At 54.9% G+C, this 110,260-nt stretch overlaps 3 protein-coding genes across 9 annotated transcripts; 2 read left to right on the plus strand and 1 right to left on the minus strand.

Moving 5' to 3' along the window:
- Window positions 1–10,713: 10,713 nt before the first annotated feature.
- Window positions 10,714–85,999, plus strand: EP400 (E1A binding protein p400; the record flags this gene model as incomplete). Of its 3 annotated transcripts, XM_080717680.1 has the most annotated exons (52): window positions 10,714–12,048; window positions 27,736–27,841; window positions 30,294–30,401; window positions 30,775–31,160; window positions 32,569–32,859; window positions 33,588–33,773; window positions 34,646–34,786; window positions 35,151–35,229; window positions 36,095–36,144; window positions 36,739–36,796; window positions 39,866–39,955; window positions 40,913–41,020; window positions 43,077–43,267; window positions 43,444–43,621; window positions 44,880–45,016; window positions 45,497–45,666; window positions 46,286–46,460; window positions 46,559–46,695; window positions 48,221–48,407; window positions 49,719–49,885; window positions 51,050–51,222; window positions 51,850–52,092; window positions 54,235–54,399; window positions 55,430–55,588; window positions 56,111–56,205; window positions 56,806–57,077; window positions 57,794–57,996; window positions 58,082–58,251; window positions 60,227–60,423; window positions 62,107–62,218; window positions 63,096–63,239; window positions 66,086–66,232; window positions 66,387–66,470; window positions 66,903–67,037; window positions 67,212–67,256; window positions 67,328–67,481; window positions 67,704–67,945; window positions 68,072–68,245; window positions 72,429–72,565; window positions 72,676–72,732; window positions 73,313–73,391; window positions 73,504–73,743; window positions 74,672–74,717; window positions 74,782–74,891; window positions 77,955–78,162; window positions 78,265–78,464; window positions 80,545–80,763; window positions 81,629–81,824; window positions 82,174–82,295; window positions 82,927–83,073; window positions 84,911–84,988; window positions 85,727–85,999. In XM_080717680.1, the coding sequence occupies 52 exons, from the start codon at window positions 10,714–10,716 to the stop codon at window positions 85,997–85,999; spliced, it is 9,306 nt and encodes a 3,101-aa protein (XP_080573806.1). The 3 variants fall into 3 exon arrangements, with proteins under 3 accessions (XP_080573806.1, XP_080573807.1, XP_080573808.1); XM_080717681.1 differs by lacking the exon at window positions 51,850–52,092 and having other exon boundaries at window positions 27,736–27,826; XM_080717682.1 differs by lacking the exons at window positions 30,294–30,401; window positions 51,850–52,092 and having other exon boundaries at window positions 27,736–27,826.
- A 4,744-nt stretch (window positions 86,000–90,743) lies between these two features.
- On the minus strand, window positions 90,744–94,660 carry DDX51 (DEAD-box helicase 51; the record flags this gene model as incomplete). The annotated part of the gene is made up of 15 exons (XM_080717953.1): window positions 90,744–90,770; window positions 90,947–91,081; window positions 91,189–91,252; window positions 91,390–91,491; window positions 91,661–91,777; window positions 91,856–91,971; window positions 92,046–92,244; window positions 92,330–92,475; window positions 92,572–92,680; window positions 92,819–92,925; window positions 93,050–93,121; window positions 93,203–93,348; window positions 93,498–93,648; window positions 94,143–94,264; window positions 94,348–94,660. 15 exons carry the CDS (start codon window positions 94,658–94,660, stop codon window positions 90,744–90,746), a joined length of 1,926 nt encoding a protein of 641 aa, XP_080574079.1.
- Window positions 94,661–94,804: 144 nt separating this feature from the next.
- Window positions 94,805–98,759, plus strand: NOC4L (nucleolar complex associated 4 homolog; the record flags this gene model as incomplete). 5 transcript variants are annotated; one of them, XM_080717983.1, is made up of 15 exons in its annotated part: window positions 94,805–94,885; window positions 94,990–95,110; window positions 95,572–95,678; window positions 96,056–96,163; window positions 96,357–96,506; window positions 96,582–96,681; window positions 96,800–96,834; window positions 97,217–97,267; window positions 97,338–97,449; window positions 97,618–97,678; window positions 97,818–97,928; window positions 98,013–98,173; window positions 98,246–98,328; window positions 98,447–98,560; window positions 98,640–98,759. In XM_080717983.1, exons 3-15 carry the CDS (start codon window positions 95,607–95,609, stop codon window positions 98,757–98,759), a joined length of 1,278 nt encoding a protein of 425 aa, XP_080574109.1. In that variant the 5' UTR covers window positions 94,805–94,885; window positions 94,990–95,110; window positions 95,572–95,606. The 5 variants fall into 5 exon arrangements, with proteins under 5 accessions (XP_080574109.1, XP_080574112.1, XP_080574111.1 ...); XM_080717986.1 differs by having other exon boundaries at window positions 94,808–94,885; window positions 97,398–97,449; XM_080717985.1 differs by having other exon boundaries at window positions 94,808–94,885; window positions 96,414–96,506.
- Window positions 98,760–110,260: the final 11,501 nt, after the last annotated feature.

The following is a 110,260-nucleotide window of genomic DNA, read 5'->3' on the forward strand; positions in this document are numbered from 1 at the left end:
TTGCTAAAGTTGGCTTTTGAACCTACAGTCCTCCCGCCTCGGCTTCCAAGTACTGGGATGGCAGGCTGTGCCTTCATGCCCGGCGCCGAAACGCAATTCTTCTCAAGTGTACATGGAGCTGGGAGTGTAGAAAGCCTGTAGGTTCAATCCCCACCACCACAAAAAAATAGTGTACGGTGCAATGAACTTTAGTAACCTTCAAGTTGTGCAGTCATCAGCCCGAGGTAATTCCACATTTCCAACACTTCTGGCCCACACTTGTAATCCTAGGATCGTGGTCCGCGGCCAGCTGCGGCTACTTAAGACCCTTTGTAACTCAGTGAGACCTTGTTTCAAAATAAAGAATAAAAAATAGGGTTGCGGGTGTAGCTCGGAGGTAAAATGCCCCTGGGTTCCATTCCCCGTGCAGAAAAGAAAAAAAAAAAAGAAGGAAAAAAAAATAGGGAAATAGGGTTGGAGCCCGGCGTGGTGGCGCACGCTTGTAATCCCAGCATTTGGGAGCTTGAGACCGGAGGATCGCACAGGTTCAAAGCCAGCCTCAGCCACTTAGGCTCAGCAACTATGTGAGACCCTGTTTCCAAGTAAGGTGGAAAGCCTCTGGGTTCCACCCCCAATAACCCCCCCCACGCACACACAAATAGGGTTGGGGGTGTAGCTCGGATGTAGAATGCCCCTGGATTCCATCCCCAGTACCAAAAGAACCCGACAAAAACCAAAAGAAAAAAAAAGTGCATCTGCAACCGTTCCCTATCCCCTCCCAAGTCTTCCCGGAACCCACTCCAGCTCAGAGCCCACGAACGCGCCCCGCCCCGGAGGAAGCCACGCCCCCGCCCGGAGGAAGCCCCGCCCCAGGGAGGCCCCGCCCCTCGCCCCGCCCCCGCGCGGGCGGCCGGCGTCTGGCGCCCCCGCGCGGAGAGGGTCGGCCCGCACGCGCCTGCGCCGCCCTCCCGCTTGCCGTAGCCGCCGCTTCCTGCGCCCGGGACCCGGATGCGCCGAGCGGCCGCGGCGCGCTCCACCTCCGGCGGTCGGGACGCGGCGGGGCGCGGCGCTGGGCCGGTGAGCGGGGCGGCGGGCGGCGGCGGGCGGCGGCGGGCGGGCCTGCTCCGCCGGGGGGAGGCGCGGCGAGCGCGGGCCCAGGGCCGGGCGGGCGGACGCGGGAGGGCGGCCGGGCGGCGCTCCCCTGCCGGCCTCCGCGGCCTCGCCGGCCTGCGCGGCCTCCACGCCCACCCCCGGGCCTCGCGGCCCCCGTCGCCGCTCTGTTTTGGTAATGGGGGCTGGACCCGGGCATCTCCCGCCGAGCTACGTCCCTAGCCCGCTCGCCTTCTTTCTCTCTCTCTTTCTTTCTTTCTCTCTTTCCTTCCTTCCTTCCTTCGCAGTACTGGAGATGAAAGCCAGAGCCATCCTACCTCTGAGCTACACCTCCGCTCTATTCTTTAGTCTTTATTCTGAAACGGGGGCTCACTGAGTTGCAAAGGGCCTCACTAAGTAGAGGCTGCGGCTGTCCGCAAACCCGCATCCTCCCGTCTCAGCCTCCCAAAGGCTGGGGTTACCGGCATGTGCCACCACGCCCGACTTATCCCTAACCCTTTCTATTTACTTATTTACTCATTTGTCTTGTTTTGGGAGCGAGTCTTGTTGAGTTATCCAGGCCGTCTGGAAACTTGCAGCCCTCCTGCCTCAGCCTCCTGGGGTTACAGGCAGGCACAGTGGTGTGGGGTTATCGGGTCCAAGAAAGTGCCTTTCCTTCTGTGTTCCAGCTCAGCCTCCCAGGACACAGCTAGATGCAGGTCATCTTTCTTTCTTCCTTTCTTTTCTTTTGCGTGTTTGGGGATGGAACCCAGGGGCATTCGACCTCCGAGCTACACCCCCTGCCCTATTTTTATTCTTTATTCTGAAACCAGGTCTCACTGAGTTGCAAAGAGCCTCACTCCGTAGCTGAGGCTGTCCGCGAACCGCGATCCTCCTGTCTCAGCCTCCCGAATGCTGGGATGACGAGCGTGCGCACCGCGCCGGGCTGTAGACGCAGGCCATCTTATTGCCACTGAGGTTCCGCAGTTGGTCCCAGTGCTGGTGACATTTGGTGGCTGGTGCCTGCTGCTGAGGTCTGCTTCCCAGCTAGCTGTTGGCTGCACCCTGTGCTGGAGGCTAGTGGAGTCTCTTGGCCTTTTGCTACACGGAGAGCAGTGACCCAGTCCTGGGCTTTCTTCAGGGATCCTGGCTCTGCCCTTTTGCCCTGGGAGCAGGGGCTATCTCCACTATCTTCAGGAGTTAGAGTCCTTGCTCATGATGCATTATTTCTAATAAAAATTTTTTTTGTTCTGCAGATTGAATCAGGAGTGATTCTACCTTTGAGCTGCAATCCAGCTCTCTCTTTATTTATGTATTTATTTTTTGCGGTACTGGGGATGGAACCCAGGTGCATTCTACCTTCAAGTTACACCCCCAGCCCTATATTTTTTGTGTTTTTATTTTTTCAAAACAGGGTGTCACTGAGTTGCAGAGGTCCTCACTAAGTAGCTGAGGCTGTCCTTGAACTGTGATCCTGTGGTCTCAGCCTCCCAATTGCTGGGATTACAAGTGTGTGCTACCATTCCCAGCTTAATTTTTTGTTGTTGTTGTTGCTTAATTTTTTGTTGTTGTTGTTGCGGTACCAGGGATGGAACCCAGAGGCATTCTACTTTTGAACTACACCCCCAGCCCTATTTTTAGTCTTTATTTTGAATCAGTGTCTCACTGAGTTGTGAAGGGCCTCACTAAGTAGCTGAGGCTGTTCACGAAGCACGATCCTGTCTCAGCTCCCATAGTAGCGTGCGCTACCATGCCTGCCTTGGTGTGTGTGTGTGTGTGTGTGTATTTTAATTTTTTGGTGCTACTGGGGATGGAACCCTTTTATCTCCGGGCTACACTCCCAGACCTATTTTATATTTTATTCTGGGCTACACTCCCAGACCTATTTTATATTTTATTTGGAAACAGGGTCTCTTAAGCCAGCGAGGCTGGCTTTGAACCTGCACGATCCTCCTGTCTGTGCCCGGCTAATTTTTTTTTTAAGTTAAAAATGTTTTACTAAGCTGGACATGGTGGTGCATGCTTATGAATCAGTACTTGGAAGGCTGAGACAGGAGGATCACACAGTTTGTGGACAGCCTCAGCTACTTAGTGAGGCCTTCTGCAACTTAGTGAGATCTTGTTTCAAAATAAAGAATAGGGTGTATTCATTTCAAGTCACCCCCCCATGCCATTTTGGCATGGGGCTGTATTTCTATTTTCTGTATTTCTATCTTTCTAATAAACTTCTTTAAATCTTCAAAAAAAAAAAAAAAAAAAGAATAAAGCTCACATGCTTGTAATCCCAGCAATCCCAGCATTTGGGAGGTTGAGACTGGAGGATCACAGTTTGCGGACAGACTCAGCTATGACCTAGTGAGGCCTTTTGCAACTCAGTCCCTGTTTCAAAATAAAAATAAATAGGACTGGGTATCTAGCTTGGAGATAGAATGCCCCTGGGTTCCGTACCCAGTACCAGAAAAAAAAGAAGAGCTTAGTCAGGCGTGGTAGCGCATGCTTTTGGGAGGTTGAGACAAGAGGATCATGGTTCAAGGACAACCTTAGCTACTTAGGTTTCAAAATAAAGAATCAAAAATAGGGATGGGGGTGTAGCTTGGAGGTACAATGCCCCTGGATTCCATCCCCAGCACTGCAAAAATAAATAAATAAATAAAAAACAAGGCTGGGGGTGTAGCTTGGAGGTACAATGCCCCTGGATTCCATCCCCAGTACCGCCAAAAAAAGAAAAGCTTTTCTAGAATTTTATTTTTTATTATTTATTTATTTATATATTTATTTATTGTTATTGTAGATGGAACCCAGGGGCATTGTACCTCTGAGCTATACCCCCAGCCCCATTTTTTTTTTTTATTCTTTAGTTTGAAACAGAGTCTCACTGAGTTGCAGAGGGCCTCACTAAGTAGCTGAGGCTGTTCATGAACCACGATCCTCCTATCTCAGCCTCCCAAAAGCTGGGATTGCAAGCATGTACCACTATGCCCAGCTTTAGAATTTTTTTTTTTTTTTGGTGGTACAGGGCATGGAACCCAGAGGCTTTCTACCTCCAGGCCATACTCCCAGACCTATTTTATATTTTATTTGGAAACAGGGTCTCACTAAGTTGCTGAGAGCCTCACTAAGTAGCTGAGGCTGGCTTTGAACCTGTGTGATCCTCCTGTCTCAGCCTCCCAAGCGCGGGGATTACAAGCGTGTGCCACCATGCCCAGCGACCTATTTTATATTATTATTATTATTATTATTATTAATTATTATTATTATTTTGGTGGTACTGGGGTTCCTGGAAGCCCTTCTACCTCCGGGCTACACTCCCAGACCTATTTTTACATTTTTATTTGGAAACAGGGTCTCCTAAGCCAGCGCATGTCTGGCTTCGAACCTGCGCGATCCTCCTGTCTCTGCCTCCCAAGCGCGGGGATGACAAGCTTGTGCCACCACACCCGGCTAGAATGTTTATTTTCAGTACTAGGGATTGAATCCAGGGGCATTCTATTTCTGAGCTAGACCACCTATCCCTGTTTTATTTTTGTTTTGAAACAGGAGCTCCCTAAGTTGCTGAGGGCCTCGCTAAGTTGCTGAGGCTGGCCTTGAGCCCAGGATCCTCCTGTCTTGGCCTCCCTAACACGGATTTACAGGCATGCACCAGTGCCTAGTGTTTGTGGTGTTATCTTTCAGACTCCACATCCTCTGGCCTGTATGATGTCAGCCCTGTCTCTGTCATAGTTTCTGTGTTCAGTCAGTGAAGATTTTTACTTTGTTGTGTTGTTATGTTATAAAAATAATATCACTGGGTAGGGCTTTGCATCTTCTCACTTGGCCATCATCTTTCTTTTTTATGACGTACATAGTAGAATTCACTCTGGTGTCGAGTTATGTAAATTTTGACAAATGTGTGATTTCACCACAGTCAGAACACAGAGCAGTCCCTTCACCCCCAAAAGGCGCGTGCTGCCGCCCAGCAGTCCAGAGCTCTTCCCAGCCCTGGCTCGCGACCCCACCGCTGGGTTCTGTGTGCCCCAGACCCTGCGTGTGGGCCGTTGGTGTCTAGCTGCTTTCACAGAACACAGGCCCCGAGATGGCCGAGCCGTGCAGGCACCAGCTGTTGGTCTCTTCTCTTTGCTGAGCGGTCCTCTCTGGCTTGCTTATCCTTTTCCTTGCTGAAGGACATCTGGCCTCTTTATAGTTTTTCCTTTATCATAAGGTGTGCGAATGACCCATGCTGAAGGATATTCAAAGAATGTAGAAGTTCCGAGTTGGTCTGCGCTCTTTTCTCCCCTCACGACCTCCTCCCAGAGCAACCCCGTCTGGGTTTCTTTCTGCACTTCAGCACATGTGTCCTCAAGGGCGATACCCACAAGAGGTTCCTGCAGAGGGGATCTTGGAGATTGTTGTTGACTCCCGCACTTCGCCAGATCAGTTCTGTGAGACAGACAGAGTCCTAAGCCTTAGACAATATTACAGTGGAGCTTAGTCCACTTTATGGCATTTGGAATCTCTGTACTTCAGAAACTGGTATGGAACCTTTACAGTTGCTCTGGGGTAGGAGCAGATGCGTACTTTGTTAGTGCATAGGTCTTTATTTATTTGCTTACTTTATTTACTTATTTTTTGTTACTGGGGATTGAACCCAGGGACATTCTGCCTCTGAGCTATACCTCCCTCCAACTTGGTGATCCTCCTGTCTTACTTCCCAAGTACTGGGATTAAAAGCAGACACCATCACCATCATTCCTGGCTGCCGCTTTTTATTTCTCACCTGGTGTTTGGTGTTAGCATCTTCTATAGAATCTACTTTGTCTTGCTTTTTTTTTTTTTTCCGAACTGAGGATTGAACCAAGGGGCATTCTACCTCCGAGCTACACGCTCAGCTAGCCCTGTTTTTACTCTTTATTTGCTGCTCATTTCTGGCTCATTTTGTAACAGGGTCTCACCAAGTTGTGGAGGGCCTCACTAAGTAGCTGAGGCTGGCTGTGAATCTACTATGCTCCTGTCTCAGCCTTCCAAGTACTGGGATTACGAGGGTGCACCACCATGCCTGGCTTCCTGTCATGTTTTCTATGAAAAACTTCAAAGATGCACACGGGCTAGAGGCGTTTTGCAGTGAGGACCCAGTGCCTGTCTTCTCTGTCTCTAGCTGCTTGACATTTCTTCTTGGTCCCATGTTTCTTGCTCCCTCCACTCGTGTGTGTGTGTGTGTGTGTGTATGTGTGTGTGTGTGTGTGTGTGTGTGTTACTGGGGATGAAACCAGAGGTATTCTATCTCTGAGCTACACCCCTAGCCCTATTTTTTCGTTCTGTATTTTGAAGCAGGGTCTCACAGAATTGCAAAGGGTCTCACTAAGTAGCTGAGGCTGGCCACAAACCTGGATCCACCTGTCTCAGCCTCCCAAATGCTGGGATGACAAGTGTGCGTCACCATGCCGGGCTGCACTCATGTTTTGGAGACCTTCTGAGCCTGGTGTTCTGACATGTATCTGTCATCCCAGTACTTGGGAGGCTGAGACAGGAGGATCACAAGTTCAAGGATAGCCTTAGCAAGTAGTGAGCCTCTCATCAAACTAGCAAGACCCTGTTTCAAAATAAAAATAAGCCAGGTGTGGTTACACATGCTTATAATCCCAGTACTTGGGAGACAAAGACTGGAGGTTGCAGGTTTGCTGCCAATCTTAACTACTTAGGTCCTCCACAATTTAGTGAGACTGTGTTACAAAATAAAGAATAAAAGTAGTGTAGCTTTGAGGTGGAATGCCCCTGAGTTCAATCCCCAGTAACAAGAAAAATAAAAAAAAAGAAAGAAAAGAAAAGAAACAAGGTCTTAGCCGGGCGTGGTGGCGCACGCTTGTAATCCCTGCGCTTGGGAGGCTGAGACAGGAGGATCGCACAGGTTCGAAGCCAGCCTCAGCTACTTAGGCTCGCAGCAACTTAGTGAGACCCTGTGTCCAAATGAAACATAAAATAGGTCTGGGAGTATAGCCCGGAGGTAGAAAAGGCCCTGGGTTCCATTCCAGTGCTACCAAAAAATAAATAAATAAAAAGAAGAAGGTCTTGCCAAGTTGTAGAGGATCTCCCTAAATTTCTGAGGCTAGCCTCGAACCTGTGGTCCTCCTGTCTCAGCCTCTCAAGTACTGAAATTATAGGTGTGCAGCATCATGCCTGCTCTGTCTCTTGTTTTTTATTAATTTTGTCCTTGAGTCTCCCCCCACTTCCCCCAGTACTGGGGTTGGAACCCAGGGGCATTCTACTTCCTAGCCACAATCCCAGCCCTGTTTTTTTATTCTTTATTTTGAAACAGGGTCTGAGATGCAGAGAGTCTCACTAAGTAGCTGAGCCTGGCCATAAACCTGCGATCCTCTGTCTCAGCTTCCCAAGTCCTGGATTACAAGTGTGCCCTACTACGCCTGGCTTATTTTATTTTATTTTTTTATTTTGAAACAGTGTCTCACTAAATTGCAGAGGGCATAAGTACCTGAGGCTGGCCTTGAACCTGTGATCCTCCTGTCTTAGCCTCTCAAGTACTGGGATGATAAGCGTATGCCACCATGCCTGGCTGCTTAATTTATTTTTATGTTTATGAGTTTAAGTTGGATCTTAGCAGTGTATCAATGTCTTGTGGTAACATAACTTTGCTCCTGATTTTTGCCTGTTGCTGAATGTGGGAGTGACTGTTCTGGTGCGCGCTCTCTGTCTCTTTCTCTCTCACCTATGGCCTTGGTGTTCTGGGAGTATCCTAAGGAACCTCCTACATAAACCCTGCAGTGTCTGGGCTGCTTCTGTGACAGTTCCGCTCTAACCTCACCTCGTGCTGCTTGTTGGAAAGGTCAGACACAGCGTGGGCGGTCCCGCGGCGTGGCGTGCCCATGGCTCTGGGCTCTGCCGGGTCTGTAGTGAGACCCACTTCTGGTCCTCGCTTTCCATTGCATTTGTTTGCTGAGTTGCCCGTTGTATTCTGACTCCATCCTCAGAGACCAGCTGTTGGATCAGTACAGCCTTCCTCCTCCAGCTAAACACGCGCTTTTCTTACACTTGCTAGGAATATGTCCAGGGGCCTGTAAACGCTGTAGTTTTGACTTCCTAGAATGGATTTCAACATGAAGCCTGTGACTGTAAGAATCTTTTCTAACTTCCGCAGGGTCGTGACATCCTGATCCCTTTCTGTTTTCTTACAGAGGTAAGCTGTGACGTCCTTATGGTGGAAAGGGCTCTTGCTTGTCTTAGGGGCAAGCAGGCCTTTTGATCACTGCCTGTCCTGTCCTGGGGTGACAGGAACCCCAGGGCGGCAGGGAGCTGGGTGCCCGTGTCGGGCTGGCTCCTCCACCACCAGCACTGAGCTGTGCCTGAGGACCGGGCCATCTGCCTCTCTCAGAAGCCGGGTCTCGGGGCAGCACTCAGCTGCCTGGGCCGTGGTCCTCTCCCGCAGCACTGGCTCCGGGCTCTGCGTGGGCCGTGGTCCTCTCCCGCAGCCCTGGTTCCGGGCTCTGCGTGGGCCGTGGTCCTCTCCCGCAGCACTGGCTCCGGGCTCTGCGTGGGCCGTGGCCCCTCTCCCGCAGCCCTGGCTCCGGGCTCTGCTTGGGCCGTGATCCTTTCCTGCAGCCCTGGCTCTGGGCTCTGCTTGGGCCGTGGTCCCTCTCTTGCAGCCCTGGCTCCGGGCTCTGCATGGGCCATGGCCCCTCTCCCGCAGCCCTGGCTCCGGGCTCTGCTTGGGCCGTGGTCCTCTCCTGCATCCCTGGCTTTGGGCTCTGAGTGGGCCGTGGTCCTCTCCCGCAGCCCTGGCTTTGGGCTCTGAGTGGGCCTTGGTCCTCTCCCGCAGTCCTGGCTCTGGGCTCTTAAGTGGGCCATGGTCTCTCTCTTGCAGCCCTGGCTCCGGGCTCTGCGTGGGCCGTGGCCCCTCTCCCGCAGCCCTGGCTCCAAGCTGGGTGCAGTCGCCTCCATCTCTGCACTGGCATCCTCGTTTCTCTTGGGGAGGAGGGTATCTTCCTATGGCCCAGCACAGGGACAGCCCCACATGCTGTCAGTCCTCCAGGCTCTGCAGACACTGGCGACTCTGGTCGGGACTGGCCCAGGACTGTCCTCTCCTGCTCCACCCTCTTCCTTCTGTCCTGAAGGCTGGCCTTCCTCAGGGGTCCCCCTGTTGTCCCACCCCAGTCTCCAGTCTGTTCATGCTAAGCTGTTCTTAGGTTCTGAGACTCGTGGAATCCGGCACAACCTCTGCAGGGCCCCTCCAGAGTGGAGCAGGTCCCTTCTGTTTCCTTCTCTTTCCTTGCCTCGCCGCTTCTGCTGCTCCTGTGCGCTTGTGGGAGATGTTCAGGTCTGAGTCCACTCTGGCCTTCTGCTCCAGGACCTCGTTTCTCATTCCATCCTGGCACGGTAGTTTGCCAGCAGCCTCCTATGGCAGTATGCCTGTCCTCAGTAGCTTGGGGCAAGGGGTCTGAACATGTGCGTGCTCTAGTTTGTGGATTTACCAGGGGAGTATCCGCAGACCAGGCACCCTGGCAGTGGATTAGAACCGCTGCTGAGGCCTGGATGTCCTCTTCTGGCGATAACATGCTGCCTCGGGGCCAGGCAGCCACAGCAGGATGCAGTCCTCCAGTCCTCCATGGGGAGCCCTTCGTGGGGAGGCAGGCAGACAGCTCTGCTGCCGAGAGGAGCGAGGGAAGGGCTGGAAGAGGGCTTCCTGGCCCCAAGTGTGGGCTTGGCTGCCCAGGCTGGACTAGCCCAGCTCCTGCTGCATAGGCAGGGCAGGGCCAAGCCTTGCTCTTGGGGTCTGCAGGGCTGGCTGGCTGTGAGGGTTCATGGGTAGTGCGGCCCTGCGTAGCTCCCCTGGCTTCCCTGCCGCCATCAACGCTGTTCACTGTTCACACCATGGTTGGATGCCCACCTGCTCCTACCAGGCCAGCCCAGCAGGGACTCAGGGACGCCGCGCCTCTCGTCTGCTGGAGGAGCTAGTCTTCAGTGTGGTCTCTGTGCATCTTTTTCTTTTTCTTTTCTTTTCTTTTATTTTTGCGGGTCTGGGGATGGAACCCAGGGGCATTTGACCTCTGAGCTACAGTCCCTGCGCTATTTTTTATTCTTTTTTTGAAACTGGGTCTCACTGAGTTGCAGAGGGCCTCACTAAGTAGCTGAGGTTGTCTGCGAACCATGATCCTCCAGGTCTCAGCCTCCCGGATGCTGGGATTACAAGCGTGAGCCACCACGCCCGGCCATCTTTTTCTTTTTAAAGGACAAGTGGTGTTTTCTTTTTTTTTGGTTTGTTTTTGGTGGTACTGGAAATTTAACTGAGGGGCGTTCTACCCTCTGAGTTACACTGCCAGCCTTTTTTTTTTGTGGTACTGGGTGGGGATGGAACCCAGCGGCATTCGACCTTCGAGCTATACCCCCAACCCTATTTTTTTTTATTCTTTATTTTGAAATAGGGTCTCACTGAGTTGCATAGGGCCTCACTAAGTAGCTGAAGCTGACCACGAACCGTGATTCTCCTGTCTCAGCCTGCCGAATGCTGGGATGACAAGCGTGCGCCCCCACGCCCGGCTCGCCTCAGCCTGTTTTATGGGTCTCGCTAGGTTGTGGAGAGTCCTGCTACTGCCTTCCTGTGATGTCCTTCTGACTTTGGTTTTAGGAGAAGCTCGCTTTGGATGAAGACGGGAGGTGACGATGCACCATGGCAGCGGTCCTCAGAGTGTCCAGCAGCAGCTGCAGAGGTCCAGGTCCTTCACTGGCAGTGAAGAGGAGCAGCCGGCCCACCCAAATCTGCCCCCGTCCCCTGCAGCACCGTTTGCTCCGTCAGCCAGCCCCTCTGCGCCCCAGTCCCCTGGCTACCAGATCCAGCAGCTCATGAGTAGGAGTCCTGTGGCTGGGCAGAACGTGAACATCGCCCTCCAGAACGTTGGCCCTGTTGTGGGAGGGAACCAGCAGCTCACGCTGGCCCCACTGCCACTGCCCAACCCCACCTCTCCAGGCTTCCAGTTCAGTGCGCAGCAGAGGCGCTTTGAGCATGGCTCGCCCTCGTACATTCAAGTTACGTCCCCCCTCTCCCAGCAGGTTCAGACACAAAGCCCCACGCAGCCCAGCCCGGGACCAGGGCAGGCCCTGCAGAGTGTGCGCACCGGGGCGCCAGGCCCCGGGCTGGGCATCTGTAGCAGCAGCCCCACTGGAGGCTTTGTGGACGCCAGCGTGCTTGTGCGGCAGATCAGCTTGAGCCCGTCCAGCGGCGGGCACTTTGTGTTTCAGGAGGCTCCAGGCCTCACGCAGATAGGCCAGGGGGCCCAGGTTCAACTCCAGCATGCAGGCGCGCCCATCGCAGCACGAGAGCGGAGACTCTCCCAGCCCCACGCGCAGTCAGGAGGCACCATTCACCACCTGGGGCCCCAGAGCCCTGCCGCCGCGGGAGGAGCCGGCCTGCCGCCTCTGGCCAGCCCGGGCCACATCGCCACGGCCAGCCTGCCGCCCCAGATCAGCAGCATCATCCAGGGCCAGCTCATCCAGCAGCAGCAGGCGCTGCAGGGGCCGCCGAGCCGGCCTCTGGGCTTCGAGAGGGCTCCCGGTGGCGTGCTGCTCCCCAGCGCTGGGGGGGCTTCGGCGTTTGGCATGACCTCCCCGCCGCCTACCAGCCCCTCCAGAACTGCCATGCCCCCGGGCCTTTCCAGCCTGCCCCTTACGTCTGCGGGCAGCTCGGGGGTGAAGAAGGCTCCCAGGAAGCTGGAGGAGATCCCCCCGGCCTCCCAGGAGACGGCGCAGATGAGGAAGCAGTGCCTGGACCACCACCACAAGGAGATGGAGGCGCTCAGGGAGGCCTTCAGGGAGTACCTGGTCGAACTGTTCTTCCTGCAGCACCTTCAAGGGAACATGATGGATTTCCTGGCTTTCAAGAAGAAGCACTACGCCCCATTACAAGCATATCTCAGGCAGAACGACTTGGACATCGAAGAGGAGGAAGAGGACGAGGAGGAGGAGGAGGAGGAGGAGAAATCGGAGGTCATCAATGACGAGGTAAGAAATGGCAGTTTAATCAGCTAGAGGACACGTGTGAGGAGGTTGATGTCTGCAACTATGACTTAGAACTGCCTTTGAGCCCTGCAGAGATTGTGCTCTCGTGAAAGTCTTAACAAGGAGTCACTTTGAAGAAAGCACTGTCTTTCTCCCTGAAGGGGAAGAAGCGGTGTAGCACAGCTGAGATAGGAGGGAAGGGAGGGTGGGGCAGTGCCTGGAGGTCCTGTTGGGTGCAGAGCAGAGCTTGGCTGGCGCGGCCAGTCCCCCTTCTGTCCAGGTCTGTGGTCCTTGGCTGATCCTGATGCCTCTCGCCAGCCCTCTGCGGCCGGCAGGGAGGGCTCTTCAGTGGTGTGAGGCTTAGTACCCGTGGCCTGGTTTTCAAGTTTCCCCTTGTACTTAACAGGTCCGTCTGTGAAGACACTGCCAACAAAAATTTTAAACGCGATTTCAGTGTCCAGCCAGAAGTCACCAGATATGTTCATTTGGGGCCTTTATAATTAAAATGCAGTTATTGTGGCACAAAGCCAAGAGCTCTTTTTCAATTTTTAAATGTAGCCTTAGATTTGAGATCATATTTTCAACTCACACTTTGCAAAGTGATATTTAAGATAGAATCTTTTGAGCCGGGCGTGGTGGCACACGCTTGTAATCCCAGTACTTGGGAGGCTGAGACAAGAGGATCACAGGTTCAAGGCTAGCCTCAGCAACTTAGCGAGGCTTTTAGCAACTTAGTGAGACCCTGTTTCTAAATAAAATATAAAACAGGGCTAGGAGTGTATAGCTCAGAGGTAGAATTCTCCTGGGTTCCATCCCTAGTAACACACACATACACACGCACGCACGCACGCATGCACGCCTTACTTTTGGGTGCCTAGACTGGGTGTGCAGTAAGTCCCACCTCATGGTGGTCCCTGTGGTGCTCCTGTTGTTTCCGGAACACGGGATGGTGAACTGTACTGTAATGCACTGTATTTTGTGCTTTTGTGTTGTGCAGTGTATCCTATGTTGGTAGAGCTTATTTTGTTTTAAAACATAGCTAAAATAACCTAAACCTTTGTCAGCCCTTCTGCAAAGAAACCAGCCTTTGGTGAGCCAAAGCTGGTCTCTTTGCTCCAGTGTCCTCTGGCATCCATGGGTGTATCTGTGTGGCTTCGCCATCTGTGTCTTCTTCAGAGCCCTTCCCTGGATGGACCGCTTTTATTTTTCAGAAGGTCTATATGATTATTTCAAGGACTTCACCTCTATTGTCATGAAACAGTGAAGTTCACTTCTCTATGTTTGTATACCAATGTTGTCTGTAAACCAACCCCTGTGACTGTACTTGTAGAGAAAAGCCCGGCCCCCTCAGCTTCCTGCTGCAGAGGGGCTTGGCCGTGTGGCCGGCGGTAGGTGACTGGGCACTGCAGTGCAAGAGGTCAAGAGGCCGCTGGGTCTGTCTGTCTGCGGCTCCCGCTGTAAAGTGTGGTGCTGCAGAGCCCAGGTGGGATGTTGCCTGTGATCTACACTGGAGTTGCTGAAGACCGACAGTTGTTAGATTGTTATGCTGTCGATCTTGTAGTCAGTCCAGGGTCTTGTACAGGATTTGATGCAAAATATTTTTAAACACCTAAATCAGTGAGCTGTCAGCAATGAAACTTAACAAAATTTTGAGCAGTCTTAAAAATTATGTTGCCTTTTTTTCTCAAAATATTTCTCTCAGGTAAAGGTTGTGACAGGCAAGGATGGGCAGACTGGGACTCCTGTTGCTATAGCAACCCAGCTTCCGCCAAATGTTTCTGCTGCTTTTTCATCCCAGCAGCAACCGTTCCAGGTACTTTTCGATGGTTCTAAACTGTAGTCTCATCCCAAACGTTCCCTTCATCAGATATTTTAACCCTCAATATACTATTTGCTCTTTGGCATTTTTTCCAGAGCCCATTCCTTATTTTTAAGAAGTAAAAAACCTTTCTGCATATACAGTGGTAAAATTGAATTGCATGAGTAAATGACAACACGACCTTACTTGATTGTTTCATATACCTGCAATGTGGTGGTAGCTTTTAGAGTGCATGTCTTCCTGATACTCAAAGTCCTGTCAACTGTGCTCAGGATCCCTGTGTGCTGTGTTTTCAATGTTTCCTCTTTCTTGTGTCTTTGACCTGTATTTTGAGAACAGTGCAAAACAGAACGAGAAAAAGAGTCTTAAAAAAATGCTCATTTGGTATTTTCCTTGGCTAGAGGAAATACCAACTGAAACAGCCCTGACCATCAGGCCCACAGGCCTCTGGGTGAGGCCACGTGAGTGCACACTGGGAACGCCGAGAATCCGAACAGGCCCCAGCGCAGCGCAGATAGATGGTGCTGGATCCAGAAGCATGGCGTCTTTGGAGATGCCCCTGTTGTTACTTTATTTTTGATAAAGTCTCAACACACCTAAAGTTGCTGTGTCATGCAGCCCCATGCCCTCCCGAATCAACCTCGCAGCTTGCTGCTCCTTCGCCTCGCTCTCGTGCTCATGTGTGCGGCCTCGTAGCACGTCCTTGGTCCCCAGACGCTCCCACACCTGGCAGGAAGGACGAGCGTCGCCATGACCCCGCTCCTGTGGGTCTGCCGTCTCGCTCAGGCCTCACCTCCGTCCACGGGGCCCGCCTGGGATCTCCTGCAGCACTTAGCTGTCCAGCCTCTCTGCTCTTTAATCGGGCTGGTTTTCCGACACTGTGGCTGTGATGTTTCAGTTATTTTCTAGAGTGTCCTGAAGTAAGGACTGTCTGATGTTTCCTGGTGCTGGACTCAGGTCATGTGCTTTGGAGAGGAACAACCCAGAAGTGATGACATGTTCATCTCAGAGTGTCCTGTCAGGAAGCCACGCTATCACTGTCCCTGAGTGGGGATGCCAGCCTCCAGTGCCCGGCCAGGTGCTGCCCGGCAGATCTGCCCAGGACACTTGTTCACTTTTCCTCAGGTAGATGAGGAATTTGGGAAGATGCTCTGAGGCGTGCACATGTCTTGGATCTCAGTGAACTTTTGACCCACGGATTCTAGTGTCTGTTGACGAGTCGCGTCTGAATCTTGTTATTTCTATAAAGATCCCAAGTGGACTTCCTGCCTCCATCATTCTTTCTGCATTAATTAATTAGTTAATTAATTTGTGGTACTTGGGATTGACTCCTGGGGCATTCTACCGCCGAGCTCTACCCCTAGCCCTATTTTTTAGTCTATTAATTAATTAATTTATTTATATTGTGAGTCTGGAGAGGGAACCCAGGGGCATTCGACTGCCTTGCTACACCCCCTGCCCTATTTTTTATTCTTTATTTTGAAACAGAGTCTTACTAAGTTGTGGAGGGCCTCACCAAGCAGCTGAGGCTGTCCATGAACCACGATCCTCAGGTCTCAGCCTCCTGAATGCTGGGATTACAAGCGTGCACCACCATGCCTGGCTCTAGTATTTTATTTTCTGAAACAGGGTCTCACTGAGTTGCGAAGGGCTTCACTAAGTAGCTGAGGATGTTTCAGCCCCCAGGTATTGGGATTACAAGCATGCACCACTACGCCCAGCATTATTGTTTATTTTGAAACAAGTTCTTGCTAGGTTGCTGAGAGTCGTTATTTGCCGAGGCTGACCTTGAACCTGTGATCCTCTTGTCTGTAGCCTTCCCGTTACTGGGATTATAGCATGTGCTGCCACATCCAGGTCATTAATTTGTCAAAATGATGAGCTTTCTTTTCTCTTCGTTTCTATATCCATTCACATAGGGATGCTTATTTTCACCAGTGAGTTAAATATATTTTGGCTTATTTAAACTTATTTAATTTATATTATTTAATTTATATTCGGTGAAATTTGCTCTTCCTCGGTCTTCTGTGAGTCTTGAAAAATCTAATTTTTCAAGAATTTTCTGCTCACTCCACAGTGAAGAGACAGAATAGCCGACCAGCCCCAAACTTGCACCTCTGTGCACCCTGGTGCACCTCTGTGATCCGCTCTGACTGTCGGGGCAGGAGCGCAGAGCGGCCTTTCCAGCCAGGCCTCATGCAGAGCAGCAGCCTCAGAGGCTGCAGGGTGTGCCGTGGGTTGCAGCAGGAGCTCCTGGGCGAGTGCGCCCAGTTTGTTTATCCTTTCATCCGTGGAAGGGTACTTGGCTTACTTCCATCTTAGTGATGGATTCTGTTTTTGTTTTTGTTTTTTGTGGTACTAGGGATGGAATCCAGGGGCATTCTACCTCCAAGCTTTACCCCCAGCCCTATTTTTTATTCTTTATTTTGAAACAAGGTCTCACTAAGTTGCAGAAGGCCTCACTAAGTAGCTGAGGCTGTCCGCGAACCGCGATCCTCCAGACTCAGCCTCCCGAATGCTGGGATGACAAGTGAGCACCACCACGCCAGGCCTGTTTTTTTTTTTTTTTGAGATAAGGTATAGTTGAGTTGCCCAGGCTGGCCTTGAACTTGGGATCTTCCCTTCTCCATCTCCTGAGTATCTGGGATTACAGGCATGCACCCTTGCACCTGTCATTTTAGGGATTTGGGAATAAAGATGCTGTAGTTCATATAAAGAGGCTATAGTTGTACAGTTTTTGGTGTGGCCATGGGCATTCACTTTAGGTTTTTGTGGTTTTTGTTGGTACTCGGGATGAAACCCAGGGGTGTTCTACCTCCAGGGTACCCACAGCCCTATTTTTATATTTTATTTGGAAACAAGGTCTCACTGAGTTGCTGAGAGCCTCACTAAGTAGCTGAGGCTGGCTTCGAACTTTCACAATCTTCCTGTCTCAGCCTCCCAAGAACTAGGATTACAAGCGTGTGCCACCACACCTGGCCTTCAGTTTTTATTTTTTTGTTATTGGGAACCGAACCCAGGGTGTTCTACCTCCGAGCTCCACCCCTAGCCCTATTTTATTTTTGTTTTGAAACAGGGTCTAAGTTGCTGAGGTTCTGGCTAAGTTGCTAAGACTGGCTTTGAACCCGTAATCCTCCTGTCTCAGCTCCCAAGTCTGGGGATTACAGGTGTGCACCACTATGCCTGGCTTCATCACTGTCTAATACTTGTTAGCATACTAATCCTGTGTATGTATTTTGGTAGATTAACACTTAAGTATATCAGCTTTTGTGGTATCATAAACAGAACTGAAAATTGAGGGATGATTTTCAAGTGTTCATTGCAGGTCTGTAGACACACAGTGGCTGTTTGCACCTGTGTTTTGCAGTCCTGCAGCCTCGCTTGTTAGTCCCAGGAGCTGTTTTGTGGATCCTTGGGAGTCTGCATGGAGGACTGTGGCTGCAGGCGGCCGCGGCCTGCTCCTCTCTGCTCCTCCCTGCTCCTCCCTGCTCCTCCCTGCTCCTCCCTGCTCCTCTCTGCTCCTCTCTGCTCTCTGCCTTTCGTCTCACCTCCTGGCTCCCGCGGGCAGGGCTCCCGTGTCTGCAGTGGGTGGCCTCACACCTCCTGACCGCAGCTGCCAGCTGCGGCATCGGCGAGGTCCTTTTTTTTTTTTTGGGTGGTACTGGGGTTCCTGGAAACCCTTTACCTCTGGGCTACACTCCCAGACCTATTTTATATTTTATACTTTTTTAAAATTTGGAAACAGGGTCTCTTAAGCCAGCATGGCTGGCTTCGAACCTGCCCGCAATCCTGTCTCTGCCTCCCAGGTGAGGGAGGGGATTACAAGCGTGCGCCACCATGCCCGGGGCTATTTCTGAATCTTTCAATGTGATTTGTGATTATTCTTCTTTAGTTGATAAAAGTGGTGAGTTGCCTTCAACGTGATATTCTCTTTTTTTTTTTTTTTGGTGGGTCTAGGGATGAAACCCAGGGACATTTGACCTCTGAGCTATACCCCCTGCCCTGTTTTTTATTCTTTATTTGAAACAGGGTCTCACTAAGTTGCGGAGGGTGTCACTAAGTAGCTGAGGCTGTCTGTGAACCGCGATCCTCTGGTCTCAGCAGCTTCCCGAATGCTGGGATGACAAGGTGCCTACCATGCCCGGCTCAGCGTGATATTCTCTATAAACCGAGTGCAGTGATCCTAAGTGTTGCAGCTTGCTGAGATTTGACACATATACACGTAAAATCCACAGCGCTGCCAAAATATGCTTCTCTCTCTTTTTTTTTTTTTTTGGTGGTACTGGGGATGGAACCCTTCTACCTCCGGGCTACACTCCCAGACCTATTTTATATTTTTTATTTGGAAACAGGGTATCGTAAGCCAGCAAGGCTGACTTTGAACCTGCTCGATCCTCCCGTCTCCGCCTCCCAAGCGCAGGGATTACAAGCGTGCGCCACCACGCTTGGCTCATTTTTAAAATTTTGATGCTCATGTTCCCTGCAATGCCCCTTCAAGCTGGCGTATTTGTACTTTTTTGTGTGTGTATGTGATAGTGGGGGATTGAACTCGGGGACATTCTTCTCTGAGCTTCACCCGCAGCCCTTTTTTAATTTGTTTTGCAGCAGGGTCTCACTAGGCTACTGAGGGTCTCACTGAGTTGCTGAGACTGATTTTGAGCCTATAACCCTCCTGTCAGCCTCCCACGGCACTGTGATCACAGCGTGGGCCACCATCCTGGCTGTATGTTTCTTGATCCAGCCCTGTAATCAGCCCTGTCTCCTAGGAGCCTGGCTCCTTTGTGTGGAGAATAATAATTTGATTCTGTTATTCACACACCCGCTGTAACGAGCTTGAAGATAAATATTAAATTGGAGATTGTCAGAAGGTATACGGGTGGGCATCTCTCCCATGATGTTTGGAGAAGTGCAGTGTATTGATGCAGTTATAGACCACAGGGATAAACATTTGCCTAAGAACAGTAGGACCATGGAAGGCAAGGAGCGCCAGCAAGATGTGAAAGGATGCTCAGTGTTCTCAGCTCAAATTAAACTGCTCGGATTTACTGTTACACGTACAGGCCTCCAGAGACCAGTTGGTGAGATGTACAGATGCGGATCCACAGGGCTCTTGCTCGCTTTTGGCGGAGTGTGCTTGGTCGGGGCATTTGGGACGTAGCCACAGCACATCCTTCACCTTGGCAGAGTGCTGTGGAGGTGTCTGGTTTTCCTGGACCAGAACACACCTGTAGGGTGTTCTAGCAGCATGGCTTGTAAGTGCCTGCACTGGAAAGAGCCGGAAGGCTGCTGGCAGCAGAGTGGGTCCTGACTACGCTCAACACAGGGATCCACCAGCGGCCAGCGGGCGCCCGCGGACCATGCCCCAACAGGCATCGCAGCGTGAAGGGCGGTTACAGAACAGAGGTAGACGTCCTGTAATGTCAACTTCAGTACATGCAAGGCCGGGGCACTTGGAGATAAATCTGTAGGTGTGTGTGTGTCTGTGTTTTCCCCAGCTATATTGACGTATATTTGGCAAATAAAAGTGTATGTATTTCTCTTTTTTTTTTTTTTTTTTTTTTTTTGCAATACTAGGGATTTAACCCAGGGGCATTCTTCCCCCAAGCTACAGCCTCCAGCCCTATTTTTTAATTCTTCATCTTGAAACAGGGTCTCACTGAGTTGCAGAGGGCCTCACTAAGGAGCTGAGGCTGTCCTGTCTCAGCCTCCCAAGTACTTTTTAATTTGTTTATCGAGATGAATCTCACTGTGTTATCCAGATTACAATGTGTGCCACTACACCCGGCAATTGTATGTATTTCAGGTGTGCAAAGTCATGATCTGATATACGTGTGGTGATCTGACTTCCGCAATCAAGTTTATATACCCATTGCCGGGCGTGGTGGCGCACGCTTGTAATCCCCGCGCTTGGGAGGCTGAGACAGGAGGACAGGGTTCGAAGCCAGCCTCAGCTACTTAGTGAGGCTTTCAGCAACCTAGCGAGACCCTGTTTCCAAATTAAAAAAAAAAAAAAAAAAAAAAAAGGTTTGGGAGTATAGCCTGGACGTAGAAAGCCTCTGGGTTCCACCCCTAGTACCACCAAAAAAGTTTATATACCCATCACCTCATAGTTATGTTTTGTGTGTTGAGGCCATGTAATTCTCTTGCAGCAAATTTGAGGACTGTGGTACAAGATTACCAACTATAGGCACTGTGCTGTATGTTTATTCATTTCTTTATTTTTATGGTGCTGGGATTGAACCCTTGGGCATTCTACCTCCGAGTCACACTCCTATTTTATTTTATTTTATTTTATTTTATTTTTTTGGTGGTACTGGGGTTCCTGGAAGCCCTTCTACCTCCGGGCTACACTCCCAGACCCATTTTTACATTTTTATTTGGAAACAGGGTCTCCTAAGCCAGCGCACGCGGCTGGCTTCGAACCTGCGCGGTCCTCCTGTCTCTGCCTCCCAAGCGCGGGGATTACAAACGTGCGCCACCACGCCCGGCCACACTCCTATTTTATTTTCATTTAGAAACAGGATCTAGGTAGGTTGATTAGACTCTTACTACTTGCTGAGGCTGCCCTCGAACCTGTGATCCTTGTGTCTCAGCCTCCTAAGTATTGGGATTATATATGTACACCACCATGCTCAGCTTCCTTTTTTTTTTTTTTTTTTTTCAGTACTTGGGATGGAACCCAGGGGCATTCTACCTCCAAGAGGTCTGTTTTTTATTCTTTATTTTGAAACAGGGTCTCACTGAGTTGCAAAGGGCTTCACCACATAGCTGAAGCTGTCCTTGAACCTGTGTGATCCTCCTGTCTCAGCCTCCCAAATGCTGGGATTACAAGCATGTCCTTTCACACCCTCTTTTTAATTTATTTATCTTTTTTAACTTATTTATCCTCTTTTTTAATTTATTTATCAAGACAGATCTCACTGTGTTGCCCAGGCTGACCTCCAACTCCTTGGCTTAAGCAATCCATATTGTGCTCTTAGGGGCTGGGATCACAGGACCTTGCACTGTGCCTGGAACTTACTCATTGTATTGAATTGCCCTATTTTGCTATTTCCTAGGCCCTGGTAACTGGGATTCTAGTCTTCTTACAAGTCCAGCTTTGCTTTTTTGTGTGTGTGTTTGTGCAGTACCAGGGATGGAACCCAGGGGCATTCTACCTCTGAGCTACAAGCACAGCCCTATTTTTATTTTTATTTTTTTTTGCGGTGCTGAACCCAAGGGTATACTACCTTTGAGCTATACCCTCAGCCCTATTTTTATTGTTTATTTTGAAACAGGGTCTCACTAAGTTGCTGAGGGTGTAAGCAGCTGAGTCTGTCCATGAACCACGATCTTCCTGTCTCAGCCTCCCAAGTACTGGGATTACAAGTGTGCGCCACCACTCGCTGCTGCTGCTGCTTCTTCTTATTAATTATTACTATTTATGTGTGAGTGTGTGGGGGTACTGAGGATTGAACCCAGAGGCATTCTACTTCCAAGTTTTACCCCCAGCCTGATTTTATTTCTTATTTGGCAATGGTCTCGCTAAGTTGCCCCGCTTAATTTTTAATCTTGAAACAGGGTCTCACTGAGTTGAGGGCCTTGCTGAGTTGCCGAGACTGGCTTCCACCTTGCGGTCCTCCTGTTCTTGGTTCCTGTAATCGCAGATGCTGGGGTCACAGGCCTAGGCAGCACTCCCAGCCTCCACTCTGTTTTCTGTAATGGCTGTAGTACTTTAGATTCTTACCAACAGTGTGCAAGGGCTCATCGGGAGATGTTTAGTACACCATTGCAGTAGTGAGTGGCTTGGCAGGAAGAATGGGGAGAGCCACACCAGGCCCCAGAGAGGAGGGGGACTCAGAACGGAGCTCAGAGCCACAGAGGAGATACGCTGGCCTCTTGGCCGAGGACACGGCAGCAGCACCTTACTGCTGGCGGCAGCAGTGAGTTCACCGGGCGGCTATAGACCAACGCACTCAACATTGAGCCCACCAGGCTCCAGAGAGGAGCGGCGGACAGTGAGCCGAGGTGAGCCGCTGAGGATCAGCCGGGCGGGATTCGGCAGATTTTTTGGCGCAGAGAGCATCTAAAGCTCCCACTGGCTGGGCTCAGCATACTCTGCAGGGACTCAGAGCGGAGCTCAAAACCAGAGAAGAAATACGCCAGCCTCACGGCTGAGGGCGTGGCAGCGGCGCCATATTGCCACTGGAGGCTGCAGCAGCAAATTCACCGAGTCCACTACAGCTCCATCAGCACACTTAACAACAGTGAGTCAAATTGCGGCCCCTAGAGGAGAAATCCCAGTACTACACTCCCAGGGACTTGACCCAGTGGGGGAGTGGCAGTGGCAGAGATATCACACCATAGGAGAATGCCCAACCTGGCACCCCCCCATGGTCTAAAGCAGCCTAGATTGGCTCCCTGGGTCTGAGACTGCGATAAAACCCAGTAAATGAGTAGTGGGGACTGAGATACCACAGACTCGAGATCCAGAGCACCTTAAGTGAAGTCGTAGTCACCCAAGGGAAGAACCCAGAGAAGGCACAAACTTCTGAAATCATGGGAAAGAGGAATAACAATGGAGCAATGAATGCCCACAACCCCACAACATCAGAACCCGATAAAACAGAAATTCAGAGATTTCTAGAAGATCAAATCAGGAAAATAACTGTAGAAATAATAGAGGTGTTTCGAAAAGAATTCAGAGAAAGCCAAAAAGAGATAAAGGATGCAATTAATGAAGTAAAGGCCTCAATTCAAAGTACAAACAACCGATTAGACCACATGGAGAACAGAATCTCGCTCTTAGAAGATGATCACTCCAAAAATGAACGCATAGTTTCTAATTTAGAAAAAAAAATCCGACAGCAGGAATCTGACATTGAAGAAAGATGGGTCCATTTTAAGAGAGCTAACCTAAGACTAATTGGAATAGAGGAGGGAAAAGAAAGTGAAACCAAAGGGATCAACAATCTCTTCAAGGAAGTAATAGCAGAAAATTTTCCAAACATAGAGCAAGAGGTTGATACACAGGTCCAGAAAACTTATAGAACTCCATTTAGACAGGATCGGAGAAGAGAATCCCCACGCCACATAATTGTCAAAATGACCAATGTGGAAGCCAAGCAGAGAATCTTAAAGGCAACAAAAACAAAGGGCCAAGTGACATTCAGAGGCAAACCGATTAGCATCACTCCAGACTTCCCAAACCAAGTCATGAGAGCCAGAAGGCCTTGGAGTAACATATTCCAAACTCTGAAAGAAACAACTTCCAGCCAAAAATTTCCTACCCAGCAAAACTTTCTATCTAATTAGATGGGGAAATAAGAAGCTTCCACGACAAACAGAAACTGAAGGAATTTATGTCTTCAAAACCAGCGCTAGAGAAAATACTCAAAGAGATTAACTACAAAGAAGAAATAGGTAACACACACCAGAACCAGAGAAACAAGATTTTCCATCCAACAGATAACTAAGATTGGTTTTCTGTGGAGATTCACTATTTATGTTAGTCTTCTACATATCTCTAAATTGTATTGTTTGCTTTTATTGTTGCTAAGTTTTAGGATTTCTAGTTGGAATATTAATATACCTTCAGATAAAGCATTTGGAAATATTTTATCCCATTCTATCAGTAACTTTTAACTCTGTTTACATTGTCTTTGGATATACAGTTTTTTTTTATTTTTTAGGGAGTTTGTATTCCCTTCTGTTGCCTGTGCCATTGAAATCATATCCAAGAAATCGCTGCCAATTTCAATGTTGTGAGGTTTTATGACCCAGATTTTCTTCTAAAAGTTTATAGTCTTAAGATTTATATTTAGGTCTTTTATCTATTTTGAGTTAATGTTTGTATATGGTGTTAGGTAAGGGTCCAGTTTTATTCTTTTTCATGTAATTATTATTTTTCAACAATATTTAGTTAAAAGATTATTATTTCATCTACCAAATGTTTGTGGAAACATTGTCAAAAATAACTTGACAATATATGGAAGAATTCATCTCTAGGCTTTTATTCAACTCCAATGGTTTATATATCTGCCTTTAGAACAGTACTACACTGTTTCAATTATTGTAGCTTTATATGGTTTGAAATCAGAAAATATATATCTTCTAGCTTTGTTCTTTTTCGAGATCGTTTTGGGTATCTAGAGTCCATATTCCATATAGGATAAATTTTTTTCTGAAAAATAAATAAATTATTTTAGTTTCACCTAAAAAAAAAGAAAAATATTCTCTGGTAAGAAAGAAAGCAAAAAGAAATATTGGAATGTTATTTTTAAGTCATCAAAAGCTTGGTATCAGACAAATGAAACTTATGTGAGATTATCATTGTTAATTTTGGATAAATTGCTATAATACTAGATGTCAACCACTAAGCCAAGCATGGGAAGGAGGGATGGGGAGGGAACGGGGTGGGGATCCGGTGGGGGCTGACTGGGCGATGTGTGCATGTATGTCTACAAAAGTATTTTCTTTATACCATTATGATGTATGAATACTGCACCAATTAAAAAAATTAAAAAAAAAGATGAAGCAGTATGAAAAAAAAGAATGGGGAGAGTTTTAAGGCACGAGCAATGTTTATCTCTTAAATCATGTGACAAGCACATAGTACTCGCTTTATTGCTCTTTTAAGTTGTATGTCTGTTTTTCCATTTTCCCTTTCCAACATGTACAATGAAGCCGGGCATGGTGGCACACTTGGGAGGTGGAGACAGGAGGATTGCAGGTTTGAGGCCAGGCTCAGCAACTTGTGAAGCCCTGTTTAAAATAAAGAATAAGCCAGGCATGGTGGAGCACGCTTGTAATCGCAGCATTCGGGAGGCTGAGACTGGAGGATCGTGGTTCGTGGCCAGCTTCAGCTACTTAGTGAGGCCCTTCGCAACTCAGTGAGACCCTGTTTCAAAATAAAGAATAAAAACGTGGGCAAGGGGTGTAGCTCGGAGGTGGAATGCCTCTGGGTTCCATCCCCAGACCTACAAAAATAAAATAAAATGAAGAATAAAATAGGGCTTGGGTGCTGGGCGTGGTGGTGCATGCCTGTAATCCCCACGCTTGGGAGGCAGAGACAGGAGGATCAGGCAGATTCGAAGCCAGCCTTGCTGGCTTAAGAGACCCTGTTTCCAGCTGGGCATGGTGGCGTACGCCTGTAATCCCCACACGTTTGGGAGGCGAAGACAGGAGGATCGCGCAGGTTTGAAGCCAGCCTTGCTGGCTTAAGAGACCCTGTTTCCAAATAAAAACTATAAAATAGGTCTGGGAGTGTAGCCCGGAGGTAAAAGGGTTCCATCCCCAGTACCACACCCCCCCAAAAAAGGGAAAGAAATAGGGCTGGGGTGTGACTTGGAGGCACACACTTATAATCCCACTGCTATAATTTTTACTACTTATTGAAGCACTTCACAATTTAAGCTGTGTTCCCTGTTTTAAAATAAAAGATAAAATAAGCCGATGTGGAGGTACACTCCTGTAACCTCTGTACTTGGGAGGCTGAGACAGGAAGATCAAAGGTTCAAGGACAGTCTCAGCAAGTAGTGAGACCCTGTTTCAAAATAAAAATAAAATTGGGCTGGAGAGTATAGCTCAGAGTTAGACTGCCCCTGGAGTCAGTCCCCAGCACCCCTCTCCATCCCCAGAAGGAGTAATGAAGATCTCAGTTACAGAATGGGCAGCCTCCTGAGATGTCTCTCGCCCCTGGCCCCTCTGCGCCACGCTGTGCGTGTGCAGGAGTGTGTTTCTCATGTTACTTTTCAGCTCTAGAGCTCTGTGTGGCTCCTCTTCTCTCTGTGGAGATTCCCCTTGACCTTCATCACTGCTTGTCTTTCTCGATGTCTTGGGCTTGCTTGTTAAAGCCACATGAAGTCCCCGCCTTTCATCTCGAGTGGGCCTTTCGTCTTGGGGCAGATGGCCATTATTTTCTGCTCAGGATTCAAGTTTCCTTGCTTACCTGTGTTTTTGAGCAGCTTTGCATTTTGGAGACTTGTGAATGGCAGGTAGACTCCCTGGGGTTCTGTTCTGTTCTTCTGTTTTGCTTTAATGCCTGCATTACATCCTACCTCCTCCCAGGCAGGCGGCACCTGGCATCTCATTTTGTATCTGGCCTTTGCTTGGGATACCCAGGCCAGGAAAGGTTGAGGGAAGACGCGGAGCCACCCTCCGCAGCAGTCTCCCGCACTCGCCGGGCACTCTTCTCTTAGGGCCGCGGTGTGTCCTCTGGTTTCCGCATCTGTGCCCCACGCCCTCCTCCTGTGCTACCTGCGCTCTGCCTCGCCTCGTGCTTCACAGAGCTTACGATCTTCCAGGACATCTTTTACCTGCTGGGAAGCACTGGCCGTCCCTGGATACAGACCCCATCATCAGCTTACTTTATCAGCAGTCACTTTTGAACGTATAAATGATCATGTTCATTTTAGGACATTAGAAAACCTAGAAAAGTGCTCACGTACCAGTGAAAGCTTGCCCTTCTCCTGCCCGAGACCGTCACTGGTCAGTCTTCACGTAGCCACTCTCTCCTGCCGCCCATCTGCCGTCCCCTGCGCTCTGCCTCCTCCTCCATCCTTCCCTGTGAGTGGGATGCCATTGTGATGGGCATCCTGAGATGACGTTGAGGCTCGGCTGGGAGGCCCTGAGTGTTGACGGTCTGAGGCCCGGCTGGCGGTGGCTGTATGGTATCACCTCAGTGGTTGCAGGCGTCTGGCTAGAGCAGGGCCCTCCTGTGGGACGGCGATTGTGTTTCGGCCCCTGGAACTGCCTTCACAGCGCCTCACTGGTTGAGTGCAGGTGCTTGAGTCCTTTGGAGATGCCTTAGCCACGCAGCAGCCCCACCCACCCCTGCCCTTGGCGTCCACCGCGACACAGGATGGCACCTGGTGGGAAGGAGGGGCCGAGTGCCCTGATGCCCTGCGCAAGGCAAGTGAGCTGCCATCTTGCTTTCAGCAGCACAAAGGGTGCTTCCTGTGGAGTAGTTTTGAATCCATAATAAAATTGAGTGGGAGGTCCAGAGGTTCCCATATTCTCTCCCCCACTTCCTGCACCCCCACAGAGGACCGCTGGCCCCACTCAGCCCTCAGGGACTGTGGCTTCCTCGGCCGAGTGCAGTGCGCAGTGGGCTTGCTGTTGGTGAAGACGAGTGTGTAGTGACAGGTGCGCCCCCATAGTGTCATGTAAGACTTTTGCTGCCCTGAAGATGCCTGCACTACCCATTTGCTCCTCCCTCCCTCCTTCCTTTCCTTCCAACCCCTGGCTGCTAACCAGAATTGTTTCAGCATCCAGAGTCTGCCTTCCCCAGAATGTCACACACAGGTAGTTGCCACCATGCAGCGTGTAGCCTTTTCCAGTCGGATTCTCTTGCTTTATTTAACCAGTACACACGCACACAGGTGTTCACATGTGTATGTATCAGGTAGGGTGCTAACTGGAGGAACGTTTGAAGATCCACGTTGGGCAGTGTGCATTGGCTTTTAGTGTTGTTTTCCATAGGAAGACAACACAGCCTTCCCTTTGATCTCTTGTCCTTTGGCTTGGTGTGTGTGGGCTAGGTGTGTGGCTGGCCTGGTCAGCCTGCACCTGCGCTGCGGGCTCGGAGCTGACCAGGCTTCCCACCCCTGCCAAGCCAGGACCTAGATGAGTAGTAATCGGAACTTCCACTTACAGCCAGAATAACATGCCTTGTACAGGTACTTCCTTCCTCCAGAGGTAAGTTAGAAGCTTAAGGTATTTATTACATGTCACTATACATTGAGTGTATTTACAGACATTGGGTAGATAGCATTTCTCTTACTAAGAAGGAATGAGGTCAGTGTTTGGGATAATTACCGTAGCTGTAGTTTACATTCATTCTTAGTGCGAGAGCAGCAAACAGTCCCACTCACTGCTCCTGTGTTTTCCAGCAGCCAGCCCTAGCCGGGAGCCTGGGGGCCGGAGCCAGTGGCGCCCTGGAGGCTGACCCGTTCAAGAGGCAGCAGGCGGCGCCCCCTACAGGTACGTCCTTGCACAGTGGCGCGCGGCAGGCGCAGAGCCAGTGCTCTTTCCGGAGCTGAGCTCCTACTCTGAAGTCGTTTGCCTTTTGGTGATTATCAGATGAACAGAATATTTACAGGAGCGTTTATGTGTATGCTGAAGTTAGAAGCTTTTGGTTGACAAGGTACACGCCACGGGCGTGCGTGGGCCCCTTGGTCATCTTGCTGACTAAGTGTACCATCAGCTGCTTGTGTGTGGTACTGGGATTGGATCGGGGCATTCTATGTGTGTGTGGTACTGGGATTGGATCGGGGCATTCTATGTGTGTGTGGCACTGGGATTGGATCGGGGCATTCTATGTGTGTGTGGTACTGGGATTGGATCGGGGCATTCTATGTGTGTGTGGCACTGGGATTGGATCGGGGCATTCTATGTGTGTGTGGCACTGGGATTGGATCGGGGCATTCTATGTGTGTGTGGCACTGGGATTGGATCGGGGCATTCTATGTGTGTGTGGTACTGGGATTGGATCGGGGCATTCTCCCTCCGAGCTCTACCTCAGCCCTTTTCTATTTTGACTCGGCCTCACCAGGTTGCTCAGAGTCTTGCAAGTCGCCAAGGCTGTCCTTGAACTGTGACCTTCTGCCTTTTGAATACTGGGATTTGAAAAGAAAGAGGTGGCAGTGAGCCAGGCGTGGTGGCACCCTGCCACTCCAGCCCTCCGGAGGCTGAGACAGGAGCTCAGGAGCTCCGCGGGCTCAAGGCCAGCTTTAGCAATTCAGGGAGGCTTTTATTTTTATTTTTATTATTATTTTGTGTGTGTGTGTGGTACTGGGGATGGAACCCAGGGGCTTTCTACCTTCGGGCTATACCCCAGCTCTATTTTATAATTTATCTGGAAACAGGGTCTCACTAAGTTGATGAGAGCCTCACAAAGTGGCTGAGGCTGGCTTGGAACCCGTGCGATCCTCCTGTCTAAGCCTCCCAAGTGCTGGGATTACAAGCGTGCACCACCACGCCCAGCTTCACCACCCACTTTTAAAGTTGTGCATTTTTAAACAGAACTTTTTCTTTAGCTATAAATGTAGCAGTAATGTTGACATGAAAGGTTCAGGCACTGCCCAGGGTGTGACTGAAGGTCACAGTAGCTTGCTGCCTCCCCAGCCACAGCAGCAGGTGCACTGAATCCTGCGGGTTCCACAGACGGTTCTGTCCATGCACAGGCGTGGTTTACATGCATGCTACGTGGCCGTATACTCGCTGCCACGTCCCTTCAAAAATCTTTCCTTAACCTTCAAGCCATGGTTTTGCACCGTGCACTGGTGTCATTTTGTGGATGATTTACTCCTTATCAGTCAGATCTTATTTGTGTTCTTGTGCTACTGCTGCTTTATTTATTTTTTGGTATGGGGGATTGAACCTAGGGACATTCTGCATCTGGGGTACACCCCCAGCCCTATTTTATTTTTCATTTTGAAGCAGGATCTTGTTAAGTTTCCAAGCGCCTCCCTGAATTGCTAAAGCTGGCCTTGAGCCTGTGGCTCCTGTCTCGGCCTTCCGAGGGCTGGGGTGGCAGGGAGCCGCCTCGCCCGGCTTACAGCCGCCTCTTTCTTTCACACTCAGACAGGGAGAGAGATCTAGTCGCGAGTGTTTCTTCGACGTTGTCAGCTTGTCTAGTTCCCCCAGGCTAGACTAACAGTCCTGTGAGAGTGGATGTGCCATGCTGGGTGCTGAGTGGTCCCCAGAGGGCGACCGGTGCCCTGCACCAGCGTGTCTGTTGCTCGCACGTTTCAGCCCTTCTGTCGGGGTGACAGACTGCTTACTCTTGGGTGGGCTGGCGTGGGTCTGATTGTGAGTGTGGCTGTGCCGCACGCTCCGTCTGGTTGTGAGTGTGGCTGTGCCGCACGCTCCGTCTGGTTGTGAGTGTGGCTGTGCCGCACGCTCCGTCTGGTTGTGAGTGTGGCTGTGCCGCACGCTCCGTCTGGTTGTGAGTGTGGCTGTGCCGCACGCTCCGTCTGGTTGTGAGTGTGGCTGTGCCGTACGCTCTGTCTGTCTGTCTGCTGCATCTGGCCGGGCGCCCACTCTGCCGCCTTCACCTTGCTATGGTGCTTTTTCTTAGTTGGTGGCTTTTTTTTTTTTTTCCCGATACTGGGTACTGAGCCCAGGAGTATTCTACCTTGGAGCTACATGCCCAGCCCTATTTTTCAATTCTTTACTCACTAAGTTGCAGAGGGCCTCACTAAGTAGCTAAGGCTGTCCTTGAACCTGCAATTCTCCTGTCTCAGCCTCCCAAGTGCTGGAATTACAAGAGTGCACCACCACACCCAGCATTGGGCAGGTTTTTAATGGGAATAAACTGTATTTGTCAGTCTTGCCCTTATGGCATAGAGGAGTCTCCTGTAAAGGACGAAGAGCATTTTCACGTTTTCTACTGCTTCTGTGGTTTTCTTTTTACGTGCAACGGCACCTTTCTTGAAAATGATTCTAGAGCAGTCGAAGAGACCTCGGCTGGAAGTGGGTCCTCAAGGGGTGGTGTTCCAGCACCCAGGGGTGAATACAGGGGTCCCTCTGCAGCAGTTAATGCCGACGGTGCAAGGTAAGCCCCGCGTGGGAGCCGCACTCCTAGCTCACGGCGTGTGTGCGTGGGACCTGGAGGTGGGCGGCATGGCGCTGTCGCGGGAGTGTTTAGCCCTGTCCACACCACACGAGATGCCTGAGACCCCTTGCCACGCGGGGCGCCTCGCGCTGTTGCCATGTGCCGCTCAGCTCTTCCCCGCCCCCCGACTGCTGCTCTTGGAGGCTGCCTTGCTGAGCTAACTTGCGAAGGCCAAGCGCCTCTCTCCTCTGTGTCCTCCTGGCTCCAGCTCTTCAGACAGTCCCCACTGAGCGGTTGCTCTGGCGTGTGTGTGTACGTGGCACTTGCGTGGCAGACGGCTCTGGAGTCACTGCTGGGGTCTTTGTTTTTACAGGAGGGATGCCTCCGGCCCCCCAGGCTGCGCAGCTCACTGGACAGAAGCAGAGCCAGCAGCAGTACGACCCCTCGATGGGCCCCCCTGTGCAGAACGCCGCCAGCCTGCACACGCCGCCCCCGCAGCTGCCCACCAGGCTGCCCCCGGCCAGCGTGCCCGCCGCGGCCCTCCCTGCCGCGCTGCAGTTCCCACAGCAGCCACCGGCGGTGGAGGCCCAGGCCCAGCTCCAGGTCCCTGTGAAGGCGCAGCAGCTCAGCGTGCCCGCGCCCGTCGCCCCGCCCAGCCAGCTCCCCGCGCCTCCCGCACAGCCCGCGCAGCCAGCCCTGCACGTCCCGATGCCCGGGAAGGCACAGCTGCAGGCCTCCCAGCCTCCATCCCAGCCGCAGGTGCTGTGGACCCTGCGGGCGGTTGTTCGATGTGTGGTGGCCTGCTGTCTGCAGGCGGTTGTTCGATGTGCGGTGGCCTGCTGTCTGTGGGTGGTTGTTAGATGTGCCGTGGCCTGCTGCTGGCTGGCAGGGTGGTGCCACACTAAATTGTGCATCTTTTTGTAGCAGTTTCACTTGCCCTCTTAGGACAGTCGGTTACTTCAGCAATTGCACCATAATTTTATTCCACTCTGTGGTAATCATCATTATTAAAATAACAATAAACTGCTGCCATTATTGCTCCTAGTAGGGAGCTTGCACCACTGACGACATGTAGCCTCGGGTGCTGTGACCTGCCCGGTCGTCCTGATGGGGCCCAGGGTTACCCAGCTGGGAGGGGTGGGCTGGCTGAGGCTGCTTGGTGATAAAGTGCTCTGTCCAGGAGCGCAGTCCACGGCGCCTCTCCGCTGCTCAGGTGCCAGGCTCCAGGCACGGCCCGTCTTGCCAAGGCGCTGGCTCCACCCTTGTCTGGAGCATTGGCAGTGCCCCACTCCTCCTCTGAGGAGCTTCACAGTGTACAGCAGGCTGCTGGCGCCTGGCCGGCTCCCCAGGCAGGAAGGGTCCTGAGAGCTCCTGTGCTTCCCACGGGGTTGGCATCATCGTGTGGCCAGCCTGCTTCAGACCTCACAGACGAGCCCAGAGCCTACAGAGTTTTACGTTACGACAGAATCCCCGCAGCGGGAGCTACCTCCCACTGGTCGCCTTTGGACGGGTGTTGGCGGAGTGCAGTCGAGTCTGGTCCTGCCAGGCCGGGCCGGGGCTGCGCAGTTTCTTCCTTAAAGCGCCAGGCAGTGCGTGCAGTCTCCAGCAGTCGGCCCTGGTGCTTGATCGCGCCTGCTGGGTAGATGGCTCGTGGCTTGTACTTGCTCTTTGTACCTTTGTCTTTTTTTTCTTTGTGGTGCTGGGGATTGGACCCCGTGACACTCTGCCACTACACCACACCCCAGCCCTTCTTATTTAGGCGAGGCAGGGTCTCCCTGAGTTACCCAGACTGGCCTAGACCTTGTGATCATCCTGCCTTAGCCTCTGAGTTGCTGGGCTGCATGTGGAATTTTTCAATTAGGAAAAAGCTTATGCAATTAAAAACTTAAAATTACTTTAAAAAATAGAGGAGAAAAGACCCCAGAGAAGCACCCAAGCCTTGTGGTGCGCGGGAGCTGCAGGAGGGCCCTGGGTTCTGTGAGCTGGCAAGGTCGCTGCTGCGGCTGCAGTCTGGCTTCTGACTGGCTGGTGGGTGTGGCTGTGGGTCCCTGGCCCTGGAGAGCGAGGGAGGCTGCTGTGCTGCTTTCTGCTGGGCCCTGCTCTGGTTGGTAGGCCGTGGGCCTCCAAAGCCTTGTCCTGACCCTGCCTCGCTGTCCTCTCCTGCCAGACGGTGGCTTCGACCCGGCCCACCCTGGACTCGGCCCAGCCCTGTCAGCGGTCTCTGCCCACTTCCTCCTCGTCCTCATCCCTTGCACCTGTGGGTGGCTCAGGCCCGGGGCCTTCGCCGGCACGGTCCTCACCAGTGAACAGACCCTCCTCAGCAAGCAGCAAGGCACTGTCTCCCGTCACGTCCCGGTCTCCAGGGGCGGCGCCCCCACCCAAGCCCCAGAGCCCTGCCCAGAATGCCGCCACTTCCCAGGATAGTTCTCAGGAGAAGCTGGCAGAACAGATGACACTGGTAAGCGTGCGTCAGCCGTCCCCGGCACGCACTCCCGTGCTCACGTTTCTTGTTCCTTGCTGAGTGGTCCACGCTGGCCTCCCATCCTGATGACGTGACCCCGTGTGTGCCACTGTGCCCAGCATGTGTTCTGGCTTGTGGAGCAGCCTTGATTTTTTTTTTTAGCGGTGCAGGGATCGGATCCAAGGGCTTGCACATGCTAGGCAAGTGCCCTCGCGCTGAGCTGCGACCCGGCTGCTCTTCTTTTGAGACAGGCCTTAAGACCTTGCCTCAGCTAGCCGTGGGCCTGGGATCCTTCTGCTTCAGCCTCCCATGCAGTGGGAGCTGGCCTCAAGCTTAGTTCTGGCTGGATGGGGGGGTGTTTGTCCACCTTCACTAGGGGAACTAGGAGAAGCACACATCTAGTTGTGGTGGCCACGCCTATATTCCCAGTGCTTCAAGGCCAAGGCAGGACAGCGTTTTTGAAGCACTCAGATACAAACCTGGGGTCTTCTGGGTGTTTTGTTTTTCCTCTGGTGATACTGGGGATGGAGCCCAGGAGTCCTGCTGGGCACACACAGACCAGCTTGTGTTCTTGGGAGATGGGGCAGGACTGCCACTGCAGCTCCTTCTGGAGAGACTCAGTGCTCTGTGCTGCCGTAGCCCGTGACGTGTGTCTGCGGCTCGCCTTGAGCAGACACACAGATCAGTCACCCACCCCTCACCTCCCCATGCTGTGCACCATATAGGAAAACCAGGTCCATCAGCGCATCGCAGGATTAAGGAAAGAGGGTTTGTGGTCTTTGCGGCGGCTGCCGAAGCTGCAGGAAGCCCCACGCCCCCGGTCTCACTGGGACTATCTGCTGGAGGAGATGCAGTGGATGGCCACAGACTTCGCCCAGGAGCGGAGGTGGAAGGTGGCGGCTGCTAAGAAGGTAGGCTGAGAATGTGAATTGTGGGCACCGCTGCCCAGGGTCCATTGATGGTAGTTGGGATTTTGTTTTTATTTTTGGTAGTACTGGAGATTGAACCCAGGGGCATTCTACCTCCAGGCTTGTGGACAGTGGGGTTCCGAGAATAAAGGGTCTTCAGTCACACCACGGGCATTCATAAAAACCTACACGTCCTTAAAGCACTTTTTTCTAGCAGAGGAAAATAGTCCTGCGCGTGTGGCACAGGAGGGTGGGGCTGGACACGCAGACAACAGGTTGGGCAGGACGGGCTGGTTGGGCAGCACAGAGCCCCTAGGCCACAGGGCAAACAGAGCCAGTTCTGAATAGTGAGCCTCCTCATCAGGACCGGCAGGCCTCCGCTCTGGGCAGGTGTTGCTGCGGGGGCTGGCAGGGCATCCCCAGCATCCTTGGCAGTGCTGCTGGCAGGTGCGCAGACCCGCTTACAGCAGAAGCCTCCCCATGCAGACCGTCCCGATCCGGAGGCCTCGTGCCTGGGGACTAGTGGGGCCGCGTCTGTGCGGTGAGATCCTCTGTGGCCCCTTAGAAGTGATGTTGGTCCTTGTGCCAGAATGAAAAGGTGCTGAAGTGTGTGGGAATGGGGAGATCACAGTGCGGTGTGGTGGTTGGTGTTGGGGCAAAACATGCATTGGGTAAAGAAGATTTCTAAGGCAGTGAGGTAGCAGTGGGCGCTAGCCTTGCTCGCATCTGCCCCTCCCTGCTCTACCCCGAGAGTGAGGGAGGCATCTGGACAGCAAGTTCATGTAACCTCAGGCTGGGATTTCCTTAGATAGTGAACATCTCTGTTCCCGGCAGTGTAGACTACGGCTGCAGTTCTCAAACCCTTTGTTTGCCAGCTCGTCAGAACTGTAGCACGCCATCACGAAGAGAAGCAGCTCCGTGAGGAGAGAGGGAAGAAGGAGGAGCAGAGCAGGCTGAGGCGCATTGCCGCCTCCGCCGCCCGGGAGATAGAGCACTTCTGGTCAAACATCGAGCAGGTAGCTGGGACGGGCAGCCCTGGGAGCTGGGGACGGGCAGCCCCGGGAGGCGGGTGGGGCGAGCTGAGCTTGCCCGGAGGAGAGGGCGGGCGAGGGAGGCCTCAGGTGCAGCCCTCAAGGCACCCTGCGCCAGCTGTCCGCTCTCCCAGGATTGCCCTCTCAAACGTGCGTATTTTACCACGTCGGAGAGTTAGGTGGGGTGTTGTCCAAAGAACTGGAAAAGCAACAAATTGAAATTTAATTTTATAAAGTAATGTGAAATGAGGTAGGATGACTGATTTTGTATGAGTTTCAGTATTTTATGTATGGAACTTCTATAATTTACACCCTTAATCAGTTGATTTATTTAACTCTTTGTATTTAGGTTGTGGAAATAAAACTACAAGTAGAATTAGAAGAAAAAAGGAAGAAGGCCTTAAATTTACAGAAGGTTTCCCGGAAAGGTATGGTACTTTTATTTTTTTTATTTTTGGTGGTCCTGGGGATGGAACCCAGGGGCCTTCTACCTGTGGGCTACGCTCCCAGACCTATTTTATATTTTATTTGGAAACAGGGTCTCTTAAGCCAGCTGAGGCTGGCTTTGAACCTGCGCGATCCTCCTGTCTCCGCCTCCCAAGTGCGGGGCTTACAAGTGTGCACGCCCGGCAAGGTATTGCACTTTTAAAGAGCCCTCGCAAGGGCAGTGCCACGGCTGAGTAGCCGAGTGACACAGGCCGAGCAGGGCGCGGTCCTGGGGCCTGCGCTCCTCCCAGACTGTGCTTGGTTCCTGTCGCTGCTGACCTGGCACCTTCCTGGCGACGCGGCCTCCCGTGTTGCCGCCCAGGGCTGTCACTCGGCCAGGGAGACCACTCCTGTAGTCCGTTCTTCCCGTTTGCTCAGTTTTCACATGTAGCCGGCCTAGTTTTTGGTCTCAGTTCTTCCGAGACATGCGAGCGTGGAGCCGGCTGCCCAAGCTCTGCTCTGGGATGCTCTCAGGGTCGAGGTGCAGAGCCTCAGTATCGCTCTTCTCCCAGCTGTTTCTGGGCAGCTGTCTCCAGTTTTTGGACCTTGCTCCATGCCAGGCACCAGCCAGGCTGCATCCACTGTCTCATCTGGTCCTCAGAATGTCCCTGGAGAGTGGGCATAATGCCCATCTTACTGGGGAGGAGGCAGGAGGTGGCCCTGCGAAGAGGCGGTGCCATGCCTCCTGTGCGTCCTTGGATGTGGGAGGCGGCAGGCCAGCCTGCCGTGCAGAGAAGTGCTGGCTGAGCTGGGAGCATCACCTCTGCGGGGCGCTGGGGAAACTAATGATGCTTCTTGTCTCTCTAGGAAAAGAGTCCAGACTGAAGGGCCTTGATGTGTTAACAGAACATTTTCTGGTAGGTTTAGGGTTGTTACTATACTGTATAAGAAAGAATGGAAGCAAATTGGGTAAAACACAGAGTTCTCATACAGTGGAGCAATGCACAGTGGTTTTCGTCCAGAGACAATTGCAGGTTGTGAATGTGGCTGCCATTCTTCAAAGAATCAATCTGCCTTGAAAGTGGGCCAGTGTTCAGAGCTGCGGCTGCACAGCGGTGTTGCGTGGCCTTTGGGAAGACGGCACTAAACTTGGAGATGGCAGATTCACAGCCCCACTCTCTGCCTCGAGCCTAGGCCCAGTGATTCTGCTGCCTCACGGCACTGCTGAGTAGGCTTCCCATCCTGTGAATCTTAGATCTCACATTCATGATTTAATTTTTTTTTTTTTTTTTTTTTTTTGGTGGTACTGGGGTTCTTGGAAACCCTTCTACCCTGGGCTACACTCCCAGACACCTATTTTTTATATTTTTATTTAGAAACAGGGTCTCTTAAGCCAGCAAGGCTGGCTTCGAACCTGCGCGATCCTCCTGTCTCTGCCTCCCAAGCGCGGGGATTACAAGCGTGCGCCACCACACCCGGCACTCACGTTCATGATTTTTATTCGGTTTCAGGATTCAGGACTATCTGGAAGGAAAAGAAAAGCTAGCACCTCTCTGACTGATGACGAAGGTGTGTCCCATCCCCTGTGATGCTGGCTGCACCTGCAGGCTTGTGTCCAAGCACGTCACACGAGTTCACACGCTGTGCATCCTGAGCTCGGAGCCGTGCTGTCCCTGGGCGAGGCTCGTTGTGCCATGCCAGCTGGGAAGCTTGCCTGTTGTGTTGACCTGGGTGTTTCTTGGCGTGGAGTTCACTGGTGTCCTAGGACTCGGGCTGTTCTCTGGAGCAACGCGGTGTCTGGTTTGTGAGGTTGGGAGATGTAGGTGTACTTGGAGAGCGTCAGGACCACACGCTCAGATGGTGTGGTTTCCAAAGCCCTTGCCCTGAGGTGCTGTGAGCCTGCAGTTTCTGCAGCAGTGTGGGCAGATTGCCTTGACTGGTGATTTCCAGATTTTGGAAGTTTGATGTGTTGGTATGTGTTGATTCTTATTTGGAAGGCGGGGAGTGTGTCCAGACTGTTGGTATAATAAGTGTGTGAGTATGAACAGGTAGTAGTGGTCCAGCGCGCTGGGAGCCTGGCTGCGTGCCTCCGCTGTCTCTCAGGACCCTCTGCTCCTGTCTGTCTGCTCCTCCGTCCTGGCACCAGGCCTCCCTGCTGTTACTTTGGCAGTGGCTCCTGAGAACCCCTGGAGCTGGAAAAGGCAGAGTCACAGAATGAGCACCCCAGCTTCCCGGCGGAGCAGGCGTCCTGCTGCCCACGCGCCCCCGGCATCTTCTTGCTGGTGGCCGGGGGGGGGGGGGGGTGTGGAGGCAGGAGCCTGGCCAGCGTGTTGGTGGCTTTCCTAGTGGGCGTTCATAGGATGGGGGGTGGGTCAGTGTGGGGAGGGCAGAGCAGCTCAGCAGAGATTGCTGTGTGTGGTGTTGTGTGAGCAAATGGCAGTTTAAACTTTACTTTAAAGGAGATTTATACCTTTCTTTCCTGATGCTATTAGATTTTCTGTTTACCTCTAGTCTTACAAAACTACACAACTGGAGCTGGGTGTGGTGGCACACGCTTGTAATCCCAGCACTCGGGAGGCTGAGACCAGAGGATCATGGTTTACAAACAGCCTCAGCTCCTTAGCAAGGCCCTTCGCAACTCAGCAAGACCCTTTTTCAAAAATAAAAAGACTAAGGCCGGGCATGGTGACGCACACTTGTAATTCCAGCATTTGGGAGGATGGCAGTTTGTGGACAGCCTCAGCTACTTAGTGAAGTTCCTTGCAAAAATAAAGAATAAAAAATTAGGGCTGGGAGTATTACTCAGATGTAGAATGCCTGTGGATTCCATCCCCAGTGCCGCAAAATAAATAAAAAATAAAAATAATTTTAAAATAGGGCTGGTGATGGAGCTTGGAGGTATGATGCCCCTGGGTTCCATTCCCAGTACCACAAAAACAAAAAAACCTACATCACTATTTGAAATGTTTTCTGTAAAACTGGACGGTCATATGCCCTTGTCCTTCTCTACCCACCCCCATCATCCATGAAATTGGCTTTAAAAGATCACATTAGACACAGAGCAGCCAACGTCAGGGGCCCTCGTCCCTCCCTCGAGTGCTGGGCTGTGTGCTGTGGTCCTGCCCGCCCTGTGCTCAGGAGCCAGCTGACGGCCTCCTGCTCCGCACACCTGTGGCTCTGACTCCCGGGCAGTAGTAGCAGCACCGTGGACTTGGTGTGTGTTGTGCCATCTGGAAGGTAGAGCATTTCTTCATGGGGAGTACATCTTCCCCTGGCCTGGCCTCTAGTAGCCTTGCTATGATCGCATAGATTCCCTTCCCTACTTTTCTTACCTTCTCACATTCTCAGGAGCAAATTTAATGTGTTGAAATAGATTTTTGTTGCCGGGCGTGCTTGTAATCCCAGCATTTGGGAGGCTGAGACTGGAGGATCGCAGTTGGCGGACAGCCTCAGCTACTGAGTGAGGCCCTCTGCAACTTAGTGAGACCCTGTTTCAAATTAAAGAATACAAAGCTGGACGTGGTGGCGCATGCTTGTAATCCCAGTACTTGGGAGGCTGAGACAGGAGGATCGCACAGGTTCGAAGCCAGCCTCAGCTACTTAGTGAGGCTCTCAGCAACTTAGTGAGACTCTGTTTCAAAATAAAATATAAATTAGGTCGGGGACATAGCCTGGAGGTAGAGGCCCCTGAGTTCCATCCCCAGGACCATAAAAATAAAACAAAACAAAATAAAGAATACAAAATTGGGCTGGAGGTGTAGCTCAGAGGTCGAATGTCCTTGGGTTCTATCCCCAGACCCACACAAAAAAAGAGCCTTTTTTTTTGGGGGGGGGTGGTACTGGGGGTGGATCCCAGGGGCCTTCTACCTCTGGGCTATACTTCCAGATCTAATATATATATATAAATTTTTTTTTTTTTTTTGAAACAGGGTCTCTTAAGCTAGCTGAGGCTGGCTTCAGACCTGCGTGATCCTCCTGTCTCAGCCTCTCAAGCGCGGGGGTTACAAGCGTGTGCCACCACGCCCGGCTACACTTTTGTCTACTTGAAATTTTACTTATGGTGCAAAGATGCCTTACTGTAACTCAGACCAAATTAGCCACCTCGACTACTTTGCTTTTCTTACTCCTGAGCCCTCTGCTCTGGCACTGAGTAATCAGAATGTGGGAGAAATGGCAGGCTGCATTCCCAAGAGGAAGGGCTGGCTGGCGCTGTCAGGTGCACCCTGGTGTTGTGCGCAGTCAGGACAGGAAGCATCCAGGGCGTGGGGACTTGTGTGGTTGGAATGGAAGCCTTGCAGCCTTGATGGATGGAGGTTTGTAGTGAAGACATGAGTTTGTGGATAGGGAAGGGCGCGCCCGCGTGTGTGTGGTTTGTAAGGGAGGTGAGGCAGGGAGTCATAAGTGTCAGTGCAGAGGAGCCCACTGAGGGGACTGCTGCCGAGGGAGGGGAGCTTCTTGGCCAGGGCCACTCTGGGGAGACAGTCCACTGGTGGAGGGAGCTGGCTGCGACGCTGCTGGGTTCATGCAGGCTTCAGAGTGGAGTCTGAAGAGGGAGCAGGCAGGGGGCTGGAGGCTGAGGGAGGCAGGCTGGGAGCCCTAGAGGGCCGCATGTCCTGACCTCTGGCGGCACTGTTTCAGTGGAAGACGAGGAAGAGACGATTGCAGAAGAGGAAGCGCACGAGGGGCCTGTGGACCACCACACGGAGCTTTCCAACCTGGCCAAAGAAGGTAGGCAGCAGCGTCCTGTTGAAGACCGCTTTGTTAGCCATTGAACAGGCACACGAGGACATTTGAAAAGCGCATGGCAGATACAAAGAACAGCGGCACGCTGAGCGCCGGCACAGCCGTGGTGCTGGCTCGGCGGGGCGGCCAGCCCTTCCTGCCCGTCCCTCCGCCAGGGGCCCCTGGTCACTCCTGAGATGCTCCCGAGCCGCCCGAGGAGCCGTGGCCCGTGCTGCTCATTGTGTGCCGTGCTTGGGAGTCTTCCTGCGTTATTTAAGAATTTTTTTTTTTTGTACTGAGGATTGAACCCGAAGGTATTCTACCTCCGAGCTACACCCCTATTTTTTAATTCTTATTTTGAAATAAGATCGCACTGAGTTGCAGGGGGCCTCACTAAGCTGAGGCTGACTGCGAACCCGCCATCCTCCCTTCTCTGCTTCCTTATCTTACTTTATAAAGAAAATACTTAAACCTTGTATTAGTAACAGGTAACCATTTTAGTTTTTTTTTTTTTTTTTTTTTTTTTTGCGGGTGTGGGGATGGAATCCGGGGCATTTGACCTCTGAGGTACACCCCCTGCCCTATTTTTTATTTTTATTTTGAAACAGGGTCTCACTGAGTTGCAGAGGGCCTCACTAAGTAACTGAGGCTGTCCACAAACCACGATCCTCCAGTCTCAGCCTCCCGAATGCTGGGATTACAAGCGTGGGCCACTACACCAGGCCATGTTAGTTTTTAAACAAAATAAATTGGCTTTTAGAAATGGTTGTATAATATGACCTTGGGTGGGTGGGGGGACAGGCCTTGGATGGGTGGTTGGGACAGGCCTTGGGTGGGTCAAGAGGGTCAGGTCCAACAGGCAGTCTTCAGTCCTTGCTTTGCTGTGGCCCCTGTTGCTCTGTGCTTCCAGTTAAATAGCAGTTACTATAAAGCAGTGGCTTTTCTACCTGCAATCTTTCCTAGCTGAATTGCCCTTGATTGATCTGATGAAGTTGTATGAAGGCGCCTTTCTCCCAAGCTTTCAATGGCCCCAGCCTGAACCCGACTGTGACGAGACAAGCGGAGAAGAGGGTACGATTTAAACATTTTCTTTTTCTTTTACTTTGGTGAAAGACAGATTGGATGTATTTTCAACATAATCTTTTTTGAGTAAACTAGGTTCTGTGCTTTTATTTTTTATACTTAGTATACATTATGGTACTTGATCAAGTTTTTGTGTTCTTTTTTTAACTGGGGGTCTAACCCAGGGGTATTTTACCTCTGAGCTACACCCCAGGCGTTTTGTTCTTTCCCGTCCCTTCTCTCCCCTCCCCTTCCTTTCTCTTCCTTTCCCTTTCCTTTCTCTTTCCTTCTTTCCTCTTCTTTCCTTTCTTTCCCTCCCTTTTCCTTTCCTTTCCCGTCCTTTCTTTCCTTTCCCTTCTCTTCCCTTCCCTTCCCTTCCCTTCCCTCGTAGTACTGGAGATTGAACCCAGGAGCGTTCTACCTCCAAGCTACACCTCCAGCCCTATTTTATCCTTTATTTTGAAACAGGGTCTCACTAAAGTGCAGAGGGCCTAAGTAGCTGAGGCTGGCCACAAACCTGTGATCCTCCTGTCTCAGTTTCCTAGGTACTGGGATTACAAGTGTGTGCCACCATGGAATTTTTTTTTTTTTTTTTAGATTGATAAGTCATTATTTTGTGGACCCAGGTTTTTTTTTGTGTGTGGTACTGGGAATGGAACCCAGGGGCCTTCTACCTTTGGGCTATACTTCCAGACCTATTTTATTTTTTATTTGGAAACAGGGTCTCTTAAACCAGGTTAGGCTGGCTTCGAACCTGTGTGATCCTCCTGTCTCAGCCTCCCAAGCGCGGGGATTAGAAGCGTGCGCCACCATGCCTGGCTGGATCCAGGTTTTTATCATACCTATCTAGGCCATTCTATTTAACACATGCATTTTATTTATTTATTTTGTGTGGTACCGAGGATTGAACCTAGGGATGTTCTACCTCTGAGCTATCACCTCTAGCTCAGTTTTATTTTCTATGTTAAAATAGGGTCTAAGTTGCCCTGGCTTGCTCTCATACCTGCAATCCTCCTGTCTTAGCTTCCCAAGTATGGGGATTAGAGGCACGCGCTACCAGACCTGGCTAACGTGTATTTTATTTTATTTTATTTTTGTGGTGCTGGGGATGGAACCCAGGGACATTCTGTCTCCAAGCTGCATGCCCAGCCTGAGTTTTTGTTCTTTATTTTAGAACAGGGTCTCAGCCGGGCGTGGTGGCACACGCTTGTAATCCCCGTGCTTGGGAGGCAGAGACAGGAGGATTGCGCTGGCTTAAGAGACCCTGTTTCCAAAAATAAAAAAGTATAAAGTAGGTCTGGGAGTGTAGCCCGGAGGTAGGAGGGCTTCCAGGAACCCCAGTACCACAATAAATAAATAAATAAATAAATAAATAAATAAATAAATAAATAAATAAATAAATAACAGGGTCTCAGTAAGTTGCGGAGGGCCTCACCAAGTAGTTGAGGCTGTCTGTGAACGTGGATCCTTCTGTCTCCGCCTCCCAAGTACTGGGATTACAAGCGTGCGCCACCACGCCCGACTAACATGTGCATTTTAAATACTTTATTTTACCTTTTATTAGTAGGTAGTCCAGACAGATACAAAGACTACACCAGAAGCATGTGCCTGTCCTGTTCTCACTATTGGACGTGTGCATGTGCGTGAGGTGGGGCTCGGAGGGCCAGGGCAGGGTCCTGAGAGCCCTCGAGGAGTGTGGGATCTACAGAGTCCCGTGCGGCCACAGGGTCTGGGGGAAGGCTGGTGGCTTCCTGTTTGCAGTCTGGGAGTAGTTTCTGATTCCTTTGTGGGCGATGGCAGACCTGAGCTTCCTGTGGATGGGTGCTCACCCCACCGCACAGACCCCGCCGCGTGCCTGGCCGGCTGAGCAGACTGTTCTCCGCATGCTCCCCAATCTGATGCTTGATTTGCGTTCTTGATCTCGTCCAGACGGCTCTGTAGACTGTAAAGTGTTAGGATAGTGAAAATCTACTGTTCAATGCTGTATTTGGAATACTTCTTTTCCTGTAATATTTGGATTCATAAGACTCGCAGCAGCCCAGTCCCATCTGTTTGGTGGTTGCAGATGCAGAAGACTGTCCCCGTGGCAGGGAGAGCCGCAGGGACTCGGTGCTCATAGACTCGCTCTTCATCATGGATCAGTTCAAAGCTGCCGAGAGAGCGAACGTCACGAGGCCCAACACCAAGGACATCGCGGAGGTCACTGCCGTGGCAGAAGCCGTCCTGCCTAAAGGCAGTGCCCGGGTCACAACCACGGTGAGGCCCGAGGCGAGAAAGGACTGTTCTGCTCCCAGACAGTGTCTCAGCTGCACACACTGCTGGGAAGGGCAGTCCTGCTCTGCTCCCCTGGCCTGCAGGCTGTCCTGCAGCTGTTTGCATTTCCATTTTGATGATTATTCTGACAGTCGTCCTTTGGCTTGTGTGTTGTCCAGGTGAAGTTTAATGCTCCCTCATTATTGTATGGTGCTCTTCGAGATTATCAGAAGATCGGCCTGGACTGGCTGGCCAAGCTCTACCGAAAGAACCTCAATGGTATCCTTGCAGACGAAGCCGGGCTCGGCAAAGCAGTGCAGATCATTGCTTTCTTTGCCCATCTCGCTTGCAATGAAGGTGAGAGCTGCATTCTTTTGAATGACCCACGTTTCCTCCTTCATAACCATAGGAAGTACGTCTGATGTGAGGGCGGCCGTGGCCATCTCTTTTCTGGTGTGAGGAGTGAACCCAGAGGTGCTCTACCACTGAGCTTCCTACCAGCACTTTTTATTGAGACAGGGTCTTGCTGTGTTGTGCAGGCTGGCCTCCAGCACACTCCTCAGCCTTCCTAGCAGCTGAGGTCACGGGAGTCCGCCGTGTCCGGCGAGCACTGGCCTGTTTGCTCTCTTTTTTGCTCTTGCCTTATGACCTGAGCCAGAATATGGCTCAGAAATACCTTTGCAGCCGGGCGTGGTGGCACATGCTTGTAACCCCAGCATTCGGGAGGCTAAGACCAGAGGATCACGGTTCGCAGACAGCCTCAGCTACTTGGCGAGGCTCTCCGCAACTCAGTGAGACCCTGTTTCAAAATAAAGAATAAAAAATAGGGCTGGTGGTGTAGCTCAGAGGTCGAATGCCCCTGGGTTCCATCTCTGTACCACCAAAAAAAAGTAAAGACCTTCTGCAGCCAGAGGTGGTAGCATGTGTGCCTGTTGTCTTGACCCTGGGGAAGCTGAGGTGGGAGGATCACTGGAGCCCAGGAGTTTGGGTCCTGCCTGGTGATAGAGACTTTGTCAGAAACAAACAAAAGAGAAATGTTTGTTGCAGAAGCAAACTCACAACGTGTATTAGCTGGAGTAACTCACTCAGAACCTACTAGAGCACAAAGACCACCAGGCTTTGGGACTCCGGGTCACCTGCCGTGTACGGGCAGCAGGGCAGCGATCATGACTTCCTAAGCCCTCCAGGCCTCGTGGACCAGTGCTTGGCCAACAGCTCCTGGCATGTCCCGGGCCCTTGCTCCCTGCATGCACTGCTTGCGCACCCTCCCGCCTCCTGCTGGGCCGGGCCTTGGGCCCGCATTTCTCTTGTGCTGCTTGGGTCTCTTAGGAAGTAGCTGCTACCCGTGGCCTGTGCCTCTCTGACCCCACTGGCCTCCCATGAGGACCTTGGGGTCAGCTCTCACCCCTCCCTTCTGCTGTTGGGTTGGCCACTGCTGCACTCTGCCTGTACCCAAAGGGCTGTGTGCTGTGCTGATGTCCGCAGAGGAGGGTGCCGGGCTCACTGACCTTTCTCTTCAAGAGCTCTCCTCCCCCAGGTCCAGCTTCAGACTCCAAGTAGGCTTGGACCTGGCAGACTACTTTAAGTGGAGAATTCTGTTTTTTTCCTTTCGTAGGTAATTGGGGCCCCCATCTTGTCATCGTGAGAAGCTGTAACATACTCAAGTGGGAACTCGAGTTGAAACGTTGGTGTCCTGGGCTCAAAACCCTCTCCTATGTTGGCAGCCACAGAGAACTCAAAGCAAAGAGACAGGTATCTTTCTCTCTTTATTTATTTTAGCCCAAAATAAAACTGAACAGAAAACGAGCTTAATTCTTATAGAAGGCAGATTCTAAACCTTGGAGATAAGCTTTGAGGCAGTTATTACCAGTCGCTGCTGTGAGCTGCCGTGCCCACGGGTGCTCTGAATCCTGAGCCCCTGGAAAGCCTGGAGTGCACCGTGTGCTCGGGCAGTCACTGCGCGGCCTTTCCCTCTGGAGACGCTGGCCTCACCAGCACGGCGAAGCTCTGCGTTAAAGCCCATCAGGCCACACACAGACACGCTTCCCCTCGTCCACCTGGCAGTTTCTGTACCAGGTCCTCCGTGAGCTGCGTGAGTCGCAGCTCCTCTTCACGTGTGCAGCGGAGGCTCGCACTAGGCATGCTATGTTGTGAGGTGGTCGCTAGAGGGGAGGTCGGCATGTCAGCTCAGCCATGGCCGGGTGAGACGGTGGGCCTCTTTTCTTGCCACAGGAGTGGGCCGAGCCCAACAGCTTCCACATCTGCATCACGTCCTACAAGCAGTTCTTCAGGGGCTACGCCGCCTTCTCGCGAGCGCGCTGGAAGTGCCTTGTCATTGACGAGATGCAGCGCGTGAAGGGCCTGACAGAGCGCCACTGGGAGGCCGTGCTCACCCTGCAGAGGTCTGACCCCTCCGCATGCATGCACGTCCCTACAACCCCTGGGAGGCCGGGCTCACCCTGCAGAGGTCTGACCGCTCCGCATGCATGCACGTCCCTACAACCCCTGGGAGGCCGGGCTCACCCTGCAGAGGTCTGACCGCTCCGCATGCATGCACGTCCCTACAACCCCTGGGAGGCCGGGCTCACCCTGGCCGCCTCGCGCGCCTGTCCCCAAGTGCTCTTGGTGGCTGTCATCATCACATAAGAGTTCTTTTGAGAACTTTAGATCATTGTACACACATACAGAATTGCCTGTGAGGAGGAGATCTTTAGCGTAGGGGCTGAGGGAGACCACGGAGTGTGTGCACATTTCCATCATCTCTAGAATCATGTCGCTCTTCTCGTCAGACTAGGGAACTGTCACGCAGTTACCTCCCTGCCTTTCAGAGTTGCAGGTCCTCCTGATCTTGGTTTTTGGTGGTGCTGCGGATGGAACCCAGGCCATTGCATGTGCTAGGCGAGCGCTCTACTCCTTACCCACACCCAGTGTTGTTTTACTTTGAGGCAGGGTCTCCCTGAGTTACCCAGGCTGGCCTGGAACCTGCGACCCTCCTAGCATTGCCTTCGTTTTGGTTTGCAGCCAGCAGCGCCTGCTTCTCATCGACGCACCACTGCACAACACCTTTCTGGAGCTCTGGACCATGGTGCACTTCCTCATCCCGGGGATTTCCAGGCCCTACCTGAGCCTCCCCCTGACGGCGCCCAGTGATGAGAACCAGGACTACTACCACAAGGTGGTCATCCGGCTGCACAGGGTAGGCTGCCTCCTGCCTCTGACGGCAGCCTGAGCTGCACCTGCCTTCCCAGCGCGGCAGCATTAGTGCAGGGGAAAACGGGCATCGTCTTCCTCCAGGTGACACAGCCGTTCATCCTGAGGCGGACTAGGAGAGACGTGGAGAAGCAGCTGACGAGGAAATATGAACACGTGCTCAAGTGCCGCCTCTCCAGCCGGCAGAAGGCCCTGTACGAGGATGTCATCCTGCAGCCCGGGTGAGCTGCTCTGTGAGGGGAGCTGTGCACCCCCGTGCGTGTGTTTACTGCCCGCTGCGCGGCCTGAGGGGGCTGCACCGGGGGACCAGGTGGTGGGTTTGGGACACCACGGCGAGGGTGCCCTTGCCTTGCTGCTCCTCAGCTGGCCCTGTGCAGTGGTCCTGAGCGAGCGGCAGGGCGCCTCTTCCTTCCCTGTGAGCGCTAGGTCCACGGGCTTCTGCAGCTGGTGACCCATGTTGTGCCAGGGTCTTGTCCTGATCCACCCCCACCAGCACCGCGCTGTCTGCAGAGGCCAGGAGTGCCCGCCGGCCCCACGCCTCTGCTGTGCGCTGGCTTTGAGAGCCGCCGTCCTGTTTGTATCTCCATTTGTGCTGACGCGCTTCTCTGTGAGCATCTGTTGTCTTGTGCTTTGTTGACAATTCAGCCTCGCACAGGCAAGAGAATTGTGGCGAGACTCCAGCCCTGTCCCTCCTCTGCTCTCCGGAGCAGGTGTGTAGGCACTGCCTTGTGGCTTGTCCCTTGTGCTGTGCCCCGCCCCTTCCCAGATGCGCAGAGTCCCATTTGGGGTGCCACAAGCCATCCGCCATCCTCAGCAGCCTGTCCCAGAGCCCCCTGCAGCGCTGTCGGGCTCTCCCAGCAGCCACTGCACCTGCACCTGCAGTCAGCCTGTGCCAGAGTCCCCCCCCACCCCCCAGTGCTGTCGGGCTCTCCCAGCAGCCACTGCACCTGCAGTCAGCCTGTGCCAGAGCCCCCCCAGTGCTGTCGGGCTCTCCCAGCAGCCACTGCACCTGCACCTGCAGTCAGCCTGTGCCAGAGCCCCCCCAGCACTGTTGGGGGTCTTCCATGGCTGCTGCACCTGTACTCAGCATGTCCTGCCAGCAACAGGCCTTGCCACAGCCATGCCAAGGCGCACTTCTTCCTGGCCCTGTTCTCTTGGCCTGCCTTTTGTGGGGACATCTACTGCCATCAACCAGAAATCTGGATTGGACGCCTGCAGTGCTCTCTCCGCTCCTGCCCACGGCTCTCATCTGGCTAGGTGTCTCCAGACTGGCCGCCTCTGGCTGCTGGAGGTGCTGTGTGCACCCTGTGGCTGCTTCCTCTCCCTGGAGGTCCACACTGTGGCTCTGCATCCTTGGAGCCCTGCTGCTGCTGTGTGTCTCTGCTCCTGAAAGACCTGCAGTCTGCTCGCGAATGCGCTGTCTGGGGGGCTGCTGCCCTTGGCTTAGCCACCTGCTCTGGCCCTTCAGATGCCTCGCTCCCTCTTCAGGGCACTCACCACAGTTGAGATGGGAGCCCCAGTACCTCCCGAACTAGAGGACAGCACCTGAGCCCTGGCCCACGGCTGGCATCCTTTGCATAGGGCTGCTGAGTGGATCAGTGGGTGAACAAATGTAACTGGCTTTTTAACACCGTCTAGGGACAACCGCTAGTCACTGTGTCTCTGGGTAGGAAACAGGTCTGGATAAGTCTGAGTGGCAGATGGACATTTGCCTTTCGGGTGAGCCCTTGTGTTTCCCTCGAGCAGGACCCAGGAAGCCCTGAAGAGCGGGCACTTCGTCAACGTCCTGAGCATCCTCATGAGGCTGCAGCGCATCTGCAACCACCCCGGGCTGGTGGAGCCCCGGCTCCCAGACTCCTCCTACGTGGCAGGGCCTCTGCTGTACCCGTCGGCTTCGCTGGTCCTAGAGGCCCTGGAGAGAGGCCTTTGGAAGGTAAGTAGAGGACTGAGAGAGCTCAGTCACGTTGGGTCTTTTCCAGGGACGACACAGCTAGAACCTCAAGCATCCAGCGCACGCACAAGTCTTCAGCGCTCCTCCCTGGTCACCCCCGGCTAGTGTTTATGGATTTGCCCTTTCTGGATTTATTTTTTGGTGTGTGTGTGTGGGGGGGTACTGGGTGGTGGAACCCAGGGCCTTCTACCTCTGGGCTATACTCCCAGACCTAGTTTATACTTTATTTGGAAACAGGATCTCACTAAGTTGTGGAGAGCCTTACTCAGTAGCTGAGGCTGGCTTGGAACCTGTACTATCCTCCTGTCTCAGCTCCCCAAACGCAGGGATTCCGAGCGTGTGCCACGCCCGGCCCTTTCTGGGTTTTTGTGTAGCTGGAGTCTGGTGGCTGGCCGTTTGCAGCTGGCTGAGTGTGTCGTGCGTTTTCAAGACCCCTCCTCACAGTAGGGAGGGTGTGTCAGCACTCTGCCCCTTTCTAAGGCTGAGCTGTATCCACTGTGAGTAGACCCCTTGTTTGTGCTTTCTCCAGGCAAGGGCATTGCCCCACCAGTGGGCGTGAGCCCCCTTCGCCCTCGCCAGCACCCCCCTTTGGCCCTCCTGTCCTGTCCCTGGGTGTGAGGTGCTCTCATTTGAAGTCTAAGGACGGGGCGGGAGGTGGCGGTGTTGGGAAGGTGGCACTTACCCTCCAGGTGCCACCGTGTCCCAAGCCAGCTGCTCTTGTGAGCACTGTCCCTGCTGCAGTCTCACTCCTGCCCACATGTCCCCTTGGTTGAGGCATGAGGAGGGGCCTCTGCTGCCCCGGAGGCCCACCTTCTCCAAGCCGTCCACCCCGGGAGCTGCCTCCTCCGCCTTCTCTGCAGCTGCTTGTCTCCTGCGCTTCCCTGTCTTCGCCCCCGCAGTGTGAGGCGAGTCGGGCCGGCAGGCGCGTGGCCGGCCCGCTGCGCAGGGCACCACCCGCCAGAGCTGCTCAGCCGCTCTTGGTTCCTAGCTGCTGTCCACTCTTGGCCAGGCGTTCCCTGCCTCCTCATGCAGCAAGGCTTTGGGTTTTTATCTGTTTATTTACTTTTTGGTGGTAGTACAGGGAATTGAATGCAGGGGCACTCTATATCCGAGCTACAACCCAACCCTATTTTTTTATTTTTTACTTTGAAACAGGGTCTCACTGTATTGCAAAGGGCCTCGCTAAGTAGCTGAGGCTGTCCTCGAACTGAGATCCTCCTGTCTTAGCTCAAGTACTGGGAGTACAAGCGTGCGCCACCACACCAGCTTTAATTTTTTTCTTTTTTTGTGTAGGAAACCGACCTTTCTATGTTTGATCTCATTGGGTTAGAGAATAAACTCACTCGCTATGAGGCAGAACTACTGTCTAAGAACAAGGTGTCTCGGAAGCTCATGGAGGAGACCTTCGCCTCACCACCTCCAGCAGCCCGGCCAGCGGCAGTGAAGCTGAAGGCCAGCAGGTGCGGGCATGTGGGGTAGCAGCGGTGTGTGGCTGGCCACCTGCTGGCCTGCCCCAAGGAGCTGCTGCTGCTGGGATTTGCCTGGTTGGATTGAGTCAGCTCCCCATCCCCAGTTAGTTAACAAATTGAGCTTGTTAGCCTAATGTGGCCGCCTGCCTCTGGGCAGCGAGCTTTGGGGTTCAGTCTGTGCCTGGTGTGGCAGCAGCCAGGCCACTCATCCAAGCAGGAGGACGTGGAGTGGCTGGGGTGGGGCAGGTGAGGGCAGGCAGAGTTGGCGTTCTTGCGAATGTTACCAGTGATGCAGAGGGTTTTCCCAGGTTCAGGAGGCTGGAAGAGGCCGGGCACCTGTCAGGGTGAGCTCAAGGTGTAAGTGACTTTGGACAGACTGAATGCACTGAGCAGATAGAAGCGAAGTCAGTTGGCCTGCAGCTCAGGGTAGAGTGCTCGCCTCGCGTGTGCAGGGCCGTCCCCAGCACCACAAAAGAGGAACCAAGCAAAACCTCATGTAGGTGAGAAGGAAAGGAGGGGAGAGCCGGAGCTCTAGAGACAGAAAGGAAAGGAGGGGAGAGCCCGAGCTCTAGAGACAGGGCCATGGTGCTGTTCATGCCACAGCGGGTGTCACGCCGCCCGCCACCCGTGGGCCTCGCCTCTGCTGCTGCCCAGGAGCTTCAGCCTGCGCGCACGAGGCTCCTCCTGCCGAGCTGAGAGCTGGTGATGGCTGTTGCCTGTTGCTTCATACAGGACTCTTAAAATCTGCCCCCACTGTTTTTTGGGTAAAGGAAGGCGTGTGCTCCACTGCGGTGAGAGCAGGGCTGCGGCTCCTGCCATGGCGGGAGCGCCATGGCCTCCAGCAGTTTTGCCCCTCCTGAGCCATCCTGTCGTGTGTTCTTTCCCCAGGGTGGCTTTGCTCCGCTTTGCTCTTACTCTAAAGTGCCAGAGGTGTTTTTCTGTCCACAATGTACAGAACACGCTACGCTGCCATTTGCCCCATATCACCAGGATCAGGATCCATGTGCCCTTGCCTGTGCAGTCTTTCAGCAGCTCCCGCCTGCCCTCTTTAGCCCGCCCTGCTGGAGCCGGTGCCCCGCCAGCTGCCTGGGTGGAGCCCCTGCTCGCAGCCTGGTGACGCCCCATGTCTTCTCGCCTGGGCCAACGGGCATCTAGGTTGTTTCAGCCTGTGCAGTACGGCCAGAAGCCTGAGGGCCGCACCGTGGCGTTCCCCAGCACACACACACCCCGGACCACGACCTCCAGCACCGCTGCCCCCGCACCCCCGCAGGGCCAGGCTCGGGGGAGGCCACCGGTCGCCACATTCTCTGCAAACCCAGATACGAAAGGTATGTGTGTGCACTTTGGCCTTCGGGGCCTCTCGAGGCCCTTGGGAGCCCCTGCCTGCTGCGCAGTTGCTGCTCACAGAGTTGTAGGCACTTTCTACCGTTATACTGGGTCCCCCCTTCCCCACACAAGAGGCTTAGCTCAGTGTGCTGATGATGGCAGCTGCCCTGGCAGCACAGCCTCCTGTCTGTTCTGGTCCTGGTTTACCCACCGTTTTGGCTCCACCGACAAGTACTGGGAGGATGGCTGGGGTGAGAAGCGGAGGGCGTGGCGTGGCGTTCCGGCCTCTCGCTGCAGGGCCTCCATGGGTCTCTCCAGTGCTCGCGAGACAGGTGAGCTCCCGAGATGAGCGCGGCTGCGCTCCTGGCACTTGCTTTCCAGGTGGCAGCAGCATTTGCGGCTGACTCCTCTGAAGGAGCAGTGAGTACCATGGCCAGAGGGCAGCCCAGGCCAGCCTGGGCTGCTCGCCGAGGACTGCCGGCTCCTCCCTGTGTGTAAAGCCAGGGCGTCTCGTTTGAGAGACAGCGTGAAGTAATGCTTGTGAAATTTCTTTAAAATTCGAGTATGAGATACTGCATTGTATGAAGAACCTCTAACAGCTTTGCACAAACCAACCCTATCGATTGCAGCAGCAGCAGCCCCGTTTCAGACCTCTCAGGCTTCCGCCAGTGCTCCTCGACACCAGCCCGCCTCGACCTCCAGCACAGCGGCTGGCCCGGCCCATCCTGCGAAACCCCGGGCCCAGAGCGCCGCCCAGGCCTCCACCCCCGGCCCGCCCCCGCCCCCGCCCCAGGCCCCCTCGCTGGCGGCCGGGCCGAGCGCGCCGCCTCAGCGGCTGGTGCTCACCTCGCAGGCCCAGGCCCGCTTGCCCAGTAAGTGGCCGCGCCTTCAGGTGTGCCTCTCGCTGCCCGAGCAGGGTGGCAGGAATGCGGGATGTCTGAAGAGCCTTTGCTGTCCACTGCCTATCTGTCTTGGGCCTCGCGCCTGCAGAGGTCAGAGGCCAGGGCCCTGCTCCTTCCTGCTCTCTCCTCGCCAGCTCTGCTCCTCTCTGCACCCCGCCACGCCGCTGTGCGGGGTGCCCTCCGCGTGCTGTCAGCGGGGAGCGGGTGGTGAGGGCACCAGCCAGCTCGGTGTCTAGGTGCCGTTAGTCCTGTGGCCTCTTCCTCCCCCGAGTGTAAACGCAGAGTGGATGCTTGCTCAGCAGAGACCTTCTGAAACCTTGCAGCACTACTGTGTCTTTCCAATACCAAACTTCTCACTGTGGCTGATGTAGCTGAGCACGAGAATAGGATAGAGTAGAACAGAAGCCGCTGTCCTTCTGTAGGGACACGATCCTGAGCTATAGCCTTTCTCAGAAACGGCCTCGCGCACTTCACTACCACTGTAGCTGTTGGGTGCGGCCTTGCTGGAGAGCAGGCAGGTGCTGTGCCCAGCTCCCCTCTCCTGGGTGAGGGGGCTTTCTGGGGCCGTGGGAGGAGGGGAAGGCCTTCACGTTCACGGCCAGAGGCCGGGGCCAGGCGTGCCAGTGTGTGGACCAGTGTGTGGACCAGCCTCTAGGGCCTGGGGGCGGCTGCACTTCTGAACACAAGCCTGTGCTGCTTTCACCTCCCTTCTGTGCACGGCTGTCCGTGGTGAGGCACCTCTGGGTATCTTCCTAGGCTTTACTAACTGTCCTCTTTGTGGTTCCACTGCTCGTCTGGCGCGGGTGTTCTCGGGAGGGGTGTTCCTGCCACGTGTCACCTGCTGGGCTCTCAGGTGGTAGCTGGGAGGGCATGTTGTTCTGGGCTGGGGGTGCACAACAGCATCCCGCCTGGAATGATGTGTAAGCAGTGTCACAGTTCATGTGTCTTTACAGTAATGTTACAGGTTGAGGCCTTATTTGGATCAGGATGAATCTTACTCTTTAAAGCTGTGTATAGCTTATTTATTTCAGTACATTTCTAGTTTTTGAAAGAATTGATGGAGTTGAAGCTACTTTTTTTTTTTTGGTGGTACTCAGGTTCCTGGAAACCCTTCTCCGCTGGGCTACACTCCCAGACCTATTTTATATTTTTGAAACAGGGTCTCTTAAGCCTGCGCGGCTGGCTTCGAACCTGCGCGATCCTCCTGTCTCCGCCTCCCAAGCGCGGGGATGACAAGTGTGCGCCGCCACGCCCGGCTGAAGCTACTTATGTGCTCTTTTTTTTTTTCCTACCTCCGAGCAACACCCCAAGTCCCTTTTTTTAAATTCTTTATTTTAAAACAGGGTCTCCCCGAGTTGCGGAGGGCCTCACAAGTACCTGAGGCTGTCCGCGAACCACGATCCTCCTGTCTCAGCCTCCCGAATGCTGGATGACAAGCGTGCGCCACCACACCTGGCTAGTTATGTACTCTCGTGGTGTCTGATAATCTTGCTTGCATCTTTGAGCCAAGTCAGACCCATACTTTCTCAAATTTTGAAAGCTCTCCAAAGTTAAGAGGTTGGAGTGAGAGTTTCCAAATTTGTTTCAGTACATTTCTGCTTTTTTTTTTCTTTTTTGGGTCTGGGGATGGAACCCAGGGGCATTTGACCTCTGAGCTGCACCCCTGCCCTATTTTTTTTTTTTTAATTCTTTATTTTGAAACAGGGTCTCACTGAGTTGCAGAGGGCCTCACTAAGTAGCTGAGGCTGTCCGTGAACTGCCATCTTCCGGTCTCAGCTTCCCGAATGCTGGGATTACAAGCGTGTACCACACCACGCCTGCTTTTTTTTTTTTTTTTTTTTTGATGTTTGCTTTTTTTCTTTTTTATTGAGGAAAACAGAAAAATGTTTCTTCATTGTATTAATATTTGATATCTAAAACTCCTTCAGTTAAAATGAAATAAGTTAACCATTAAAATATAGTACTTGGTTTCTCTTCTCGAAGGGGTAGGAAGCAAAGCCTAGTGTCCGTTTCCTGTGGACGGTCACCGCTCACCGCGCTCATGGTGAGGTGTGCTGGCCCTCACCTGGCCCCAAGTACTGCGGGTTCACCCTCTCCTCTGCCTTTCCACAGGTGGAGAGGTGGTAAAGATAGCCCAGCTGGCATCCATCGCGGGGCCTCAGAGCCGTGTGGCACAGCCCGAGACGCCGGTGACGCTGCAGTTCCAGGGCAACAAGTTCACCTTGTCGCACAGTCAGCTGCGGCAGCTCACGGCGGGCCAGCCCCTACAGCTGCAAGGTGAGGGGCACCGTGGGCCGTGGCCCCGGCCAGGTTCCCCCGGGACCGTTCTTGGCCAGCCCCACCTCCCTCGGGAGCTGTCAGACCCTGGCCGCTCGCTACTCAGCACATGTGAGTCAACGGTGGGCTTTTCTGTTAATAGCATCGGCCCCATTTTGTAAGTCAAGGTAGAGATATTTTGTTTTCTAATACAATTGTGAAGTTAATTGTCCATTAAAAAAGCCAGAGGAGTAGCAGTACAGACGTGTTTTGCTTTGTGTTATTTTCATTTTGCATTGGAGTCTCGCTGTCTTGCCCAGTATGTTCAAGTGATTTTCTGCCTCAGCCTCCTGAGTTATTAGGACCACAGGCATGCGCCATCACACCTGGCCAGACACTTAAGTATTTTAATTCCCAAGCCAAAGCCTTCCAGACCTCTGTCAGGAGTGATGTGTTTGTCTAGGTAGTGCTTTTAAAGAAAAGGAGGAAGTGAAATTTGATTAGCTTCCTAAAATCGGTCCGTGACCACTGGGCAGCAGAGTGCTTTCTCCAGTTCCTCCAGACCACTGGCTTCTCCCCTCAGGTAGGGCTGGGAGGTGCTTTGGCCACAGCGTCCCTGTGAGGCCGTCCTGGGCCCTCGGCATGGTGGAGGCTTCTGCTGATGGTGAAACCGGTCCACGTAGTTTAATTCTCTACTGGGCACATCTGTGAACTGTCTGGTGGCCACTGGTTTCACCAGCTCACAGAGCCGGAGGTGCTGGAAACGCAGGCACATCCCAGGAGGGAGCCGCAGGCCCCTAAAGCCCAGTAGCACAGCCTCAGGCTTCTGGCTAGAGCTGCCTCCCTTGTCCTGTGAGGACGGCGGCTCCCCGAGGTCTGGCATGGCAGACTGTCCCTCAGGTGCTCCTTCCCTGGGGCAGAGCAGCCCCTCTCAGTAGCCGAGCTCGTGTGGGTCTGGCCATCAGTGCTTTGTCTCTGAGGGTGGGAGGTTCCCCCATGTCGCCTCTGTGGCAGGCACAGTGGCTAACACCACCTGACGGTATGATTGCAGGCAGTGTCCTCCAGATCGTGTCTGCCCCTGGGCAGCCCTACCTCCGAGCGCCCGGTCCCGTGGTGATGCAGACCGTGTCTCAGGCAGGCGCCGTGCATGGCACCCTGGGAAGCAAGCCCCCAGCCAGCGGCCCCAGCCCTGCACCCTTGACCCCGCAAGGTAGGGCTCTGAGCTGCGGGAGGCGCGGCTGGGACCGTCGGCCCACGCTCCCTGAGCGGTGAGGTGTCTGTGTACATGTGGTGGAGGACCTAGGCACAGCTGGGTCTCGAGGCCGCCGCCCAGGCTTTCACCGCACACCATGCTGTCTGTCGGCTTGGTTTGCTCTTCTGCTCTCAGGTGCTGCTGGAATGTGACCCGCCCCCATGTCCTGAGGACCCCCCCCTTTTTTTACAGCTATTCATCAGCTTTTGCTCAGTTCCAGTCCCACTCCCACATCAGGCCAGGTGGTGCTGGATGAGACGAGGCCTGCCAACTGAGACACTCCGCTGGGGCCAGGGTGGGCAGGACAAGCCAGAGTGCCTTCTCAGCAGCGTTGCCCGCTGTCGGGGTGGGCAGTGCTGCCGACTAAGTTCCTGGCCCAGAACCAGTTCCTCTCGCCCTCTTGGGAACTGGGAGACCCTTCTCTGGAATGGACCCTGTGCACCCTGGCCTGCCTTCCCAATTTTTTCTTTGCATTTGTAGTTGGAGTTCCTGGTCGAGTGGCAGTTAGCGCCGTGGCTGTGGGAGATCCCGGGCTGGCCTCCAAACCGGCCTCTCCTGTCGGAGGGCCAACCCAGGTAAGGTACCCAGGCTCCTGGGGGTGTGGGAAGGCGCCAGGCCTCCTGCAGTTTGGAGCAGCAGAGGCGCACTGTGCTTCTGAACTGCAGAATCTGCTTTTAAACCCATGGCCTCCCAGGAGAGGCCCAATGGGGCTCTGTGACCGCAAGTACTTGTTCTGCTCCCCTGGGCCTCAGGCACTGGTGGGGCCCACGGCCTCAGGCACTGGTGGGGCCCACGGCCTCAGGCACTGGTGGGGCCCACGGCGTCTGGCACTGGTGGGCCCCACGGCGTCTGGCACTGGTGGGGCCCACGGCGTCTGGCACTGGTGGGCCCACGGCGTCTGGCACTGGTGGGCCCACGGCGTCTGGCACTGGTGGGCCCACGGCGTCTGGCACTGGTGGGGCCACGGCGTCTGGCACTGGTGGGCCCACGGCGTCTGGCACTGGTGGGCCACGGCGTCTGGAGCAGGGCCGGCTCCCTGCTCTTTCTTCACTCTTTGCCCAGACCAGGGGCTGCAGGCAGGGCTGAGCGGACGTGGACCTGAGGGTCCCACGGCGTCTGGCGAGGAGGCAGCGTATTCTCTTTGGTGACTGTTTTTCATCGTGTTTTTGGTAAAGGAAGAGAAGACCAGACTTTTGAAAGAACGGCTGGATCAGATTCATTTTGTCAATGAACGGCGCTGTGCCCGAGCCCCAGTGTACGGCAGGGACTTGCTGAGGATTTGCTCCCTGGCTGGCCAAGGAAAGACGCCTTGGCACGGGTCTCGTGACGGCAGCCTTGGGAAGGGGGCTGGGCTGGCCAGCTCTTACACATCGCCCTCACACAGTAAGAGTGAGCCGATTCTGACTGTGAGTCCGCGCCAGGAGCCCCTGCAGGATGCCCTCCACAGGTGAGGCAGAGCGCATGCACAGGTGTTCAGCCGGGGAGGCCCCAGGGTAGCCACAGCCTTGGTACCAGGAGCAGGGCTGTGTGCCAGCTGCCCCGCTGCAGGCCTGGGCCGCCTCTGTTCAGGGTGCTGACCTCACACGCACTCCCTGCGTGCTTGGCGCTGGTCTCTAGGCTGGGCTTCAGGACCGTTTCCTTCTCTTTGGAGAGTTGCATTTCCTCTGTTGCTCCTCATCCAGAGAGAGGCCCTGTGGCCCAGAGCCTGGGCTTCAGTTCTCAGATCGTGGGCAGGAAACTGTCTCCCCGTGTGTGTGCAGGCAGGCCGGTAGCCTGTCGTTCACACGCCCCTTTCTAACAAATGCCCGCTGTCCTCACTTGTCACCGTCGCCCTTTGCAGCCTGAGGTGGGATGTACTGTCAGGTTGGCCATGACTGGTCCTGCCACCTGCGGGCTCCCCCTCCTGGGGTGGGCTCCCTTCCCGGTGGTGTAGGCAGCAGCCTCTGACCTGACTCCCCGGCCGAGCGCGCTCTAGGTGGACGGCATGTCCCCGAGCCGGGCCCTGGTTGGGGAGTGCCCGCTGATTGCCGAGCTGGGCTGTCTGCAATGGTCCTGGCAGATGCCATCAGCTGGTGATGTCACCCCGTGGCAACTGTGAGGCGCCCTTGCTGCTTCTCTGGCCACATGGCACCACAGGGCAACGGTGTGTTCTCCGCTTCCCAGGGTGGCCTGTGTGATCCCTCCGGTGGTGGCAGCACCCCCTGCCCTGTGGGTGGCCAGGCCGCCGGCCCGGTACCGCCGCCGGCTGCGGGCCTTGGCGCAGCGCCTGAGGGAGCACGCCGCACCCTACCTGCGGGAGCTGCGGCAGCTCACCACGCTGCGCTCACTGCAGTTCCCCGAGCTGAGGCTGGTGCAGCTGGACTCAGGTATGCCGGGGCCTGCCGACCCGCGCCTTGCTGCCGAGGCCCGCTGCTCACCCTGCGAGAGGCTCCTGGGGTTTCTGTTTCCTAGGCAAGTTAGAAGCTTTAGCTATCCTGCTCCAGAGGCTGAAATCCGAAGGACGCCGCGTGCTGATCCTCTCACAGATGGTCCTCATGTTGGACATTTTGGAGACTTTCCTGAACTTCCATTTTCTCACCTATGTGAGGGTGGACGAGAACGCTAACAGTGAGCAGCGGCAGGTGAGGGGCAGTCCTCAGCGCGGGAGGGCTTCGCGCTCTTGTCCTGCCCACACTTTCATCGTGAACCTACTATCGCAAGTCAGTAACCGGCGTCACTGTAGGACAGCGTCAGAAACTTGGTGGCCTGCCACTTAAGAAACTCGAGTTAAAGTTTTGTGCCCCAGACGGGAGTACCCCTGAGATGGAGGACGTGCCTAGCATGCACAGGCCTTGGGTTCAGTCTCTAGCGCCATAACAACAAAATCCTATCTCCACATTTTGTTTGTGGCACTCTGATTTCGTCAGGTGCCACGGAAGGTCCTCCCACACCACATCGCTGGCGGGAGCCATGCCAGCCTAGCTTCCCAGAAAGCAGTGTGGCATGGGGACTGGTTGTGGGTAGATGCCCCAGCCAGAGACTCCGGTCCAGGACTCCTTCAGCACAGCAGCAGCACACCCCTTAAGACGTATGCGTGCAAAAGGGGGGTGCTGGGCCGAGTTGATGCTGCCCACGGCAGGCACAGGAGACAGGACGTGCACTCATGGAGAAGGGCCTGGGAAGAAGCGCGGCAGAGTGTGAGCTCGCCTGCGCCATGGTGACGCTGCAGCTAGTTGATGGTGTGTGAAGGAAGACGCTCCTCTCTGAGGTCCGTCTTGGCGGGAAGCCATCTGCAGGACAGGTGTCTGCACGTGTCGCCCGGCGCGGTGCTGTGGAGGGGCTGCGCGTGCCTCGGGTTTCTGCTTCCTCAGCCTTACTCCAGGGGCTTCTTTGCTGTAAAGTGCCCTGGCATTGCCTGAGGATAGATGAGAAAGCACATCTCCCTCCCCAGCAAGACTGCCTTCTTGTGGGGCCTACAGATCGTGCTGACAGGCAAAGCAGGTGGCGCCAGCGCGTCCACTTAGTAACGGTGCCTCGGCCACCTGCGCCCACAGTGCTCCTGACCCCTGGTGGAGGCGGCCCCCTCGCAGGGGACCAGGGCAGGACATGAGCACCCTGCTGTTGCCTTAGTGTGGACCACATGGCGTGTGGACGCGGGCCAGCTCTGTTACTAGTGTTTTTTTCTTTTTTCAGTACTGGGATGGAACCCAGGGGTATTCTACCACCTAGCTACATCCCCAGTCTTTTTTTTTTAATTCTTTATTTTGAAACGGTCTCACTGAGTTGCATAGGGCCTCACTAAGTAGCTGAGGCTGTCTTTGGACGATGATCCTCCTGTCTCAGCCTCCCAAATGCTTGGGATTACAAGTGTGTGCCACCACACCTGACTGTGTTTTTGTTTTTTTGCACCACTGAGAATGGAACTCAGGGCCTCGTACATGCTAGGCAAGCACTTATCACTGAGCTACATCCCCAGAATTTTTTAAAACTTTTTTATTTAGCCAGGCGCGGTGGCACACGCTTGTAATCCCCACACTTGGGAGGCAGAGACAGGAGGATCACGCAGGTTCAAAGCCAGCCGCGCGCGCTGGCTTAGGAGACCCTGTTTCCAAATATAAAATGTAAAAATAGGTCTGGGAGTGTAGCCCGGAGGTAGAAGGGCTTCCAGGAACCCCAGTACCACCAAAAAAAAAAAAAAAAAAAAAAAATTTAATTTTGAGATAGGATGTTGGCCAAGTTGCCCAGGCTGGCCATAACTTGCAATCCTCCTGCCTCAGCTTCCTGGGTCTATAGGCATTTATCATCATGCCTGCCTTATAAAATGGTAATTTTTGCCAGGCGTGGTGGCACACACTTGTAATCCCAGTACTTGGGAGGCTGAGACAGGAGGATTGCAGGTTCACGGCCAGCCTCAGCTACTTAGTGAGGCCTCCACAACTTAATGAGTTCTTGTTTGGTTGGAAAATCGGAATGGGGGTATAGCTTGGAGGTAGAATGCCCCTGGGTTCAGTTGCCAGCACTGCAAATAAAGTAATTTTTAATTGATAAATATCAAAAGTATCAAAGGTCTCCTAGCATTCCCAAGAATACTAACCAGTGCGTTTGGTTTGGTCTCAGGAGCTGATGAGGAGTTTCAACAGAGACAAGCGGATTTTCTGTGCCCTTCTGTCCACCCACAGCCGGGCCACAGGCGTAAGCCTTGTGGAGGCGGACACTGTGGTGTTTTACGACAACGACCTCAATCCTGTGATGGACGCCAAGGCCCAGGAGTGGTGTGACAGAATCGGGAGGTGCAAGGACATCCACATCTACAGGTGAGGGCTGCCACGCGGCTGGGCCACGGAGCAGTGCACAGAGACATGCGAGGCTGTGGGCAGTGCTGGTGGTGTAGACGGTGAGGCCATGGGCCGGCGCTGGTGTAGACGGCGAGGTTGTGGGACGGCGCTGGTGGTGTATACACGGGAGGCCGTGGGGCGGCGCTGGTGGTGTAGACGGCGAGGCCATGGGGCGGCGCTGGTGGTGTAGATGCGGGAGGCCGTGGGGCGGCGCTGGTGGTGTAGACGGCGAGGCCGTGGGACGGCGCTGGTGGTGTAGACGGCGAGGCCGTGGGGCGGTGCTGGTGGTGTAGACGGCGAGGCTGTGGGACGGCGCTGGTGGTGTAGACGACGAGGCCGTGGGGCAGTGCTGGAGCGAGGACTGCCGCTTCCTGCAGGTGTCTGCTGGAGTTCTTTCCCAGAGGGACGCGGGCGCCTGTGCTTACCTTCACACCAGTGTTTGTTGAAGCTATAAATCAGTTACGCTTCTCTAGTGCTTGTGTCTCACCTCTCCTGAAGAATGTGAGCCTGCAAGGGATGTTGTGTTTGGGTGTTCTGACAGTGTGGGATGCAGGTTATCTGTTGAAGGAATTTAGGTCCCTGTCATTACCGTCAGACTTAAAAATCTGGAGACAGAAGATCCGTAGCTTCGGCTTGAGGGCGTTAGCCGCAGCGAGCCCTGGGCCGCGCCGCGCCTGGGGCGGCTGTGCTGGCCCTGCTGAGCAGCAGTGGGAAATCGAGTGCATTTGGGGCTTGCTGTAGGTGCTGTTCAGTGAGGAACGCCAGACCTGAATCGGTATGCAGTAAGGCAGCGGGCGTGGCCTGCACCTGTAATCCAGTGCTTGGAGGCTGGCCAGCAGATTGCAGGTTCAAGACGGCCTCAGCAACTTAGCGAGACCCTATTTCAAATGAAAAATAAATGGGGCTGGGGGTGTAGCTCAGAAGAATAATGCTTCTCTCAGAGGAATAATGCTTCTCAGTTCAGCCCCCAGTACCAAAAAAATAATGTATGCATTTAAACTGGTGCCCCCTCTCTGCAAACAGAATGAACAACACATCCTGGCTGTTGCCTGGGTGTGGAGCCTCAGCAGAGCTGGGCACGGGGCTGTCTGTTAGAAAGGCGCTCCTGGGGGTCTGCACACACATCTGAGTGTGTGCGTGTGGAGGTGAGTGGGTCTCCTGATGAGCCCGGGCGGTCCCCGGTGCTTCTGTGTAATGGTCACTTGTAGCGAGCGCTGGTGGATCAGGAGAGGGCTGTTTGACGTGGCTCCCCCTCCTCGGCTGTGTCCTGGCTCCGTCGCTTTCTACTCTCTTCTCTTGGTTATCCCTTTCTACTGAGGTTACTTCTTTCGGAACTTCCTGGGAAAGTTTTGTTTGTTCCCTATGAAGTCTTGTTAAGACTGTTCCTTTAAGCTCTTGGGTGTTAGTGCTTCGTAGTCTGAGAGGTCATGGGGGGCTTGCACTGCCCCATCTGTCAGAGGAGGTGACACCCACAGTCAGTCGCACTTGAGCCCCCAGAAGGGAAGAGATAGGAGCCTCTGCCTAGGTGCGAGCAGATGCTTCCAGAGACACGGGGAGGGGTCGGCGCAATGCCACGGCTGAGGCTGGAGGGGGAGTGTGGAGCCGCCTGGCCCTGACACCAGGTGGCGGCGTCGCCATTCAGTGTGCGCGTTTTGTTTGTAGGCTCGTGAGTGGCAATTCCATTGAAGAGAAGCTGTTGAAGAACGGAACCAAGGATTTGATCCGAGAGGTGGCTGCCCAGGGAAACGACTACTCCATGGCATTCCTGACTCAGGTACCCTTCAGGATCCTCAGGGCAAGCTGAGCACCGTGCTCATGCCCACAGTCCCCTGCTTGGGAGGCCGAGCCAGGAGGGTCACAGCAAGACTGTTCGCAGCCTGGCGAGACTAAAATGAGAAGCAAAAAGTGAAAGGGGGCCGGTGTGGTGGCGCACGCTTGTAATCCCCGCTCCTGGGAGGCTGAGACAGGGGGATCGCACGGGTTCGAAGCCAGCCTCAACTACTTAGGCTTTCAGCAACTTAGACCCTGTTTCCAAATAAAATATAAAAAAGGTCTGGAGGTAGAAAGCCTCTGGGTTCCACCCCCAGTACCACCACACACAAAAAATAATAATTAAAAAAAAAAAAAGTGAAAAGGTACCCGAGGCAGAGCACCCTCAGACCGAGTCCTCAAGGAAGCCTGGTGTGGTCTTAGTGCGCATCTGTAATCCCAGTACTCGTGAGCTGAGAGAGGACTGCAGGTTCCAGGCCAGCCTCAGCAACTTAGTAAGTTCTGTTTCAAAAAAATAGAAAGGGTTAGGTGTGGTGGTGCACAGCATGTAATCCCAGTACTTGGGAGGCCAAGACAGGAGAATCACAGGTTCAAAGCCAGCCTGAGCAACTTAGTGAGACCCTGTTTCCAAATAAAGAAAAATAAAAAATAGGGCTGGGAGTGTAGCTCAGAGGTAGAATGCTCCTGGTTTCAATCCCCAGTATTGCAAAAAAAATAAAATGTGCTGGTGGTGTAGCTCAGAGGTAGAAAGCCCCAGGGTTCGATCCCAAGCTCCAAAGCAAAGGAGTGAGAGTTCCCACCTCCGAGGCGCCCTGAGGCATGCGGTAGGGCAGCGCGGCGGCCAGCCCTGCGCTCCCAGAGTGACGTGTCCTGGTGTCCAGCGCACCATCCAGGAGCTGTTTGAAGTCTGCCCCCCGCTGGACGATGCTGGCTTCCCAGTGAAGGCCGAGGAGTTCGTGGTGCTGGCCCAGGAGCCGGCCGCCAGCGAGACCATCGCACCCAGGATCGCCAGGCCGTTCATTGAGGTGTGTGGCTGCCCACCCAGGGCTCCCTGGCTGCCCAGCTCTGGGCATTCTGTGCTCACCAACTCCACTGCCCCGGGAACACCTCTCTCCCCGTAAAGAACTGTCGAGGGGGGCAGAGCAGGGCAGGGGAGGGCAGGGCCCCTGTGTCTGTTGCTGCCACAATGTCTCCATGCGCTCTCGGGCGAAGCGCAGCGATTCCCTGCCATCCCTCCTGCTCTGACAACGACAGCTGCACCCTGTGGCTGCTGACCCCTGCTGACCCCTAGAGGTGGCCAGCCTGCTTTGGGGAGGCTGTCGCTGCAGTTGGTTATGTGCTGACGTAACGTGGACATCACGCTACAGAGAATGTTTCACTGTCTCAGTGCAGGCACTGGGAGATTTCAGATGTGCTCCCAGTCCTGCGGCATCTCTCTGGGATGGTCATCTGTGTGGCTGCACCATGGACCCCTCCCAGCCCTGCGTGGAGGCCCTCCCTGGCGCAGGGCCGGCCTCATCTTTCCTGTCTGATTCCTTCTCTGACTTCCCACATCAAGGGCGGGTTCCTTTCCTCTTGGACCAGATGGTTTCTGGTCCCCCTTCCCAGGAAGGCCTGGGGTGCCTGGCGGTTCTCAGTCCTCTGTTTGCATGCAGGGGTGACTGCTAGCTTCTCCATTGGCGTTTCTTTGTGAAAGCTGTAAGGAGTGTGCGCTGTATGAGGTGCAGCTTGAAGGTGTATTGTGAAAGCCACTGCCGTGCTTTCCGCCAGGCCTCTGTGCCTCGGGGCAGCCATGAAGCGCGCATGCTCACCGCTTCCCGCGCGCACTTTTCCTTGCCTGGAAACAGGTTGTTCATCAGCGGGGGTAGACTTAGCTCACTCTGCTCACAGAGCAGGGAGTACGCGTGAGGTTGGAAGGAAACTCAAACAACAGAGAGTACAGTAGGGAAAAATAGATTCTGGCCCAGAGGTAACCATTTAGTTGTTGAAGGGCCAGAGAACGTTGGTGTCTATGTGTGCACAGCCGTGCGAGTGTGTCACGCACACACTGTGCGTCCTGGAGGCTCCGCTCTGGGCCTTGTTCCCAAAGCAGCACTGCGTCTCCACATGGAGATCCTGAGCTGCCTTGTCGAGTGTGCTGTGCCTTGGCGCTGTTGTGGCAGTACAGGCAGCATTGGGGAGAGGGGTTCTGCCTTTCCCAGGCTCACCTTCCAGAAATGAGAGGCAAGCCAGGAAGCCAGGGAGGTCTGCAAGTCACTCCAAGACCGCGTGAGGCCCAGAAAGGTTGGCCTTGGCCTCAGCCTTGGCCTCGGGTGGGTGGGTGGGGGTGCAGTGGCCAGGCCCAGCACAATGCAGTGTTACAGGAGGGGGTTGCTCTGGTCCCAGAGGCTGGCTGGGGGAAGAAAAGGCCTGATTGCACAGGAGGCTAGAGGACTTGAGTGGGGCTGGGATAGCTCTGATACTGTGTGAAACAGTTGTTCTGGCTGGGTGTGCTGGTACATACTTATAATCCCAGTACTTGGGAGGCTGAGACTGGAGGGCCACAGGTTTGAGGCCAGCCTTAGCAATTTAGCTGAGACACTCAGCAATTTAGCAAGACCCTGTCTCCAGAAAATAATAATGATAATAATAGGACTGGGGGTATGGCTTAGAGTTGAATGCTCCTAGGTTCAGTCCGTAGTAACAACAACATTAATAATAATCCTGACCCCTGTGTTGAGGCTAGATTGTGTAGGTCAAGGGCAGCCAGTGTTGACAGCAGCCACAGGGAGGTGAGGGCCCGGGGGCAGACGGGGCGGTGGTGTGGGCATCTTGAGGGCAGAGGCAAGGGGCTGTGGGGCGCAGGCTGGGCTGCTTCACCTCGACTGGCCCTCGGGCAGAGGAATACAGGCACGGCCCTTCTGTGGTTTGCATTTCTCAGCACTGTCTTCTGACAAGCAGAAAGTCCCAGACTTCACTTTCTAGGGCTCCGAGTCTCTTCTTCTTTTTTTTCTTTTTTTTTTTGCGGTATTGGGGGATGGAACCCATGGGCATTCTACCTCCAAGCTATACCCCCAGCCCTAATTTTGAAATGGGGTCTCACTGAGTTGCAAGGGGCCTCACTAAGTAGCTGAGGCTGGCTGTGAACCGTGATCCTCCTGTCTCAGCCCCCCAACTGCTGGGATTACAAGCGTGCCCACCACGCCTGGCTTTGAGTCTTCTTTCTTAATGGGCAGTGCTTCTGATTCCACTTACGAGGCTTTCTACAGTCGCTGCAGCAGCCCCTCATTGTCGTCTTGAAGATGACTTGTGGGTGGTGTGAGGTGCAATCAAGTTAGCGTTTGCAGCTTTTGCCAGGCTGCCCTAGAAAGGCTCTGCAGTTTTCCACTTTTATTTTCCACCCGCAAGCGGTGTCTCCCTCTCTGGAGCGAGCGTGCCTGCCACCCCACCAGCAGCTGCCATGTGTGCTTTGGCTGTTCTGGAGGTGGACAGCGGCAGCTTTGCACCGTGCATGGCTGATTTCAGCAGAGCAGTGCCTGGCATGTGTGAGGTTGTCTCTGAACTGGTTCCCTCATGACTTTCTTTGGACTGCCACCATTGGGCTGTCCACCCATGTGGGCCGAGGATGCGGCCTCTCTCTTACTCTTCATTTGTCAGCCTCGTGGTCCTTTCCATTGGGCGTGTTGCTTAGCCAGCTGCCTGTCCAGCTTGGTAGTGGCCTTGGAAGTCCAGAAGGTTTCCCACGCCCATTCTGCTTCTCCCAGGAACTCTGTGGTTCCACTCCGACCTGAGGATCTTGGGGAGCAAGGGACTGCTGCGGGCCCAGGGCTGCTCACAGGCATGAGTGCCACGGGGAGGCGCACCCTGGTGTCTAAGCACAGACTCTCCCCAGGCCCTCAAGAGCATCGAGTACCTGGAGGAAGACGCGCAGAAGCTGGCGGAGGCGGCTGTGGTGGGCCCGCTGCCCTCAGACCCGGGCAGCTCCAGAGGCGCAGAGGAGCCCTCGCAGCTGGAGGAGCTGGCCGGCTTCATGGAGCAGGTTGGGCATTTTCTTTACAGCTAAATATTTTAAAACTTTGGCCCTTTCATAAAACGATTTTTATTTTTATTAAGAACAGTTACATTTTTGTTTGCTATGTTGATGACCAGATTTTATTTTATTGACCTTTATTGACCTATGTTTTTTGGAATAGCTTACACCAATTGAAAAGTATGCTTTGAATTACCTGGAATTGTTTCATACGACCATTGAGCAAGAAAAAGAGAAAAATAATGAGGTAAGAGAACCACAGTGTCAAATTTGGTTTGAAGCCGGGCGTGGTGGCGCACACTTGTAATCTCTGCGCTTGGGAGGCGGAGACGGGAGGATCGCGCAGGTTCGAAGCCAGCCTCGGCTGCTTAGGCTCTCAGCAACCTAGTGAGACCCTGTTTCATAATAAAATATAAAACAGGTCTGGGAGTATAGCCCAAAGGTAGAAAGCCTCTGGGTCCCACCCCCAGTACCACAAAAAATAAATAAATAAAATAAAATTTAAAAAAGGGACCAAAATAAGCGCAGCAGTTGACGCAGACAATGGAAGGAGCCGCGGGCTCGCCACTGCTCGACGCCCGCCCGCGCAGCTTCTAAGCGCCCTGCTGCCTGACAGGGCTGGCTTTACGTGGCCCGAGGCTCCCCAGCGCGTCTGCTTCTGACTGCCCTCTTGCCGCAGGACACTGTGATGACGGCCATGCGGGCCTGGGAGTCCCACAACGCCAAGACCCTGCAGGAGCGGGAGGCCCGGCTGCGGCAGGAGCAGGAGGAGCTGGAGCTGCTCACATACACGCGGGAGGACGCCTACAGCATGGTAGGCCCGCCTCTGCGCCTGGCTCCCCACCCAAGGCGCGTGCGCTCTCGCTGCTGCCAGACGCAGTGTTCTGTGAGACGCTGCCTTTTCCCTGAGTCACATGCCCGTGCTGAGCACAGCACGCCTTTAAATGATTGGCCTGTCCGGTTCTGAGCCGCGTTCATGTTCACACAGGAGTACGTCTGTGAAAATGCTGATGGACAGGCGGAAGTCATGCCAGTAAGTAGCCCTCTCGCCCCACGCCCGCGAGTGGCCAGCTGGCTGTAGCTCAGGGGGCTTTCTCTGCGCAGCTCTGGACCCCGCCCACGCCACCTCAGGACGACAACGACATTTACATCGACTCTGTCCTGTGCCTCATGTACGAGGCCACTCCCATCCCAGAAGCCAAGCTGCCGCCTGTGTACGTGAGGAAGGAGCGCAAGCGGCACAAGACGGACCCCTCAGGTGTGTCTCCCGGGCCCCAGGTGTCCCCGTGCACCTCTGCCGGGGGGTGCCCACAGGCCCCTTGCTGCCCCGGCGAGGACACCTTGGTGCTCAGCTCTCCGCAGCAGTAAGTGTGGTGAGCGCTGTGTTGAGGCAGGTGCTCCGCAAGCCCCTGGCGGCTGTTTCCGTGTCTCCCAGGATGCGGCTCCTCGTGCCCCATCCTGCTCAAGCCACTCTGTTCAGCCGCAGGCAGGAAGAAGAAGCAGCGCCACGGTGAGGCGGTCGTGCCTCCGCGGTCCCTGTTCGACCGGGCCACGCCAGGCATGCTGAAGATCCGACGCGAGGGCAAGGAGCAGAAGAAGAACCTGCTGCTGAAGCAGCAGACGCCCTTCGCCAAGCCGCTGCCCACATACGCCAAGCCCTCAGGGGAGCCGGCCCAGGACAGCCCCGAGTGGCTCATCGGCGAGGACTGGGCCCTGCTGCAGGTGAGTGCCGGCCTCAGCCCAGCCAGGCCGGCCCCTTCTCCCTGAAGCGGTTGTGTGGGGCTCCTTGGCCCAGGGAAGACCTTCGACTCGCAGCCAGCCTGTTTGATGTGAACCCTGGTCCCCTAGGCTGTGAGGCAACTGCTCGAGCTGCCCTTGAACCTCACGATCGTGTCCCCTGCCCATACACCTAATTGGGACCTCGTCAGCGACGTCGTTAACTCCTGCAGCCGGATCTACCGCTCTTCCAAGCAGTGTCGCAACCGCTACGAGAACGTCATCATCCCCAGAGAGGAGGGGAAGGTGAGCGGGCCTGGGTCTTCCCGGGAGGTGCCCTCACCCAGCCCATCGGCCCGCCCTGCTGAAGGTTGATTAAGTGGCCTCTCGGTCGCCCCTGCACTGTGCCCTCAGCCAGCAGGGTCGTGGTCAGCGTCATAACAAACAAAGCCCAGCCTGAGGATGATCCGATACCAACATCTGCACTGCCGAAATTGGGGAAACTGCGTGTCATCCAGTTCCTTGTCTTAACTTTTCTTAAATGAAGACAAGAACTGCCTCTTAATTATTAGTTTACTTAAAAGTTTATTCACATCTCTTTTTTTTGTGTGTGTGTGGTACCAGTGATTGATCCCAGGGGCCTTCTACCTCTAAATTACACCCCTGGCCCTATTTTTTATTCTTTATTTTGAAACTAGGTCTCATTAAGTTATGGAGGGCTTCACTAAGTAGCTGAGGCTGGCTGCGAACCTGTGATCCTCCTTTCTCAGCCTCCCGAGTACTGGGATTACAAATGTGCACCACCACACCCAGCTGCTTTTTCTTTTCTTTTCTTTTCTTTTCTTTCTTTTCTTTTCTTTTTTTTTTCTTTTTTTTTTTTTTGTGGTACTGGGGATGGAAGCCAAGAGCCTTCCACCACCAGGCCACACCCCCAGCCTGTTTTATATATATATATTTTTTCTTTTTATTTATTTTTTATTTATTTTTTATTGGTGCACTGTATTCATACATCATAGTAGGATACATACTTTTGTAGACATACATGCACACTTTTCCCAGTCAGCCCCCACCCAATCCCCACCCCATTCTCTCCCTATCCCTCCCTCCCATGCTTGGCTTAGTAGTTGACATCTAGTATTATGGCAATTTATCTAAAATTAAAAATGATAATCTCACATAACAGTTTCATTTGTCTGATACCAAGCTTTTGATGACTTAAAGATAACATTTCAATATTTCTTTTTGCTTTCTTTCTTACCAGAGAATATTTTTTTTTTCTATTTTTTAGGTGAAACTATCATATATTTATATATATATTTTTCAGAAAAAAATCTATCCTAATATGGAATATGGAGTCTAGGTACCCAAAACGATCTTGAAAAAAAACAAAGCTAGAAGATATATATTTTCTGATTTCAAACCATATAAAGCTACAATAATTGAAACAGTGTAGTACTATTCTAAAGGCAGATATATAAACCATTGGAGTTAAATAAAAGCCTAGAGCTAAATTCTTCCCTATATTGTCAAGTTATTTTTGACAAGGTTTCCATGATATTTGGTGGTGAAAATGATAATCTTTTAACTAAATATTGTTAAAAAATAATAATTACATGGAAAAGAATAAAATTGGACCCTTACCAAATCCCATATACAAATATTAACTCAAAATAGATAATAGACCTAAATATAAATCTTAAGACTATAAACTTTTAGGAGAAAATCTGGGTCATAAAACCTCACAACATTGAAATTGGCAGTGATTTCTTGGTTATGATTTCAATGGCACAGGCAACAGAGGAGTATACAGACTCCCTAAAAAATAAAAAAAAAAATTGTATATCCAAAGACAATGTAAACAGAATTAAAAGTTACTAATAGAATGGGATAAAATATTTCCAATTGCTATATCTGAAGGTATATTAATATTCCAACTAGAAATCCTAAAAATTAACAACAATAAAGGCAAACAATACCATTTAGAGATAGGTAAAAGACTAACATAAATAGTGAATCTCCACAGATAACCAATCTTAATTGTCTGTTGGATGGAAACTCTTGTTTCTCTGGTTCTGGTGTGTGTTACCTATTTCTTCTTTGTAGTTAATCTCTTTGAGTATTTTCTCTAGTGCTGGTTTTGAAGACATAAATTCCTTCAGTTTCTGTCTGTCATGGAAGCTTCTTATTTTTCCATCTAATTTGATAGAAAGTTTTGCTGGGTAGGAAATTTTTGGCTGGAAGTTGTTTCTTTCAGAGTTTGGAATATGTTACTCCAAGCCCTTCTGGCTCTCATGACTTGGTTTGGGAAGTCTGGAGTGATGCTAATCGGTTTGCCTCTGAATGTCACTTGGCCCTTTGTTTTTGTTGCCTTTAAGATTCTCTGCTTGGCTTCCACATTGGTCATTTTGACAATTATGTGGCGTGGGGATCCTCTTCTCCGATCCTGTCTAAAGGGAGTTCTATAAGTTTCCTGGACCTTTGTATCAATCTCTTGCTCTATGTTTGGAAAATTTTCTGCTATTACTTCTTTGAAGAGATTGTTAATCCCTTTGGTTTCACTTTCTTTTCCCTCCTCTATTCCAATTATTCTTAGGTTAGCTCTCTTAAAATGGGCCCATATTTCTTCAATATCAGATTCCTGCTGTCGGATATTTTTTTCTAGATTAGAAACTATGAGTTCATTTTTGGATTGCTCATCTTCTAAGAGCGAGATTCTGTTCTCCATGTGTTCTAATCGGTTGTTTGTGCTTTGAATTGAGGCCTTTACTTCATTAATTGCATCCTTTATCTCTTTTTGGCTCTCTCTGAGTTCTTTTCGAAGCACCTCTATTATTTCTACAGTTATTTTCCTGATTTGATCTTCTAGAAATCTCTGATTTTCTGTTTTATCGGGTTCTGATGTTGTGGGGTTGTGGGCATTCATTACTCCAGTATTATTCCTCTTTCCCATGATTTTGGAAGTTTGTGCCTTCTCTGGGTTCTTCCCTTGGGTCACTATGATTTCACTTAAGGTGCTCTGGATCTCGAGTCAGTAGTATCTCGGACCCCACTACTCCTTTACTGGGTTTTATCACAGAGTCTCCGACCCAGAGAGTCGATAGAGGCTGCTTTAGACTGTGGGGGGTGCCAGGTTGCATGTTCTCCTATGGTGTGATATCTCTGCCACCGCCCCTCCCCCGCTGGGTCAAGTCCCAGGGAGTACAGTACTGGCATTTCTCCTCTGTGGCCCGCAATTTGACTCACTGTTCTTGAGTACGCAGATGTAGCTGTACTGGTCTCGCTGAATTCGCTGCTGCTGCTGCCGCCGGTGGCAATATGGCGCCGCTGCTACGCCCTCGGCTCTGGGGCTGGCGTTTTTCTTCTTGATTTTGATTTCTACTCTGAATCCCTGCAGCATGTGCTGAGCTTGGCCACTGGGAGCTTTAGATGCTCTCTGCGCGGAGAAATCCTGCCTAGCTGTTCCGCAGTGGCTCACCTCGGCTTGCTGTAGCCGTCCCGTGAATTCGCCGGTGCCTCCGGCAGTATGGCGCTGCTGCCGCGTCTGCAGCGTCCTCGGGCGCGAGGCCGGTGTATCTCCTCTGTGGCTCTGTTCTCAGTCCGCTTTCTCTCTGGAGCCTGGTGATTTTTTGTTTCACTGGTGATGGTGTTTTCTGGCTATGAAAGGCGCTGATTTTGTGGTAATGGAGATTTGTTGTTAGCGGGGCTCTTAAGCCCCGCTTTTCTCGGTCGCCATCTTCCCGGAAGTCCCTGTTTTATATTTTATTTGGAAATAGGGTCTCACTAAGTTGCTGAGAGCCTCACTTTGTAGCTGAGGCTGGCTTCGAACCTGTGCGATCCTCCTGTCTCAGCCTCCTAACCGTAGGGATTACAAGCATGCGCCACCACACCCGGCTTTTATTTCTTATTTTTAAACAGTGCTTTATTACATTGTTGAGATCTAAGTTGCTGATGCTGGCCTTGAACCTGTGATTGTTCTGTCTCAGTCTCCCAGGTACTGGGATTACAAGTGCGTGCCACCACGCCTGGCTTCTCTTGCCATTTTGATGCTGAGTCAGTGTGGTTTTGTTGTCCTTTTTTAAAATCTTTGGTTTGTCCAGAACAGTCATTTCAGGGTAGCCGTGAGGACCCCGTGCTTGCCGGCTGGTGGTGCCGCTGTGTGGTGTGTGTCTGGTCAGAGGAGCCTGCGGTGGCTTGCACCCAAGCCCAGGAGGGCCAGTAATGCTGCTTCTTTGCACTGCAGCTGGCTCACCTTCCCCATCTCACACCAGCACCCACCACCTGGCCACATTGGAGCCACAGCCCATGGGAGCTTGCCTGCGCTGCCACTCGGGCCAGAGCGGGCCTCCTCCCTGCCTCCTCGAGGGAGACACGGGCCGCCACAGCACTGCTGCGTTGCCGTGGTCCTTGCTGTGGGGTTAGCTCCAGCTCAGCAAGCGCTGCAGCTGCGTGCCCGGCGCCCCAACCTGGCAGGCTGTCCCTGTCATTGCAGAGCAAGAACAACCGTCCTCTGCGCACCAGCCAGATCTACGCCCAGGACGAGAACGCCACGCACACCCAGCTGTACACGAGCCACTTTGACCTGATGAAGATGACGGCTGGCAAGCGGAGCCCCCCCATCAAGCCCCTGTGGGTGGCATCCTCGCCGGTGCCAGCCCGGCGCGCGCTGTGTCTCCGCACTTGCTCTGCCCACACATTCCCTATGCGTAGTAACGGCAGTCTTGTCTTCTGTCCTGCAGGCTTGGAATGAATCCCTTTCAGAAAAACCCCAAGCACGCCTCTGTGCTGGCAGAAAGGTATTTGTGGCACATTTTACTATTTGAAATCAGGTTTCATTTCAGTAAGTTTTGTAAGTTTAGGCCCCTGTTGTGCAAACAGCATGCTCCAGGCACCCGCTGGGGCTCCGGGCACAGAGCGTGCGCACTCTTAGGGGAGGTTGTCCCCACTTCCACTGTGAGGCTGTGGCTCGAGGGCTGCAGGGGACCGAGAAGGGCAGGATCCTGGCTGCTGCACCTTTGCAGTGTGTCAGGTTCCAGGGCAAGCGCTGTCAAGAGCCAGCAAAAGGCGCTCGTGGCATGTCCACGTTGGAGGGCACCGCCCTCTGTGCTTTGGGGCTGCTGTGAAGTAAGACCAGGGTCGCCTGCGTAGACTCTGAGGTGGCACCCATTGCTCTGGCAGCCGAGGCGCTCTAGGTGACTTCTGGCTCCCCAGGATGCAGGCCGTCGCGTCTTGCCTCTGAGCACTGCACAGTTTGGAGTGTACAAATGGTTATTTTTGGAATTTCATTTGATAGTTTCAGAGCTAAGTTGGCCACAAGTAGCGGAAACCTCAGGTAAGGGGACAGCTGCAGTTTTAAGTTTTGCTTTTACATTTCAGCGGAATCAACTACGACAAACCGCTGCCTCCTATTCAGGTTGCATCTCTTCGTGCAGAGCGGATCGCAAAAGAAAAAAAGGTGCCGTGCTGTGGGCTTTCCCGGGACTCTTGTTACTGTGACTCGCTGTCACCAGGCGGAGCTTCTGTGCTGGGTCTCGCTCCTCCAGGCAGCTCTCTTCCTGCCCCCCTAGGCTTTGGCTGATCAGCAGAAGACGCAGCAGCCAGCTGGGGCACAGCCACCTCCCCAGGCACAGCCCCCGCCACCCCCACAGCAGCCCCCACCCCCGCCGCCGCAGCCGCCTGCCGCCAGCAGCCAGCCACCAGCGGGGTCGCCTGCTGTGCAGCCCCAGGCCCAGGCCCAGCCTCAGCCAGCGCAGGCCCCACCGAAGGGACAGCCTGCGATAACGACTGTGGGCAGCGCAGCAGTGCTGGTGAGCCCCCCCCCAGCACAGCGGGCTTGCTCTGGAGGCCTGGTCTTGCCCCAGGGAGCTCTGCCGCCTCCAGAGCCGGCTTGGCCCCGTGGTCTACCGGGCTTGGCAGTTGGCTTTGGAAGGACTCAGATCCTGCAGGACGCCACCATGACAGGCTTGTCTCCTCTACACCCTGCGAACTAGAGTAGGACTGTGGGTGCCGTCGTGCCCTGAGCAGGGCAGGCCTCTCCCAGGGCCAGGTCCACGTGCTCCTTCCTGAGAACAGTGCTCCCCAGCCCATCTCGAGCCCCTGCAGGGCTCAGGGACACGGTTGTGTGGAGACCAATGGGGGCAGTGTGTGCCCTGCAGGTCGTGGCCGTGGATGCCCATGCCTGGCACGCTCCTCTCCCATGCTGAGTAGGGACACTGGCTGGAGCTGACAGCCAGGCGAGCAGACGCCTCACAGGGCTGGCTCTTCTCCCATCCTTTTAAACCCCCTCCCTGGCCACAGTGGGTTCTCAAGTGCACTTGGCCACTTCATTACTCTCATCAAGCATGTTCAGGACGTGCTGCTCGGTGCGAGGGCTGTCCAGGGAGTGAGGTGGGCAGCCTCCCGGCTTGCCAACTGCATGTTCGGTGGGGGCGGGCAGGAGGGGACAGACCAACAGTCCAGGGCAGACAGTGGCCGAGGTTAGGAAGAGCCCTGGCCTTTCCAAAGAGGTTGGCATTTAAGCTGAGGCTCAGGTGACAGGCGGTCAGCCAGGAAGGACGGGATCCATGGTCAGAGGCCCGCATGTGACTGGCGTGCAGGCCGGGTGTGCAGATTCGCTCAGTGGCCGTGTAGACTGGTCCGGAGTTTGGCCATGGCTCTGAGTGAAGTGGAGAGCTGTGGAGGGTTTCTACGTGTGAGAGTGGGACATAACTTCAAGTGCGTCTTTCTCTTTAATAGGCGGGAGCTATTAAAACATCGGTCACCGGGACAAGCACACCCACAGGTAGGAGGGTGCGGAGCGGCGGGGCGGCCTCCCTGGTCCTCTTGCTCACGGTTGCTCCCCCCAGGCACCGTGAGCGGCAACGTGATCGTGAGCACCATCGCAGGCGTCCCCGCCGCCACCTTCCAGTCCATCAACAAGCGGCTCTCCTCGCCCGTGGCCCCGGGGTCCTTGACTGTGAGTCAGCCCTGCGAGGGCACTTTGTTCTGGGCGAGGGTCTGCCTTTTAATATTCCATCAGTGAGAAAAGTAGGATCTAGTTTGAACTTTGTAAAGTAAGTAGCTCATCAACATGGCATTTCAAGACAGGTTTTAGGGGATGATTCCTTTTTTTATTTTTGTAGCATTGAGGATGGAACCCAGGGGCATTGTACCTCTGAGCTACACCCCCATCCCTTTTATTTATTTATTTATTTTTTTTTTTTTTTTTTTTTTTTTTTTGTGTGTGTGTGTGTGGTACTGGGGATGGAACCCTTCTACCTCCTGGCTATACTCTCAGACCTATTTTATATTTTATGTGGAAACAGGGTCTCTTAAGCCAGCTGAGGCTGGCTTCGAACCTGTGCAAATCCTTCTGTCTCAGCCTCTCAAGTGCGCCACCACACCGACTTTTTTTTTTAAACGGTCTCACTGAGTTGCAAAGGGCCTGGCTAAGTAGTTGAGGGTGTCCGTGAACCTCAATCCTCCACTCTTTGCCTCCTGAATGCTGGGATTACAAGCATGCACTACCACGCCTGGCCTGTTTTGTACTTTGAGAGAATGAAAACCCAAGTTGCGTGCGTGTGTGCATGTGTGTAAAGGTCTCGTCCCCCAAAATGAGCTTCAGAGAAGAGGTGGGTGGGACTTGAGGACATTGTGCTGGTTGTGGGGGCCGTGTGTGGGAGGAGACATGGCAGCAGGTGAGGGCGTTGGCTGGGTCACAGGAATCCTGGAGTGTATGCAGAAGCCAGCAGGGCCTGGGGAAGGGCAGGCACTCGGGTAGAGTCCAGACCAGGCCTGGGAAGCAGTGGCACCAAGGCCGGGGCCGTGCCAGCATGGGCCGGAAGGTGTGTGCCTGTGTCTGCCACCTGCCTTCCTTCTTACTCTCCAGAAAAACAACTGAGCTGGAGTTTAGGTTATAAACGACTTCCTGTCTGGTGCCCGAGTAATAAGTAGGGCTTCCAAGGCGGCCGTGCTCTGGGAACAGCGGCACCCAGGTGATGCTGCTGGGTGACAGGGAGGTTTGCCTCTGCAGGAGGGCAGCAGACACGTGAGTGGCAGAGGTGGGTAGCCCACGGTAGACGCACACACCTGAGTGTGGTGAGCAGGTTTCGTGAGTGCCTGGGGAGTTGGGTTGGGAGGAGTCAGGGCTGACCAGAGGGGAGCTGTTCCCAGCCATAAGCCTCAACCTGCTCAAAGTGGAGCCCAGGCCTAAACATAAAACCAGAGCTGGACTTCACGCCACAATAGTAACATTTCTAGAAGGAAACAGAAGAGAAATCTTTGCTGCCTTAGTTGAAGCAAACATTCTTAAGAAACCAGAAGCATGCAAATGAAAGAAACATGCCTGACATGGCAGCGTGGGGAGGGCCCGGCTGCCCTCCCTGGGGAAGGGCCTGACTGACGGGGCAGCGTGGGGAAGGCCCGGCTGCCCTCCCTGGGGAAGGGCCTGACTGACGGGGCAGCGTGGGGAAGGCCCGGCTGCCCTCCCTGGGGAAGGGCCTGACTGACGGGGCAGCGTGGGGAAGGCCCGGCTGCCCTCCCTGGGGAAGGGCCTGACTGACGGGGCAGCGTGGGGAAGGCCCGGCTGCCCTCCCTGGGGAAGGGCCTGACTGACGGGGCAGCGTGGGGAGGGCCCGGCTGCCCCCGGAGAGGGGCCTGGAGAGCCCCCCAGCTCTGCTGTCCCCTTTCCTGTCGGGCAGTCGCTCTGGGCTGGGAGCTCCCGCCAGAGGCCAGGCCGTCCTGAAGGGTCCTGGTGGTGGTGTCTGATACTGACTCCCAGTGCTTGGGAGGCGGAGACAGGAGGATCCCAGGTTCGCAGCCAGCTTCAGATACTTAGTGAGGTCCTCTGCAACTTAGTGAGACCCTGTTTCAAAGTTTAAAAAAAAATGTGTTGGGGGTGTAGCTTGAAGGTAGAATGCCCAGTTCTGCCAAAAAAAAAAAAAAAAAAAAAACCAGTTCCTTGAAATATTTTCCAATAGAAAAAAAAAGGAAACACAGATTATGAGAGGATGTTTGCAAAATGTGAGAAGACCAGTCTGCTGGTTACATGAAGATTCTTCAGCTCAGAGCAAGAGAGCTAGCCACTTGAGCCCGCTGGCGGTGGGGCGGTCAATCCAGGTTGGAGGAGGTGCCCAGTGCCACGGCAGCACAGGAACGCCGTGGCTGCCAAGGACGCACCATGGGGACTTCACCAGCACCCGGGCCACGGAGCTTACAGTCGTGCCACACCAAGTCTTTATTTCTCATAAAACTACATAGACACTTACTGCTGGGTATCCCCCAAGAGGAGCCTGAATGCAAAGGAGCGCAACTTCATGGTCACTGGGAAGGAAGCCACCCGGCGCCTAGGCCTGGGGTGCCACTGAACGCCCGTGATGCCCAGTGGGATGGGAGAAGCGCAGCCCTGGCAGCGGCAAGAGGAGTCAGCCTCCAGGGTGCTTCTCTGCCCGGTGAACAGATTGCCAAAGGGCCTTCCATGCCGTGTGGTTCAGCTAACAGGATAGGAAAGGCACAACTTAGGCACACATGACAGATTGCTGAGTGCCCGGTGCCGCGGGCCAGGGGGCTGTGCTACGGAGACCTGCACGGCTCTTGAGTCATGGCAGGAATGTGTCTGGGTTGTACTGGTGGCTACCTGTCTGTATGCTTTCTCTGGAAGTTGTACGTCTACCTGCCGAGGACATGTATACTATCTGATACACTTCAGTAAATCTGACTTCAAAACTAAAGCGCTCTAGGCTGGGTGTGGTGCTACATTCCTGTCCCACTGTCCAGCTACTCAGGATGCTGAGGCAGGAGGATTGCAGGTATGAGTCCAGCCTCAGCAACTTAGCAAAATTAGAAAAATAAAATAGACTGAAGGTGTAACTCAGAGACAGAGTACCTAGTTTCAGTCCCTAGTAACACACACACACACACACACACACACACACACACACACCACCAGATTTTGCCCCCACACCTTGGTTCTGGAGCCTGGGACACTTTTTTCCTGGAGTGCGTGCAAAGCGTGTGTTAAGTCCTACGTTTGCCTTTCCAGACATCTGGAGGTTCTGCGCCCTCCCCAGTGGTGCACACCCAGCAGCGAGCAGTCGGCTCCCCAGCCACCGCCACCACTGACCTGGTGTCCATGACCACGACGCAGGGTGTTCGGGCAGTCACCTCTGTGACAGCTTCCGCTGTGGTCACCACCAGCCTGACCCCAGTGCAGACCCCAACCCGCTCTCTGGTGACCCAGGTGTCGCAAGGTAAAGGGGCATGGTGTTTTCCCCTGGTGGTGTACTGTTGGTGCTCATGAGAGCCCAGCTTAAGTGCTAACCAACAGACCTAACCAATACCCCTCTTCACAGCTACGGGGGTGCAGCTCTCGGGAAAGGCCATCACGCCTGCACATTTCCAGCTCCTCCGGCAGCAGCAGCAGCAGCAGCAGCAACAGCAGCAGCAGCAGCAGCAGCAGCAACAACAACAGGCCTCCCAGGTGCAGGTTCCACAGATGCAGGGCCAGGCCCAGCCCCCCGCACAGATCAAAGCTGTGGGCAAGTCGGCGCCGGTGAGCCTTCCCAGGAGCTGCATGCCTGTCCTGCAGGCGGCCGCTGCGAGGCAGCTCTTGTGTGTTTTGCAGACAGCTGGTAGTGCCTTCAGGAAGTGTGTTCTGTGTTTCACACGCCCTCCAGTAATGAACACTGTGGCCATGCTCTGGGCCCTTTGTGTCCCATTTGCAAGTGCCTCTGCTAGCTTCCCAGGCTCCGCTCACTGCCAGAGCCCCCTGGTGGGCGAGCTCACCCTGCGACGTCTGAGGCGGGCACAGGAGCAGCTCACGTGCTGCGTGCAGATGCGTTTATTTAGAAGGAGAGGCTATGTCCCTGTTACAGATGGAGCTGTGAGTACGCGCCCAGAAGGAAGCCGAGGAGCACACGAGCGCCCTTGACGGTGGTGTCCTGTGGCTCCTGCTGGCCCCGTGGGGGCTGGGGCTCGCAGCTGGTCCTTGCTGCACGGGCAGGGGCTCACTGAGTCAGCAAGGCCCGGAGAGGCGCTGCCTTCCCGCTGCCAGGGCCGCCAGGGTGCCACTTCGTCCCCTGGCTTCCCAGGCTGGCGAAGGGACTGCAGCTGCGCCCGGCTGTCGGGTGGAACTTAAGCCAGGTGAAATGCAGCGTACTAACACAGCTGTCTGTCACCACAGCCAGTTCTCAAGGGCCTGGTGGTCACGTGTGGCTTTTTGTGGGAGCCCCAGATAGAGCCTGTGCCTGTCACTGCAGAGAGTTCCCTGGGACGCCACCACCTTAGAGAAGCACCAGGCCAGGGAGTCCTGGGCTCAGCAGAGGCAGGCCGTCCAGTGGACAATCGGCTCTGACCCTGCTCTAAAGCGCTAGTCTGGACCCTGTGTTCTCCTCCATCCTCTGCTGAATCACGCTCAAACTTGCCTTCATTTCTGGCATGTCTAGAGATCTGATTGTCACAAACAACACAGTGCAGATTCTCTTTTTAAAAAAATTATTTTAAGCCAGGCGTGGTGACGTACACCTGTCATCTCAGTACTTGGGAGGCTGAGAAAGGAGGATTGCGGTTTGCAGCCAGCCTCAGCTATTTTGTGAGGCCTTCCACAACCTAGTGAGATCGTTTCAAAATAAAGAATAAAAAAATAGGGCTGGGGATGTAGCTTGGAGGTAGAGTGCCCCTGGGTTCCATCCCCAGTACTGAAAGAAAAAAAAAAATAGGGGCTGGAGACATGTTGCTTGGAGGTAGAATGCCCCGGGGTTCAACCCTCACAACTACACACACACACACACACACACACACACACACACACACACACACACACTTCTAGCCATCCATAGTTGCACACACCTGTAATCCCAGTACTTGTTAGGCCAAGACAGGAATACTGCATTTGCAAAGCCAGCCTCAACAATTTTGTGAGGCTCTCAGCAACTTAGCTAGACCCTGTCTCAAATAAAAATAGAATAGGGCTAGGGATGTAGCCCAGAGGTAGAACACCCCTGGGTTACATCCCCAGTACTACAATAAAAAATTTTTTAATGGTTTTTTGATTAGTATCTTGATATCTTGATGTTCTCACTTTTAAAGGCATGGGGTTTGTTAATAATTTTTTTTGTGGTACTGCGATTGAACACAGGGGCATTCTACCTCTGAGCTACATCCCCAGCCCTACTTTATGTTTGTTTTGAAACAGGATTCACTAGGTTGATGAGAGTCTACCTGCTGAGGCTGTCCTTGAACCTGTGATTCTCCTGTGTCAGCCTCCCAAGTACCAGGATTACAAGCATGCACCACCACACGTCTTGTTAATAAGTTATTGATTAGAGTTTATTTAACTTACTTACTAGTCAACCAGTTTGATGGTGCTATACATTTCAAAGGACTTGTTTGTGAGTGATAGCTAGAAATTTCGCTTTGAGCTTAGTAATCTGTCAGTTGCTGTTTCTCGTTCCCTTGACCACGTGCTGATTACTGCTGAGCCCTGTCCCCGGGACAGCTTGCCTCTTGGATTCGTGCATGTGTGCGCCTCTCTGCCTAGTGGAGGCAGAGGAGCAACAGGAAGCAGCAGGTGTCTGGTGCAGAGAGGGGAGTGTGGCTCGTGCGGGGGAGAACTTACCGTATTTGGGTTTCAGGAGCACATCATCAAGATGCAGAAGCAGAAAATGCAGCTGCCGCCGCAGCCCCCTCCAGCACAGGCCCAGCCGGGGCCGCCCCCACCGCCAGCGCCAGTGCCAGTGCCGCCCCCACAGCCCCCGCAGCAGCAGAGCCCCCAGCTCACCACGGTCACGGCCCCGCGGCCCGGAGCCCTGCTCACAGGCACCACCGTGGCCAATCTGCAGGTGGCCCGGCTCGTAAGTCCCAGTCAACACCTGTCTTCCAGAAGCGTGCCGCTGCGCTTCCAGTGGACCGTCGGCGCGGGCTCGGCGGTCTCATGAGTGAAGCGCATGTGTGCTGTGTTCCCTGGAGCCAAATGCCAGTTTCCTTATCCATCCATGGGTGGTTCCAGGAGTGGGTGACTTTTATTCTCCTGCTTATATTTCCTTAGCTGATCTCAGTTTCCATATACATAGAAATGGATGAATTTCATTTCCTCTTTCTTTCTTTTTTTTTTTTTTTTGTGGTAATAGAGATTGAACCTAGATGCACTCTACCACTGAATCTACACCCCCAGCCCTTTTTGTTTTGGGTCAGGGTCTCACTAAGTGGCCTAGACTGGCCTCAAACCTATGATCCTAGCTCCCCAGTGCTGGGATTATAGGCAAGCTCCACTGTGCCTGGCTCCATTTTCTTTAAGAAAAAAAAAATAATAATAATAATAACTTCAGGAAGAAAGTGTGATGGATGTGTCAGAGCAGGTGGTGAGGTGGGCAGCTTGGGCGGTGGCCGTGGCAGTGACCCGAGGCAGGAGGTGGGGGTGACTTGGCAGCTGGAGGGGGGAGCAGAGGTCCGCCAGGAGCCTTGTTGGCATCAGCGCCTGCAGTGGCTGAGCCGCTGAGAGGCCGCAGGTCTTGCACGTACACCGTGGCACTCCGGCTGGCCTTGGCTCCCACATCTCCACATCTGGAAGTCGTAGTGCTGTCCTCTGGTGTTGGCTGCCCCTCTTCAACCTTGTGAATCTTTGTGAACTTCCTTGTGGCTTAACTTCTTATCGAGAGATGTTCAAAAAGACACACACTATCCTGAATTTCCCATTTTCCTGTTATTTCTACTTTTTAGACCCGGGTTCCCACTTCCCAGCTACAGGCCCAAGGACAGATGCAAACACAGACGCCCCAGCCAGCCCAGGTGGCTTTGGCAAAGCCTCCGGTGGTCTCTGTCCCAGCAGCTGTGGTCTCCTCGCCAGGCGTCACCACCCTGCCCATGAACGTCGCAGGGATCAGTGTGGCGATCGGGCAGCCACAGAAGGCAGCAGGTGCTTCCCCTTCCTCGGCTGGACCAGTGTAGGGAGGCTTTGCTGGCAGAGGGCCGCGCTCCGCTTGCCTCATCCCTAGCCCCACTTGGGGCATCGTCCTGTTGTACAGTGTGAAATCCCCGAGGCTTCCAAGACTGGCCTTTGGCCATCTGTTTACCCAACCCTTCACTTTCTCAAGTTTTCGTCTACGTTTCAGCATAAGGAGCCCAGTCACCCTAAGTGACCTTGGGTCCTTGGGGCTGACCTTACTTATCTCAGTACAGCTCTGCGGATGGGTCAGTCTGAGCAGAGCGCAGTGAGGCAGGACCTCCCTGAGCCCGGGCTAAAGCTGGCCTGCTTGCTCTTGCAGGGCAGACCGTGGTGGCCCAGCCCGTGCACGTGCAGCAGCTGCTGAAGCTGAAGCAGCAGGCCGTCCAGCAGCAGAAGGCCATCCAGCCGCAGGCGGCCCAGGGCCAGGCTGTCCAGCAGAAGGTACGCGTGCCTGGCCAGGGTTCTCGCCTCCATGCGGGTGAGAAGGGGTCCTGGGCCAGGCCCCTGGTCTCGCCCTTGGCCTTAGAGTGGTCACAGCTGCAGGGTGGAGCCGCCAAGCAGGCGGCATCATCGTTGCTTCTCTCTCGGTTTTCCGTGTGTCATGACGTGGCATGGTGTGCTGTCGGCAGGGCTGGGGAGTCTGGATGGGCGGGCCCAGTAGCGGAGGACAAGTTCGCAGGAGGGCTGGGCTGCAGAAGAGCCCTGCAGGCACAGGCAGAGTGGTGGGAGGGCCAGGGCCTGGACGGTCACACGGTGGTGTCTGTGAACGTGCTGGGCCTGCAGACAGGGTCCAGGGGCGGGTGTGGTCACCGCAGGGTTGTGTTTGTAGGGGAATCATATCCACGGGCATTCTACTTGCAAGCTGCACCCCCACTCCTTTTTATTTACAGAGTATCTCTAAGTCGTGGAGGGCCTCGCTGAGTTGCTGAGGCCGGCCTTGGATGTGCAGTCTTTCTGTCTCAGCCTCCTGAGTCCTGCGGTCGCAGGCGTGCACCACCACACCTGGCTTTGCTGCAGGTTGTGTCCAGTGCTGGGCCCCTCCGGCCCTAACCCTTGGCCCTCTCTTCTTCAGCTGACTGCACAACAGATTGCTGCACAGGGCCCACAGCAGAAGGTCGCCTATGCCGCCCAGCCAGCCCTTAAAACCCAGTTCCTGACCACACCCATCTCCCAGGCCCAGAAACTGGCCGGGACTCAGCAGGTGCAGACCCAGATCCAGGTGAGCACGGGCAGAGGTGGTGTGAGCGGCAGCAGCGGCACCTCGAGGCGTGGACGAACGCCTTGGGCCCGGGTTTGGGCGGCAAGCATCTAGCTGTGCCGCTTGTGGTCTTGTGGTGGCGTCTGTCGGTGGCTCATCCCCGTGTGCGTGCACACTGCAGCTCCCTGGCCACGGGTGAGGGACGCGGTGTTTAGCTGCGCAACTGTGGTGTGTGCCGTTGGCCTGGCACCTCACCTTCTGACCTCGTGTCTTGCCCGCTGTACCCAGGAGACCCTGCTCTCGGGCCAGCACTCCCAGGGTGCCTCTGCTCCTCGCTGAAGTCCAGCCTCCCTTAGGCTCAGAGCCGACAATATGTTTGCAGGCTTGTCAGTAGACTTGAGATGTCTTCTTGGAATTACATTTAAGACATTTGAGGTGCCAGACTGTCCTGGTCCTCTGTGGCCCTCACTGGCCCACGGGAGCCAGCCAGGCCTTCGTCTCCTTCGGCTGTGCAAGGTTGTCAGGCAGGCACTGCCTGTCTTAGCGAAGCTCGTCCTCCATTGTGAACTTAAGCACAGTAAGGAGTAAGTGCGGATTGATTGTAACCGTGAACGCTCACATTTACTTGTAGCTGTGTCATTTACAAGAACACTCTTCAGTCCCACATTCCTCCAAACTGTCTTAGGCAAAACTTGCTTGCATCCCTGTTCTTTAAGTGAGGGAGTGGAGAGGGAGGGGCAGAAGAGGCTGCAGCCAAGGATAGTACCCTACCACAGGAGCGTGCAGGAAGGCTTGTTTCATAAGTACCAAGATCTAAGCCGGGCACGGTGGCGCACACCTGGAATCCCAGTACTCCGGAGGCAAAGGCAAGAGGATCACAGGTTCAAGGACAGCCTCAGCAACTTATTGAGGTTCTCATCAACTGAGTGAGACCCTGTTTCAAAAATAAAATTGAACCCAGGTGAGGTGGCTCACACTTACAATCCTGGTACTTGGGAGGCTGAGACAAAAAGATTGCAGGTTCAAGGCCAGCCTGAGCTACCAGGCCATCCGCAACTTAGTGAGAACCTATTTCAGAATTAAGAATAAAAATACGGCATGGAGATGTAGCTTGAAGGTAGAATGCCTCTGTGTTTAATCCCCAGTACCGAAATAAAATAGGGCTGGGGGTATAGCTCGGAGGTAGCCTGTCCCTGGGTTTAATTCCTAGTACCCCTCCCCCACCAAAAAAAGTAGTAAGACCTAGCTGGATGTGTGGTGAATGCCTGTTATCCTAGTACTTGGGAGGCTGAGACTGGAGGATCGCCTCAGCAGCTCTGTAGGGGTATGCAACCAGCCTCAGCAGCTTAGTGAGGTTCTCAACAACTTAGACCCTGTTTCAAAATATAAAATAGGGTTCAGAGGTAGAATGTTCTGGGCTCAATCTCCAGCACTATACACATACACAAAAGTAGTAAAAGCCCAATCAGGACTTTTAGAAAGACAGGAGAGTGGCGCCTGACCTTGCCTCCGTGCTTCCTGTCCCACTAGTGTGGACGCCTGTTGCTGGCTCCCATGCTGCACGCCCTAGAGAACTCTAAGGATAGGGAGTGAGTCCTTTCCAGCCTAGTTCATATAGATGGGAGACATTCTTATTAAAACAAGTTGTCTGAAACACAGGACCAGAAATGAGCGAATCAGGAGGGCTTTCTCACCACTGGGTGGGGGTGGGACACATCCCGGTGAGTATGTTGGAGTGCGCTCTTCCCCGTCGTCTTCCACTGGCCATTTGCTTAAGAACTGAGAAGGAAAGGAAGGGAGAGACGTCCCTCGTGCACACATTCCTTTGACCTCCTGCTTTGCTTTTCGTCTGGTCCAGGTGGCCAAGCTCCCTCAGGTGGTGCAGCAGCAGACGCCAGTGGCCAGCCTCCAGCAGGTCAACTCCGCCTCGCAGCAGGTAGGGCCGGGGGCCGGGCGGGCTACACGCAGACTTCTTGTAACCTTGACGCTGCAGGGTTTGTGGCTGAATCCTGCAGAGGGAGTGTGATGACTAGAGAGGCCTTGCTCCTTTAACGTCCACCAAGCCATCCACTTTGGGGGGACCTCTTACCTTTACTCAGAGGATAGGAAGAAAACTGGGCGTCGCCTGCTGGCTGAGGGCCTGGCTGCTTGCTTCGTGCTGGGCACTGGTTGAGTGGGCACCGCAGGTGCATCCCACAGAGGCGGTCAGCCCCACAGCTTCTGGGGTGCTCAGTCCTGAAGGGCTCTGCACCTGTGGCACGTGTGCTGGCAGGAGGCAGGACCTTCTCTACCTTGGGCTCTTGCTGTTGTTACAGATTGTGCCTTATGAGCTGGGCACAGTGATGCACACCTGTAAAGCCCAGTACGTGTGCAGTAACGTAGCGAGACCATTTTAGAATAAAAAAGGCTGGAATATTGTTTGGATGTCAAATGCCCGAGTCAGTACCCCAAAAAAAAAAAAGTGGGGCCATGTGGTTTTAAGGTTTTAATTTTGTCCCAGCCACCCCACCTGGATTTCAAGAGCAGCCTCCTCCTCCTGGCAGAGGCTGAGAGCGGCAGTCCTCGGTCCCTGCTGTGAGGCAGGCCTGCCGCAAGCCTCCAGCCCTTGTGAGGCTGGGGCCTCCTTGCCAGGTGGTGCTGGCTGGTAACACCAGCTCTCCGGCTCTTTGCTCAGGCTTCTCCGCAGACAGTGACACTCACGCAGGCCACGGCCACTGGGCCGCAGGTGCAGATGATCCCTGCCGTGACCGCAACAGCCCAGGTGGTACAGCAGAAGCTCCTACAGCAGCAGGTGGTGACCACAGCCTCGGCCCCACTGCAGACAGCAGGTGGCCCCAGCCCGGCACAGGTGCCAGCCAGTTCCGACAGCCCCAGCCAGCAGCCCAAGCTGCAGATGCGTGTCCCTGCCGTGAGGCTGAAGACACCAACCAAGCCCCCCTGCCAGTAAGCGGACAGCAGGCACCACCCATGGCAAAGCAGCTTCCACACGGAGAACACAGCATCGTCTGCACCCTGGAGCTGTGCGAGAGGGCAGCGTTGACACCATGCAGCCCTTGGCGTGGCGCTCCCAAGGAGACAGGGTCCTTGCCATGTGCCCCTTTCTGGCCACCTGGGATGTGACTAGTTGGAGAAGCTACAGTGGCAGCCTTTTCTCAGTGGTTTTAAATTTCAGCTTCCCTCCAGAGCAGCAGTGCTCATTTGGCAAGCTGTGTAGTTTTGTCAGTGTTGAGTTGTTTGCACGTCCCGGAAGCCAGGCGGCACATCAAGCGAGCCCCAGAATAGACCCCACAGCTGAGATGTGACCTTTGAGACCGGCTGCCGTGGTCGGCTCGTCACCCTCGGTGGAACACAGCATGGTCCTTCGGAGGAGAAAGGAGGCTCTGAGGTGGACTGGCGGGCTGATGCCTGGCTGGCACTCCTTCACAGTGTGACTGTTGGAACCTCTAAGGGAAACACGTGGTACCAGTGTTCGTCTCATCGTTTTGTTTGCTTTTTCGGTGCCAAGGATAGAACCCAGGGCCTTGTGCGTGTGAGGCAGGCACTCTGCCACTGACCTACATCCCCCATTCCTCAGTGTCCCATTTCAGTACATACGACATGTGCCCATCTCGTGTGTGAGACCAGTGATCTGTGATTGGATTTTCATTCCAAAGAGAAGCCAGTGTGGCCAACAGCCTGCCTGGGGGATTGGCTTGCATTTGAAGGGGGCTTTGGCGACCGACACCCTCCGCCCACGCAGCACAATGCCCGCATGGCAGAGCCTATTTGGACCTGGCCTGTCAGGTGCCGCGTGCTTGCCACTGAGGCGGGTGCTGTGCTCCATGTGGCAGGGGAGGGCCAGTGAGAGGGGAGCCCTCGGGCCCAAGGGGCAGGGGTCATCCATCCTCTGAGGGCTGTTCCTGTGGCCAAGGCCTGGCGTGGCCTCATGGACTCCGTTCCTCCTGGGAGTGAGCTCGCTGTGCTGCTGGTCAGCGGGAGGACAGCGCAGGCCTGTGAGGGGCAGGCAGCCTGTCTGCTCCCATTTTTAGTTTTGCACCATAGTGAGGTGACAGCTGCACCTTCAGCCACCGCTGGTGGCGCCCCTCGCCTTGGAGTTCCGCTGGAGCCGCAGTGCGTGTGCAGTGTGCTGTGCCTGCCTGCCCAGTCATGCAGCATGTTCTCCCAGCATCTGCCAGGGCGTTTCCCCTTGGCATGGGCTTGTGAGGCCAGGAAGTAGGCTCCCCAGTGAAGCCCACTTGGAGCTCTTGAGAAAGTAGGAAGAGAGCAAAAACCAAGGTTGAAGAAATGGATTCACCATCAAATAGTGGCCCATACTGAGATGGATCACGCCAATCCTCGTCTGGCCTGCGTGCGCCAACATGGCTCCTGGGGGCTTGCCTGCAGGGCTGAAGCCTGGGGGTCCTTTGCAGGTTCTTCCCATGGTGCTGGTGACCTCTCTTGATGTCAAATGCTGCCCACAGGTACTTGAGCACAGGCTGTACGAAGCTGCCGGGCACAGAGTGTGCCAACCTGAGACGCAGCACTGGCAGAAGCGCGGCCCTGGGGTTCTGGGTGTCTCCATGTCCACTCTGCTTAGGCGACTCCCTCATCTTCAGGGCATCTGCATTGCTTTTTGGCCACAAAGGTGGGCAGGGCTGTTTGCCACTTGATTCAGACACTGGCTGCACCCGCCACCCCTTCCAAAGGCTGACTTTCCAACTGAACATTAGAGCAAGTTCCGGGAGTTGTGTCGGCCTCCTTGCAAGGCAGTCCCGACAGCACCAGTGTAGTGTGTCCAGTGTGTCACGTCCTGACAGCTGCCAGGCTCTCTGGCCTGGGCCGGTGGAGGACATGGCCCAGCTGTTGTTAAACAGAAGCACTGATTCCAGCGGAGGGCTGGATGCACCGCCCAGCCCCATGCCGACCCGTTTTCTTCACTGTTTGTCTTCACTGTTGCAACCAGATAGCTTTTGTGTCTCAGCATACCAGGAACAAGACTAGGGTTGTACATACTTTGTGAACTCGAGCATTTGTACTTGAAGAGTAGGGTTTAAAGGGCACTGATGTTCTGCCTGATGACGGCATAATAAAGTGACCTTTTTATAGACGTTTGTCTTTCATAGACTAATGCTTAAGTCAAACTGAAATGCCCGATGTGTTTTCCTTTGTGTAGAAAAAAGCAAAACGTAGTCAGGTTGGTGCCAGAAGTCCCTCCGCAGCTGTAGAAGGTGGCGGCACCCACTGCAGTACCGCACCCGAGCCTGTGTGGCCTGCAGGCCTTGTGGGTGTTTGCCCTGCTGCACTCAGGCACAGCTGGGAAGGGGGTTCTGTTCTTTTCCTTCTCTTGCTTTTTTGGGCTTTTCTTTTTGTTAAGTTTTTTTCTAATTACAAAACCTCTTTAGGTATACACAGTAAATAACTGTGTGTGTGTGTGTGTGTGTGTGTGTGTGTGTGTGGAACTGGGGATTGAACCCAGGGGCATTCTACTCCAAGCTACACTCCCACTCCTGGTTTTTATTATTTTGAAACAGTGTCCAAGTTGCTGAGGGCCTGAGTAGCCAAGGCTGGCTGCGAACCTGTAATCTTGTCTCACTGGCATTACCCTCATGTGGTGTGTGTGTGTTTTGTGGGTGTGGGGATGGAACCCAGGAGCATTCAACCTGCAAGCTATACCCTTTGTATTTTTTTTTTTTTTTTTTTGGAAACAGGGTCTAAGTTGCAGCGTGCCTCACTAAGTAGCTGAGGCTGTTGGCAAACCGTGATCTTCCAGTCTCAGCCTCCCGAATGCTGGGATTACAAGTGTGCGCCACCATGCCCATGACCCTCATGTGTTAAGTAACTTGCATAAATCATGAGCCGTAATCATGGCTGGTTACATGCCCCTCCCCAGGAAAGCGAGGTGCCTGGTCACACGGCCTTACAGTGTCCACCTCCCACCTCACCCTGAGCAGGCAGGCTACCTGCAGGTAACTGGGAGCTTAGCAGGACTTCACAGTGCCGCTAGGACTGGTGCTGGGAGGTGGCCATCCTGGTCCCGAGACCATGCTTTGTGCCCGGCACACCTGTGTGGCCCACCTTCCGGTCATGGTAGACAACTGCAGGGTGACCATGAGGACCTGGTCCAGGACGTCTCCAGAGCATGGGGCACCCAGTGCCTGCACCTGGGGGCACCCCCCTCTTGCCAGCAAACACCCGGTTGTGTGGAGCCCATGTTCCTGCTCTGGCCCTACACCAAATCCTGCTTGCCTGACCGGGCTCTGTGACATCTGTGGAGCTGGGTGGCTGCAGAAGTGGACACAGAGTCCACTCTCTCCTCCCCCCTCCTCCATGGTAGCCAGGAACTTTGCACTGCAAGTCTGAGGAGACACCACCTGCCAGGAATTGGCTGCCATGAGCCATCCCCAGGAGGGCCCTGAGGCTCCGCCTCAGTGTGCCCGCCTCCCTGTGGTTGACATCTGCATCTGCCCCTCTGCCCCCTCCTGCCCTGGCCAGTCTGATCTGCGTAGCCTATAGGTCTTGCCTCAGAATTACCAGAAGTGGCCTCAGCCTGTGGTTTCCAGGAATGGCTACGAGGGCCTCCTTGACCACTTCCAGCACTGGGCATAGCGGTGCCTGTGAGGATGTGGTGAGTGGGTGGTGGCTGAGGAAGCAGACCTGTGTTCCACTGGAGACGGCCGCCCCTATCCTTTCCCTTCCCAGCAGCACCCAGGAGGCCCTGGGTGTGGGTAGTGGAAACCAGGAACGTGTCAGATTAGAACAACAGGATGAAGGTTCTTGTAGACTAAGATGGGAAGCAATATTCTAGACCACTGCCCTCGCTTCCTGCAGACAGCCCTCGACTGACAGCCTCTCCCACCCCAATTCTCTCCTCAGCCTGAGTGGGAGTATGTTGAGAGCGAGCGCAGCCCCTGGAGCCACCACCTCCTTCCGGCCTCTGGGCCCGTGCTTGGCCTTGCTGAGCGGGCCCCACAGCCCCCAGCACACACAGCGTCACTTCTGGACTGCCAGCGGCCCCGCACAGACCCCCAGGAGGCCTTCAGTGATGCAGGTCTCCGGTGATTGGCCACGGAGCACCACTGCCGGCGCCCTCCGAAGCGGCCAACCCACACGCGTGGAGCACAGCAAACCCTACTTGAGTCCTCCACCCACCCAGCTCACAGCCACAGCCGCCCAGGGGACACCAGTCCCAGCAGCACTCACTCCTGTTCCTCCTTCACATGACATGATCCATTTCTTATTTCCCAGAAGTTTAATGTGTTGAATGTTATTGTTCTTATAAACAGGTTCTCAATCCTGTACCTGTTTCCCTCATACAGGGCTTTATACCTGGACGGTAGGTAGTTAGGAAGCGCTACTGGCTCAGGATCCCTGCAGCTGGGGAGCACTTCCTGGGATGGAGGGAGGCAGCTGGGAAGGACTCAGCACTGCCCGTCCCGGCAGGAGGCAGGGCCAGTGTCAGAGGCCCCACCGAGCTCACAAGGGCCATGGCTGCCTGTCCAGGGCGTCTCCAGCCCCCAAAGCTGGTTTCCAGGGAGGCCAATGGGCACTGGGTGCACCCCGCTGCCTCATACAGGAGCCAGGTAGGTCGCAGGCCTGAGCTGGCTCAGGCCATCGGGGCTGGGACTCCATCTGCTCAGTTTCCAGAGATAGGGACTTCTCAGGCAGAGTGCAGGTGGTGCTGTTCTGCAGGAGCACCCTCTGGCCTCGGCAGCCTAGGCTGCCTTCTGCCTTTGCTCTTCCTGAAGGAGGAGAGGAGAGGTTTGGCACCGTGAACTCTCAGCCCCAGGCCTGTGCAGGAAGCACCTCTGCCCTCAGGCCAGGAGCCCAGAAGCACATGTCCTGCCCTCGACCCCTTGCTTTTCTCTACCTAGCGTTAACTGCAGGACCCTCCCTGGACCAGCAGAGCAGCCCTCACCTTGACACAGCTCTCCAGCTGGGCTAAAGCTTCCTCATACCGAGGGACCAGCGGCTGCAGGAGCTCGCTGGGGATCTCGTGCCGCGTCAGCTCAGGAGCCCCAGCTTCCGCCAGCATCCTGAGGAACCTCCTCTCCTAGAGGGAAGGGGTCTCACATGTGGGGAGGGATCTCAACCAGCCCCGGCCGCCTTCGGGCATCAAATGCCTCCCCAAAGCATCCGCTGAGCCCCTTGCATCCTCACCTGCACTTTGAGCAAGAGTGTGAAGGCCTGTCCGGTTTTTCCTGCTCGAGCTGTTCTCCCAACTCTAGAGGGAAACACAGTTATCTCCAGCTAGTAGCCAGACCTCTGGGGACCTGGCAGAAAGACAGCTCTTCTGGCCACACCCCACCTGGAAGCATGCAGGCTGGTCCCATACCAGAGCTCACAAGCCCCAGCCCTCACCTGTGCACGTAGGTCCTCAGGTATTGGGGAGCGTCATAGTTGATCACCAGCTCCACTCCCTCCACGTCAATGCCTCGGGCAGTGGCATCTGTGCTGATGAGGCTGAGGGAACATAGCTCTGGAGGCCCTGCCCCACTGGGAGAAAGCTCTAGGCCTTTCTAGACACTGGCAGCCACAGAGTTAGGGAACCAGGAAACCAATTTCCAGGAGGAAGCACCCTTCAAAGTGATCACCCCATCTCTCTGTAGCAGCCTCCCTCCCAGGTACTCACAGCTGGATCTTGCCCTGTTCAAACTGCTTCAGGATCTTCTTCCTCTGGCCAGGGCCATAGCGGGAGGAGAACTCAGCCACGTCCACACCCCCAAAAGCTTGTGCTAGCAGGAAAAGCCTAGGCAGAAACAAAGCTGCAGCCAGGGGGTACCAGGGCCCTAGCCTATCTCAGCTGCAAAGGCCCAGCGTGGCTCACCTGTGAGCGTTCTCCCGGGAGTTGGTGAAGCACAGCGCCCTTGAGAGACTCAACCCAACAACAAGGTGCAAGACAGCGAGTGGCTTGGAGCCAAGACTGCAGGGCACGTAGTGGTGCTGCGGAAGAGGGCAGCATCTGGCCAGAAGCCCTGGACCCGGGGCCACCCTGCCCCATGCACCCCATTGCTCACCGTGAGCCCCGCAGGGAAGGCGTACTTCCCCCCCAAGTCCCCATCCATCTCAATATTCGTGTCTTTGGGGTCCTTCTGTGCTAGCCCCACAGAAAAGAGCCGGGGCTGGAACAGGCCGAGCCGCTGCAGCTTCTCGGGGTTTTGGGTCAGGGTGGCCGAGAACAGCAGCTTCTGCAGCGGCATCTGGGGACAGCAGGTACTGGCAAGGAATGCAGACACGACAGGATTCCTCACACGTCTGAACCCACAAGGCAGGCACAATTACCCCAGCACAACTGGGATACCTGGCAGCAGTCACAACCTGGAGCTGCCTTCTCTGGAGCAGGGTGCAGGAGTCTGCAGGGCCTTCGCTGTGGAAGGCAGCTGCCACCACCCGGGGGAGCCAGGACTGGTGCATGCTGTCTATCATCCGGTCAGCCTCATCAATCACCTGCAGGGTGGGAGTAGGGAAGCAGGGTGGCTGGGAGATGCCCTGCCAAGGTCTGCCCTCAACTCAGAGCTCCAGCCTGCAGGGCAGGCCACCTACCAGGAAGCGGAGCTGCTGGAGGCTAAACCCCGGTGTTTGGTCAATGTGGTCCACAAGGCGTCCGGGCGTGGCCACCACGATGTCAGCCAGGCAGCGGTAGTTATCTGCTCTGCACGTAGAAGACTCAACTGAAGGGCGTCCTGGTGCCTTCTGACAGCAAGGCACCGCTCCTCACACAGCACTGACCATACCCGACACCAGCGGCAGAGGGCAGGCCTCCTGAATGCCCACCACCTGTAGAACCTACGTCTTCTGGACGAGGCTCTCCTGCTCTTTGGCCAGCGGCTTCTGCCCAGTCACCAAGGCAACCCGCAGAGACGTGGCATCTGTGTACGCCTTGAACACTTTGCTCACCTACGAGAGGGTATCGCTGGTGAGGCCAGGGGCAGGCTCTGCTGCAGGTCTAGCGTGGGTCAGCCAGGTGCCGAGTGCCACGCACCCGCAGGCCAGCAGACTTGTGGGTGCACGGTCCACATACCTGCTGGGCTAGCTCCTTCGTGGGCAGCAACACCAGGGCACGGACATGGCAAACCACTCGCTGCATCAGGGCCTGCGAGGAGGAAGGGCCGCCTGTGTCAGCAGGTCCAGCTGCTGCTGAACCCTGGCTGGAGGAGGAGGGCTGTACACCCACCTGCACCACAGGGATGACAAAGGACAGCGTCTTCCCGCTGCCCGTCGGGGCAGAAACACAGAGATCACTGGGCTGGTATCCACCTCGACCCACCAGAAACCCACTGGCTGCACTCTCCAAAAGGGCGGGAATCACAGCTGCCTGGACTAGACAGGGAGGACCAGGGCAGAGGTGGAAGGCCTGAGCACACTCCACGCACATGGGGCAAGGGCTCCTGCACCGTGGCCCTCACAGCCTAAGTGAGGATGCTTTGGGAGTGCCCTGCCCCCGGGTCCTCCAGCACAGCGCGGGGCACCTGGGAAGTAGGACGAGATGCCATGTGCTCGCAGCTGCTTCTGCAGGTCAGGGTGCACCTCGGGGATGTCCTCAATTGGGACAAGATCCTCGGTGACATTCTTCTTAACACAGCTTGGCTTGGCCAACCATGCTGGCAAGAAAGGCTGGACCTACTCCAAGATATAAAAGAAAGACAGGAGTATTGTCCAGAGCTCTCCAGGCTGAGGGAGCAGAGGAGACAAGAGCTAGAAATGAAGAGGATGGAGGCCCTGAGGAGGCTTCTGTCCAGTCTCTGCTGCTTCTCAGGCCCACTACCCTGTCCCATGCTGCTTTCAAACAAGAAACACGCCACCAGCAGGCATCGCCTCCGACCACGACCACCTGGGCCTCCATCACGGGGCGGGGGGGGGGGCGCCACACCCCATAACGGGCCCAGGAACCTACTGACCAGCACTTGCCTGACGCACACACGAGCCGCTGGGCCTCGGGACCCCGGCCCAGAAACCTTTAACGCAGACCCTGGGTCACTGCCCAACCTTCCTTTTTCTCCAGTCACTCAAGATCTTTACTGAAGCCGCTTATTTACCAGAACCCTCCCCGTAAGACAAGACGGGTCGGGGCAAGTGGCCCTGGGCGCGCCGTGCTCCCCACCCCGGCCGCTCACCTTCGGCGTCTTCCTCCTCGCGAAGCCCCCCAGCACCGGGCCCGGGGGCTCGGCCGCCTGCTCCGGGGACCGTCGGTCTGGGGCCTGCTGGGCCTCGGCCGCCGCCGCCGCATCGCTGCTACCTGCGCGGCAGGCCCACCGGGCGTCAGCCCCGCGCCCCCGGGAGCGCCGCCCGCCCCGCGCCCACCGCGCCCTCCGCGCCCACCCGCGCCCGCGCCCGCGCCGTCCGTCCTCCGCCGCTTTGCCCGCCGCGCCTCCGGGCTCCCGGGCGCGGTGCCGCTGTCCCGCCGCCGCCGCCGGGGCCGCCGCCGGGGCCGCCGCCGCCGCCGCCCCGCCGCCTCCCGGGCCTGCGCGGCCGCCTCGGCGGGCGTGGGCTCGGGCTGCGGCCGCCGCTGCCGCTCGCGGGCCCGGCTCTGCAGGCGCTCGAGCAGCGCGCGGGCCCGGCCGCCCGCCCCGGCCTCCGCCGCGGCCGGCTCCGCTTCGGGGCCCGGGTACCGCGCGACGTGGAACAGCGCCATGCCGCCGCTCACGCCGGGAGGCGCCGCGCTGTGACGTCACGGCGCGGGCGGTGTCGTCACGGGCGCGACGGCGGCGCGGGCGCAGGCGCGCTTCCGTCCTGCGCGGCCCTCCGCGGCGTGGCGATGGCGCGGGAGCGGGAGCGTGCGCTGGGCCGCCTGCTGCAGGCGGTGCTGGCCAGCCGCGCCGAAGCCAACGCCGTGTTCGACATCCTGGCCGCGCTGCAGGTGGGCCGGGCGCGGGCGGGCTCCGGGGCTCCAGGCCGGGCGGGGGCCGCGGCGGGAGGCGTGGCTCACCGGGCCGAGGGCCCCGGCCCCGGTCTCCCCGGCAGTCTGAGGACCAGGAGGAGATCCAGGAAGCAGTCCGCACGTGCAGCCGGCTTTTCGGGGCCTTGCTGGAGCGGGGGGAGTTGTTCGTGGGTCAGCTGCCCTCTGAGGATACGATCCTGGCCGGTGAGCATCCTGGAGGGGCTGGGTGCCGCTCCGGGAGAGCGGTGCCGCGGGACGCGGAGGAGGACAGGGTGACTGGTGGAGGTCTATTCCTCGGTAGACGCCCCCGGGAATCGGGTCTGCCCACACCAAGGGGTATAACCCACGTGAGCACTTACACTTAGTGTAGTTTGCTGCCACGCGTGGTGGTAGAGCCCTGTGACTCGGTTGTCAGGGCTCTCGGGTCTGGGGCGAAGTGAGGGAAGTGATTCTGTCTCTGGGCCTGGCAGGGGCAGTGCTGTTGGTGATCTTCCCTATTTGCAAGGCTCAGGGAATGGCCAGTCCTGTCCCCCCACCCCGCAGCTCCCCGGTTCCAGCCGTAGAGGTAGAGGGCAGTGAAAGGGTGTGGCTGGGCTCAGGACTTTAGGCTGGCCCAGCCTGGTATCCAGGAGCATTAATATAGAACAGCCGCTCTGACTCTGCAGGGTCCCAGGGCGCCGCGCACAAGTACAAAGCGTGGATGAGACATCGCTACTGCAGCTGCTGCAACCGCCTGGGAGAGCTCTTGGCCCACCCTTCCTTCCAAGTCAAGGTGAGTCAGGAGGCTGGCTTCATCTTTGCCTGGCTCCTGCACCCCGCCCCCATAGGCTGTCCGGGGGTGGGGGGAGGGGATCTTTGTTAGCACCTGTCTAAGCAAGGCTCTCTCTCACCAGTTGTTACCCACCTGGCCTCAAAAAGCGCTGTGTCCAGAGCACTGCTGTTAGAGCTAAGCATCCCGACCAAGTCATGAGGAGGCAGGCCCGGCCTCTGTTTCCTTCTGGGGACCCCCTCCCGGTTTAAGCTCAGTACCCACTTACCTTGAAGAGGTCACGTCAGCGTCATCCTTGTCACGGTGGGCTACAGAGGCCCCTGTGGCTGGAACAGGCAGGGCCACTTTTCTCTCTGACCTCCTGGCCCTGCGCTTCCCAGGAGCTGGCCCTTGGGACACTTATGAAGTTCGTGCAGCTGGAAGGCGCACACCCCCTGGAACAGCCCAAGTGGGAAGGCCAGTACCTGTTTCCTCGCACACTCTTCAGGGTGAGGCCCTGGGGGGGACCTGGAAGTTGCACTGACCGAGGCCTGGGACAGTCCCAGAGTGGGTGCTTAAGCAGGGGGCTGCGGGAGGCAAGGGAGACTCCCCAGGCATCCCTGGCGTTAGAGGCGGTCTCGCGGTGTGGGGTGAGGGGCTGCGGCACCTGCCTGCTGGTGCTCACCCTGTTGCTTCCCCCAGGCAGTGGTGGGAGGCCTGCTCTCGTCTGAGGACGACCACAGCCTGCTCCTCTCCCAGTTCCGGGAGTACCTGGAGTTCGACGACATCCGCTACCACACGATGCAGGCAGCCTCAGACGCCGTGACTCGGGTCGCTGCCCAGCAAGCCGAGGTGAGTGACGGCAGCCTGTGGAGCGGCAGGCAGGCGGGGGCACAGCGCCAGGTACTCACGTTCCTCTTCCTGTAGACACCCCTCGCCTTCTGGAACAACGCCTTCACACTGCTGTCTTCCGTGAGCCTGCCCCGCCAGGAGCGTGACGTGCCCCGCTTCTACGTGAAGCATGCAGGTGAGCGTCCCAGCGGGTCAGGTGGGGCGTGGGGGCCTGAACCCTCTGGGGCCTTTGTGCGGGGCGAGCTGCAGCCTCGCCCCGTGTGGACTGACCACTCGTGTCGCTGTCCATGCAGAACCGTCAGACAAGTGGAAGGTCGCTCACCTGAAGGTGAGAAGCTCTCGGAGGCGGGGCGCTTCCGGCAGTGTCTCGCACCCGGGTAGGGAGGCGGCCTGGGTGGGAGCGGGGCGGTTCCCTTGGCTCCTCACAGCGGCTTGGACCCTGCGGCCTCTGCCCTCCAGCGGCGAGGCTGTGCTCACGTCCTCTTCTCGTCGGGGCTTCCCCAGCGTGCGTGAGGCCCGTGCTTCAGGGCCCAGCCTGGGTTCTTGGGGTGGAGGCCCTGGGAGCTCGTGCCTGCGGGTGGACAGGAGGGGACATGGGCAGGTCTCCTCCCTGGGGGGCCTGCGGGTGGACAGGAGGGGACGTGGGCAGGTCTCCTCCCTGGGGGGCTGGGGGGGGGCAGAGGACGGTGTGCAGCTTGACTCCATTGCAGGAGCACAGGAAAGTGTTCCAGACCATGTGGCTCGGCTTCCTCAAGCACAAGGTAGGGCCCTGTGGGGTGGGGCCGCCTTGGCAGGGGTGGGGGAGCACCCTGACTCCTGCCTCTACTTCAGCTGCCCCTCAGCCTCTACAAGAAGGTGCTGGTGTCGATGCACGACTCCATCCTGCCCCACCTGGCCCAGCCCACCCTCATGATCGACTTCCTCACGAGTGCCTGCGACGTGGGTGAGTGGGCCCTGGTAGGCAGGCTGCGGACGATGCCACTGCAGGTGACAGGCTCCTCCTGCATGTGGCCTTGGGCAGCGGCCTCCAGCCTGTGCAGAGCTGGATGGTGGCAGGCCCTCCCAAGCAGGGCAGCCTGGGCTTTACCGCCATGTCTGTGTTCGTCTGCAGGGGGCGCCATCAGTCTGTTGGCTTTGAACGGACTTTTTGTTTTGATCCATAAGCACAACCTGTGAGTATGAGCCTAGGGGTCAGGCCTTCCTGGCACCCTAGGCTGACCCGTCTGTCCCCGTCCCCGTCCCTCCCTTGCCTCCTTGTCACGTGTCTATCGCCCACTGGCTCACCCTGTGTGCCTCCCCCGTTCTTCACAGGGAATACCCCGACTTCTACCGGAAGCTCTACGGCCTCCTGGAGCCCTCGGTATTCCACGTCAAGTACCGGGCTCGGTTCTTCCACTTGGCTGACCTCTTCCTCTCCTCCTCGTGAGCAGCGGGGCTGTGTCTTTGGCGGGGAGGGGCGGCGGCCAGCTGCGGGGCCCTGGTGTCTCACGTCCCGCCTCCCACCAGCCACCTCCCGGCATACCTGGTGGCTGCCTTTGCCAAGCGCTTGTCCCGCCTGGCCCTGACGGCACCCCCCGAGGCTCTGCTCATGGTCCTGCCCTTCATCTGCAACCTGCTGCGCAGACACCCTGCCTGCCGTGTCCTGGTGCACCGCCCCGGCAGCCCTGGTGAGTGAGTGCAGGGCTGGGTTAAGGACTGTGGGGGCCGGGCAGCACACGGAGTTCTGGTCGTCTTCCTAGAGCTGGACACGGATCCCTACGATCCCCAGGAAGAGGACCCAGCCAAGAGCCGAGCCCTGGAGAGCTGCCTCTGGGAGGTGCAGGTGAGGCTCCCCACGGCGCTCTGCGGCCTCTGGGCCGTCACCTGGCCTCGTGGGAACCCCCGCTCTCCTGTCCCTGCGAGGCCACACTTCGCTGGAGCTTCTGCCACTGCCCTTCCAGGCCCTGCAGCAGCACTACCACCCCGAGGTGTCCAGTGCCGCCAGCGTCATCAACCAGGTGCTGTCCCTCCCCGAAGCCAGCATCGCGCCACTCCTGGAGCTCACTGCTTATGAGGTGCGGCAGGGGCGCGGGGGGCGGGGGGCGGGGAAGGAGCCCAGGCCCACGAGCCCAGGACCACATCTGTTCCTCCTAGATCTTTGAACAGGATCTGAAGAAGAAGGGGCCAGAGACAGTGCCTCTGGAGTTCATACCAGCGCAGGGCCTGCTGGGTCGGCGCGACGACCTCTGCACCCAGTTCTTCACTCTCAGCTGACCCCAGCTGCTGTGCTGACCCCACCCCAAATAAATGATTTTATAGGAGCTCGAGTCCCAGTAGAGCATGGGTCTTGGGGAGGGCTGCCTGGGGTTTTCGGCTTTTTTTGCAGCCTGGTGGTAGGAGACCCCAACTCTGCTCTGGACATAACTGCGGTAGGCAGCTTTGTCCACCCTCTGCACTTAGACTCGGGCGTGACCAGGGGTGCGTGCCTGCTCGGTCGCAGTGGACAGGGGTGTGTATTGCCCGGCAGTCCCCACCCCACCCGGGGTCTTAATAAGCAGCACAGGGCGGATGCGCTCCATGGCCGGGGCAGGTGCAGCTGGGTCCAGGGCTGGAGTGACTTCTCTCACCTTCCACCGGCCGGCCTCGTTTCTTCCCTTGGGACGGTGTGCTGTGTGGGTGTTGGGGGTGGCCAAGGGCAGCTCAGCAGGCCTGCACCCAGTGTGTCCGGGCTGGCTCTGGTGGTCCTGAAGAGCAGGGGCCGTGTGGCCTTGGCCGGTTGGCAGAGGCCTGTGCGGCTCGGGGAGGGGACAGGACGTTGGCCATCCTGCCACCATTTGACTTCGGGTTCGAGCGTGTGAGTCGCTGGCAGATAGAGAAAAGGACATAAGGGGGGGGCATTTACCTCGCCCCACAGAGTTGTCCTGGGACTCCACCAGGCCCCTCTGCCCGGCCAGGCCAGGGCCTGTGCGGTGCTTCTTGAGCAGAGCTCCCAGGTGCCCACACGCCTGGCCTGCCACCCTCGTCAGCCGTGGCCAATGAAAGAGCCGGCCAGGCAGGGACTAGACCCACCCCGAGCCCACGCTGAGGCCATGCTTACGGTCTCCAGCCGCTGCAGTCCAGGCATGGGCCCCCACGCCCACCTGGTTTTGTGTTTTTCTCCTGCAACTTGCAGGGAGCGGGTGAGTTGTCCTGTGCCCTCCTGCACTGCGAGACCAGGCCGGGGTCTGTGCATCCTTCTGGCCCACTCTGGCTGCTCATGGAAAACTGTGAGCCCCTTGCCGTAGCCACCCCCGCTGGGCTGCCCTTGAAACGACCTGCTGCAACCCTTGCTGCCTGCGTGCCCCAGGCCTCACCAGCTGCCCCGTGCCTGCCCAGGATCCTGACACGTCCCGCAGACCCCATGAGCCCCTCCTGGACATTGCACCTGGCGGTGTCACCTCAGCCTCGGCAGTGGTGGGGTTGCCCTGAGTGAGGAGGCTGGGGGCACCTGGGACGAACTCGTGGGAAGGGCTGGCAACTGCACGCCAGGAGCTGGCACTGCCCGCTCCTTGAGCTCTGAACACCACCAGAGCTGTGTATTTTAACCAGAGCTACTGCACGCCAAGGAAAAATTGCATCAGAAATATTTCCCAGCCGGGCATGGTGGTGCACGCTTGTAATCCCTGCGCTTGGGAGGCTGAGACAGGAGGATCACGCAGGTTCGAAGCCAGCTGTGCGCACTGGCTTAGGAGACCCTGTTTCCAAATAAAAATGTAAAACAGGTCTGGGAGTGTAGCCTGGAGGTAGAAGGGCTTCCAGGAACCCCAGTACCACCTATATATATTTCCCCTGCTGCCACATTCAACTTAAGGTTCGCTTACAGTTCAGCAAAGGCTTCGCTGTCTCTGGGGCTGCAGGGATCAGTGTAGCTCAGAGCCTGGGACTTGGATGAGCCAACCACCGGGAGCTGAGGCCTGTTTATTCCCACACCAGGCTGGGCTCCTGGGTGGTGTGGCCCACCTTTGGGGCCTTGCCACGGGAAGCAGAGTCTGCACCGGCCATCTCAGGCAAGGTCATGGCCTGTGGAAATTCCTGCCTCTGACCTGCAGTCTTGGGCAGTGGGGATACCCGCTTTCCCACCACCTCTGGATGTGCCTTGTCTCCTACACCCCTGCACTGCCAGACCACGTCTGCTCTGCCCTGAGATCCCCGCCAGGCCTGTTCGCAGCAGAGAGGACCCCAGAGCTCTCTGGTCTGGCTCCAGCCCGTCCTCCCCACTGGCCAGGGGTGTCCTCACCAACTCCCTGCCTGGCACACCCTCCATCCCGCAGACTGGGGGTACCTCGGTACATTTGTATTTCCTCTTCCAGAAACTGCACTGATTCTGGGTTGAGGGGCTTGTTGAGGTTGAGGACAGTAGAGATAGCGGAGGGCATCTGAGGGGAAGCCAGGGTACCTGGGTGAGGGGACAGCTGCAGGAAGAGCGCCTTTCAGGAAGAAAGCTTGCGAGTCCTGGCCAGAGGGTGTTGGGGCAGCCTCAGACAAGCTCTGGGCTTCAGTTCATCCCCCTCCACACATTTTTTAAAATCTCTCCTACGTCTTAAAACATCAGCAGCTCGTTAAAGAAGTGCCATTCAGAACCAAGACACTGCACAGGTGTGTCTGCTGAAGACCCGCTGGTGGGGGAGCTGGACGCCCAGGGGCCAGGAAGATGCCACACCGACCAGAGCCAGGAATTGCAGCCTCGTCTGCAGTGAGCTGCCGGAATGCAACTGCGTCTCACCTCTAGCTGGTTATTAGCCCAGAGCCTCCACACTGATCCCACCAAGGCACTGCGAGCACCCTGGTGACTCGGCACCTGATTTGTCCAGGAACTTGCAGTCTCCGTTGGTGCTGCCGCCTCCAGCAGTGCACGCAGGCTCCCCCTTCTCCCACCGTCCCCGTGGCCCTGTGCTCTCATCCACCGGGAGCCTTCCATCCATCGTCTGTTGGTCGCTCATGCATCATCCACTGCTGATCATTTATCAGCATCTGTCATACCTGTGTATCTGTGTGTCATGTATCTGTGTACCCATGTGTATCTATGTATATACTGTATCTGCTGGTTAGCTCCATACCTGTGAGTATGTGTGTGTGTGTGTGTGTGTGTGTGTGTATACACACACATACATATATCTGTGTATCTGCCCTTAATACTCAGGCATTGATGTGTCACATTTAAGTATCTATCTGTTTTTCTGTGGACGGCTGCGTCCTGATGCAGGGTTATGTGTCCGCGTGTCCACCTGTGGACGGCTGCGTCCTGATGCAGGGTTATGTGTCCGCGTGTCCACCTGTGGACGGTGCGTCCTGATGCAGGGTTATGTGTCCGCGTGTCCACCTGTGGACGGCTTTATGTGTCCGCGTGTCCACCTGTGGACGGTGCGTCCTGATGCAGGGTTATGTGTCCGCGTGTCCACCTGTGGACGGTGCGTCCTGATGCAGGGTTATGTGTCCGCGTGTCCACCTGTGGACGGCTTTATGTGTCCGCGTGTCTACCTGTGGACGGTGCGTCCTGATGCAGGGTTTTGTGTCCGCGTGTCCACCTGTGGACGGTGCGTCCTGATGCAGGGTTATGTGTCCGCGTGTCCACCTGTGGACGGTGCGTCCCGATGCAGGGTTACGTACCTGTCTCTCAGTGCATATTTAGTTATCTATGAACATGGGCAGGAATGTATCATATCTTTGTATAGCTGTCTGTACTCGGACTGCCTCACTTCCAGAACCAACTAAGCCTTTCTTTTAAATTACTCAGGTGTTCTATTTTGGCAGCAGAGACGACTAGCACAGGTTGGGTTTGGGGTGAAAGCTTTGCCTGCACAAGCTGCCTGGGAGGCTGAACTCGCCCGGGACCATCCAAGGAGGGAGAGGGACAGTCCCGTGCTCTGTGGCTTTGCCCTGCCTGGGAGCATCAGGACCCACCAGGGACTCACCTTTACCTCCACTTGGGACTTGGGGTCGTAAGCTTTTACCTGGCAGGATCACAAGTGATGGGCGTGCTCCCCATGCACAACGTCCTCTGGGCTTGCCAAAGCCCTCAGAAGCTGCAGTTCAATGGCTCCCAGGTGGGCCCGCCCGCGAGGGCCTCTCTGGAGTCACGAGCTGCAGCTGTGCTCAGGAGCGTGCATGCAAGTGCGGCGGGCGCCATAACCCTCCGGTCTCCGCAGCATGGTGGGGTGAGGAGCAGTTCCAGTCCCACGCTCCCCACAGGGACTTGGCTGCTGCCCTCTGGGGGAGTCCCAAGAGGCTGGTCGCAGCGACACGGGCGAGGTGGGAAGGCGCCCAAGCCTGGACATTGCGGTATGCCTGTTTGTGACCTCTGTTGTCACCCAGAGCTCGGGGCCACCCCAGGGCGGCAGTTCAGGTGAGTGGGACCCAGGCCTGCCGGGCACGGGGGAGGACCCGCCTCTCCTGGGAGGGTGCTGCCTGACCCCCATGTCTGCTCTAAGGTCTACTCTGAGGCCAGGGCAGGCAGGGCCCTGGGAAGCGCTCACTGGCCGGGGTCACAAACACAGACGGCCGAGGTCAACCACCCAGCCTTGCTCCAGAACTGATTGCAAGTGACACCTTGTTCCTTTTGTGCGGGTCAGTATTTGGGGAAAATTCTAGTCAGACCAGCAAGCCAAGGCTCAGTGGGCTGGGCTCCGGCCCACTTCTGTGTTTAAAGAGCCCTGATTTGAGCCTCTCCCTGGGCTGCCCACAGTGCCACTGCTAAGCCTTCAGGATGGTAAAGGGATGCTGAGTTGTGCGCTCCTCTGCTCTGGGTGGCCGCTCCCTCCCCTGGCACGCGGCTCCACGGTCCACCGTGGAATTGTGAGAAATGCCAAATGCTTTGCCGGCCTAACCATCAGACAAGTAAATAACTCGGGTGGGCAGGGCGAGCCATTGTGGTTCCCACGCCCCACATCCTGCGGAGAAATGAGAAATGCACCCACAGCCTTCTACTCAGACCAGAGGGCGGGCTGCCCGCGTTTGGTGTGTAATTTTTTCTCTCTTTTTGTTTGTACTGAGGATTGAACCCAAGGATATGTTCTACCTCTGAGCTACACCACTAGCCCTATTTTATTTTTGAGTTTGATACAGAGTCTGGCTAAGTTGATGTGGGTCTCATTAAATTGCTGAAGTTGGCCTTGAACTTATGATCCTCCTGTCTGTCAGCCTCCCATGTATTGAGCACCATACCTTCTAATAATTTTTTTTTTTTTTTTTTTTGGTGGTACTGGGGTTCCTGGAAGCCCTTCTACCTCCGGGCTATACTCCCAGACCTAAGTAGCTGAGGCTGAACCAACTGAAATCCTCCGAATGCCGGGATTACAAGCCACCATGCGGGCTCTTTACTCTTTATTTTATGAGTTCTCACTAAGTTGCAGAGGGCCTCACTAAGTAGCTGAGGCTGTCCTTGAACCTGAGATCTTCCTGTCTCCGCCTCCTAAGTACTGGGATTACAAGAGTGTGCCACCACGCCCGGCCCCTTTGAGAGTTTTGTGAGGAAGAACTCTCCTTGATAGTTGCAAGGATTTCCAGCCTGCTAGTTTCTCATGGCTGGGTCGTGGCCATTGGTGTTTCTGGACAGGTCTATTCCAGTTCCAGAAATGAAAACGGTGGTTGGTTCCGAAGGTTGGCGGATGTTGTCTGTGGCTGCTCTGTCCCCCTCTCAAGTCTGCCAGAATTGTGTCAACGAGAAGTTCTATATCATATTTTCCTGAACACTGCTGTACTCATAGTGCACAGATTAACCTTCCCTTCCTGTCAGGTGAATTTTCTTCTATGTTATTTTGAAATGGCTTTTTTTTTCAGTACTAGGGATGGAACCCAGGGGCACTCTACCTCTGAGCTACAACACCAGCCCTATTTTTTATTCTTTATTTTGAAACAGGGTCTTCCCGAGTTGCAGAGGGCCTCACTAAGTAGCTGAGGCTGTCTGCGAACCGCGATCCTCCTGTCTCAGCCTCCCAAATGCTAGTATTACAAGCATGCGCCACCATGCCTGGCTTTTTTTTTTTTTTTTTTTTTTTTTTTTTTTTGGTCTGGGGATGGAACCCAGGGGCACTCTAATTCCAAGCTGGATCCCCAGCCCTATTTTTTATTCTTTATTTATTTTTGTGGTACTGGGGATGGAACCCAAGGGCATTCTACCTCTGAGCAGCACTCTCAGCCCTATTTTTTTAATTCTTTATTTTGAAACAGGGTCTCACTGAGTTGCAAAGGGCCTAAGTAGCTGAGGCTGTCCGTGAGCCACAAGCTCCCCGATGCTGGGATGACAAGCTGCGCCCCCACGCCCGGCCTTGAAACGGCTTTTCTATTCTGTGTCAGGGACACCTGGCATCCCTGTGCTCCTCTGAGGAGCCTCTTTGTCGCTGCTCTTCCTCTGGGTGTTGGCGCCGCCGCAGGCCTCCCCGCTGCTTCCTGGTCAGGTGCTGGCTGCTGGGTTTGCTCTCAAATGTTCTGCTGCTGTCGCCTTGAGCCGCACTGTGTTTCCTTAAGTTGAAATCTCTTTTCATTTCACGCCTTAGTTTTTTGTTTGCTTGTTTTGTGGTACTGGCAGTTGAATCCAAGGGCATTCTACCTCCGAATTCTAACCCCAGCCCTATTTTATTTTTATTTTGAAACAGAGTCTTACTAGGTCGCTGAGAGCCTCAGCACTTGCTGAGACCGTCCTTAAGCCTGCGGTCCTCCTGTGTCAGTTTCCCAAGTACTGGGTTTCAAGTATGTGCCACCACACCTGACTCCCGGCCCTTTTAAAAATTATTTATTTAGCTGGGCGTGGTGGCCCACACCTGTAATCCCCGTGCTTGGGAGGTGGAGACAGGAGGAGGATCGTGCACGTTCGAATCCAGCCTTGCTGGCTTAAGAGACCCTGTTTCCAAACTAAAAAATAAAAATAAAAATAGGTCTGGGAGTTTAGCCTGAAGGTAGAAGGGTTTCCAGGAATCCCAGTACCACCAAAATTAAAAATAAAAATAAAAATAATTTATTTTTTGTGGTGCTGGGAATGGAACCCGGGGCATGCTACCTTTGAGCTACATCCCCAACCTTATTTTATTTTTTTTAATTTTGAAACAGGGTCTCACAAAGACCCTGAGAGCCTTGCTAAGTTGCCAAGGCTGGCTTCAAACCTGCAATCCATCAGTCTCAGCCTCCCAAGTACTAGGCTTACAAGTATGCACCACCACGCCCGGCTCTGAAATTTTTATTCACACAATTATTTTGTTGTGAAGCAGGGTCTCGCTAGGTTGCTGAGCGGCTCGCTACATTGCTGAGGCTGTCCTCCAACCTGTGAACCTTCCGTCTCAGCCTCCCGAGTGCCCGGGTCACAGTGTACCAAGGTGCTGTGTCATTCTTTAGTTCTGCATTGAAACTCTAAGCTCTTCTTTCAAGATTTTATCTGCGTCAGTGTTTCCAGGAGTTTCCTTTGCTTCTGCGGGTGGACTTTTCTCCTAGCATGCTTCTTCCTCTGTCTTCGTGTCTAGCGCCCCGGCCCTGGCCCTTCCCTGCCCTTCCTGGCTGAAGGGCCCTTGAAGACCTCCGGTGCCCATTCTTACCTCAGCAGGCCGTGAGTCGCGGCGGCTTCTGTGGCTGGGTGAGATGGGTATTTGACCTTGTTGGAGATCAGCTGGAGGCCGGCCTGAGCGAGGCAGGGAGGCCCGAGGGCCTGGGCCCGCTTTGCTGGTGAGCGGAGTGTCCCGCCCCGCAGCCGCAGCCCCAGGAGAGCAGATCCTTTGCCTGGGCAGCGCCATGACGGGGTGAAAGGCAGAACCCCGTCCCTCTGAGCTGCAGCCTTTATGGGAGCCACAAACCTGGCGTTGACCCATCAACCCGCCCCTTGGGCTAAGACCTGCTTGAATGGTGAACGTCCGCAGGGCTCAGGCTCACCCACCCTCCCTTAGTCAAGAAGAAACACTGCCCCTGCCAATTTGTATTAGCACAAATGAGCCGTTTAATTTAAAAACGACTACTGGGTGTTTAAAAGCGCGAGGAGAAGTAACAAACAAGACCTCTCTCCTGTGTCCCGGGCAGTTGAGCAGGCGGCTTGTGACCGGCCAGTTTAATTACGTCCGGCCATCTGGGAACAGCTTTCACCAGCACCAAGTGACGGCCACTGGCCGACGCACAGCTCCAGAGCCTGGGACTCTGGCAGCCTCCGGGGCACCCAGGCCCCTTGGCCTTGGGGTGTGTGGGGCCCTGCCTCTGGGATGTTGACCCTCAGACCCCCGGCTTGTGGGTCCGGCCTCCTGTTTCCAATAACCCCAGTGTGTATAGGGAATTGGTGCCCGACCCTGTAGGGCTGCCCGTGAGCCGAGGCAGGTAGGTAACGGAACAGGGTGCTCTGAATGCCCGAGTGTCCACTCCTCTGGGCAGCAGAAACACATCTCTGGCTCCTCCTCACCCTCCAGCCCTGATTCCAGCTGCCATCAGGGCCCTCGGCATGGCCATCTGTCCAGGAGGCTGCGCTGGCCTCAGCGGCCAGCCCAGAAAGCCTGGCACCCACCCACGGACTCACAAGAACTGGTCCCCGGGCTTGGGAGCACCCTGCGGCATTTGGGGGTGGTTCATTTCCTGATGCCACCAGATGTGAGGCTGTCCTGTGTCCTGAGACCCAGGTGAAGGCAGCTGCAGATGGCTGCAGAGGGCTGGAGGTGAGGATGGCGGGAGAGGAGGCAGGTCAGGCGGGCCTGCTGGCGGCCACCTGTGCACCCAGGAGCTGCGGGAGGTGCCTGGATTCAGGGCCCTGGGCTCAGCGCTCTGCCTCCCTCCCCCAACTCCACACAAACCAGGGAGCCTAGTATGGCGTTCCTGTCTACCCCAGAGCTCTCCCGGCTGACCTGTGTCCACTTACAGGTGGCCGTGGGCACAGGGAATTCCCCATGGTGTCCCGAGCTGGGCACGTGAGCCTCGCCCCTCCCAACAGCTGCCACCACTGGCTGCCTGGCCAGCTTCCACGTGCCCGCATTCCCACGGCCGAGCAGCTCCCAGCCCGTCCCCGGCTCTGCCTGGCTTGCCCCTGCTGTCCATCACCGGCCCCGGCCGTCAGTCAGTCCATGGACTTACCGCTTGGCCCTAACTGACCCTCAGACTATTTCTTCCCTTGAATAAACACACCTGGGCGTGGGGAGGTGTATGCAGTGTAGACGGGGTTCTGGCTTGGTTTGGTGTGTGCGGTGTAGATACATTCTGGCTTGGACAGTGTGCGCTGTGTAGACAGGACTCTGGATTGGTTTGGTGTGTGCAGTATTGACATGCTCTGGCTTGGGCAGTGTGTGCAGCTCCTGGGGCTTATGATACAGGGATTGGAGGCAATATATGACCAGGGTGGGCTGTGTCCCTGCAGGTGCCAGGGGACCGTGGCCTTGGGATGCCACTGCAGAGATGGCCCCTGACCTTCAGGATGCCACGGGGAGCACGAACCGAGTGGGCTCCCAGGTCGGGATACAGTAGGTGCAAACTCTGCTTGTCAGCTGCCAGGTTCCCTGGTGTCCCACAGTCACCCTGCAACACACTGTCTTCTCCCCAGAACGCGACATCACCTGAGCTTGTTACTGGCCCTTGTAGGGCGGAGATTCCAGCCTGCCACCCCCAGCTCCACCCCAGCACCAAGGATAGCACCCCAAAGGCAGCAGGTGTGGACTAAACAGCTAGGAAGGAGAGCAAGCTATCCGCACAGCAGGCAAATGTCTGCAGGAAATTCAGAAAACACAAGCATGTGGTGGTGCACACTTGTCATCCCAGCACTTGGGAGGCGGAGACCGGAGGACCGCGGTTCGCGGACAGCCTCAGCTACTTAGTGAGGCCCTCTGCAACTCAGTGAGACCCTTTTTCAAAATAAAGAATAAAAAAAAATAGGGCAGGGGGTGTAGCTCAGAGGTCGAATGTCCCTGAGTTTTATCCCCACACCCGCAAAAAAATAAAAATAAATAAAAATAAAAAATAGGGCTGGGGTTGTAGCTCAGAGGCAGAACACCCCTGGGTTCAATCCCCAGCACCACACAACCAACCAGCCTCCCAGGGATATCAGCTACCATGCGCTCTCCTGACCCTTGATGCGCTCCAGAGCAGCTAGTGGTTTCTTTCTCCTTCCTTCCTTCCTTCCTTCCTTCCTTCCTCTTTTCTTTTGGCAATACTGAGAATGGAACCCAGGGGAATTCTACCTCTGAGCTACACACCCCAGCCCTATTATTATTATTATTAGTAGTAGTAGTAGTAGTAGTGGTGGTACTGGGGTTCCTGGAAACCCTTCTACCTCCGGGCTACACTTCCAGACCTATTTTTTAATATTTTTATTTGGAAACAGGGTCTCTTAAGCCAGCAAAGCTGGCTTTGAACCTGCGCGATCCTCCTCTCTCTGCCTCCCTCCCAAGCGTGGGGATTACAAGCGTGCGCCACCACGCCCGGCTATTATTATTATTATTATTATTATTAATTTATTTTTTATGATACTGGGGATGGAACCCAGGGGCCTTCCACCTCTGGGCTACACTCCTAGATCTATTTTATTTGGAAACAGGGTCTCACTAAGTTGCTGAGAGCCTCACTATGTAGCTGAGGCTGGCTTCGAACCTGCGCGATCCTCCTGTCTCAGCCTCCCAAGTACTGGGATTACAAGCACGTGCTGCCACACCTGGCTTTTATTATTATTATTATTATTATTATTATTATTATTATTATTTTTGGTGGTACTGGGATGGAAGCCCTTCTACCTCCAGGCTACACTCCCAGACCTATTTTTACATTTTTATTTGGAAACAGGGTCTCCTAAGCCAGTGCGCGCGGCTGGCTTCGAACCTGCGCGGTCCTCCTGTCTCTGCCTCCCAAGCGCAGGGATTACAAGCGTGCGCCACCACGCCCGACCTTATTATTTTAAAACAGGATCTGAGTTGCAAAGGGTCTCACTAAGTAGCTGAGGCTGTCCGCGAACCGCCATCCTCCTGTCTCAGCCTCCCAAATGCTGGGATGACAAGCATTCCTGGCTAGGCTTTCCTTCTTATGCACAGGGAGGGGAGCAGGGTCCAGGCGTCCGCTCCCCGCGCCTCCCTGGGCCAGGCCGCCTCTCACCCCACTGTGTGCTCCTTTGCTTCAGGCTCCGTGCGATTCCTTGGATGGAGACACGCTGCTTCTCCCAGGGCGCGGGCCTCCTTGTTGTGTGGTTTCTGGTCAGTCCTCAGACTCCTCCCTCCCTACCCACAACAGGCCCCACCGTGCGCGGCTCCCCACAGCATCTGCTCCGGAAGCTCTAGCAATAAATGAAGATTCATTGGTGCCAGGAACGTTTTTATGAGGCCAAATTAAATCCTGATGTACAGTATCGGGAGTGGGGGGCCCCTGCGCCTGGTGCCTCTCGCCAGGGGCTTCTCTGTGTTAGCGGCTCCCCGGGGCCGGTTCCGAGGTCCAGCTACAAATGAGCTGAAATGGCGTGAGTTCTTCTCAATTTGTAATTGGATTAATGGAAGAAGTGGGCCTGCTATTAACTTTTATTAAATTCTATTGCTTGTACCTTTGCCATTTAAGACATAATTGCTGAGCCTGGTGTGGTGGCGCACACCTGTCATCCCAGTACTTGGGAGGCTGAGACAGGAGAATCCCAGGTTTGTGAGTGGCCTCAGCGACTTAGCGAGGCCCTCGCCACTTACTGAGACCCTGTTTCAAAATAATATAAAATAGGGGTGGGGTTGTAGCTTAGAGGGAGAATTTCCCTGGGTTCAATCCCCAATATCACACAAAAAAAGTACCAGGCAAGCCAGGCGTGGTTGTGCACCCTAGTG

This window comes from Muscardinus avellanarius, assembly GCF_963383645.1.
Source record: "Muscardinus avellanarius genome assembly, chromosome: 21".
NCBI lineage: Eukaryota > Metazoa > Chordata > Mammalia > Rodentia > Gliridae > Muscardinus > Muscardinus avellanarius.